This window comes from Sturnus vulgaris, chromosome 26, assembly GCF_052056855.1.
Source record: "Sturnus vulgaris isolate bStuVul1 chromosome 26, bStuVul1.hap1, whole genome shotgun sequence".
Lineage (NCBI taxonomy): Eukaryota > Metazoa > Chordata > Aves > Passeriformes > Sturnidae > Sturnus > Sturnus vulgaris.
In genome coordinates, this window is record NC_142268.1 from 4,578,227 (window position 1) to 4,693,164 (window position 114,938).

The 114,938-nt window shown below is 55.3% G+C and overlaps 2 protein-coding genes across 11 annotated transcripts; both read left to right on the forward strand.

Moving 5' to 3' along the window:
- The first annotated feature begins 20,746 nt into the window (after positions 1-20,746).
- Positions 20,747-103,975, forward strand: TCF3 (transcription factor 3). Of its 10 annotated transcripts, none has more exons than XM_088179364.1 (20): positions 20,761-21,056; positions 23,070-23,171; positions 30,243-30,315; positions 64,239-64,312; positions 65,320-65,416; positions 74,604-74,671; positions 77,542-77,671; positions 79,237-79,286; positions 84,914-85,016; positions 85,562-85,701; positions 85,842-85,968; positions 86,816-86,874; positions 87,540-87,618; positions 88,501-88,574; positions 89,206-89,409; positions 90,768-90,891; positions 91,606-91,768; positions 92,674-92,912; positions 96,613-96,757; positions 97,664-103,975. In XM_088179364.1, exons 2-19 carry the CDS (start codon positions 23,097-23,099, stop codon positions 96,753-96,755), a joined length of 2,022 nt encoding a protein of 673 aa, XP_088035490.1. In that variant the 5' UTR covers positions 20,761-21,056; positions 23,070-23,096; the 3' UTR covers positions 96,756-96,757; positions 97,664-103,975. The 10 variants fall into 10 exon arrangements, with proteins under 10 accessions (XP_088035496.1, XP_088035490.1, XP_088035491.1 ...); XM_088179365.1 differs by lacking the exon at positions 92,674-92,912 and adding an exon at positions 95,712-95,938 and having other exon boundaries at positions 20,763-21,056; XM_088179367.1 differs by lacking the exon at positions 92,674-92,912 and adding an exon at positions 95,715-95,938 and having other exon boundaries at positions 20,763-21,056.
- A 2,343-nt stretch (positions 103,976-106,318) lies between these two features.
- Positions 106,319-109,931, forward strand: UQCR11 (ubiquinol-cytochrome c reductase, complex III subunit XI). The gene is made up of 3 exons (XM_014884432.2): positions 106,319-106,465; positions 107,650-107,784; positions 109,694-109,931. Exons 1-2 carry the CDS (start codon positions 106,416-106,418, stop codon positions 107,768-107,770), a joined length of 171 nt encoding a protein of 56 aa, XP_014739918.1. The 5' UTR covers positions 106,319-106,415; the 3' UTR covers positions 107,771-107,784; positions 109,694-109,931.
- The last annotated feature ends 5,007 nt before the right edge of the window (positions 109,932-114,938 follow it).

Below are 114,938 nucleotides of genomic sequence, written 5' to 3' on the forward strand. Positions count from 1 at the left end.
ACTGGATGCCCAAGGAAGCTGGAAGGATGTTCCATCATGTTCCCCTTCCAGAGAGGTTCAGGGCTGGGGGAGATGCTCTGCTCTGCCAGGCCTGTCCACAGCAGCAATAACCGCTTCTGGAGCCAGGAAAAGCTAAAATTGAGGAATTTTGGCCCCTTCTCAGAGCACCTCTGGCCCAGTTTGTCCTGGGAATCTGTTGCCACTGCACAGGCAGCGCCGGGGTGATTAATAAATCCTGCCAGAAGAGCTGCTGCTGTGCTGAGTTTGCCCATCAAGGAAGGAAATCTTTATTTATATATATTCTATAAACTAATTTTTGCATCATTGCAATAAATCCATCTTCCAGCCGTCAGCTGCAATCTGCCGTCAGGGCCGGCCACGTGCGGCTCCCGGCGGGATCGGGGGGTGGGGGGAGCAGGAACGGGAGCATCCGAATCCTGGGGGGGTCCCCGGGGTGCCCACTGGGGCTGGAGCCGAAATGGGAACTTGGGGCAGTGTCCGGGAAGCCAAGGAGCAGCTGGTGCCCCGCTCTGTGTGGGTTTGTCATGCGGGGGCACAGAGGGACCCCAGGGGCTCGAGGGTTGTCACCGCACCGAGGAAACGGGACCCCAGCGGGCTCGGAGCCGCTGCCTCCCCAGGGAGGGACTGGGGGAACTGGGAAGGCCCCGAGACGGTGCTGCCGGCCCAGTACCGGTAAATGCCGGCAGGGCCGTGCGTGGCGGGGGGAGCCTCTTCCCAGCAGCCCCCTCCCCTCCCCAGGCAGTGTGGTTGTGCTGGAGACACCGTGTCTGTCCTCCGCAGGCTCCAGCCCCTGAGCAGGGCTGGGGGGAGCGCGGGGCTCGGGGAGCAGCGGCAGAGTGATGGGGACAGCCACTGCCTCCTCCCCAAAGCCACCCCCCAGCTCTGGGTGTCTCTCGGGGTGTCGGTTTGGGGGACAGGAGGTGGCAATGCAGGTCCCGAGCAGCCTCTGGTGGCTTTTTGGGCTGGGATCTCGTCTGGTGGCTGCACCCCAAGACGGCTGCACCGCTGAGCCACGGAGCATCCTGAGATGGGAATTGCACGAGAAGTCGGGGTTCCCACCCCGCTGGCCTCCCGGATAGCCCGAGGGGTGTCCCCCTGTGCCCTGCCAGTCCGGGCTGTTCCCCAGGAGCAGCACCCCGGCTGGGGGAAGATTTCGGTGCCCCATCCCATCCCATCCCATCCCATCCCATCCCATCCCATCCATCCCCCTGGCTGCCCGGCCTCACCCAGCTCAGCCCGGGACCGGCGGCCTCGGATCGAACCCGGCCGAGTGCCCGGCGGGGCGGGCAGAGCTGCGGGCGCGGATCCACCGGCAGGGAGATGAGTCTGCTGGGCCTCAGCCAGGCCAGGAGGGCTCCCAGCCACGGCTCCAGCCCGGACACACCGGGAGTGGCAGGGGTGAGGAGGGCTCAGAGCAATGGGGGGATGGAGGAAGGTGAGGAAGGCTCAGAGCAGGGAGGATGGAGGAAGGTGAGGAAGGCTCAGAGCAGGGAGGATGGAGGAAGGTTGCTATAAGCTCCCCTGTTCAGCAATCAGAGCCCGCTGAGCCCTCCCCAAGGGGCTTCCCCATTTTTGGGGACCGAAGGGCTGTCCACTCCCCTCCCCTCCATGGCAAGGGGAGCTGCTGGGGTGCAGCACAGCCTCCTCTCCCTCCACCCCTTCTTGACATTGTCTGGCAGGATGGGGAGGTTGGTGGGAGTGGTGGTCACTCACGTGGGCAGCGGGATTTGGGAATTTGGAGTCCCCCCGCCCAGCTCTGGGCACCCAGACCCCCACCTTGCCCAAAGACCCCAGCCCATCCCTCTGTTCTGGGGTCCCTGCAGAGCTCTGGAGGGACCCATCTTGGGGGACATTGGCACAGGCTTTAGGAAAATAAAACCTCTGAGTTGCTTTTCTATCATTTTGCCCCTGTTTTGTCCCTTTCCTCCCCCTTTCCTGGGCCTGCCAGCCCTGGCACTCGTTCTGGAGGTAACGAAGGACCCTGTGCATAGCAATGAGATTGATTGACCCCACTGACCCCAGCCAGGCCCAGGGCTCCCTCCAGGGCACCCAGGTCACCGGCTGCTGACCAGCACTGGTTGCCACGGTGACACCAGTGGTCCCCAGGGATGGATGGGGGCTCTGGGATGCAGGGGGCTGCAGGGGCAGGTCAGAGTGTCAAGACTGCTGCGTTAGTGGGATGCTGCTGGTTTGGGGAGGGTGAGGGTTAAATTCCCAGCCCAGGTGGGACCCAAGGGGCAGGTCCCTTCCAAGGAATGCCAGGGGGTACCAGATCACCTGTGAGAGTGGGTGTGGTGTTCTCTGGGGAAACTGAGGCACAGAGGAACGCCTGGGTAGCACATCAAGAACCCAGGAGTGATGGGAGCCAGTGGGGAGTGGGAAGAAAGGCTGGGGAGAGGGAAGGGCAGGCAGGGGGTGTGGAGAGGGGGAGAAGCAGGGAGAGGTCGAGGAGATTTGGGTGGGGAGTGCAGGATGAAAGGTGGAGGCGTGCAAGGCAGGCTGGAGGGGTGCAGGAGTGCAGGAGTGCAGGGGTGCAGGGTGAGGGGTTGTGAGGTGCAGGATGAAGGGTGCAGGGGGAAAGACAGGATGGAGGGGTGAAGTGTGAGGGGTGTGGGGGGCAGGCCTGGGGGCAGTGTGAGGGCCGCAGGGGTGCAGAGTGAGGGGTGCACGGTGACTGGTACAAGGTGAGGGGTACAAGGTGAGTGGCTCAGGTTGCGGGTCCCTCCCGGGGACCTCAATTCCTGGGCTCCGCTGCCCTCTAGCGGGCAGGTCCTGCCCCTCCCGGCTGCGCTGTCCCCGCGCTGTCCCCGCGCCGTCCCCGCACCGTCCCCGCTCTCTCCCCTCTCCCGGGGGTCCCGGAGCCGCCTCCGCCCTGTCCCACGATCTCTCCTGGACCACTGCTTTTCCCCGGGGGGACACGGTGGGGACAGATCCCTGCGGAGAGAAGGGGATGGGGGGAGCTGAGAAAGGGTCTGGGATTAACCCAGACCCAACCCGGCCTCGGGGGATCCCCCGTGCGGGGCCTGTGGGTCACATCCAGGGTTCCCCATGTCCCCCCCTCTCCGTTCGCGCCCCCTGGATCCCCCCGGACCCGCGGCCTTGCAGTGCCCCCAGCGACCGCCAGGTGACGCCACGAGCCCTCCCTGGCCGTGTCCTGTCCCTGCGTCTGTCCCCATGTCCTGTCCCTGTGTCTGTCTCTGTGTCTGTCCCTGTCCTGTACCTGTGTCTGTCCCTGTCCTGTCCGTGCCTGTCTCTGTGTCTGTCTCCGTCCTGTCCATGTGTCCTGTCCCTGTGTCTGTCCCTGTATCCCGGTTCTGGTGTCTGTGTGTCTGTCCCTGTGTCCTGTCCCCGGCCCCGTTCTGCAACTGTTCCTGTCACTGTCACCAGTCTTGCTGTGCCCTGTCCCTGCCTCCGTCCCCAGACCCAATTCTGTCCCTGTCCCCAGGCCTGTCCCTGTCTTCAGCCCTGACTGTTCCGGTCCCCAGCCCCGTCCCCTTCCCCAGTCCCATTCCCGATCCCAGCCCCATCTCCAAGCCTGTTCCCAGCCCTATCCTGTCCCTGTCCCTGAGCCCAGCTCCGTCCCTTTCCCCTGCCCAGTCCCGTCTCCAGCCCTGTTCCTGACCCTAGCCCTGACCCAGCCCTGTCCCTATGTCCAGCCCCTCCCTGGTTTTGTCCCCATTCCTTGTCCCTGTCCCCAGCCCCATCGCTGCCCATTTCTCCTCCTGACGCTGGGCCGGTGCTCAGCATTTCCAGGGGGGGTCACACCTCCAGCCCCTCCCCGCACCCGCCCTTGGTGGCACCAGCCAGGCTGGGTCCCGCTGGGCAGCCCTGGCTTGGTGGCACCTGTGTCACCCGGCGCTCGGGACACGCGGCCACGCCTCGGGCTTCGGCCGAGGACGGGAACTCCCGGTTCTGCTTCTGCCCCTCTGGCGTGGGCGGGACACGGGAAGGGAGCTGAGACCGAGCCCGGTCAGGGGCTGGGGTCAGGGCACATCTGGGGCTCAGCCGGATCCCGGCAGCCAGGATGGGCCCCTGAACACCAGCCCGGGACAGTGACAGAGGGGAAGCTGGAGCAGGGACACAGCACCTTGTGGAGAGGCAGGAGAGGGCTCAGCATCCCCTCATGCCCTGGAGCCTTCCTGTTCAGATATTTCAGATATATATCACATATTTCTGGAATTGACCTCTCTACATCCCGCCCGGTGCCGATGCTCGGGACTGGCGAGCGAGCGAGGCCGAGCCCCCCCCGCTCCTGCCCGGAGCGCTGCGGTTGGAGCCGTGGAGTGGAAGTAACAGGCGGTGACACCGCTGCCCAAAAACCGCCACCAGAACAATGGGCGGGAGCGCGGAGGACGCAGGCGGCCACGCCACCCCCAACGCTCGCCAAGGAGCCGCGACATCCCGGGGACACCCTGCACGGGCACCTGGCCTGGGCATCCCACCCGAGGAACACCCCACTGGCGGGACTGGGTGGTCCAAAGGGGTGGAGGAGGCACCGTGAGGAAAGGCTGGAACTCCCAAGGGTGGCACAGGGACAGAGCTGGGCCATCGCACCGGGCACACGCCCGGGGGCACCCTCCCAGCCCGGGGCTGAGCCCCCTCCGGCCCTAGCAGGGACAAAGTGAGGGAACAGAAAATGGCAGGAGAGACAACGAAGGAGCGGGGCTGCTTTGCCTTTAAAATAATGCAGCAAAATTAGCAGCTCTGCAGTCATTAATATGCAAAAATGCAAATGAGGAGGTAATTAAGCTGCAGTCCTCCGGAGGATATTTCCATCATAATGAATTCTATTGTCAGGGAAAGAGCAGCCAGGCAGATTTATGGTGCTTACATGAATAAAAAATATGAGTATCCAAGTGGTGTCCTTGCTGCCGGCTGCGGTCCCCTGCCCCAGTCGAGGAGGGCACGGGGCATGGAGGAGGTCTCCATCCCTTGTGCCATCCCGTCGAGGCACAGCAGCAGCCGGGGACTTGGGTACCTGCAACAGGGCAGGGGAAAAACAGCCCCTTCCCTTCCCTTCCCTTCCCTTCCCTTCCCTTCCCTTCCCTTCCCTTCCCTTCCCTTCCCTTCCCTTCCCTTCCCTTCCCTTCCCTTCCCTTCCCTTCCCTTCCCTTCCCTTCCCTTCCCTTCCCTTCCCTTCCCTTCCCTTCCCTTCCCTTCCCTTCCCTTCTCTCTGTGTCACAGACCCCGGCACACTCCCAGCGAGACCTGTGCCGGTTCCCCGGGGCGCACAGAGGGACTGGGGACACCCAAGCCGGGAGGTGACTCTTCCCTGAGGGGTCCCACTGTGGTGAGGCTCTCCCAGTGACATCCTGGGCTGCCCAGGGACGTGGCTCTGCAAGGACCCGGGGTCTGAACACATCGGGATCCTCTCGTCCTGCTCCGTGAGAGCTGGATCATCACCTGGTTCATTCCTCTGTTCCTGCCCCAGGAGTGCGCTGGGGGCCGGGACCCGGCCAGGGCTGGCACTGCGGAGCACAGGGACACAGGGACACCAGGAAGGTGGGGACTCCAAGGTGGTGAAACGACCCATGGGTACCCCCAGGGTTTGGGGAGCTGTCAGCCAGACGCAAGTGATGCTCTAGCCCAAGACCCGCCAGTCCTTGGCCATGGAGTCAGCGTCCATCGATGGGGTCAGCGCCCTCCCCTGAGCCACCCGCGGGTGCCCCTGGGCAGCCCCCAAACCTGGGGGGCGAGGGTTGGGGCTCAGCCTTCCCCTTTTCATTCCCGCCAGCGGCGTCCGCCACGGAAAACAAACCGAAACCCACCCAAAACGAAATAGTTGGCGGCGTGCCACCCTGCAGCTGCCGGCTCCGGCTCAGCCTGGCATTTTTCAAATGTCAAGGCAAAAGGCTTGTGGGGCCGCCTGGCTCGGGGGGCTCCGCACCGGCGGGGGGCTGGGGACAGGAGGGGCACGGGAAGGGGTGTGGGAGAGGGGGAAGGGACACCCGCCACCCCTGCAGCTGTCGTTGTCACCCCTGAGGTGAGGTGTGGGCTGGGGGAGGCGTAGGGAGCTGCGCTGGATGGGAGGGGAGCGGCTCCATCTTAGCGTGGATGCGGTCGAGGCGAGAGAAGATGACTAAAGAAAAAAGGGAATGAAAGCAGGAAAGGAGACAGGCAAACAGGAACAGCTGCTCCTGGGGATGCAGGGCTCTTTCTTTCTTTTTTTTTTTTTTTTTTTTTTTTTTTTTTTTTTTTTTTTTTGCTTTCAAAGCCACAGAAGTTGTTGCTCGCAGGCTCGGGACCCCCTGCCACGGTCCCCCTGCCCCATGCTGTGGCAGCGAGGGTGGCCAGGCAGCTGTGGCCGGAGGCAGGAGCCTCGCTGGTTCTCTGGGGATCCAGGGAGCCGGAACTGAGCTCATCCCCATCCCGGGCATCCCCTTGGCTCACTCACAGGGACCGGCCCTCCCTGCCCTGCACAGCGCGGGGCTCGGGGCTGGCAGGGGACACGGGGAGCTGTCGCCAGCAGGACAATCCTCACAGCCCCTGCCCGGTGGCAGAGGCAGCAGACACAACCTCCGGTCCCCGTGCCCTCACCCGCCGTGTTCCCCCTCTCCCCCAGGCAGCCCCACCGCGCACCTGCGGAGCCGCAAACCTTCGGGGCAGGGGGGCAGGACCCGCCCTACATCGGCTCCTCCTCCCCGGGCTCCCCCTCTCGATGCCGAGTACTGGGAAATCGCTGCCTTTTCCCGAGGGAGGCTCAAAGCCAGGCTGCTCCATCCCTGGGCAGGTGGGCACCTCGTGTGTGCTGTGGCTGCTCTGAGGGCGCCTGCACGGGTGGGTGACACTGGACACTGCCACCCCCGGGTGTCCCCTCCCCAGCACCCTCCATAGCCCCATTCGGGTCAGTGGGTGCTAGCAGGGCTCTGGGGGTGCTTTAGGAATTTAGGGATGATTCATGGCCCCCTCCTTGCTGTGTCCCAGCTCCATACCCCGAGGGTCGCCAGACCCTGATGTGGTCGAGGGTCCCGGGTCGAGTTTTCAGGGTTTTTGTGCCTCAAGTGAACTGGGGACAGATTAGTGGATTATGGATGAGCAAAAGGGATTTGTGGTGGTGATGGGCAATAAATTGGTATCAAACCAGCTCTTGAGGAGCCCAGAGACAGAGAGGGCTGAGGGCAGAGCTGCCCCATTTATCTCCCCCTCCCCCAGGAGCTTGAGGGGCTGCAGGGTCCCCACCCATTGTCCCAAAGCCGTCAAATCCATCTCCCGGCAGATCCGAGGGATCGAGCTCCTGTGCAAACCCGAGAGAGGGGGACACCCTCATGCCACCACTCCAGAAGGACCCCTGAAGGCATCAGAGCATTTTCTCTAGCCATGGACCCCCCCCACAGCCCTGCAAAGGGTCGTGTCCTCACCCCGCTGGCCATTCCCTGAGCCCCTTGGGATGCTCAGCACGATGGGGGCTGTGGAAAGAGCTGGCTGCGACAGGAGCACCCGTGTTTACATTGGGTGCCTCGAAACCCCCTCCAGCATCCCAGCCGCCCTCCCCCTCGGCAGCAGCTCCTCTTGAGGTTTGAGGTGACATCCTGCCTTCTGCATCTTGCTCTCACCCTGCCCCGGGGGGCCCTGGAACCGCAAAAGCAGTGGAGGCAGGGCTGGGGGTGCAGGTCCCCCTGCCCAGCCCTGGCTGCACCCAGAAAAATGGCAGTTTTCCAGAGCAATGACCCTTCACCCTCCTGGCACAGGGGTGAAGGTCTCACAGATTCCTTTCCTGAGCAGCCCATCCCTGTATCCTGCCCCTGTTCTAGGGAAAACCATGCCAATATTTGGGTTTATAAACTACCAGGCAAAGAGAACAGCCAGTCTGGATCCCAGAGATGTCCTGCTGAGGACAGGTTGGAGTAGCTGAAGCTTTTTGCATCAAGGCTTTATTCTGGAAACGTGTGTGGGGACAGGATCAGGGATAAACACCAGGATCTGCCCCACAGCCCATCCTGGCTGCCCCACAGCACAGCACCCACAGGGCCTGGACACCTGCAGAGCTCCAGCACAGCCAAGAACCAGAGAAATGGGGGAAAACCGACACAAGGATGGTGCCAGGCAGCTCAACTTCTCTTTCCTGGGATGCTGGGAGATGGAGGGGGAATATGGGGATGGGAGCTGGAGGAGGAATTTGAATGCTGGGAGCAGTCCCTGTTCCCCTGCATGGATTCTCCCCTCATGTGCCTCCAATTCCTATGATGAGCTCATGGGACTGTGCCTGAGTGAGGGGGGTGCCCCACAGGTGAAGGGTGGGTGCCCTGGCTGGGGTGGTTTGGGTGCCCTGGCTGGGGTGCTGTGTGTGTCCCGTGGGTGCTGTGGGTGCCCTGGCAGGCAGGAGCAGGGGAAGCCGAGGCACTTGGCACTCGTGTCACTGCAGCACAGCTCGATGCAGAGATAAGATAAGAGAAGGTGTCTGAGGCTGCCAAGGTAAACTGAGGTCACTGCAACCCCAGCAGGTGAACACGTCCCCACAGCCCCAGGTTACACACACAGAACCCCAGACTGGTTTGGGCTGGAAGGGACCTTAAAGCCCATCTTGACCCAGCCCCTGCCATGGGCAGGGGCACCTTCCACTATCCCAGATTGCTTCAAGACCTGTCCAATCTCTCCAATACTTCCAGGGACTGGGCAGCCACAGCTTCTCTGAGCACTCTGTGCACCTCTGGGTAACATCCAGGTGTCTATTTTCATTTTAGGCAGATTTTTGTCCCTTCACTCATCTCCTGGTGTGATAAACTGGCACCTTTTCCTGCAGTGCCAAATGTAGGAAGGGACAGGGGGTTCCAAGCCGCTTTTTGCCTGGTTTTGCTCAAAATCTGAGCAAGATGCTCTGTGGGAGAAGGGCAGCTTCTAGGGCAGGAAGGATTTTTGTATTTCACAGTTTCAGCGAGGGGTTGAGGGCTTTCCCTGGGGTTGGTGAGGAGCTGGGCTGTCAGGGCAGCTCCCAGCCTGTCCCAGTTCCTCTGTGCCCCAGCCAGTGGCAGCCCTGGCACCTCCTGGGGCTGGCAGGGCTGGCAGATCTGTCCCCAACAGCTCCTGGGCATTCTCCAGTGCTGCCAGTCATGGAAAGCTTTGGAAGCAGCTCCAAAGCCAGTCCAGGAATGGCAGTGCTGGCCACAGGCGTGGCCAGCCAAAGTCTCTTTTCTGCCCCTACATCTCCCATCTAAAATGTATTTTTTTCTTCCTTAAACTCCTGATTTTAAATAAAACTGTCATGAAACCCCCGACTCCGTGAGCTGGAGCTTTTGGGCAGCATTTGCGATCTCAAAAGAGGAGAAAACTCTGGGGTCTCAAAACTCTGGGTTGGAGGCGAGCCAGGTGCCCGGGCCAGGGGCTGCCTGTGGGAACGAGAGGCACATCCAGGGTTTAACAAAGGTAAAAGCTCCTTTGACAGCCAAGGCCCCCTCGGAGGATGCTCCCACAGCCCCCCCGGATGTGGGTTCACAGGGAGCAGGGTGGGGAGGGGCTGCAGGAGGTGGGGGAGGCATCGCAGCCGGATTCGAACGGGAGCCGCCTGACAGATGGGGCTGCCCTACATTTCACGAGTGGCTGCCGTTAATCTGCTTCCTGCACCCTCCCCCAGCCCCCTCCCTGCAGCTCGGGGCTCCCCACTGCCAGGCAGGGGGTGGCAGGGCCCTGCGGGGGCACGGGCTGAGGGTCAGGGTGCAATGGGGGCCATCAGGTGTCCCCAGGCTTTGGCAGGGCTGCTGGGAACCCACCATCCCATGGCCAGGGTCACAGCACCCTCCTGTATCCTAAACGTCCCCTGTCCCTCAGGCACAGCCCAAAGCCCAGCCCTGGGGTGCTCCTGTCCCCTCCTGACCCCCCAAGACAAACCCCTGGCCACAGCTGGGGGCAGAGGGGTTGTGCTGCTGTGTCCTTTTGCATGCCCAGGGCTGAGCACTGCTTCAGCCTCCTCCTCTTCCTCCTTCAGTGTCCCTTAACCCACCTTTGGATTTCATCCCATGTCTACTCTGTGCCCCACTCTTCCACAAAACCCTGAGTGCAGGGAAGGGGCAGCACCCTGCAAAATGCCAGGGAGGGAACCCAACAGCTTCAGCCATGGGGCAGGCACCCACAGCCAGGCTGCTGCCCACGCCCTGTGCCACTGCCCTGGCACAGTCTCACTCCCTGCCCTGGGCACAGGGCACAGCTCAGGGGGGCTGCTCTGCTGCCCTTGGCCACGGCAGCCCCCAGCTCAGCCCTGCAGGAGTTCCTGCTGCTCCTTTCTCTCTGCTGCAGTGCTGTGAGCTCCCGGGGGTGCTGGCCTCTAATTTTACCAGGATTGGTTTCCTCCACACAACATCTCAGCCTGGGGAAGTGAGAGAGAAGTGGTGCCGTGGTGGGAGGACACGGCAGAGACACATCTGCAGCTGTGGTGAGGATGGACAAGGGCTGGAACATCCACAGCACCCCAGTGCCCAGCCCTTCCCAGGAGAGAGGGCTGGATGTGAGGCTGCCCTACAGCTGCAGCCCCCAGCACCCTCTAGGATAAGGGGATGTAGGGTTGTGTCCCCAGCCCTGGGCCCTTTGCTGAGGAGATGAACTATAAGTTTAGGTCACTCAGGGTCATACAGGGGGAGTATTCAGCACCAAAGGTTCTTCCCCCCGAGGGTGCTGGGCACTGCCCAGGCTCCCCAGGGAATGGTCCCGGCCCCAAGGCTGCCAGAGCTCCAGGAGCGTTTGGACAGCGCTCCCAGGGATGCTCAGGGTGGGATTGTTGGGGTCTCCTGGACAGGGCCTGGATTTGGACACAATAATTCCAGTGTGTTCTTCTAACTCAGAATATTCTAGGATTCCATCCATGCCAGAGTCACACCCGGTAGGACAAGGACATGGTGCAGTGTAGAACACGACAGAGCCAGAGGGGATGCTCCCAGATTCAGTAGATGGGGCACCACCCCTGGGCTGAGACCACAAGAAAGGAGGATGGCAAATGGGGCTGAGATGGAAAATTGGGTTCCTCTTTCCCGGCTGAGCCCTCTCCTGCTACAGCAGAGCTGGCACTAGGACCTGGCAAGGCTCTGCCATGGATTGGGGACAGAGCCTGGAGCAGAGACTCACCTCACTGTGTGGTTTCTATTACTCCTCAAATGAAGCTGAAACCTGACATCAGATCACAAAACTCACTAAGTGAAGAAAGCTGGGGAGGGAAGGGAAATCCCCCATTGGGTGCCAAAGAGGCCCCACGGTGTCCTGTCCTTACCCCTGAGATAAAGGAACAAAGGCATGGTGGTCCCAGTGCTTGGATCAGCTCCACTTCAGGGCACGTTTGCAGGTCGAAACTCCCTGATCCTCTCCCATGGGAATGATGAATTCACTGAGCTGTTTAGCTTGAAGAACCAGGAAAAGTGTCCCAAGGATGGCACATTCACATCCCAGTGACATCCAAAACTCCAACTCAGCCAGGCAAAAACTTTCCACCTCCTCCTGTCCCTTCCTCACTGTGGGGCACCCACCCCTGCTTTGGGGCTTGTCCAGCTGGCAGGGAAACACTGGCAGTCCTGGGTGCTGTCCCCTTCCTTGTGCACGGGCAATTTACCCTCAGATTTGACAGCTGCCCTGCTGTTTTCACCTGGGAAGGTGCTGGACGCCCAATTTGGCATCTTGGACAGCCTCTGTGGGCAAGGCTCCTGTCCCTGTCCCTGTCCCTGCTCCGTGTCTAACTCCTATGACAGTTGTCTCCTTTGCTCCATCTCTCACCTTCCTTCTCCCTCTTTCCCCATCCCCTTTTCCAGAGCCCCCTGCCTCTGCTTCTGCCCAGACCAGGCTCCTTCAGCAGGTTCTCCCAACCCTTTCTAAGTTTCTCCCACCACACACTGCATCAGCCAACCTTCCCCCCAGTCCCTGGTGGGGGAACACCGTCCCACCGGGGCACCCCTGGAGATCCCCCGGCCTCGGGGATGGGGCTGTGATGGTTTCTGGGGGCGAGGGCGCTTTTTCTTTCCATTCTGAGGAGATTCCCCCGCCCCGTGAACACGCACTGAGGGTTTCCTGCCCGTGGGCGGATTCTATCTTGGGCTGTAGCCGCGCCGGGGGACCCCACCTGGGGCCGGGGATGCCGCATTTCCTCCTCCACACCATTCCCAGGGCGCTCTCATCACCCCAGCTCATTTTTTTGACGATTTTAAGGCTGTTTTCCAAGCCTTCTGGGCAGGATGGAACTCCCCAAGCAGTTCCCCAAAGATCCCCAGACTGTGCTGTGCCCGTGTGATGTCATCCCACTGCTCAGGGAAAAGAGGGACCTGGTCCTCACCTGGGTCACCCAGGGTGGGATTTCTGTGCAACCGGATCATCTGAACGAGACAATTTGGGGACAACTTTCTTTGAGCCCTGTGAGCATCCTCAGGGCTGGGGTGAGTTCCCCAAAGGTGCCATCAGCAGCCTGCAGATAAAGGGACTGGGGATGGTTATGGTGGGTATGAGGAGGGTGAACAGCACTGTGGTGGCCACAGGAGGTGGCCATGGGAGGTGGCCGTGGGAGTTTTGTCACCACCGATGGAGCACTTTTGTATTTTTCAACACTTCACACAAAACTCTGGGTTTGCACTCAGAATTGCCCCATGAACTTTCCAATGAGCTGCTCCAAGACTCTGTGACATGGGGTTGAGGAGTTCCCATTCCAGTTCAGCCTGGGCTGGGGGCTGGGCCCCTCCTGCGGGTCCCCTCAGGGCCTCCCCCAGCATTGTTGTGTTCCCTCCATGGCAGGTGCCTGGGGATGCTCAGTGCCATCCCTCTGTCCTTTCCTGTACCTTGGTTTCCCCAGCTGCAGATGGGGCTGGGGGCTGTGCAAACCCCCCAGGCAGGCTCTGGAGGAGCAGTTCACACCAGGGCTGTCCCCTGCTCAGCCCCTGGGCCCTGGGGACACAGTGGACCTGGGGACACAGTGGCCCTGGCCATGTGCAGCCATCAGTCACACTCAGCCAGGAGCAGAGCCTGCTGGGGGGGGTGTCCTGCCTGGAACACTGGTGACAGGGACCCCCGGGATGGTGGCAGTGGGGGAGCAGAGCCACTGGTGTCCCTGCTCTATGCTGTGCCCAAAGGAAGAGAGGAAGAAGAGGGTCCCTGATGCCTCCTGGCAGGGAGGACCATAGGGTGACAATGCTCTCAGCATCACTTCTGTCCCCACGGCTGGAAGAAAAGGAGTGAAATAGATTGGAGAAAGGAATCCATCCCTGTTACCAATGTCCTTCAGATGCCCAGTGGGGCAGCCTCAGCAGGTGGGGATGAACTGGGATCTGTCCTGCGTCTCTAGAGTGTCCCATAGGGGACAGTGACTGTCACAACTCAGCTGGCAGGGTCAGACCAGTGGCAGGTGACAAACGGCACCTGAAGGGAGGCTGGCAAGTGAAGCCAAGGATGCTCCTGGGGAGCTGCTGTGGCACGTGCTCACCCTTTGGTGCAGGAAGTGTCCCCTGGGTGCCAGGAGGCAGAGGGTGTCCCAAATCCGGGGGGGTGGCAGGAAGGAGGGGACACCCTCGGAGGGGAGGGACAGTGTCAAAAGTGACAAAGCAGCCGAGCCAAGGCCAAAAGTCGCCCCTGCTGAGAGCCCATCCTGGGGTCTGCTCCCCCCACTGGGGCTAGGAGAGAGCTGGGGACAAAGTCGCTGTAATGTGAGAGATGGGCGGGCTTTCAAAAGAGGAAAAAAAAAAGAAGAGTTTTGAGGTCTTTCTTCTCTCTCGCTGTTGTTGTTGTTATCCATAAATAATAATTAAACCACCATTTCCAGCCCAGGCCACTTGTTTTAAATTTCCTGGCTAAAGTGATGTAACAGCTGTGCGTGATGCAACGCCATGTGGAACGCATCATGCAGGAAACCAAAAACAAAATCTCCTTTCTGGCCAAGCACTCCACAGCTCCTGCCCCCAGCCCCTGGTGTGGGGGTCCCACAGCCCCCATGTCTGGGCTGGACACCCTGATGTCCCTGTGGGACCTGGCTCTGGGTGTAAGGGGACAGCAAGGGGGACACATGGGGGAGGCAGCTTCTGCTCTGAGCCTGCTGAGCTCCAGGTCAGTTTTAATTAAAAACTTTACAAATCAAAAACTGGCGTTTTGCTGAGGACAAACAAACCTGCACAAGCCTGACACGTACCCCGAAGCAGAGGGGAGGGTCTGCTGGGCTTGTTCTGGCAGTTTGTCCCATTTCCTCCCACTCCTCCCCCCCAGTTTTGCCCTGCCCTGGGACTTCTCTGCAATGGTCAGGGGAGCCAAAAGCTGCTGGTGGCTTCAATGCCACCCCCGTGCCCCCCACCACTGTTGGAGGGATGTGGGGGTTCCATGGCTCAATCCCCTCCACCTGGCAGGGTTTAACTCTCCCTTGGCTTCCCAGGGCTACAGGGAAGGATAAACTCTGCACGATGCCCCTGCCCATCCCTCTGCCCTGTCTACCTGTGCCCAGTGCCAACGGCCTGCCTTTGAAATGGGGCTGGCCAGAAAGGACAGAGAAAGGGAAGAAAAAGAAGAGAAAGGGAAAGGGAAAGAGAAAAGGGGAGGGGAATAAAAAACAAACAAAAAGAAAATCAAAAACCAACCCAAGGTTGCAGTGGGAAATCAGAAGTCAGAGCTGAGGCATTTCGGCAGCCGGGATTGGAATGTCTGACTCACACTGTGACTAAATGCAAATATGAACTCAAACCTGCTCCTTAAAGTCCTCAGGATCCAGCGAGGAGCCCCGAGCTCCCGGCCAGTGGCCCCTTGCAGTGGCCCAGCCCGGCCGGACGCTGGCCACTGCCGGTGGCTGCAGGATGGGCATGAGCAGCGAGCAGTGCCCTGCACGTCCCGCTGGGCTTTGTCTCCCCGAGCGGGGGTGAGAGGGAGCCCGGGGCAGGATGGGGCCAGACCTCGGCTCTGGGTGGGACACGCTCCCTGCCCGTGCCCCAGGGCGAGGGGAGCTCCTCGGGCTGTCCTGCTGTTTGGGGAGGGGGGCTCAGTGCAGCCACGCCTGGCTGGCTGCTTCTGGCCCATCCATCTCCTCTGGATCAGGCATCGGACCTGGCTGTGGGTGGCTGTCACAGTGTCCCCAGTCACCAACAGAAGGAAAAAGGGTCTGGGTCCCTGGAGGGGGCAGCATCATGCCCAGGGAACCGCAGGGTGGAAACCCAGCCCAGCTCGAAGGAAATTCCAGGGAAATGGGGAATTTTCTCCAGTATATATATGAATTTTTCCAAAGCCTATTTTGTTGCCCAGCACTGACTTGTACTTCATTAATTTCCAGTTTCGTAAAAGGAGGTGGGAGGCTCTGAGGGCAGTGCTGGTGTCGTGGGCACCACTGGGGAGAGTGCCTTCCCCACCCATTTCCACTCTACAGAGGCTGGACCAGCCCAACATTCCCAAGCTCTCCTGGCCAAGGACTGCAGCCAGCCTTCCCCAAACCCTCATGAACCACAATGTGCCCTGGGGACATCGACAGGCCAAGGTGGGGGTCAGAGGCAGAACAACCTGCCCCAGAGCTGCCTTTGAACAATCCATTTGTCCATCCATCCATCCATCCATCCATCCATCCATCCATCCATCCATCCATCCATCAGCCTTTCCTCATGCACCAGCATCTCTGAAGACACAAATGGGACCTGCAACTCCTTGGTGATCTCAGTGACCTCAACTGGGTTTTGGCTCTGGGAATGGGGCCAGGACAGCTCATTCAGCCCCCCCTGGGTCAGGCAGGTTCTGCCACGGGGCTCGTTCAGGGTTCCCCTACCCAGGGATGGGGGGCTCACACCCAACAGCACCTACAACGCTCTCCAAGGATTCCACACGAGCAGAGGATGGCCCTGATGTCACCACACAGGGGGAAATTGAGGCACGGAGACCAGGGACAGAGCTAAAAGCCCAGCCAGAGGAACTGCTCCTCTTCCAGGGGAGATCAGTCATGGGATGGTTTGGGTTGGGAGGAACCTTAAAGCCCATCCAGTTGCACATCTTGACATGGGCAGGGACACCTTCTATTACCCCAGGGTGCTCCAAGCCCCACCCAGCCTGGTCTAGAACACTTCCAGGGATCCAGGGACAGCCACAGCTCCCAGCACTTGAACACAACCTCAGCATTATTTTCTTATCAGCTGTGTGTTATCAGCACAACCAATTGTGAAGATGGTGAAAACTGCCTCCATCCCAAAGGCCATGGGGATGGAAACAATGAGAACTCGAGATGTTCTTGGGGTTCTTGGGAAAATCTTGATGGTTCTTGGGGCTGCCCTGTGCAGGGCCAGGAGCTGGACTCTGATGATCCTTGTGGATCCCTTCCCACTCAGGAGGTTCCAGGATTCTGTGGCTGTGTGTTGCCCATGCTGTGTTTTATGCTCCTACTGCACCTCACGAGGTACCCAGGGGATGTTGAGGCTGCCCCTGAGCCTGAGGCTCCAGTGCTTCTCCAGGTGGGGATTGTCACCAGAGCCCCTCTGGTGTCACCTCTGGGTGGACATGTCTGCACAGCATCCCCGTGGTGCCCCTTTGTGCATCCCCTCATCCCCTCTGCTTCCTCCTGCCCTACCAAAATAGCCTGAAATGGGAAACTGAGGGGGCCATGCTGTGAACTGGAAGGGGGAACTTCTCAACTTCAAGAAAAAACCCCACAATGTCAGAGGAGTTTTAAGCCTTCTTGGTTCCCCACGAGCAGGCCTGGGGACACACTTTTTGCCATCATGCTGCCACCCACCAGCCCAGGAAGGAGGCATTATTAATTATAGGCTAATTAATTACAGGCTGTGGAGCTGGGTGTACAGAAACCTGAGGAGGTTCAGCAAGGGAAGAGTCCTGCACCCGGGGAGGAGCAACCCCAAATGCCAGCACAGGCTGGGAGTGACCCTGGAGAGCAGCTCTGCAGAGAAGGGCCTGGGGGTCCTGGTGGATGACAAACTGTCCCTGAGCCAGCAGAGTGTCCTGGGGCCGGGGGGACAATGGGACCCCGGGGGACATCTGGGAAGAGTGTGGCCAGCAGGGCAGGGAATGATCCTGCCCCTCACTCGGCTGCAGTGAGGCACAGCTGGGGTGCTGTGTCCAGTTCTGGGACAAGAAGGACAAGGAGGACAAGGAGCTACTGGAGAGGGTCCAGCAGAGGCCCCAAAGATGATTTGGGGTTTGGAGCATCTGTGAGGAGAGACCACGGGAGCTGGGCTTGGTTAATCCAGAGAAGACTGAGAGGAGATCTCACCAATCCATACAAGTATCTCCAAGGGGTTTCAAAGGATGGTGCCAGACTCTGTTCTGGTGCCCAGCAACAGGACAAGGAGCAGTGGCCATAAACTAAACCACCAGAAGTCCCACCTCAACATGAGGAATAACTTCTTTCCATGAGGGTGGCAGAGCTCTGGAACAGGCTGCAGAAAGAGGCTGTGGAGTCTCTGTCCAAGAGAGGGAGCCTCCAAAACCCACCTGGATGTGTTCATGTGTCACCTGCTCTGGTGCCCCTGCCTTGGCAGGGAGTTGAACTGGATGATCTACAGAGGTCCCCTCCAACCCCAACCACCAAATTCTATTTTCAACATAGACCAAGTGACCAAAAGAGCCCAGAGCAGGAAAATCTCCTCACTGCTTTCACCCCACACTGTCCTGGCCATCGATGCCTGTGGAAAACCAGCAAGGCTCATACCAGCTCCTGCCCATCCCATCCCATCCCATCCCATCCCATCCCATCCCATCCCATCCCATCCCATCCCATCCCATCCCATCCCATCCCATCCCATCCCATCCCATCCCATCCCATCATCACTTGTCTTTGCTGAGCCATCAGCAGCAGGAGAACGAAGCTCAAAGGTTTAATTACAATTGTTGACAGGGAAATTATGGCCACACATGGAAAATTAGAATATAATTGTATTAGGGAAATGTTTCATCTTCTCCCTGTCATCCCCAGGAGCGGAAGGCGGAGGGGGAGCAGCAGGAGAGGGATGATGTTGGCAGGAGGCCTCACAGTGAGGGGACAGGCTGGGCTCGGGGTGCTGGGGAATGACACCAGTCCCAAGGGCCACTGGGCACAGAGAAAATGCAGCAGAAGGTGGTTGGTGAATGGCTCCTTTTTACAGAGCAGTAGTGGCGAGGCAACACTCGCCTTCCTTCACCCAGACCTGTAGAGTGACTGGGGACAAGGCATGGAGGGACAGTACACAGGGAATGGCTTCCCACTGGCAGAGGGCAGGGCTGGATGGGATATTGGGAAGGAACTCTTCCCTGGGAGGGTGGGCAGGGCTGGCACAGGATGCCCAGAGCAGCTGTGGCTGCCCCTGGATCCCTGGCAGTGTCCCAGGCCAGGTTGGATCGGGTTTGGAGCACCCCGGGATAGTGGAAAACGTCCCTTTCCAGAGCATGAGGATGGAACAAGATGAAGTTTAAGGTCCCTCCCCACCCAAACTGTTCCATGATTTTATGAATCCATGTGCCTTGGACCAGCACCTCGTTGCCAGCCCACATCCCATCCTTGCTGAATTGTGGCAGGGGACATCCTCATCCCGGGATGATCCATCCCTGATGGCAGGAGATGACTTTGGTCAATCATTAAAATGCAGGCAATTCTTTCCACTTAAAAAAAAAGAAAAGCCAAATAAAAGCTGAACGTGACAGCTGGCCCCACATCTGGCTGCAGAAGGGTCAGACACAGGGAAAGCCAAAACAGCTCTACTGACCAGGAGCTGCCTGAGCAGGGTAGGAGCAGCAGCTTTTTTGCCAGAGAGGGAAGCCCAGCTCCTCCAAGGTCCCTGTGCTGGGATCCAGGTGGATGCAGGGAGCTGAGGTGAACCCCTGCCCATATCTGCTGCAACCATGAGGCACATGTGTCTGTGCCTCTGCTCCTGCACCTCCTGAACCACGTGGAAGTGGGCAAAGCACCATCTCTCCACCCCCATGCCCCATCCCAGATCCTCTAAAAAACCCACTGGAGAAGAGGTGGGGGAAGGAGCTCCCAGGACCTCAGGGAATGATACAAACTCCCTCACCCCAGAAATCCAGGCAGACACATATTCCACAGCCCCATTGGCACCTTTGATCCCAAGCACCTGCCAGCTGCTTCCAAGTGCCAGCACCAGCTGCAACGGCCAAGTGGAAACGGGAGGGGAGGTGTGGAGTTCTATCGGTGACATGGACAGTGGGATCCAGGACACTCGGTGATACAGAGCTGGGGGGGCGGGTGGGTCATACGTTGGAGAGAAGGGAAGGAGAACCACAGGGACGTACACAGGCTGGAGAGGTGAGACTGTAAAAATCATGCAGTTCAAATGCAGGGTTCTGCACACAGGTCAGGGAAATCCCAAGCAAAATCACAGGCTGGATAAAGAATGGATCAGGACCAGCCCTGGGGAGAAGGATTTGGGATGTTGGTGGTGAGAGGCTCAACCTGCCCCGGCCATGGGCACTGACCCCAGAAACCCCCCCTGTGCTGGGCTGAGCCCCCAGCGTGGGCAGCAGGGCAGGGGGGGATTCTGCCCCTCTGCCCCGCTCAGGTGAGACCCCACCTGCAGAGCTGCCCCAGCCCTGGGGAACAGCAGCAGGAGGACGTGGAGCTGCTGGAGCCAGCCCAGAGGAACCACGGAGATGCTCCAAGGGCTGGAGCCCCTCTGCTCTGGGGACAGGCTGGGAGAGCTGGGGGTGCTCACCTGGAGAGAAGGATCCAGGGAGAGCTCAGAGCCCCTTGCAGGGCCTAAAGGGGCTCCAGGAGAGCTGGAGAGGGACTGGGGACAAGGCATGGAGGGACAGGACACAGGGAATGGCTTCCACTGCCAGAGGGCAGGGCTGGATGGGATATTGGGAAGGAATTGTTCCCTGGGAGGGTGGGCAGGCCCTGGCACAGGGTGCCCAGAGCAGCTGTGGCTGCCCCTGGATCCCTGGCAGTGTCCCAGGCCAGGCTGGACATTGGGGCTTGGAGCAGCCTGGGATAGTGTGAGGTGTCCCTGGCTATGGCAGGGGGTGGAACGAAAGGAAATTTGAGGCCTCTCCCCATCCAACCCACTCCGAGGCGACTCCAGGATGTCACACACGGACTCTCCATCCCAGTCCCGTTGCACTGTAGGGCCCGTCCGGTGCCGGGTCGCAGCCATGGAGGCCGGTCCAGGCCTCAGCCCTCTCAGGTGACCCCACAGCGGGGTTGCCCCGGCCCCCAGCGCCGCGGAAGGTGCCCCCCCAGGTCTCCCTGAGGGTCCCACGGGGCAGCGGCTGAGAGGCAGCAACTGCCGAGCGGGGGCTCCCTCAGCGGGACCCCCAGGGACCCCGGCCCTGCCCCGCTCGGGGCCCCGTCGGCGGCGCGGCGGGAGCTGCGGGAGGCGACGGCAACCAGCGGCAACCCCCGGTCCCCGCCCCCGCGCTCGGTGGGCGGGGACCACGAAAATCCGCGCCCTGGGTGGCCGGATCACCTGCCAATCACAGCAACAGAACCTTCTAATTGGTCGAGGTCCCGCTGCTTTATCATTCCATCTCGCGGAGCTCCCGTGTCGTCACCGTCGCTACTCTGCCGGCTGCCCGTGCCCCTCCGCTACGAAATATAGTCCCCGCTACGGGGCTGCCCCCGCCGCCCCAGCGCGGCCCCGTTCCCCCGCTCCGGTGCGGCCACGCGCGTTCCGGTGCCGCGAGGCGCGCGCGGGGCGCATCGCACCCCCGCTCCTCGCTGCTCGTACGGGCGGCGGAGGGATACGGCGGGGGCGGGGCGTGCGGCCGCGAGTCGTGAGGGCGTGCGGGGGGAGGCGGCAGAGGCGGGCGCCGGGGGGGCTGCGGGGGGAGACGGCGTCGCTGCCGCCGCCGCGGGGAGAACTATGGGGGGACCGCGGGGCGGGTGGGCAGGACAGCGGCGGGAGGCGGAGCGGTGGCGGCAGCAGCGGCCCCGGCGGCGGCAGCAGCAGCGTTAGGGCCCGGCCCGGCGCGGGGCGGGGCCGCGGGGCGGGCCGGGGCGCACGCGCCGCCCGGTGCGGGGCGATCGCGCCGCTTCGCTACATTGTATCCGCCGGCGGCGGAGAACAATAGGTGCCGCCGCCGCCCCCGGGCCTGGGCGCCGCGGCCGCCCCCGCCCCCGCCGCGACCCCCGACACCCTTCATGCGCTTCCCCTGCCCCGGGCGCGCCGGGCCTGGAACAGGTAAAAAATAAAATAAAATGTAGGAATAATAAAATAATAACCAAGCCAACCCGGCCGCGCCGCCCTGGGGCTGCGCGGAGCGGGGGTCCCGGTGCTGCGAGCGCGGGGCTGCCGGTGTGGCGGGGCTCGGAGCGCTCGGGGTGCGGGCGCGGAGCGGGACGGGACGGGCTCGGCGCTATTGTCCCCTCGGCAAAGTTTGCCGGGGCCGGGGGAAGGGGGGCGTGCGGGCCACCGGGAGGGAGTGCGCGGGTCCCCGCCGGGGAGGGGGGCCCGGTGCTCGGTCCTGCTGCGAACTTCAGCCGAGCACAGCCCGCCGGCCACCCCCGGCCCGCCGCAGCCCCCCCGGGGGTCCCTGAGCCCCTTCCCGTCCCGGGGGCTGCGGGACCCAGCGCGGGGGCAGCTGCTTCGGCTGCCCACCCCCGGCAGGGAGGGGGCTCGTGGGGGCCGCTTCGCCTTCCTGCGCTCCCCGGGACCCCCCTCCCTACGGCGCGGCCGGGGGGCAGCGAACAACTTTACCCCCGGCCCGCGCCCGTCCCGGGGCAGCCGTGCCTTTGTCCGGGCCGGGGAGGGACCCTGGGGGTGCGGGGACATTTGGGAGGGGGTCCCGGCCCGGCGCCCCAGCCCCGCGGACTGCTTTGGTGTCAGAAAGTGTGCGTGGAATAAATAAAAATAACTCCCCCAGCCTGGCTTTGGGGCGGCCAAGGGTTTTGTTCACGTTGTCCCCGGGTGCCTCAGGGCTGCAGGGTTTGGGAGGCTGGGGAGAGATGTACCCCCCTCCCTCCCTCCTTCCGCGGCTTCTCCGGGGTCTTGTGTCCCCCAGCCCCACTCGAGGCACCGGGACAGAAGGTTGGGAAAGTCATTTTAAAAACACTGACCAGATGCACTGATGACACTTTGAAAAAGGCTTTTCAAAGAAAATGAAAATAAAAATTAAAAAAAAAGAAAATTATCGGGCTTTTTTTTATAGTGGTGAAGGCTTTTTACATGCTGGGCTGATTTCAGCCTTTTTTTATGAAACTTCATTGAAACATAGTGGCTGAGCCTACAAACACTTTGGATCATGTGGAGTTTTTTTTTTATTTTGACTTCTTTTTTTTCCTTAACCTTACGATTAATGAGTTAAATTTATTGGCCAGCTGCCCTTTGTAACCATGAATGAGTTCCTAAAAAAAAAAGGCCAAAAAAAAAAAGGAATCTTTTATCTCATCCCAGGCCTCTCTTCCTCCCTCCCAAAGAAATATTTTTCTATCATAGCAAGCTGGCCAAAAAGATCAATCTCCCTTTTGAAAAAAAATAATCTGTAAAATTAGGAAGAATAATATTTACCTATCTTGTAAGGTTGCCTGGAGGGCTTTATTTTTGCAAAAACACTCCGAAAACAAGAATTTTTTGTTACCAGTCCCTTTTGGGAGTGGAGAGGTTCAGTTCTCACTGAGCACGGCCTGGCTGGGCATCCCCAAACACAGCCCCTGAAAAAGCAGCTGCAGGTGCTCGGCGACCCGAAGGAAAGAGCTGTAACATCAGACTTTTTTTTTTTTTTTTCTTCACTTTTTTTTTTTTTTTTTTTTTAAACAAAACTCGGCAAGGACAAGAGAGCCTCCTGCGGGGAGCAAGTGTGGGGGAAGGCGAGGGGGCGAGCCGAGCCAGACAAGCGCCTGAGTGATAACTTGCCTGAACCCTTTGATAAATGAGTTGACTCTTTTTTTTTTTCTTCTTCTTTTTTTCCCCCCTTCATTCGCCACACGCCAGGAACAGAATTGGCCTGAACTAGTGGAATTGGCAGCAAAAAACTAACATACAAGTGTGTCTGGTCAATAGAACGCTTGTTTCTGCCGCTGGGTGCTGTGTGAGGACTCCGACTGTGCTCTGGCCCGAGTTGGATGCTGCAGACGCGCTCAGGGTTTTTCTTTTCTTGCCCCTCCGCTCTGTCTTTTTAAAAATATTCATCAATGGGGTGGGTAGTTTGCTGTAGTCATTAAAATATCTCTCTCCCCTCCCCCTCGCTTTCTCCAGGACTGCCACTGTTGAGTCTGTGGGAATATGAATCAGCAGCAGCAGAGAATGGCTGCAGTTGGGACAGACAAAGAGCTCAGTGACCTGCTGGACTTCAGTATGGTGAGCGAGCGCGGCCGGGGGGCTGCACAGCCCCGGGGCTGGGAGCTGCACAGGGGAGGAAATGTGAGCCTGTAAATTGGACATGATGGGTTTCAGATGTGCCGTGTTTGTGTGCGTGCACATGTGCTGCAACTTGTTTATTTTCAAGTTAAAGCAAAGCCTCTGCCCCTCCTCTCCCCTCTTCCCCTCAAATGTGTGTTGTTCCCTCGCAGGAAAGGCTTTCTGGAGGTTTCTTTTCTGGATGGGAAATTTTGGGGGAATTAATAGAATTATGTGTTCTCTGTTGAAATGCTCACTGGGTGACTGTTTCTGCAGCCATGCAGAGATGTAACTTCAGTAGCTGATTAATCAAGCTTTTTTCCTCTCCCTAGATCCAGACTATTAAACTTTTGCTCCCACAGATTATTTTGTCACAGTTTGAAACGTGTCCAAGCTCTCCAGCACATTATTTTTGCAGGAGTTGGACACTTGTGCTCCCCATGCTCTGCTCTTCTGTATCCTGGAAACCTTGAGCTGCATTTAGGAGCTGTTTATTTTCAAAGAAATAGGACCTAAGAGTTCCCCCTGAAGGGTGTGCACAGCTCTGAGGGAGGAGAGGTCCCTTTAGTCACAGCAGAGCAGGGTTAGTCCCTGGCACATCCCTCAGTGGCACTGCCAGCGGTGCTGCCTCTCCTTGGCAGGTGACTCGTGGAGGGCAGAGCTGGTGTTCAAAGGCAAATAACTGTCTGTTGTGTTCCTCTGTTGTGTGCTGCACCCTCATGGCACTCAAAGTGTGTGTCTTGCTGTCGAGATAAGCAAACGTGCTGCAGAGATAGAAACAACAGCTCCAGGAGGGGGAATGGCCGTAAGAGTCACCCCAGCCTGGGTCACCCGGCCCACAGCCCTGCTGGGCTGATGTTCCTGCCCCTTGGAGGACAAGGGACAAAAAGTGGTGGCGGAGCTCGGGTCACCTGCTGTCCCAGTGGCTGTGACACCTGTGGATGTGCTGAGGCTCATCCACTTTTCTGCATCCCCATGCTGAGGTTCAGCCTTGGGAAATAAACCTTTTTCTACAGCTGGGGATTGTACCTGTCAGGGCTCTCTGCTGGAGGGGGGCAGGGAGGAGGGTCTCTCAGCTCTCCAAGAGCAACTCTCATGCAGGAGAGGCCCAGTTCTCCCAGTTTCATACTTCTGCTGGGAGGCTGTTTCTGTTAAATTGCTGGTAATTGACGTTTCTGATAGAGTGTTTTAAAGTGAGTACAGGGACTGCAGTGATGTCCCTGTAAAACCAGGAATCTGTTCAGGGCTTCCTGTGGTTATTTGTCCCTCTCAGAGATCCTGCAGGTTGGCAGGAGCCCTGGGCCTTTCCATCAACTGTCCTTTGGGTCAGTAACCCAGAATCTGCTCCCGGATAGGGGCTGCAGCAGTTCCCACTTCGCTTTTTCTCCTCCTTGGAACAAAAAACATCAAATCCCATTCACCATTTAGAGATTTTAAAAAACCCCAAGACCTTCTTTTCCAATTTAACCAACCATCGTGTTTTGCATGCTTAGAGCTGTACTCCCAGGAGGAGTCTTGACCCGGTCCCTCTATACACAAATGTTTCTGTCCTTGGACCTTACACCAAAAAGGTTAAATTTGGGTTTGGATTCAATGCTCTTCCACTGGTGTGGTTTTGGGAAGGATCACACCTCATCCTATGCTCCTCCAAGGCTGGTGCTGGGGGTAGCTGCTCACAGCACCAGGGCCTGCAAATGCCATTTGCCAGCAAATGACTCGAAGCTGTTCCCTGCAGGATCCATTGGCCGATGGGCTCCAGTGCAGCCTGGACTGCAGCCAGCTCTGTTTCACAAACCCTCATCTCTGCACACCCTTCTCCTCGCTTTGCATAAAGGGAATATTAACATCTCTCCTCAAGGATGAGGAGCTGAAATGAAAAAGCTTCCTAGACAGTAGATGGGTCTGTTGAAGAGGCGCTCCATGGTTTGCTCTCCCTGTGTCCTTGGGATACAGGATTTTTGACCACAAAGCTCACTCTTTCAAGTGTATTTATATTTTTCTTTGTATAAATAGGAGTGGAGCATTGGTTCAGTAATCCTCTCCAGGAGAGTAGAGGGGAGGGAAAAGTAGAGATACTCAGAGCAGCTGGAAGCATTTGCTTCAGATCAGTATTTTGATTCCTTTTTTCTAGAGAAAATGTGTTCAGCCCCAGCAGTCTGTGGTCCAGCCCTGCACTGTGTTTTGCTGTGCAGGGAGGGAATTTTAAAGCCCTAAGGGGGTGGCATGGCCTGCCATGAGTTCCCAGGGTCGGTAAATGACAGGGTTATGTGAGATATGCAAACTGGGCTTGCAGTCCTGAAAGAAGAGACTCATCGCCTCTTTAATAACTGAATCCATTAGGTAGATACTGAATTCCAAAGCACTCACCAAAAGCTTTGTGCCACTGTAATTTGACAAAAAGGGCAAAAATCAAAGGAATGTGTAAGTGAGCAGAAGTCAAAGGAAAGGCCCAGTGATGCTTTGGGGTGTGCATGGCAGCACACTTACCTCTACCCCCAGATAAATTGCCTTTTCTAATTGCCCCAAAGTGCAGGTAATTTGTAAGCCTGCCTTCACCACTGCTCCCTGGCATCAGGCCCAGATGGACTGGCAAATCCAGAGAGGAGCTTTTGAGAAAGCATCCTGCCTATAGACCTGAGTGGGCAGCTCAGCCTATTGATTAGGCTGGGCTTTGGTGGCTGCAAGGCTTTGCAGCTTAGCCTGAAGGGCTCAGGCTGTGTATGGAGGGAACTGTCCTTGGCCTGTGCTGTCGGGAGATGTTCAACCACGAGGGCTTGGATATGAGGAAAAGGTTCTTTCCGAGGGTGCTGGGCACTGCCCAGGCTCCCCAGGGAATGGTCCCGGCCCCAAGGCTGCCAGAGCTCCAGGAGCGTTTGGACAGCGCTCTCAGGGATGCTCAGGGTGGGATTGTTGGGGGGTCTGTGCAGGGACAGGGGCTGGATTGGATGATCCTTGGGGGTCCCTTTCCACTCAGGGTATTCCAGGATTCTAGAACTCCTCATGGTTACTGGTTATCCCAGGCAGTGTCTCACCTGTGCTAGCGCTGGTGTGCAGTGGGAAGGTGTCACACAGGTGTCCTGGCTGTGCTGGGCTGCTCTGAAGGACAGGGACACCCCAGGCAGGGGACAGGGGAGCAGAGCAGCCCCGGGTGTGTCGGTGGCACCGAGCAGCAGCCGATCCGGGAGCTCTGGCAGGAGCGAGGTGCTGTTAACAGCCATGATTATTAGCAGAGTATTCACCATATGCTGCGGGAGCTGCCTGGCACAGGGGGTTTCTGGCTCGGTGCAGGGTGGGCAGGGGCTTGAGCAGTCACACAGGACCTGCCGCTCACTGCTGTGCCCGCGGCTGCTCCCGCTGCACCGCGGCTCCCGCGGCTCCAGCCCCGCATCCGGGGGCGGGAGCCAAACTCTTGGCAGCAAACGGGGCTGGAGCAACGCCTGCTGCTCCACTGGAGGATGCTGAAGCCGTGCCCTGCTCCGGCCACAAGGCCCAACACCTGTATTTCCATGATAAAACTCTGAGTATTGTTCAGAGCAAAGCAGTTGTGGAATGTAAAGTTTGACTTCACGCACAGTGGGCATTTGGGGCTGTAGTAGAAGGTCTGTCTTAAGTGAACATGTATAAAATGTCCTGCTGGCAATGTATTTTGAGCCAAATTCCCTCTTCTCCCCGAATTAACGGCTAGATACTTTCCATGCTGCAAAAAAGATTTCAGGTTTGGAGTTCAGGCCTGAGGCTGAACCAGCCTGGGGTTCATCAGGTGGGAGAGGAGAGAGAGCGAGCACTGATTTAATTTGAAGAGATGCACTTCTAGATGTACACAATAAATGAAATGCTGCTTGATGCTCCTCATTTCTGGCAAATTCCCTTTCTTCCTTAGCAGTTTGTTGTATGAAGTGTGGGGTCTCTTGCCTATAACCTCCTCAGGGGAGGGTGCAGGCACTTGGATCTTCCCATGCTTTGGATTTGCCTCTTTTACCCAGGATGAAATGGAGGGAGAACAAATTCTTTAAGAGGAGTGGAAATTAAGCTAGGTGGGACGCAGAAGTTGTTGTCAGCTCCCAGGGAGGCTGGAGATAGGGCTTGAAAAAGCAAATACAGTGACTTAAGATAGGGGATTTTACATAACCGTTTAAATCTACATTATTCAAATCTAACAAAAGCCAACTAATGACCCAATTACAACTCTTGAGAGCTCATGCCTGGGTCCCTCCTCAATGCCTGGGTCCCCTGGTAGGTGCCATCTCTGGTTCATCTCCTCCCTCCCCCGAGTTTATTTTTAAAGCAGCATTTAAAAGCAGAAAGGAAATTTGCAGTGGGTGGATGAACTTTGCCTCTGAGCGACACACGCCAGCGAAGGCACTTCATGTATGACTTGTGCCGGGCTCCTCGGGGCAGCTTCAGCCCACACCACAGTGGAAAAAGAGGCTGGGAGCAAGAAAAAAGCCCAAAACACCTCCTGAGATTGGCAAGTGATAAGTGTGGAGGGGTACCCGGGGTTCCCTGCTCCCCATCACCCTTCTTTGACAGCATGAGGTTGTGTCAGGGCTTGGCATGGAGCTCAGGGAAAGGTTCTTCCCCCCGAGGGTGCTGGGCACTGCCCAGGCTCCCCAGGGAATGGTCCCGGCCCCAAGGCTGCCAGAGCTCCAGAAGCAATGGACTCAGTGATCCCTGCGAGTCCATTCCAGCTCTGGATATTCCAGGATTCTGTGCTTTAGCATCTCCACTTGCCCTCTGCAGGAAGGGGTCCATGACTCCTAAATCCCCTGGGGAGTGAGAGCAGGAAGATGTTGCATCAGCCTCAAAATCTCTCTCCAGGCACTTGGAGGAGGGGAGGGGTCTCTGGGCTGCAGGGGGTGTTTGGGGGTGCTGGACATTGCTGTCCTGGGGGAACCCTTCTCCTGTTCTGCAGAAGCAGAAGGTGCTGGGTGCACAATGGAACAAGGCTGTTCCTTTTCTCCACTCGTGTTTGCTGCTCAAACCTTGGGTTTTTCAGCCTCAGCAAGTGCTGAGCAGAAATACTCATGAAAAGAGCCGGCACTGACGTTTACTTAAATTTTTCTTTTTGTTTGTTTGGTTGGGAGGGGATTTTTTTGTTTTGTTTTGTTTTGTTTTTAGTTTGGTTTGGGTTTTTTTGTTTTGTTTTGTATATGTGAGTGTGATTTTTGCTGGTCAGCTCATGGTGCATCCCTACCCCCTGCTCACATATGCAGACCTGCCTCTTGCCACTTGGCAAAAATGGAGTTTGATCTCAATCTTCTTCCCTACCTTGAGAAGAGGGGGTGAGCACAGCTGGGGTGGGATCAGCCCCGTGAGTTCCATTTTCAACACTTTTGGAGATGTTTGCAGAGCCCCCTCCTGCCCTGCAAGGGGGAGGGGGGCACAGGGAAGCCCTGCAGCGGTGCAGAGGAAGGTGAGCTGCAATCTTTGGGGTTTGTTTTTATTTTCTAGCCCAACTTCCTGAGGAAACAAAGCTTATCCGATGGTGGGGCTGCTGGGCCACCCCAAACACCTCAGGAGCCCCTGGGGTGAGCAGCAGCCTCGGGGCACATCCGAGGGGGCCAGGGGGCCGTGGGCAGGCAGGTGAGGGCAGGTGTGTGCAGGCAGCCGGGGTGAACACTTAACACTGTTTACACCTTCATTTAAATCCGTGGATAAAACACCTACACCCTGTGCATGCATATATATGATCCCAAATTTGTGCTCTTTATGAATGGCAGTTGGTTCCTTAACTGCTCTCTTTGCATCTCTACCACATTAAGTGTTTTTTGTTGGTTTTTTTCTCCTCCCTAGCATTTGTGAAAACAAAGCTGGGCAGACGGTTCTGTACAAAGGAATGTTTCTGACCACAGCCAGACATCAGCTATGTCAGGGCATGAAACGCTGCCTTTCTGTAGGCTCTTGTGCCGTTGCATTGTTTAATCTTCAAAGCATTAAACTTTTGAGTTACTCAGACATTACGAAGCTAAAAATAATAAAAATTCAAATGACTTGGTGGTGAAAGTATCTTGAGTAGAAAAAGGATATTAAAATGTTAATTCACTAAGCGTTTTCCCACCAGTTGTTTTATTGGCTGGAGCTCCATTTGTGTGGAGGAGAATTAGTTTTCTTTTCTGCTGCACGCAGGTGCATGTAAATTATTAAATAGCAGCCTCTGAAACTCTCCCAACTTTTATTAAAAATATTTATACAGGTTAGGTGACGAGGTGTGCAGTATTTTTGAGGAAGCTCCTGGCAGGAGTGGCTCGGTTGTGATAATGAAGCAGCAGCGATAGAGCAAACAAGTCCCCAGAGCGACCAATTCTCTAAAATATATTGATTTTTTAAATCATGAGTAAGTGTATTTGCCCTTGGAGCAGCTTGGAGCAGGGCTGTGTCAGGGCCTGGTGCTGCTGGAAACCCCATAGCTGCAGGGTGGGAGCTGCTCTATGAGGCTGAGGGCTCATCCTTGAGCCCTTGTCCTGCCCAGGCACTGCACGTGGCTGGAGCTGTGGGATGGGACCAGGGCTCCTGTGGGAGCTGGGATAGTGAGGGATAAAACAGCTTTGCTGTCATTATCCCACTGGCATTTTATGAATGGAGTTGGCCTTTCCTCAGAGCTCACCTGTAGCTAGGGTGAGCAATTTTAGGATGAAACTGTTGGTTTGGATCACAGCAGAGATGCTCCTGGCTGGTTTCCAGCTGCCCCTGCAGAACCGGGGTTGTGCAAGTGGGGATGTGTGTGAGGGCAGGGCTGTGCTCACTCCTGTCCCTGCAGAATTGTGCACATGGGGATGTGTGTGAGGGCAGGGCTGTGCTCACTCCTGTCCCTGCAGAATTGTGCACATGGGGATGTGTGTGAGGGCAGGGCTGTGCTCACTCCTGTCCCTCCTGAGCCATGGAGCAGGGACACCAGGAAAGGTTTTTGCATCAATAACAGGCTGCCTTCCCTCCTCCCCTCCCCCATTGTGACCCCTTTGCAACAGCACAGTAAAACCAACATACTGAAATCTCTTTTCTCTTCCCTTCTCTCTCATCTCCTTGTTTTTCTAGATGTTTCCCTTGCCAGTGGCTAATGGAAAAAACAGACCCACGACCCTTGCGAGCACTCAGTTTGGAGGATCAGGTACTGTCATCTTACTTTTTTTTCCCCTTATACCATAATGTTTCTTGCAATAAATTTGCTTCCAGAGATGCCATAGGGGAGGGGGTTCTGTATTTTGGTGATGTATTTTTTGGTGGTGCTGCTGTTTCTCTGGATGGTTTCCTTGTTACTCCCTGTGTCTCTGGGTGGGCAATGCTGCTCTTGCTGAGCTGTCTCCCACTAAGATGTTGCTGCCTGAGCTGGAGGTTGTTGTGCCACTGCTCCAGGAGCCTGGGAGCAGACAGGGCTGGTCTCTAAGCTGCTCAGATGTGAATGCACTGCCCTGGAAGACTTTTCCTGTTCCCCTCTGAAGATAGGGTAGTGGTGGCTCATTCCTGGTTCACTTTGGGGGTCTGCTTCATGCAGCCCCTCCAGCAGCTCCCTGCTGTTGGGTGGGATCTCAGCATTCCCAAAAGGATCTTGCAAAGCCCTCCAGGCTGCAAAGAGGGGACCAGGGATGCTGACATCCAAGGGCTTAGGGAGCAGGGCAGTGAGGAGGAGTGGGCTGGAGAAGTGGCTGCAAGTGGAGGCTGAAAGTGTGCTGGTTGGTCTGAGGCTCAGGTGGAGGATTCCTGGATGGTGCTGGGCCAGGGTTTTACTGCCCAGGGAAGCTGCTCTGTGCAGGGCTCACACAGCCCCTGGCATGAGGGAAGTTCAGCTAATTGGCCCTTTTTGCTGAATACTTTGTGGATGGTTAAAGACCTTTCCCTGCCCTGGGCTGGCTCCAGCTGTGCAGGGAAACTCCTGGCTGTGCTGTCACACTCGGAGGCATCCCAGAGACTGGGCTGGGATTTCTGGAGAGCAGCTTTAATGCCCCCGTGGGGCACTAGGGAACCTGCAGCAGTGGGATGGGGGCTCTGCCCTGCCCTGCCCTGCCCTGCCCTGTCCTGCCCTGCTCGTGCCCTCCTGGATCAGGCAAATGTGATGCTCTCAGACTGAGCTGTTTAGCTGTGTGTCAAGATGGTTTTGAGCAAACACTTTTGCAGGGAGGGAAGCTGTTGAGTGGGTGCTGGAGGAAATCGGAGGGGAGAAAACTCTCGGGTTAACCCAGATGGAAGCTGATCTCTCCAGTGAGTGTTTCTTGTGCTGTTAAAATAATCCACAAAAGACGTGCTACACGGTGGGGGGAGAAAAGCAGTGCAGGAGCTCCCATTAATCCGTTTCCTGCTCAGAGCCTGCCTTGGCTGCCGGGTCCGTGGTGCTGGCCAGGAGCAGAGGCTGGAGCGGGGCCCTGCGGCACAGCCGGACCCCCCTCCAGCCCGAACGACACCAAATCTTTGTTTCTCCCCCCACCCCTTCTTTTCTTTCGGGTGAGTGAAAGGTAATGTTGACACCACCCTTCCTCTGGGCTGCTGCTCTGAGCCTGACTGGGAGCAGTTCATAAAAACAGAGCACTGATGTTATACAACTGCACTGAGGGACGTTGCACAATCCCTGCTGTCCCAGCCTCGGACACAGCAGAGGCTCCCTCATTCTGCCACAGGCATCCTGCCTTGGGAATGCAGCTCAGGGCTGCGTGTAGGGCAAGAGCTTTGCTCCAGCAGCAGTTATCCCTTGGTCAGCCATTCTTGGTCTCACCTGGAGATTAGGGGACAAATTTAATTTAAGTGTCAGCTTTGGGACTTCTCCCTGCTCCTGCATCTTTGGCTTTTTGCTGGTGGGGTGAGTAACTGCAGTAAGACATCAGCGAGTTGTGCCATGCAGGGGCTGTGCTCTGCCTGTTAGAAGGATCCAAGGTGTCTAAACAAGGGTCTGCAAAATGGCAAGAGGTTGTTCTCACGGATTGTTGGTTTAGCTTTATTCTCTGGTGCAGTCAGGCACTAATTGGAATTGCAGAATCACAGAAGGCTTTGTGTTGGAAGGCACCTTAAAGCTCATCTTTTTCCACCCCCTGCCATGGCAGGGACACCTCCCACTAGTCCAGGTTGCTCCAAATCCCTTCCAACCTGGCCTTGGTCATCCCCTGAGGTAGCTCATCTTCCAAGACACAGGCAGTCATCCAGCTCAAAATTTGGTTTGGAGTCATCATTAACCTTGATGTAGTCAGAGGGTGAAGAGCAGATGGTCCTCGAATTTGGGGATCTGGACTTGCAGGGGGAGCAGAGCACCTCACAGCCACACCATAACCTGGACCTGGAGGGGATCACCCTAAATCTTGCCATGCAGGAAGGCCTGGGCTGCTTCTTTAATGTGCCTCGTGTGTTCCCAGCACTTCTCAGTCAGGGGCCTGGACCAGCAGCAAAGGCAGTGCAGCATTTCCCCTCTGCCTGCAAAGGAGAAGCAAACACTGATTTGTCTGAGTCTTAGCTCGGTGCTGTGCACCACAGTGCCAGGATCTCTTTATTTGGGCTTATTGTGGTAACCTCAAGTTAAGAAACTAATGTTGTCTCATGTGCCAGAAATATTGGTGTTTTATCCTTCTGACCACCCAAGATGGGAGCCTGTCACTGGGTTGGTGTAATTGGGTTGGACATGGGAACTCGTTTTCCCCCTCTCTTCTCATCTCTTTGTGGAAGTGCTGGGGCAGTGTGCAGCTCTTCTTTTTCTCCCCCTCCAGAGGAGTTTTTATCTCCGGGCTCCTTTCTTCCCAGGGAATTAAGGAGAGAAGGGAGCAAAGCACTGACTGATCAGTCCTGGCCAAAATGAGATTCTTGCTTCCAAAGTCTAACTGGTAAATAAAGGAGCAGAAGCATTTGAAACAGGGAATCCCAGTGACAAAATTGTCCCAAATTCGGAATTTCTTTACCAGATGTGTTGCTAACCATTGGCAGTGCTGGAATCACTATCCCTAGAAGTGTTCAGAACAGGTGTTGATGTGGCACTTGAGGACATGCTTTAGTGGTGAACATGGTGCTGGACTGACAGTTGGACTTGAACATCCTAAGGATCTTTTCCAACCTTAACAATTCTATATTTCTAATAACTGCCCTGGCCAAGCTGCTGGTGGCCCCTTTAGCAAGGGACCCCCTTTTTCTCTCCCAGGCCAGAAAAATTCAAAGTGTTCATGCAAACCCTCCAGCTTTGAGATCCCTTTGCTTTCCTATTTGCCTCCTGCTTTTATTTTAAGCCCTGCCACTGTTTCTCTCATTTCTGTCCTCAAATGCTCCGGGGAGGAACTGGTTTCGCTCCCCCGCCGCATGGACAATTCAGCACCTCCGCTTTGCCTTTTCTTGGCAAGGACAGACCCAACAATTGCCACAAGGATGGAGCTGACGTCACCCAGCCCGTGGCTGCAGCATTTATAGCACATATAGGTCACCGCGGGAAGTTGGTCTTCCTGGGGCTGGGAGCTGCAGCCAGTGTTTTCCAGCATGGGCTGTTTGCTGCCAGGGTTTTATTTTAGCCAGGGTGCTCAGCCCGTGCCTGTTTTCTCACTCCTCAAAGGGGTTCACCGTCCCCTCTCCAAAAAGTGTTTGTTACTTGCAGTAGCAAAACATCTCAAAGCGTGTCCCCCGTCGTATCATAGTTCATAAATGACTAATCTGAGCTGCAGCAAGCTCCCTCCCAGCGCTTCATTGAGCCCTGCCTAAAGCAGGAAACCACTGGGGCTGAATTTCACATGGAAATGACCACTTAAATTGACATCGAGGCAGTGGGAGTGGCCAGAGGCAGCAGAGTTTTGCTGTGGCCTCGTGGCTGCTGAGTTCTCGGCAGGGTTGGTGCATGCTGGCTGCACCTTTGCTCCAGCAAAGGGGTTTGAGCTCTGCAGAGCAGGGAAATAAACCTAAGGCACGTGGTTGTTTGAGGTAAAACATCTCCTGGAGCAGCACACAAGCAGCACTTCCACCTGTGGGTAATGTGGAGGGTGTGCAACCATCTCCCTTCCCATCCCAAATGGTGTGGGGTGCCAGGACTGTGGGGTCCTGATGGGATGGAAGCCATGGGGTCTCCTGCTGACAAATTATTCTGCTCTCAACAAGAAAAACCTCTTGATAATTTTTTTTTCTTTTCGTCCCCTTTTAAATAAGTGAATTCAGCATTAAGTTCCTTTTCCTCCATGCTTTGTTCCAGCAAAGTGGGTTGGGCTCTTTGCTTGGGCTCTGGGGTGGTTTTGGGAGGGAGAGTCCCCTCCTGGCCCGTGCTGTGATTCCCACCCCCAAAATTCGTTGGGTGCTTCCTTGCTCCTGAGCTGAGGCTCCCTGTGAGGGAATTGCTTTGATCGGGGGAAGTTCATCAAGTCCATTTGAAGCTGGTGAAGCAGGGAGTTTTTCAAAGGGTTACAAGCTGGTGCTTGTAACAAATTTTAAGTTATAGTCTGGTGAACAAAGCAAATGGATTCTCCCTGGAGGGAGGCGAGCCCGGATCCCCTTTGAAACTGGCTTTAAACAACGCACAAACTTGGATACCTGTGGCAACAGCACCGAGAGTCATAAATTCTCTGAAAGCTGGGGTTGTCTCTTTAATTGGTGGTATGGGGGAGCTGTTTGAAGGTTTAATTATTTCGAGCGTGCAGGCAGCCCTGTGTTGGGAAGCTCCTAGCGGGATGGGCAGGGTCTGGTGTAGCAGGATGGTGCTGGGCTCCCCTCGGCTCCTGGAGCTGGGTGGTTTGCAGGGACACCATGGCAGCAGGGCTGGGAAGAGCCAAGCACAGCATTTCTGTTGCCATGCTGTCAGCAGTTGAGTCCCAGGCTGCAGAAACCCATTTGCAACTGTTTTCCATAGTGAGGAAAGCAGGAGCTTTTATTAGCAAGGCTGTATCACGTTTTCCTACTAACTGCCTCGAGTTCCCACATGTTTTGCTTATGCTGAAGTGGGAGTGCTTGCTATTTTGATGGATGATGAAAGGCAGACATGAGGTGTGCAATATGGGACTTGATATTTAGAACTGGCACTTCCCGTTCAAGTTTGGGATCCGGGCTGCGAGTTTTTGTGGCGTGCCCATGCAAACTGTCACCAAACACACCAAACACAAAGCCACCACAACTGAAAAAGGCAAAGCAGGAAAATTCACTTGCCAGGCCGTTGGTGTGACCATTTGTTTCAAAGTAAATGTTACTGTTTAGCCATTATCAAAGGAAATCAAAGAAGAGCTGGGGGTGTTCACCTGGAGAGGAGAAGGACCCAGGGAGAGCTGAGAGCTCCTTGCAGGGCCTAAAGGGGCTCCAGGAGAGCTGGAGAGGGACTGGGGACAAGGCATGGAGGGACAGGACACAGGGAATGGCTTCCACTGCCAGAGGGCAGGGCTGGATGGGATATTGGGAAGGAATTGTTCCCTGGGAGGGTGGGCAGGGCTGGCACAGGGTGCCCAGAGCAGCTGTGGCTGTCCCTGGATCCCTGGGAATGTCTCAGGCCAGGTTGGACATTGGGGCTTGGAGCAACCAAGGGGATAGTGGAAGGTGAACATGCCCACAGCAGGTGTTTGGAAGGAGATGAGCTTTAAGGTCTCTTCCAACCCAAAAACCATTCTGAGATTCCATGGAAAAGCCTTGCCATGGCCAGGTCCAGCTTGCCAAGCTGTGCAGTCTCATTGCCTCCAAGTGCAGTCCCTGCACCTCCCTGCTCTCCAGAGTGCTGGAGCCTTTGCAGAGCCTTTGGCAGAGCCCAGGGGATGCAGGAGAGTGCTCCAGGTATGGCAGGGACACACCCGTGTGCTGCAGTCCCCACCCTGCTGCTAACAAAACCTGGACACTCAGTGAGGTTCATCTCTGCCAGTCGGGCTTTCTGCTTTAGTTTCTCTTTGCTCTTGGCAAGCTCCTGTTCTCCTCCCTCTCCCCATTCTGCTCCCTGTTTTTCCCGTGGGGCACATCCCATTTACCAGGATATAGAAACAAGGTGAAGAAGAAAAGAGTTGGAGGGCCCAAAAGCTGGGGGCAGGGAGTGCAGGTTGGCGGGAAATAACATGTTTGGGGCAACAAACGGCAGGGGAAGGTCTTCACACCTGTGTGCCTTAATCCAGGGCCACACCCATCTCTGATCCTAGTGTCCTGGGGTGCATGTTCCTGCTCCCAGGGCTTCCCCACCTGCACAGATGTTTCTCCTGGGCTTTTGCAGTGAGGTTGAAACAGAATTCCATCATTCCATCTTCTACTGTGGGTAGGGGCACCTTCCACTGTCCCAGGTTGCTCCAAGCCCTGTCCAACCTGGCCTTGAAATATGAAGGGCTCTCTTTCTTGTAATTAATTTTTTTCCCCTTGAATTTTATTTCACTATTGGGAGCAAGGGTGTCCTGTCCTGCCAGAGGCACAGCTGGTTTCTAATGGACACACGAGGAGTGAGTCTGGGAAGAGCAGGGACATGGTGACAGTGCTGTGAGGATGCTTTGGCAGCAGGTCAGGGCTTCTCTAGCAGCTAGGGAGAGGCAAATGTAACCCAGTCTCTGTCTCAGTGTGTGTTTAACTTGAGGGGTGAGGGGTGCATATTTTGGGGGAATATTTTGGGGGGTTCTTTTGGGTTTCTTTGTTCATCTCCCACCTGGAGAAGAAACCTCCTGACTGGATTTAAGATCTTTAACTGGGAAAGAGTGCAGAGAATGCTGGGGGTGTGAGAGCCAAAGCTGTACTGAGATAAGTGACAGATTTGTTTAGAAACTGCTAGTTTGCCACAGACCTTGTTTAAGCACAGTTTTAACTTTGCCAGAATTGCTGAACAGTGCAGGGCTCTTTTCCCTTCTCTCTTTCCTCCCCTGGATGAGGCAGTTCCATACCAGTGAGGCTGTGCCTGCTCCAGGGGCTCTGATGGGATCAGTTGTGTCTTGGGTAAAAATTCTGAGGGGCTGAGGGGGAGCTGGGCTTGGTGTGCACCTTCTAAAAGAACAGGTACAAGCTCCAGCACTGGTTTGTCTTTAATGAGAGGAGCTGATGGCAATTAGTAAGTAGAGAGAGTAAGTTCAGCTTAGCTATTGGGAAGAAATTCTGCCCTGTGAAGGTGGGCAGGCCTGGCACAGGGTGCCCAGAGCAGCTGTGGCTGCCCCTGGATCCCTGGCAGTGTCCCAGGTCAGGTTGGACACTGGGATTGGAGCAGCCTGGGACAGTGGAAGGTGTCCCTGCCATGGCAGGGGTGGCACTGCATGGGCTGTAAAATCTCTTCTAATCCAAACCATTCTGGAATTCTGTGAATTCCCTCTGTCACTGTCCTGTTCCTCGGGGCTCTCATCTCCATTCCAAGCTCCTCGATGGTCTCTGGAGGGCAGGGCTCTGTGGTTTGGTGCAGCTCTGCCTGAGTTCACCTCCAATCCTGCAGCACATGTTGGCTCAGCCTTCCACGCTTGTTGTGCCCTTTCCAAAGGGGAGAGATGGCTTTGGAAAGGGCCCAGCAGGTCTGGCAAGTGTTGCTGCTGGACCTGGCTGCTGCTAATTTGCAATTCCTCATGCCCTGTGGGGTGCCCTGCTGCAGCACGTGTCCCACGTGTGACCAGCTCCTCGGCCTGGTGCATCTCCATTGTTAATGCTCGTGTGCAGTGACACCCAAACTGCAATTATTAGTAGTATTATTTTTAATTAGAGACAACAAATGGGTGTCTCAAGGGGGTGGATTTAATGGAATGTACTATTTTGTTACTCTGGAGGGCCTCATCTCTCACCTGGCACTACATTCCTCAATGCACACAACTGAAGGACACTATAAATATGTCAATATACTATAAATACCTGATTCCTGACTGTTATCTCTGTTGTCTTGATAGCCTGGAGAGGATCCTCCTCACTTCTGCCCAGCCTGAAGTCCCTGCTCCAGGTGCAGGATGGAGGGATTCACGCAGGGCCATTTCCATCATGGAAAGGGAGGGAGCCAAGGGGGAGCCAGTGGTGGGTGTAGCGACAATAGAGCTGTCTCAGAGATGTCAAAAAGTTTGCCCACATCAAAAACAAGTCCAGGGGAGGCCACGGAGATGCTCCAAGGGCTGGAGCCCCTCTGCTCAGGAGCCTAGCTGGGGGTGCTCACCTGGAAAAGAGAAGGCTCCAGGGAGAGCTGAGAGCCCCTTGCAGGGCCTAAAGGGGCTCCAGGAGAGCTGGAGAGGGACTGGGGACAAGGCATGGAGGGACAGGACACAGGGAATGGCTTCGACTGCCAGAGGGCAGGGCTGGATGGGATATTGGTCAGGAATTGTTCCCTGGCAGGGTGGGCAGGGCTGGCACAGGGTGCCCAGAGCAGCTGTGGCTGCCCCTGGATCCCTGGCAGTGTCCAAGGCCAGGCTGGACAGGGCTTGGAGCAGCCTGGGACAGTGGGGAGTATCCCTGCCCATGGGAGGGGTGGAACTGGATGGGCATTAAAGTCCCTTCCAACTCTAATCATTCTGTGGTTCTGTTCTGTCTGCCTGTTGGATTCCCATCTGTGTGGGCTGGGATATCCTGCCCTCTCCCAGCACCTCCATGCAGCTGAATTGCCCACCAGTCCTTGTGGGGCCAGGAAAAGGGATCTGGGCAGTATCAGGACCAGTTGCTGGGTTTTCCCTGGCACATTCCCAAGCCCAGCTGGATCTGTGCAGCAGCTTCAACCTGACCAGCTTGGGAAGCCAGGGTAGCAGTGATCCTCTCCCAGGGGGAGGCAGAGGGGCAGGGGCTGAGCTCTGCTCTGGGCCAGGGCCAGGAGCCCAGGAAGGGCTGGAGCTGTGCCAGGGCTTGGCATGGAGCTCAGGGCAAGGTTCTTCCCCCCGAGGGTGCTGGGCACTGCCCAGGCTCCCCAGGGAATGGTCCCGGCCCCAAGGCTGCCAGAGCTCCAGGAGCGTTTGGACAGCGCTCTCAGGGATGCTCAGGGTGGGATTGTTGGGGGGTCTGTGCAGGGACAGGGGCTGCACTCATCATCCCTGAGGCTCCCTTCCAGCTCAGAATATTCCAGGATTCTTTGATTTCCTGCTAGTGGGCAGCTTCCAGGCCCACAAACCCCTGGCATGATGTGTTGGCCCAACTGCAGGTTCTTGGTGCTGGTGGAGGAGGGATTGCATTTTAGGAAATCTGAGCTTTTTCAGAGGCTGGTGGCAGGCCTGTGCACACTTCAGAGCCCCCTCTGCTAGGAGGTCCCCAAATACCTGGCAAGTTTTGATTAGCACATTAGCTTAAACAAATTGAGTTATACACCCACGGAGGGAAGAGGTGCTGCACTCCTTCTGTGGTGACTTAGAGTTTAATTAATTTTGCTGCCAAATGAGGTATGAAATACAGTTTGAAATACATTGTGGTGCTGAATGTGTAATTGTACGGGGGCCTGGGAGCATGGCTGAGGATCAGGGATCACCTGAGGCAAGCCAGGCATGGAGCTCTCAGGCCCAGAATAGGGCTGTGTGACAGCAGAGAGCCCATCTGGGGGGACAGACTGGGGACAGAACCCCCACAATGCTCCCCAGGCCAACTCCTCATCACAGCAAAGCAGTGCCCAAAGATGTCATTGTACCCACAGGTTTGTCACTGTTTGGGGTTTTTGCCAGAGAATCCAACTCCTGGGCAAGATTCAAGCTGGTGGCAGGGTCCCCAGGTGTGTCCTCCCCAGGAGCAGCCACTGTGGCCATTCTGTCTTTGCCATCCAAACACGGATTTGCCTCAGGTTTGGGGGAGGATGGAGGGTGGGAGTTTTTCCAGTTGGTTGCAGAGATCCTGGTCTGTCTGTGCCTGTCTTGCAGGGTGGAAATACATCTGATCAAACATCAGAAAGGGAAAATCTGAGCCTTTAGAGGAGATTTCTTGGTTCAGCTTTTGAGAGCTTCTGCAGTGGCTGTTTGGATGCTCTTCTCCCTGCCCTGATTAATGTTTCTGTAGGGAAGTTGCCTCCAGTGCCTCACTCTCGCAGTAAAGAAGGGAAAGAGGCAGCCCAGGGCTGCCCTCATTTTTTAATCTCGAATTTTTCAATTAACTCTCCAGGTAGCCCAGCTCCAAAGCCAGCAGGGAGAAAAATCTAAAAAACACTGTCCATCTGCCTGTGAACCCTGGGAAGCACATCTCCACCTCCAGAGTGACCTCAGGCAATGTCTTCCTCTAAATTTAGCTGGGGATTGCGTCAGGAGTAAGGAGGAGGTGAAGTTAATGTGGCATAAGCTTTTTCTAGCAGGGGAGTTTGCCTGGTTAGACAGGGACTGAAAATAAATAAATGAGCTTCGTATCAGAGCCTCTGGGGCCAAGGCTGGGAGGGAGGGCAGCCTCCAGCACATAGGGATAGGAGAACATGGCTTTTTTCAGACCAAGCAGGGCAAGGGACAGTAATCTATAAACCTTGACTTGTCCTACCTGGGAATAACCTTCCTGGAAATTGGTGATGCTTCCTGTGTCCTGTCTGAGGGCACTGGATGTGGCCAGCAAGCTCTGGAGTCACCTCTGGTGGTGGCATCTGCCTCTCCTGGGGCAGGTTTGGTAGTGGCTGCTGGGCACTGCTCAAAGCAGAGCTGTTCTTCCCCTTCTCAGGGAGTTCTGAAGCATCTTCTGCCCATCCTTCCCTCATCCCTGGCATGAAACTGGTAATGTTCTCCCCCTCCAAAAGCCCTCCCAGGTGTGTGTGTGGCATCCAGGGGTGCCCCAGGGGTCAACCTGACCTGGAAGGAGCCAAAGTCCTTCAGGACAAGCCTGGGGGTCACTGGTCTTGCCAATCCCCCTCTTTCTGCCTCATCCTTCCCAAGCCGGGGGGACAAATCTCACTTTTGACAAGTGACAAAACCCATCCTGATGGCAGTGAGTGCATGACCTTCCCTGAGAGCAGGGGTGGCCTGGGCCCCTTCTGCTTTCTGGGACGTTTTATTCTGAAGTGATGTGGTCTCCCTTGCAAAGGCTCCTCCTGCCCCGTTAACATTGTTATACAAAGCAGCAGTTTGCCATCTAATTAGGAAAAATACGCACTAACCTCTACCATATGTTGCTCTTCTCCTCGGATTTGCATTTGAAAGTCCAGCTGAATTTCAATGTGAAACTGGATTTTATCCAAATGATGAATGGCCCCAAAAGCTGTGGGAAGGTGGATGTGCCTCCCCATCACATATGGTTGGTTGGGTTTTTTTTCCTTTTTGAAGAAAAAAATATAAAGCAGGGTTCCTTCATTTCTTGTCCCATGGTTCAAAGTGTTCACAACTTTCTTCCCAAACTAGATTTGTCTGGCTGTGTGGTCATTCAGTGGCGTGTGAGATGCTGGAGCTCCAGCCCCATGAGGGAGAGGGGTTAGATTTCCTCTTAACAACTTGTTTTTGGTGGCAGCTCCACTCCTGGCGGTGTCCTGGGCTGAGCCCCCAGCGTGGGCAGCAGGGCAGGGGGGGATTCTGCCCCTCTGCCCCGCTCAGGTGAGACCCCACCTGCAGAGCTGCTCCAGCCCTGGGGAACAGCAGCAGGAGGACGTGGAGCTGCTGGAGCCATTCCAGAGGAACCACGGAGATGCTCCAAGGGCTGGAGCCCCTCTGCTCTGGGGACAGGCTGGGAGAGCTGGGGGTGCTCACCTGGAGAGGAGAAGGATCCAGGGAGAGCTGAGAGCCCCTTGCAGGGCCTAAAGGGGCTCCAGGAGAGCTGGAGAGGGACTGGGGACAAGGCATGGAGGGACAGGACACAGGGAATGGCTTCCACGGCCAGAGGGCAGGGCTGGATGGGATATTGGTCAGGAATTGTTCCCTGGGAGGGTGGGCAGGGCTGGCACAGGGTGCCCAGAGCAGCTGTGGCTGCCCCTGGATCCCTGGCAGTGTCCCAGGCCAGGTTGGACATTGGGCTTGGAAGAGCCTGGGACAGTGGAAGGCCATGGCAGGAGGTGGCACTGGATGGGCTTTGAGGTCCCTTTCAGCCCAAACCAGGTGGGCTTCACTATATTTTCCCAGCCCATCAGGTGGGTTTGTGCAGGAGCCCCTCATGTTGTTCCTGGTGTTCCCTGGCTGCAGCTCCCAGGCTGGGGATTGAGGCTTTTTGGTTTTTCACTTCAGTTGGAGCAGTGGCTGCTCCAAGCCCCTTTCCACACAGGGCTATGCTTTGGGCAGCCAGTGCTCCCTGGGTACCAGAGAACAGAAACAGGGCCTTGGCTGCTGCTTGGGCTGCTGAAGTTTTGGGAGCCATAGGATGGCTGAGCTGACACTGCACATCCCCACAGTCCCTCAGAGCTGCCTGCACTTCCCACTTGGCTTGAAGCTGGATTTTTCCCCTTGATTGAGATCTGCTTAAGCTGAGTTAAGCTCTGTGACAAACGTTGCTGAGCTGGGTGTGCTCACATGGCTCTTACTGACCTTTTACCTCACCTACCTGGCAAAAAAAGCTCTTAAAAATCACTTCACATCCTGATTATTTCACATCCTCTGTGAATCTGTCGTTGGAGAGAGGCTTGGGTGCCGGGCTGGCCATGGTACTCACAGGGGGAGCTGCTTGCTCTGACTTTTGTTCTCCTTTCTCTTCACTCCTTGGAGATCAATTCAATCTGTAAGACAGTTTTTGTTGAGATTTTTGTTGTGTTAATGCAGCTGAACTAATATGATTACATTTCCAGATTTGGGTAATGGAATAACAAGTCAGGAAGCTTTTTTTTTTTTTTTTTTAAAGAAAGGAGAACTTATGTCACTTCCAAGTCTCCAGTTGGGAAGCTCTTTCCCTTTATCAGTTATTCAGAGAGGTTGGGGGCTCTCCATCCCTATCAGTGTCCAAGACCAGTTGGACAGGCTTGGAGCAGCCTGTGATAGTGGAAGGTGTCCCTGCCCATGGCAGGGGTGGGATGAGGTGGGCTTTGAGGTCCCTTTCCATCCAAACCATTCCATGATTCCATGTTCTGCTCTTGACACGAGGGCTCCTGGGGGCTGTGGCCTTGCAGGGACACCCCAGCCCTGGGTGCTGCACTTTGTGCTCCATGTCCTGGTCGGCCACAAACACAGACAAATGGCAAAGATGTTCTGGGTGCCCAAAAAGCTGCATCTTCCCTTTGCCCTAAGAGCTGCCAGGCCAGAGGGGCCATGTCCAGAGCTTTGCTTGGGGTAGAGGCCCTGGCACACCCACCCTTCCTGGGCCACTTTCACCAGCATCTTGAGGCATGTTGGCTTTGCTTATCTCTGTGCTTGCTCTCAGGTTCAGAGGAGGGATCTGGAAAACAGCTCAGCCAAAGCATCTCACAATGGCAACTTCCTTTCTAAAAAGAGAAGGATGTTGTGGAGTTGGTGGCTTCCCATTATTTTCCCCAATTTGAGCTTCCTTGCCACTGATCCCGCAGTGTCTGCAGTATCAGATGGACCCAAAGGAGGCACACGGAGCTGGGGAAGCTCTGAGGAGCAGCTGAGGGCACTTGGCTCGTTCAGCTGGAGCAGAGGAGACTGAGGGGAGACTCCTCGGGGGCTGCAGCTCCTCCCGAGGGGAGGCAGAGGGGCAGGGGCTGAGCTCTGCTCTGGGCCAGGGCCAGGAGCCCAGGAAGGGCTGGAGCTGTGCCAGGGCTTGGCATGGAGCTCAGGGAAAGGTTCTTCCCCCCGAGGGTGCTGGGCACTGCCCAGGCTCCCCAGGGAATGGTCCCGGCCCCAAGGCTGCCAGAGCTCCAGGAGCATTTGGACAGCGCTCTCAGGGATGCTCAGGGTGGGATTGTTGGGGGGTCTCTGCAGGGACAGGGGCTGCACTCATCATCCCTGAGGCTCCCTTCCAGCTCAGGATATTCCAGGATTCTGTGATTCTGTGTCAGGTTATGTGTCCTGCTCTGCTCTGGGATCAGCCTCACTGCTGCTGCAGCTCACTGTGGCTCAGGGTGTCCATGATGTCTCAGCCACTGGCACTGGCACTGTTGTGTCACTGAGCTGCTCCTGCCCCACGATGGGGTCCTGGCCAGTGGAGCAGAGCGGGAATGGGGCCGTGGTGTTTTCCCTTTTTGGGAATGCTGTAAGAAGGTAGTGACTCACTTTCCATGGAGCTGATAGTTACCCTGCTCCTGTCTTGGATTTGTGTTGTGTAGCCAACGGGATTATTTATAACTTAGCCAGCATCCCGAGTCTATTGTTTCTGCAAAGAGCAGGAATGACTAGATGACTTCCTGAGATTTTTTTTTTTTTTACCACCCCCTCATTTTTTATTTTTTTAAAAATCTGCTTTTCCTTCCAAGTATTATATTTGCCAGTTGGATGCTTTCCCCCCACATCTTCCCCTCCTGATTGTGCATTTGTGCTGCTGACAATCCCACTACCGGTGTTGCTTTAACTCTAAAATCTCTCCCAGGAAAGGCTGGGGGCTGTGCCTCAGAAGGGCTGGGGCACCTTCCCATGGCATGAGGGGCTCTCTGGCCTCGTAGGTACTGGGGACTGAGGCAGGAGGCTCTGGCTGTACCATTAATGGGAGGACTCTCAGTTCTGCATCCTGTGGATGCTTTGGGATGGGAGGTGCATCCCAGGAGAAGGGTTAGTCTGGTCTGGGATTGCACCATTGAGCTCTGGGTCAGCCTTATTGTCTCTGCCTCTCTGAAGGGTCAATCTGGGACAATCCAAAGGTATTACCTGAGCCCAGGGATGTGCAGAGCAAAAGCTGTCTCCATCCTGGCACATCCAGCTTTGGGGATGTGGCACTGGTGGGCATGGAAGGAATGGGCTCCTGTCCTGGGGTGTGTGGCTGCTCTCCTTGTGGCAGTGCTCCCAACCAGGCAATGTTTGCCCCAAACCCTGGAGCTCTCCTGGTTCTTGTCCCCCTTCTCTTAGCCCACCCACCTGCTGTTGATTCACTGTTAGTATCATGAAGCCCAGCATCCATCACCACTTTAATTAATTAATTAAGCACTTCCATGGAAATCAGGGGGGAGTGAAGGTGCAGGATAGAGAGAAAGGGCAGGGTGGGTTTGGCAGCTGAGCTGATCAGAACCATTGTGGGGTACCTGCACGTTGAGCTTCCTTGGGGAGCATATCCAGCACCCCAAGGCTGCTGTCCACAGCTTCTCCTCACCCAAACAGCTCCATTTTGCATCTTGCTTGGCCTTCACGCCTGAGACTCCTGATTTGGGTTTGTTTGAGTCCAGTTTTGGCCAAGTGTGGAGCCTCAGCAGTGCCCATCCCAGCTGTGCTTGCTGCATGATCTGCTGTAACCAGCACCTCTGAGGCTGGAGCGGCTGCAAAAGCGCCCGGGGCTGAAACAGCTGAAGGGGAAGAGCCTGGACTGCCTTGTGGGCAGCACAGACCCTGCTCAATCCTCTCGGTTTCCATTAGTTCAGAAATCAAAACCTGGGGCTTGTTGAGTGTTAGGCTGGTGTTTCTGGCCAAGGTGCCTGGAGGCCTCTGCCTGGCCTGTCCCCATCGGTCACCAAGAGCTGCCTCATGTCCCCTCCCCATGGCTCTGGCTCCTTCCCCAGCTGCAGGGAAGCCATGGAAGGGGCTGGCAGTTCTGGTGTTCCCCTTTTCCAGGGCTCATGGCACTGAGGTGTTGCTGTCCCTGCACTGACTTTCCAGGAACTGCCTGGCTCCACAGGGAAGCATGAGGCTGATCCAAGTGGAGTTCTGTCATGCTGGAAACACCACTTCAATATGAGCAGCTTGGAGTGGAAAATGAGTCCTGAATTCTGTCCTGTGGGGTTTTTACATGCTCTTCACAGAATTCCAGACTGGTTTGGGCTGAAAGGGACATCAAAGCTCATCCAGTTCCACCCCATGCTATGGCAGGGACACCTTCCACTATCTCAGGTTGCTCCAAGCCCCTCCAGCCTGGCCTGGGACACTGCCAGGGATCCAGGGGCAGCCACAGCTGCTCTGGGCACCCTGTGCCAGGGCCCCCCCCCACCCTCTCATGGAACAATTCCTGCCCAATATCCCATCCAGCCCAGCCCTCTGGCAGTGGAAGCCATTCCCTGTGTCCTGTCCCTCCATGCCTTCTTCATGGCCAGTTTTGCTCTTCCAGGTTTCCTGTGGTGCAGAGCACCAGGTGTGGGTCAGAAACTGGAGGAGTGTTTGTCACCTGAGATCCTGGGCTTGGGGAGAGATAATGCTCTGAGAAGGGTGTGGGAATTGAGGCATCTCAGGGAAGTGATGTCTGGAGTCCAGAATTCACAGCAAACTTCTGGGGTTTCTCTTTGGTTGCTTGTTTTACCACTGGAGGTTCCTTAGGCCTGGCACATCTCTTGCTTCCTGTGGGAGCTGCTCGTGACATCTTGACAGCCCAAGCCTGTGCTGGGCTGCTCCTGCTTGTCTTCATTCCTGTGAGGTTTTCCAGCTGCCTGGGCACCCTTGTGCTGGCTTCTTCCCATCCCAGACACTCAGTTATTTGGGGTTTATCCCTTAGCTGGAGCCTACAGGCACTGAGTGATGTCCTGAGTGAAGTGCTGGTACAATTCCATCCCATCTGGCTCACTGCAGCATTTCCCTGGAGCACTGGGCAAAGCCATGTTGAGTGGCACTGAATTCCCAATTCTTGCTGTCTCTCAGGTTCCTTTAAATGAAAGAGCATGGGAAATAAAGCTGAGTGAAAAGATGGGGAGCTCCTCATGGCCCTCATGGCCAGCAGGACCTGAGCAGGAGCATCTCCCCCAGCTCCCTGCCCTGCCCAGCCCTCCTGGGTCAGCTCAGAAATAGAGAAGAGCCCTTCTCCCCCAGCTTGCTTTGTATTTTTAAAATCATTGTGGTTTTTTGTTCTGTTTTCTTTAAATAATTTTCTAAAAAGTTGAAACTGTAGAACTGGGGTTTTTTTTACCCAAAGAAGAAAACTGAAAGATGGGTGAGACATTGTGGTTTGGAGCACCAGTTGTAAATAAATTTTTGGGTGCTCCAGCATGTCAGGCTTTCCCACCTGGAGAGTGAGTGCTTCTCCCAGGAGCTGTGTTTGTCCACACAGGTCTTCCAGGGATAATCTGTGTCACTGTACTTTGTGCCAATAAAAAGCTGAGCTGGCTCAGTTCTGGGCTCTGCTGCCTCCCTGGCTCTGCCCTCATTTTTTGGCAAGTCTCTCCATTTGTACAATAGCAGAAAGAGTTTTGTTCCCTGGAGAGGCTTAGAGGTTTAACATTTACAAAATGCTTTGAGATCTGCAGATAAAGGAAAGCCAAACAATAACCAATGCCCAGGGCTGCCAGAGTAGTCCCCAGGATCACCATGGCAGAGCTGTGCAGGATTGGGTGGAGGTGGCTTTTGTGAGAGGGAAAAAGTGCTCCAGCTGCAGCACTGGTGCTGACCTGGCCTTTATTGGGCTACTGGCAAAGAGGTAACAAGAAGATAACATCATGGAATCGCAGAGTGCTTTGGGCTGAAGAGACCATAGGGATCATCCAGTCCCACCCTCTGCCGTGCCCAGGGACCCCTTCCACTGTCCCAGGCTGCTTCAAGCCCCAATGTCCAACCTGGCTTTGGACATTCCCAGGGATCCAGGGGCAGCCACAGCTGCTCTGGGCACCCTGTGCCAGCCCTGCCCACCCTCATCTGTAGATCAGAGCATGACTGAAGCACTTGGGTGATTTTTTCCAGGGCTCCCTAGGAACAATCCTGATCTGGAATAGATGCTGTCCATTTGCTCTTTGCTCTCCAGGCAGCGCTTCATAAACTCCCTGGTAAACCTGATCCACCCCATAAACTTCATTAACTTTCCTTTCACTGCCTGTCCCTGCAGTGAACTCTCCGCAGTCCCCAGACAAAGGCAGGCAGGGTGGGCAGGACAGGACCGAGGCTCCGGGAGCTGCTCCTCCCTCGCCGGGGCTGGGCTGGAGCGCTCGGACCGGGGCTCCTCAGTGCCGGCGGCTCCGGGGACATGGCAGCCCAGAAACAGCTGTCCGGGGGTACGTGCTGCTGCCACACATCTGGCAGCGTGTCTGGGGGAAGGGTGGGAGGATGGAGTGTGCAGGGGGGGTTGTAGGGGGATCGAGGTGGGCTGTGGAGGATCAGGCTGGAATTGTGCACGCCTCTTCTTCCTCACTTTCTGAGGGCTTTTCGGTGCTGTTGGGCAGGAACTGAGAGCCTTAAAGCTGCTTGAGGACACCCAGCCCTTTTGGGGAGCAGGAACAGCTCAACTTTGCTGCCTCTCCACTGTGTGTGCCCAAATCCCCTAAACCTGATAGAGCTGTGAGCAGGGCAGGGCTGCAGGAGCAGAGGGGACACAGCACAAAGATCAGGTGCCAGCTGATGGTGTCCTGTGTAGGGTCACCCGTGGTCCCTGTACTGTGAGCTTGTCATTGGCACAGTTAATTGCTGTATTGTTAATTGCTGTGGTGACATGGCCTGGGTGTGGGGTTTCCTTGTCCTACAAGGGGCTCATGGGATGGTTTTTATTTCAGGTGGTTTTACATATGAATCAAACAAGGCACAGCTCCCAGGAGGGGGTCTGGCTTTGATTGGAGTGACTTATACATGTGGAGTTGTAACTTAAGAGGAACCATTTCATCTGAATCGCTGCACATGGTGCCTGCTTTGAACTGAGCTGGGGTACAGGGACACCTTGGGAAACCTGCACCTCTGAGTTTTAAACAAGCATGTGTGTTTAGGTGAGGCAGCATCCTGGCTGCAGACAGGGCTCTCTCTGGGATGCTGAGGCTTTGGGATGCTGCAAGATCAGTGGAATTGCAGGGTGGACAGAGTCATGCAAGCCCTGGAGCGGGTTCACATGAGCACCCTGGGATAGTGGAAGGTGTCCCTCCCTATGGCAGGGGGTGGAACAAGATGAGCTTTAAGGTCCCTTCCAACCCAAACAATTGTGGGACTCTGTGACAGAGTTAAAGCCCAAGGTGAACAGAGGTTGGTGTGTGCTCCTCACCCTGACCACAGCAGCATGAGCTACAGCTGGATGAACAACCCCAGAGTGTGGTGGATCCTGGGCACCAGAGAGATCGGTAACAGCTTATTTCCCCTTGATTCTGTCGGGAAATGAGGGTTCTGATGGGAGCAGCCAGGGCAGTTTGTCCTCTCCAGCCTGTCCCTGCTCCCTGTGCCATGGTGGCACTGGCACTGGGGCTCTGAGAGGCGAAGGTGTGGGGCTGTGGTTTTGCAAACCAGCTGCCAGCTAAGATCTTCCTCTTCCCGTCCATCCTGGCCTGCCCCATCTTGGGGGCTTCTGGGGCACGTTGTGCTCCAAATGGGGAACTGATTTTTTTGGGTTTCCTGCTGCCTTACGTGTTCAGCAGCCCCTGGAAAGTCCAGCAAGCCCAGAACTCATTGAAGAGATATGCAGGGTCCTTTCCTCCCACAGCAGCCAGTGCTGCCGTGCCCTGAGCCTCTCATGATCCTGGTGCAGTGAGGATCTGCAGGAAGCTTTGTCAGGGGCCAGCACGGCCCTGAGTGTCCCCAGAGCAGAGGGGGGAGCTGCCAGCAGAACTCACGAGGCAGACCAGGGATTTGGGGATGACTTTGGTTCTTGTTTTCCTTGCAGCACTAGGCTGGGAATGGAGTTTTTGTGTTGGTTTGGTTTTTTTCCCTTTCTCATTTTTATACATATAATTTTTTTTTTTATTTCAAGCTTGCATTTGAAAATGCAGCCACTTTCCTTTGAGACAGCAGCTTCTCATCCACAGTGATGAGCTCAGCTCTTACCATCCCAGCAAACTGCAGCTCCAGGTTTTTGACTACTGCAGCTCTTTTTGTTCATATAGGAAAACATTTCTTTGAGCTTCTTAAAAGAAAGCAATCTTTGAGTAAAATATCAGAGGAGCTTGTAAACGGTCAATTTTCCTAGACAGTTGTATTAGGATTCCTGATAAGGAGTATTAGTGCTTGGCTTGACAAAAGTACCAGAAATCGAAGCCTCATGTAGAGGAGACACAGACAAGATAATCTAATGGGTCTCTTTTTGTCTCTCTGAGCAGCACAGAGCCCTGCAAGGGCTGGTGTGGGCTGGTGTGGGAGGCCAAGCTGATGCTGCTGTGGGTTTGCCACGCTGGCCATGGAGCAGGGAGAGGAAACTGCCTGAGTTCTCTGGGGCTTCCAAGGGGCTGGGCAGTGGGGCTTTTTCAGGGCATTTTTTGTTGCCCAGCACAAGGGATGAGACCAAGGAGCACCAGCTCCTGCCAGCTGCTGTTGAGTGATGCCAAAGTTGCACCCAGGAAATGATTTAAAATGTGCAGGCAGGAGAAGGATGCAGGTTAGTCCTGGGAAAGAGGAGCATCCGTGCTACTCATTGAGTGCCATCTGCTGGCACCTCACCCGTGCCACTGTTTGCCCAGGGACAGCACGGGTGAGGTGTGGGGACACAGTGGGGGCCCAGCCTGAAGGGATGGTGAGGATGGGCTCCCTCTGCTCCTTCAGCCCTGTACTCCCTGCCCCTCACAGAGCAGGAGGAGCCCAGCAGCACCTGCAGGGTGGCACATCCCAGCCAGAGCTGGTGCCACCATGACCCTTCACACACAGATTGGATCCAGGTTGCCCTTGGCTCCATCCTGTCCTCTTCCTGGGGCTGCCCTGGGCACTTCTCTACATCCCAAACCAGGTGACACATTCAGATTTATAAAACCTTCCTCCCCAGCAGCTCAGTGCCATAATCCCTCCACCAATGTTCAGGCATTGCTTGGAGATGTGTGTTGGGAGCTGGATTTAGGGACAAGGGGACAAGGGCACGAGGAGCTGGAGCAACGTTTTGGTGTCTCCTGAGCAGTATGTGGTGAACAAAGTCTCAAGGGCTGATGAACAGCCTAAACCCACAGTGCCATGCATCAGTGACTCCTGCTAAGGTCATGAGGGCTGATAGCCCTGCCCCATACACACCAAAAGCCTTGGGAGCCTTAAAGCTGATGGCTTGGGATTTGTCTTCAGGTAAACTCTTCCTGTGACTTGTCCTTTTGGCTTTAGGACTACCAGGGGAATTTAGGGCATGGGGTATGGTTATACAAAGATGTGGATCCTTTCAGGGCAAGGGACATCTTGAAATGTTTATGTTTAAAGAGGGGGGGAAAAAGAGTTGTGGTTCATGGAAATGGTGCTCTGTAGGAGCAAGTGGATTGAATTTAGCCCTTTTTAATGCAATTTAAATAATCGATGGTCTATTCAATTACAGAAATACTTGGCAGAGCTCTAAATAGGTCACATCTGCCTTTAAATTGTTCTTCAGGTAAATACCTCACTGTGTGGTGTCACATGGACCAAAATCAGTAAGAGCTGCTGTCTGGGAGGAAGAACTCCTTGGCTGTACATGCAGTTATCCCCAAAACTCTGCATCTGGTGTGCTCTGACCCACAGATTTGCTTTAGGGATTCCTTAGGAAGCCTGGCTTTATATTTTGGGTATATCCAGCTCCTGAAGTTTGCAGCTCTGAGGTTGCTGGCTGTAACTGGACATGGCCGGGGGCTTTCTTGGCAGCTTCTGTGTTGCTCTCGGGGGGCAGGATGGAATCCTGAGCCCGCTATGCCCCAGGAATGCTCAGCTTGGGAAAGGGGAAAACAAAAACACGGACTTTTGTTGTGGTGACCAGAGCCTGGAGGTTACTCTCGAGCAGGAGCCGGGGCTGAGGGAGAGAGGCAGGTGGTGCTGAGAACACTTTGTTTGGGAAAGTTTTCCTCATTGTGTCCAGCAATTCTTCTGAGATGATCCTTCCTGTGGGCTGAATCATCGTCTGGGCCAGTGCTGGCTCTCGGCATCCTGCGCCCTTGGGGCATCCACAGGGCCCAAGCATCCCGTAGGATCACAGCCCCTGGGCTTGGAATGACCATCCCTGGCTGTCTTCTCACCCCTTTTGGGGTCTATTTTTCCCAAGGAAGATCGCAGGAACTCGTGCATTAGTGCACAAGTCATTCCCCACCATCCCTCTCCCTGCTGAGAGAAGGCTCACAAACAAACTGCCAAGGCCACCCTGGTGGGGTGTACGTGTGTTTGGCCACTTCCCCGTGTAATTTCCACATTATTTGGAAGCCATCCTTAATTTGTCTAATTTTTAACAGCCCCTGGCCTCCCTACCTGTAGGGCTGCAGCAGTGCAGGGCTGGGAGGGCTCACGTACACACAGCTGGCACTGCCTGCCTGTTTGATCTCAAATGCCTCTCTGGCAAACTTCTGGGGGTTTTTTTGGTCACTTGTAAGTAAACAAGCTTCTGTCCCCATTAGTCTTCTTGGTGAGTAATGGAAACCAAGTGGGAGAAGATTTCTGTTCCCCAGTGTTCCGGTTGCATCTCTGTGGCTGTAATTTGATTTTACATTGCAAATTAAACAATACTTGGAAAGATGCAAATCAGAGCGGAAATAGAGGTGGGTGCTGCTAAGTGGAGTAAGTGGGGTTATTGCAGCTCCTCTGAGCATCTGTGGGGGTGTGAAAAACACCCCATGGCCCGATGAACATGAGAGGTCACAGAGAGTGTCCCAAGGGACCCAGTGTGTTTCAGTCCTCGCTGCCTTCAGGCTGCTGAGTTCCCTTGCTCACTCAGCAAAATGAGTTTCTTCCCTTTGGACAGCAATCCACGTGTGAGTGTGGAGTGTCTGTGCCTGTCGTGAGTGTGCAACTCTGTGGTACAATAAATGACCTGGAAAAACCGGGATGTGGATTTAACTCAGGCTTCTCCCTGAAGCTTTCTGTTTAATGGAATATAACCCCTGGTTTTGGGAATAACCCTGCATCTACTGAATTTCAATTGTTTTCTGGCAGCAGATGTGTTGACTGCATGTGAGACAGAAACAGGGAAGGTTCTCCACGGGGCTGTCTGTGCATTTATGGGAGAATGGCTCAAGAGCAGCCCTGGGGAGAAGGATTTGGGGCGTTGGTGGTGAGAGGCTCAACCTGCCCCGGCCATGGACACTGACCCCAGAAACCCCCCCTGTGCTGGGCTGAGCCCCCAGCGTGGGCAGCAGGGCAGGGGGGGATTCTGCCCCTCTGCCCCGCTCAGGTGAGACCCCACCTGCAGAGCTGCCCCAGCCCTGGGGAGCAGCAGCAGGAGGACGTGGAGCTGCTGGAGCCAGCCCAAAGGAACCACGGAGATGCTCCAAGGGCTGGAGCCCCTCTGCTCTGGGGACAGGCTGGGAGAGCTGGGGGTGCTCACCTGGCGAGAAGAAGGATCCAGGGAGAGCTGAGAGCCCCTTGCAGGGCCTAAAGGGGCTCCAGGAGAGCTGGAGAGGGACTGGGGACAAGGCATGGAGGGACAGGACACAGGGAATGGCTTCGACTGCCAGAGGGCCGGGCTGGATGGGATATTGGGCAGGAATTGTTCCCTGGCAGGGTGGGCAGGCCCTGGCACAGGGTGCCCAGAGCAGCTGTGGCTGCCCCTGGATCCCTGGCAGTGTCCAAGGCCAGATTGGACATTGGGATTGGAGCAGCCTGGGACAGTGGAAGGTGTCCCTGCCATGGCAGGGGTGGCACTGGATGGGCTTTAAGGTCCCTTCCAACCCAAACCTCTCCATGATTCAATAATGACAGACGTGCTGTGTGACACCCAACTGCAAAGGGGCTACCACAAGGTCGGGTCTGGGCCAGCTCCTTGTTTTTCTGCAGGGTTGGGTGTATCCCAGGCTGCTTCCAGAGCTTTAGGGCATCCCCTTGTGCTCTTCAGCCACCATGGTCCCTGTCACCCACCCTGTCACAGTGCAGTGGCACTGCAGGGCTGGCCAGCCTGCCTGTGGGGTCCCCACTGTCACCTCACACCGGGTCTGTTTCCATCTGCACGGAGGGAGCAGAGCTGCCCCTCCAAAACACGACAGATCTGAGGGACAGCAAAGAAAAGCAACTCCTCTGACACCTGTTGTGGGTCTGACTCAGCCCAGTGTTATTCTTGGTCCATTTCCCTGCACTTTTGTCCCTTGGACCCTCCTTGACATCCTGCTTCTTGCAGGGCTGTCAGGCTGGGATGGAGGCTGGTGATGAGGGACATGGGGAGGTTTGTCCTGGAGAGGCTGGGGACAAGGGACACGGTGGGTTCATCCCTCAGGCAGATGACCTTTAGGAAGCCCTGACTGTGTTATCCTCTATTCCCTTCTCCTGCCGCTCCTTTGTGCTCGTGTTTGGTCACTGCTGGCCTTTGTTTTTACAGCTGGGGGAAGTGTTTTGAGCTTTAAAGTTTATTTTCTTCCCTCTGGTTGTCGTCACAGGTTTGTTTTCTTTCTCCGTGTGGCATCTTGCTGGCTCTCCCAGGGGCTGGGAGAGGGACTGGCTGCTGCTCTCGGGGCTTTGTGCTGGAGGGAGCAGGATCTTCCCTGCATTTGGGAAGCCCAAAAGCTTCTCTGCCTTCAATTCTGTCACTGGATTTTTATCACAGAATCCCAGAATGGCTTGGGCTGAAAGGGACATTAAAGGCCATCCCATTCCACCCCCTTCCATGGCCAGGGACACCTTCCACTGTCCCAGGCTGCTCCAAGCCCCAATGTCCAACCTGGCCTTTGGACACTGCCAGGGATCCAGGGGCAGCCACAGCTGCTCTGAGCACCCTGTGCCAGCCCTGCCCACCCTCCCAGGGAACAATTCCTGCCCAGTATCCCATCCAGCCCTGCCCTCTGGCCGTGGAAGCCATTCCCTGTGTCCTGTCCCTCCATCCCTTGTCCCCAGTCCCTCTCCAGCTCTCCTGGAGCCCCTTTAGGCCCTGCAAGGGGCTCTCAGCTCTCCCTGGATCCTTCTCCTCTCCAGGTGAGCACCCCCAGCTCTCCCAGCCTGTCCCCAGAGCAGAGGGGCTCCAGCCCTTGGAGCATCTCCGTGGTTCCTCTGGGCTGGCTCCAGCAGCTCCACGTCCTCCTGCTGCTGTTCCCCAGGGCTGGGGCAGCTCTGCAGGTGGGGTCTCACCTGAGCGGGGCAGAGGGGCAGAATCCCCCCCTGCCCTGCTGCCCACGCTGGGGGCTCAGCCCAGCACAGGGGGGGTTTCTGGGGTCAGTGCCCATGGCCAGGGCAGGTTGAGCCTCTCACCACCAACACCCCAAATCCTTCTCCCCAGGGCTGATCCCATCCATCCATCCATCCATCCATCCATCCATCCATCCATCCATCCATCCATCCATCCATCCATCCATCCCCATTTTTTAGTTTAATAAATCCTGTCCAGTCTGACCCATCCTTCAGGAGGAGCACAGCCCAACTGTTTTCACTACTGGTGTGAACCTTGGCACCTTGGCTCAGATCCTTGGCCGTGTTCTAGACACAGGGGATGGTGGCTGTGCCCCAGTGCCACCATCAGCACCCTGTGCAGTTGTTTTGCAAGGCCTTGATGATACTTGGGCTGGCCCAAGTCATTAATTTCCTTAATGATCACTTAAAGGCAAGCTTTTATTTTGATTACTGTAAAATCACTCCCTGAAATGCAGTGGGGACCTTCCTTTACATCTGCAAATATGACTTGTGTCTAAAATGAGGGATGGCTGAATTTGCTGGTTGGGTTTTGTTGTTTTTTTCCAAAACTTCCTCACCCCTCTGCTGGGAACTGGTTTATACATTTATTATTGCATGTAATTATTACTGTTTATGCACATGGTGGGATTGTTAGGGTGTCCTGAGCAGGGACAGGAGTTGGACTCAGTGATCCTTGTGGATCCCTTCCAGCTCAGGACAAGGTTCTGTTTCTGGGATGCCACACCAGCACCCCCAAAACCAGCCCAGGGGCTGCCTTGCAGCCTGCCTTGTCCCTTGAGAGCAGTTGCAGTGGTACCAGAGCATCTTTCAAAAGACCAGGAGGTGCTAAAGTTCTTCTTTGACTCTTTCCCCCCCTCTTTCTGGCTTTGTTTGGTTTTGGTGTAGGTTCAATTTCTCCCCATAGTTATCTCTCATTGTAAGCCAGTGGGGAATGGATCATTTTTCCCCACTTCTCCCCTGGTTCTCTCCTATTTTTCTCCAACCTCAAACGTTTCCTAAACCCCATCTGTGTGTGTGCAGAAACTGCTGAACTGGAATACAGTGCAGGAGATGCCAAGCAGATGCTGAGCAGAGGAATTAACAATCACCAAAGTGGTCGCATCAGCTTTTTGAAGTCAAAAATTATCCCTGAGTGCACATTTGGGAATGGGGCAGCAGCAGCAGGTGCTTCTCTGAGTCAGGGGGGTGTGTGGGGTGGATGTTGTGGCTTTGGGTTCTGGGTTCGTTCATCATCACAAAGATAAAGGGGCAGAATCTGCCTCAGAAATGGCTCAGGGATCTGTGAGTTCAATGTGGGTGCACCCTTGGGGTGCCTGGGCTGGGGGATGGTGTCACTGTCCAGAACATCTGTTCATGGAGCCCTGGAATGTCCTGAGCTGGGAAGGACCCACAGAGATCATCCCTGAGAGCGCTGTCCAAACGCTCCTGGAGCTCTGGCAGCCTTGGGGCCGGGACCATTCCCTGGGGAGCCTGGGCAGTGCCCAGCACCCTCGGGGGGAAGAACCTTTCCCTGAGCTCCATGCCAAGCCCTGGCACAGCTCCAGCCCTTCCTGGGCTCCTGGCCCTGGGGGAAATGCCACCTGGCCCATTTGATGCCCCTGGACAGGTCAGGAAGTGGCAGCAGATTCCAGCCCCCTGCCATGGACAGGGACACCTTCCCCTTTGCCAGGCTGCTCCAAGCCCTGTGCAGCCTGGCCTTGGGCACTGCCAGGGCAGAAGAACAGCTGAGCCTCTCTGTCCCAGCCAGTCCGTTTTGGTCCAACCTCAAATTTCAAAGCAGTGAAAGAGATAAAACATCCCCTGACCTGCCCCATGAGCAGAGCCCTCCAGGGTGGCATTGCCAGGGACCTCGTGCTGCCCTCCAGGTGTTCAGGGTGGACTTTTTATTCCCCCCTCCCCACCCCTTATTTTTATTTTCATTGTTTTGTCGTGCACCGGGAAAAGGAAGTGAACAAATTGTATGGTCCCCTCCACAATCGACGTCCTGTAAACAGCTCCCGGCCTTCCACTCACAGCTGTTTTTTCCTATTTGGGGGTGGATGGGGCTGGTAAATAAACAGGAATTCTGGGAGCTGCTTCCAGCACCCCCTTTTTCCTTGCAGGGGCTGTGCCAGCACCTCAGAGCCTTTGCTGGGGGTGCCCGGCTGGGTTCTTCCTCACCTAGTGGAGCCAACTCTCATCAGGAAAAACAACTTTGCTGGTTTTCCTGGGACTAAAGCTAATTACTAGTCGACTAATTTTATTGATTTCCAATCCCTTTTAGCAGAGATTTTGCTGTGGGGCTGATTGCCAGAGCGATTAGCACACAAAGCCGCTTAATTTGGAAGTGTTTATCAAGCAGCCTTCTGTCACCTCTGCTTCAAATCAAATTACAGTGGCACCGGTGGCCCTGCCTGTGGTGGCCCTGCCTGTGGTGGCCCTGCCTGTGGTGGCTTGTGCTGTCCCACCCCCGAGGGAGGCAGGTGGGGAGCAGGACTTCTGTGGGTTAAATAATCATGGCAGGGGGTTTGGAACTAGATGATCTTTAAGGCTTCTTCCCAGCCAAACCATTCCATGGATCTGTATCCCATGAGCTTGAAAAGCTGCTGGCTGGGGGGTTTTACTCCCAGCTGCCACCACATCCTTGTCGTGCTCCAAGCCTTGGGCACTGCTGTGGCTGCAGAGCTGGAATTTCCCTTCTGGCCCTCAAATCCCCACCACGGGCAATGTGTGGTCTCTCCTGAGGATGGAAGATGCACCTTCGTGGCAGCTACAGTTGCTTCCAAAACTCCTCCAGCCACAGAGAGATTTGGCCTAAATATTTTTAATAGAAGTTAAAAAAAAAAAAAAAAGCTTGGCCCAGTCGTTTTGCAGGAATCAGATTAGGGAGGGCAGATTGTGGAGGCCAGGGGGAGGGAGAGGCTCAGCCTGGCTCAGTCACAGCTCCAGCAGCACAGGAACCCCAGCAGTGTCCCCCAGTGTCACCCCTGAGGCTGCTGAGGGGGTCCCTCACTGTCTCCTCCTCCTCCTGACAAGTGAAAACCAGGTGTGTTTGTGACATTTTGAGTCATGGGAAGAAATCCCAGAAATTCCTCCCTGGCAGGGTGGGCAGGGCTGGCACAGGGTGCCCAGAGCAGCTGTGGCTGCCCCTGGATCCCTGGCAGTGTCCCAGGCCAGGTTGGACATTGGGATTGGAGCAGCCTGGGACAGTGGAAGGTGTCCCTGCCATGGCAGGGGTGGCACTGGATGGGCTTTGAGGTCCCTTCCAACCCAAACCATTCCATGATTTGACCCTGCAGTGCTGCAGCTTTCCAGCAGTGCACATTCTCCTCAGGGTATCTCTAGGTACAGGATTTAAGAGCAAAAACTCTGTATTTGCTTTACAAATGGTATCTGAGAAGGTTCAGGAGCAAAATATCCCATTCTCCATCCCTGCATGTCCTCTGGATCTGGGAGATGGCTGCACACCCCTTGAGCTTTGCTTTGAGCAAAGCAATTGTTAGGGACTGAGCTTGTTTTAAAAGACCTTTCACAGAATCCTGGAATATCCTGTGTTGGAAGGGACACACAAGGACCATTGAGTCCAGCTCCTGGCCCTGTCCCATTCACACAGAGGTCATAGGTTGTGGAATCCTTGGCTGTATCCAGGTGGTCAGAGCTGACTGCAGAGCCACATTCCCTCCCACACCACATCCAAGTGCTGTGCTCAGACTGGAGCCTTCAGAGCTCAAGGACCAGCCCCTGTGCCCAGGTAGGTTTGGGGGCTGTGGTTTTTGAAACCAGGGCAGCCTCTCTTGGTGCAGCATTTTTGGCTTCTGTGGATGGCAGCTGGAAGGCACAGGCTGGGAACTGAGCAGGAGGGATGTGGGATGTGGGATGGATCACAAAACCCTGCTCCCTTTTCATGACTTTACATAGAATCCTGGAATAGTTTGGAGTGGAGGGATATTAAAGCCCATCCAGTGCCACCCCTGCCATGGCAGGGACACCTTCCACTGTCCCAGGCTGCTCCAATCCCAATGTCCAACCTGGCCTGGGACACTCCCAGGGATCCAGGGGCAGCCACAGCTGCTCTGGGCACCCTGTGCCAGGGCCTGCCCACCCTCACAGGGGAGAATTTCCTCCCAATATCTGAAGTAAATCTTTCCTCCTTTAGGTAAAACAGTTCCCCTTTCCTATCACTCTCCTGTCTTTTCTTGTGGGAGTTGTGTTTCCAAAGTGGTTCAATTTCTCCTGGATGGGAACAGCTCTCATTGCTCTGTGTCACTGGACACTTGTCCATAGCCCTTACTAGGGTTCATTGCTGCACTTAGGATGGTTTTTCTGAGCCTAAATGTGCTTACATTATTTTTATCCCTGCTGAAGCTTAGGACCGCTCTTGTCTATCAGCTCTTCTTGGCTGTGGCAGGAAAACTGTGAGGAAAAAAAATTACTGTCTGACAGCTACATCTTATTCTATTAGTATGTTTTAATTAGAACATGAGCAAGAAATGTGTTATGAATATTCATGCTCAGGGTTATTAAAATGCACAATTAATCTGTACTCAGTTTAATAACTGTATTAATGGCGAGAGGAGGCAGCTCCTATTTTTGTCACTTCTCAATTGGAAAGTGTTCCTTAACTTGGGTAGTTGGGAAATGGGGTTATTTTAAAATCAGGTTGGCTCCTGCCAACAGCGTGGGCACGTGGGCATCTCCAAAACTCGCACATCTCACAGTGGGAGAGCACTGGAAGGGTGGCAAAGCCAAGCCCTGCCATGATGGAACTCCCTCGTGCAGACAGAATTCAGCTCAGTGCCATGGGAGTTCTCAGTCACAGAATCAAAATCTCAGAATGGTTTGGGCTTGGGAGGGACCTTAAAGCTCATCCAGTGCCACCCCCTGCCATGGCAGGGACACCTTCCACTGTCCCAGGCTGCTCCAATCCCAATGTCCAATCTGGCCTGGGACACTGCCAGGGATCCAGGGGCAGCCACAGCTGCTCTGGGCACCCTGTGCCAGCCCTGCCCACCCTCCCAGGGAACAATTCCTTCCCAATATCCCATCCAGCCGTGTCCTCTGGCAGTGGGAGCCATTCCCTGTGTCCTGTCCCTCCATCCCTTGTCCCCAGTCCCTCTCCAGCTCTCCTGGAGCCCCTTTAGGCCCTGCAAGGGGCTCTCAGCTCTCCCTGGATCCTTCTCCTCTCCAGGTGAGCACCCCCAGCTCTCCCAGCCTGTCCCCAGAGCAGAGGGGCTCCAGCCCTTGGAGCATCTCCGTGGCCCTTTGGGCATGATCTCTCTTTGGTGACTTGGATTTATGATTTTTGTTTTGCCAGCACTGTGGGTGTTCTAAGTCAGCAGATCTGTCTGCAAGTATGAATGGGGCAGTTGGTGTCCAGAATATTCTCACAGAATCTCCATCTCACCTGTGGCAGCTCCTGGCCAATGCCCAGAGGCAGGAAACACATTCCCAGGTGCCCCAAAATGCTTCTGACCCTTCCCTGGGCTCCTGGGTCACCTCTACAGCTGCTGGGGTGCCCTTGGATGAGCCCTGGGGCTTCTGAGCCGTGTCCTTCCCACCTCAGCTTCCCTCTCTTCTTCCCCTTCCCCTTCCTGTCCCTCCACTCATGTCCAGCCTGGCTGCTCGTGCTCCCAGGGCCAGGATGTGTGACCATGGTTGGGTGACACCATGTCCTGAGGCTTTGTGCTCTGGGTGGAGCAAACCCTGCTGATGGCTGATGGCAGCTTTTCCAGACACACCTGCCCATGGCCTAACACAGGGATATTGCAGCGCTGGCTGAGGGCATTTGCTGCCAAATTGTAGATCCTTAGGAATACGAAGGGAGGGAAGAGTAGGCTGGCAGGGAATGTAGGACAGATGCCAGACATTGAAAGAGGGCAGTCTGCTTTTTCCTGGCTTCATCCCAGAAATCCCTGAATTCCTAAAACACCTGCAGGTGTTGAAAATAGGGAGATGTCTGCTGGCACCTTTCAAGCCATTGGCTGCAGCCTAGGGAAGGTGCAAGACTATTTTCCAGGAGACATCAGACAGAGCTGGCATGGGCCCCTTTAGAGGTGCTTCCAGAACCCTGGGATGCTTTTTGCTGCTTTGGTGGGAGAGTGGAACCTCAGTTCACCTTGGCAACCCCAGGAACTGCCTGGAGGGTACAAGAGACCTTCTGGGTTTCCCCAGAGGTTATAGAATCCCAGAATCCCAGACTGGTTTGGGTGGGAGGGATCTCAAAGCCCACCCAGTGCCACCCCTGCCATGGCAGGGACACCTCCCACTGTCCCAGGCTGCTCCAATCCCAATGTCCAACCTGGCCTGGGGCACTGCCAGGGATCCAGGGGCAGCCACAGCTGCTCTGGGCACCCTGTGCCAGGGTCTGCCCACCCTCCCAGGGAGGAATTTCTTCCTGAAAAACAAGGGTTGGTTTGCTGTGATCCCATTTGGGGTCTCAAAGGGGCCAAGGAGGGGTTGGGGACCTGGCCATGCTCTGGATGAGTGGCTCATCCTCTGCAGTCACTGAGAGCACTCAGGGGTTTGGCTCCTCTCCAGGGTCTCTGCCGTGGTGGTGGCACCATAGGGTGCAGCAGCTTGTGCCAGGGGTTTGTCCTTGTCTAGGGGATGTGTGACCCTCACCCTCAGCCTATGCCCCCTGTGCCACTCACTGTCTCCTCTCCCTCCTTCCTTGGGAAGATTGGGCAAGGATTCACTTTTATTTTTCAGGTATTTTGGCACAGAATGCCAGAATGGGTGAGGTTGGAAGGACCATGGTGGCTCATCTGGTCCCATCTCCCTGCTCAAGCACAGGGCACAGAACTGTGTCCAGACTGTTTTGGCATAACTTAAGAGAATTTCTGGATGTTCTTGAATATCTGGAGGGACATTCGAGGGAGGAAGACTCAACAGCCTGGGGAAAATTTCCCTGGACTTCCAGGCACCCTATCTTGCTCCAGATCTCACTGAGCATCCTCTCCAGGTGTATTCTGGCCTGGGAATGCTGCTCAGTGGGGTGGTGGCAGCACCAAGGGCTCTGTGAGAGGTCAGGGTGATCCAGGGTGACCCAGGACCCCCAAAGCCCATCCTGAGTGGGGCAGGGTGGGTGTGAGGGTCTGGATCCCCATGCCTTGGCTTCCCCTCTGCCTCTCGGGTTCCTCATGGGGATTGTGGTGCTGCAGTCCTTGTCCTTCCAGCCCAAAGGAACCACTTTTCCAAGGATGTCCAAGGCTGCTGATCCTGCTCATGTCTTCTCCCCAACCCTTGGGGAGCTTTAAAACCACCCGTGACAGCAAAATTACTCAAAGGAGCGTTTCTGCCTCCTGCCTCGCCGGGGTTTGCAGGGATTGCAGATGAATTGCTTTGGAAAAACACATTAGCAAAGCAAAAGTTTATTCTAGGAAGTAGGAGGTGGGAGAATTGGCAGTAATTCTCCCTAGTATCCAAGGTATTATTAGAGGCTTATCCCTGCTCTGCACAGTAATCACATTGGAAATTTTTGATTAGAAAACAAAATCTAAATGAGAATTATGAATATTCATTAGGTGTGGAGATTAATATGCATAATTATGCAAATTAGACAGCAATTAAACACCAATTCTCTGGGGAAATGATTAACACAAAGGCACAGAAATAGAAGGATGTAATTTGAAAGAAGTTTCTGGTTAAATGAACAGTGAGGGGAGCGGAGGAGACAAATCTGAGGCATGTTTGCCATAATAATCAGCTTTGCCAAGCGAAATGGGAGTGAGCCCTGCCCCCCTGCCCCCATGTCTTTGCTGCCACTCAGCTCCCTGCTCCCAAAAGGGCGTCCTGGGGCACCTGAAGGTGCCATCCCTTTGGCAGAGCCAGCACAGGACAGGTCCCCAGAGAGCCACAGGGCAATGCTGCTGGGGGAGCCTGGTGTCATCCATGGCCAGTGTGGCTGTGACTCCCGGTGGGGGGCAGGAGGTGTCCATGGCTTGGGAAGTGCCCATGGCTGGTGCCACCCTCACTCTCAGCCTTCTGCAGATCTGGGATTTCTCCCTGTCCAACCCAGCAGAGTTCACAGTGTTTGTGCAGCACCTCCAAAGATGATGGATGTCCCCACCCTGCCCAGCCCCTCTCAAATCCCTGGATTTGCCCCCTTTAAACACCAACTGCTGTTCACCAGCCCCTGCTCACCCACTGGAGCAGGAGATGGAGCAGCACAGTTGGAGATCCTGCAGCTGAGTCAGGCCGAGGCTGTTTTCCAGGGAAGGTTCCTTCCCTGTGGTTGTGGTATCAGCTGGAACTGTGGGAGCTGTGCTGATGCAACATCCCGAAGTTTTTGTGTCATGATGGACATTCCCAGCTCACTGAAGGGGCTCCAGGAGAGCTGGAGAGGGACTGGGGACAAGGGATGGAGGGACAGGACACAAGGAATGGCTTCCACTGCCAGAGGACAGGGCTGGATGGGATATTGGGAAGGAATTGTTCCCTGGCAGGGTGGGCAGGGCTGGCACAGGGTGCCCAGAGCAGCTGTGGCTGCCCCTGGATCCCTGGCAGTGTCCCAGGCCAGGTTGGACATCAGGGCTTGGAGTGACTTGGGATGGAGGGAGGTGTCCCTGCCATGGCAGGGCTGGGATGAGCTGAGTAAGGGCCCTTCCAGTCCAAACCATTCTGGGATTCTCTGCCTCCCCTGGTGCCTCATGCAGCCCAGGAGGTGCTGCCTGCAGGGACTTGGCAGGGGATGAAAGGAGCTGATTTCCCACTGCAGCCTGTGCAGAAACATTGCAAAACCTTCTGCCTGCTCCTCTGCTGCTTTGGGTTAGAACCCTTTTTGCCGAGGATGTTCTTGGGAGGACTAAAGCTGAGAAGGCTGGGGGTGTGCTCTGATGGCCCCACTTCCTCAGGGGAACCTTGGGGGGCTGAAAAACACCCCTGGACATGTGACTCTGTAATGCTGCAATTCCCACGTGAGGATTTCGCCTCTGAGAACTCTTTCACTCTGCTCAGGTTGGACAGAGTCTGGCCCATGATCTTGGAGCGCCATGGGCAAAATTCAAGTCCTGCTGGAGCATCCAAATGGATACAATGTGGTTTTGATTTAGAGTTCAGTCCCTCTCACCATCATTCTCTGGGGGAAGGAGGTTCGTGGGTGCTCTCTGGAATAAAGGAGTTAAAATACTTGTTTCTCCTCTTCCCACTGTCCCATGTTTTGAACCATTTCCAAGCTGTGGTGGGATTTGCTTTGAAGTTTGTGGAGTAACTCCCAGCGGGAGTGGGAAGGTGAGGAGGCAGAGGGGAGGCTCAGTCACGCCAAGTGGAAGTGGTTTATTAATGAAAATATTGTTTTGTTTGTAGAAGGAAGAGTTAATTTTACGAGAACACCTTTGAGGCTTTGCTGATAAAGCAAAGAGTAACCTTTGTTCTTCCTGTTTTTCGGTAGGCTTGGATGAAAGACCAGGATCAGGTTCCTGGGGAACGGCAGATCAAAACAGCTCCACGTTTGACCAGGGAAGGGTAAGGACAAAGCACAAACACCAAACTGCAACCAAAACAAACGGGGTCCTTTCAGAGCCTTGGGTCCAACCCTGCAACACCTTTTCTTGCCCCACTTTGGACATGGGTTCTGTGAACTCTCTAGGGTTTCCCCATCCCCATCTCCCCAGGCTTTGCTGCCTTGAGGTCTCCTTGAGGTTTCTCCTCCAAAAACCTCTCCCAGACCTGCAGTAGGATGGGCTCCTGTGGCTGCTCAGGCATCTCCCTCCTTGCACCCAGTGTTTGTGTGGGAAGGGACAGGTCCTCAAAGGAGACACACATGGGTGGGTCGAGGGATCTGAGTGGGTTGAGGGATCTCATCTGATGGCAAAGCTTCCTGAGCACCCACCCCACAAGACTTTGGGAACCTGAGGAGGGAATCCCTGCAGTCCACCACATTGTCTGGCCATGGCACCCTTGGTGGGGATGGGGATCTTGGGTAGGGTTTTGCAGGGAAGGAGTTGAGACTGCAACACCTCATGACTGGGACCTGAGTATGGGAAGAGAGAAATGCCCCAAACTTCGTGGAAATGGTGTCACTTTTGTTTTAATGGGTTTATGTGATTTGTTTTTGCAACGGCACCTTTCCCTCCCCTCCACTCAGCAGCAGAGCTGGGGCTGTGGTGTCAACTCTCATTTATATATTTAGAATTTATATAAATATATCTAAAAATATGCATTTACATTTATCCAGCCTTTTCCTTGCCCCTTCACTCCCTTGGTTCAGGGAGGGGCTGCCTGGCTCTTACCTGGTGGGTGCCAAACTGTCCAAGAGCTGTCAGCATGGAGCAAAGCATGGTTCCATGTCCCCAGCTGCCATGTCTCCTCCCAACACCACGGCCTCTGCACTGCCTTGGCATGAGGATAAAATCTTTTCCATGCCCTTTTCACAAGGAGCCTTCGGCTTTGTCCCTTCCTGGGGGAGGTTGGGCCCTGGCAGCCTTGTGTTTGGAGATGGGGCTCAGGTGTGACTGTCCCTGTTGTCCCAGCAGAGCTATGGTGAAGGGCCCCACTACGGTGAGCACCGGGACCTGCCATCCCACAACAGCATCTCCTCGTCACCATTCCTGGGAGCTGGACTCGTGGGTGAGTGCCTGCAGCTGCCTGCCAGGTCCCCAGGGCAGGGGACACGTGCCACTGTGGTGGGGGAAAGCATTGGGACAGCGTTGCTGTTCCCTGTGCTGGACCTGCTCCAGGTGTTCTCCAAGCTGTGGTCCAGGGGGGTGGTACCCAGAGGGTTCCACCAGTGCCAGCTGTGCCAGCTGTTTTATGTGTGTGGTTATTTTTCCCTGCTTTATGGTAGCACCCTGAGGCAGTAGCATCCCACCAGGATGGTCTGAGTGTGCTCCTGGGAGCTGGGAATTAGGGGTGGGAGAGATATTAATTGTTAAGGATTTATTAAGGACTTGGGAAGACCCTGCTTGAGTGGGGAGGTGGCACCAGATGATCCCACCATGGTCACTTCCAACCAGACCCACTGGGTGACTGTGACTTGCAAGGGCCTGCTGGCTGTGTCACTTCCCAGAGAGCTGGGGGTGCTCCCTTTGCTGCAGTGAGGTTTGGAGGGGCCTCCTCCCCCTGTCCTGCCAGGCTCCAGCAGCCTTGTCTGGCCCCTGCGTCCCCAGCTCCAGGCTGGCAGTGTGAGGAGCTCACAGGGGTGGTGATCCTGTGACCATTCACACAGCCACCTCTCCCAGCTCGGGGGTGGGAGGAGAGATTAAGAGCAGAAAATATCCCTCCTGGAGGGCTTAGAGACCTCTAATGGCATTAGGTCAGGAATTGGGGTTATCCTCCCCATCTTTGCCCACGCAGTGGTTGTTAAAATGCTCCAGCACATGTGGAAGGAGTGGGGCTGGGGCAGGGCTTGCTCATGGTTGGAAGGGAGGGGTAAGAAAAGGGAATCATGTTTGAAATACAAAATCCCCCAACACAAAATCCCCCCTGTGGGTGTGGTGGCAAAGGGGAGGAGCAGAGCAGGGTGATTCCGGGACAGGAGCAGCCACACGTTGGCCCTTCCTGGCCTGGCTCAGGGTTGGGGCTCGCTGTGAGCTCTGCTCCCCCTCTTCACCCCTTGTGCTGTTGGGGATGAGGTTTGGGTGTCCCTTGGAGATCCTGTGCAGGGGGGGAGCCTTTCTGAGCAGCTTCCCCTGTCCTTCTGCAAGGAGGATCTTCCTCCTCCCTGTGTGGCCCAGGACAATGTGAGTGGAGCACAGAGAAGTTTTTGAGCAGGACAGGGGGGCCTTGCTGCAGCTCCGGGGCTTGGGGGGGACGTGCGTGGGGGGACCCGTCCCAGCCCATCCCACACCTGGGGCCAAGGCAGCCTGCAGAGTTTCCAGCTGAGAAGGAGCTGCCTGGGGAGGAACACAGAGGTTTTCCCTTTGATGTGTGTGGGGAAGACGCCTTTGGCTCCCTCTCAAAGCCGGGGCTCCGGGTCCTTGGCAGCCACCACGGCTCTCCCTGCAAGCCCAGCCAGTCCCTGGCACGTGAGGTGATTTCCAGGGGCTCTGGGGCTGAGGTGAGCACTGGCCCTGTGGCCAGCAGGACTGTGGCCACACTCTGGCCCCCAGCTCGAGGGGCTTTGTCTGCCCAGGTGGATCAGGGGCAGCACCACTGAAATAGGAAACAAGCAGGGGGGAAAGGGTTCCTCATATAACCGAGTCCCTTTTGTTCCTATAAATTGAATGTGGTTAAAGTAGAAAGATTCTGGGAGCAGGTTCCAAAATGCATAAATCAGTTTTCATTGTAGAACCAAAGAATCATGGAGGGCTTTGGGTGGGAAAGGACCTCAAGGCCCATCCAGTGCCACCCCTGCCATGGCCAGGGACACCTCACACTGTCCCAGGCTGCTCCAAGCCCTGTCCAACCTGGCCTTGGACACTTCCAGGGATCCAAGGGCAGCCACAGCTGCTCTGGGCACCCTGTGCCAGGGCCTGCCCACCCTTACAGCCAACAATTTATTCCCAATATCCCGTCTAAACCTACGTCTTCATGCATGTGCTGGGAAGGACGGATATGGGGAAGAGCAGGGATGGGATTTTCTTTTCCTCTTTTCCAAGCTGCTTCTGAAAACTTTTAGAGTGGCAAAATGCAAAGGAATAAGGGAGAGGAAAGGCAGGAAAATAAAATAATGCTTCTGTAAAAGCAGAGGAAAAATGGGAGGGAAAGGGGAGTTTCGGAAATGTGTCCCCTTGTGTGCCAGGCCCTGCTTTCCAGCAAGGTGCCCCTCAGAGTGGGAAGTTCATGTTAATGGGGTGGTTGAGTGGAACCAGGAAATTTAAAATCTGAGGAGGTGGAGGGAGCAGATGGGGATGAACATGTTGTGGTAGTTGATGGATGAAAGCTGTGTGAAACATCTAAGCCCTTCTCCAAGATCAGAATTTTTATCTCTTTCCCACTCGACCTCTATTTCTTCAAGGAGGATCGGGAACTGTGGGAAGAACCATTTTGGGAGCAGCATGGATGCTCTGTGTTGGCAGTGGTGGGTTGGGTCAGTAGAGAGGGAGGCTGAGCTGAAAAGGGCCCTCCAAAGTCAGCACTGAGGCTCTGAGCAGTCAGGGTGGTGATGGCTCCTCCTGGGACCCCCATCCTTTGGATTTTGTGTTTCTGGAGTCCATGCATGTCCCAGGGCCAGGCTGCAGCCTCCTATGCTCTGAGGATGGGCTTTAGGGACAGGGAGCACCTTCCCACAGCAAAAGGACACTACAGCAGAGAAATGGACCAAATGGTGATTTTTTTGCCTCAATTTTCCACGTGGAAAAGGAGGCTGTGCTCTGAGCAGTCTTTGGTGGGCTGAGGAGCTCCTGGCAGCCTGAGCTTTGAGGCAGTGATCTCATCCCTTTCAGGCTGAAGACCTCCCCTGTCCCTGTAGGCTGGTGGCATTTTGGGCCCCTGGTGCAGCTGGTACTCCCCCTCCTGCATGAGCCCTGTCAGCACTCAGAGTGATCTGACAGAGCAGGGAGCAAGGAGAGGGATTGGGAAGCTGCAGCGTGGAGGGGCCCTTTGGGTAAGGGAGCAGTGCAATGTGTCCATGCAGATTTCTGCCCAGTGTGTCTCTGTGCTGGGAACTCCACAGCAGCAAACTCTGTGGGAAAGGCAGGGCTGGAGGGATCTGCTGGCCCAGGAGAGAAGGAAAGCAGTTCTGAGTGTGAGGGGAGCAGGACACTGCCAGCACATCCCTGAAATCCCCACAGGCTGCATCCCTGCCCCTTGTTCCTGTTGGGCCCTTTGGTGTCACCCCAGCCCAAGCCCTCCTCTCCTGCCCAGGGTCCCCCTCCCTAGCCTGAGTCCCCTCCCAGGGGCGGTGAGGAAGGGGCTGCTCAGCCCCTGGGGTGGAGCTGGGGGAGTACAAAGCTCTGATTTAATCCCAGTTGTTCCCTGCAGTGGCTGCAGAGCAGGAACAGCAGCAGGTGGCAGCTGGAGGGATGGTCACTGCTCCTCACCCCAGTCCAGCCCAGTCTGGCTGTTGACCTTGTGGATCACAGGGTGCACACCTGATCCAAAGGCAGTTTGAAAGGAACAGCACTCTTATCTGTTCAGCTTTTGAGTTTGAGCTCATGGATGTTCTTTGGATGAACATGAGGCATGATGAGAGCTTGACTCTGGGAAGCACCTTCAGCACAGAGCCAAGAGGGGCTGCATCCCCCATCCAGGGCTCCCACAGGGCTGTGGGTGATGCCCCTCCTGCTCTCATTAAAGGCACATTGTGAGGGGAATCTTCAGTCACTTCCGTGTGCCACAGCTTCAGCTCCACAGCTGATGGTGAGAGTCAGAGCTCTCTGCAGGACAGATGGGCAGGGAGCTCTGGACTGTGTTGCACTGCACTGAATAGCCTAAATTTGTCAAAAAAGTAAGAAAATAAATTAGAAAAAGTTCAAATTAGCGACGTGGAGCTGGGGAAGCTCTGAGGAGCAGCTGAGGGCACTTGGCTCGTTCAGCTGGAGCAGAGGAGACTGAGGGGAGACTCCTCGGGGGCTGCAGCTCCTCCCGAGGGGAGGCAGAGGGGCAGGGGCTGAGCTCTGCTCTGGGCCAGGGCCAGGAGCCCAGGAAGGGCTGGAGCTGTGCCAGGGCTTGGCATGGAGCTCAGGGAAAGGTTCTTCCCCCCGAGGGTGCTGGGCACTGCCCAGGCTCCCTAGGGAATGGTCCCGGCCCCAAGGCTGCCAGAGCTCCAGGAGCGTTTGGACAGCGCTCTCAGGGATGCTCAGGGTGGGATTGTTGGGGGGTCTGTGCAGGGACAGGGGCTGCACTGATCATCCCTGAGGGATCCAGCTCAAGATATTTCAGGATTCCGTGATTCTAAATCCCAGAATATAAACAACATCAGTGCTCTGAGTGAGAAGCATGCCAGGCTGCCAGGTGGGGGCTTTGAACCAGGTGAGCAGGTGCAGCACCAATGTCTGAGCCCTCCATTGTTCCCTCCTCCAAGATTTCCAGCTTTGAGCCTTTGGTTTCTTGGAGGACAGGGAACCTCCTGGGGAGTTTTGAGCTTCCCAGCCTGGGGTTGGGAGAGGTGACAGGAGCATCTCTGGCTGTCCCGGGATGGTGCCAGGACACAGCACAGTGAAAAACCGGCTCCTTTCAGAGGATGAGGAGGGTGAGAGAGGCTTTTTGTCTATTTGAAGTCACCAATTTCACAATTTACCATTCATCTTCAGCAGGGACAGGCGGGGAATGGGGTGGTTAAACAGAGAAGAAACTGATAAGCTATAACAGATTTCTTTCTAGTAATTATTTCTAGTAATTAGCTGCCTTTCAGAGCAGTGTTCCTAATCGGGTGGGTATTGTCAGTGCCTGTAGATTGGGGTCTTCCTGGACAATAGGTTTAATCAGGGTGTTGTTGCTGCTCCTGGATTTTTAACTTCTTTTTTTCCTGCCTGTTTTTAATCCCTGGCTGTGTTTTGCCTCCCCTTTTCCCCCAGGCCGGAATTCTAATGGAATTAGCAGTGTGGGGCTGGGGGAGGTGCATGGTGGGTGGTGGCTGTGCTGGGCTGGGGTGATGTGGGGGCACTGGTTCTGCCAGTGCTGGAAAAACTTGTAGGCAGCATTTAAATTTTTTTTCTTGGGCTGTCAAGTGTAGGGCCAGGAGTTGGACTTCAGTGATCCCTGTGGATCCCTTCCAACTCGGGCTATTCTGTGATTTTGTGGTCTATGTGAAAAATGGCAAATTTATGTAAAAGCAGTTTGCTCCGGTGGAGGTGAGATGCTGCCATGATCCAGGGTGCCAGAGCCAATCCCTGACACTGCCAGAGCGGGTGGGAACCTCCGAGAAGAGCAGTTGTTCTTTTTCCACCGTCTCCAAGCTCAGGAGCAGATGTGCCTTTGGGAGGAGTCGCACAAACGGCGTGGGGGGTTCCTCTGGAAAAGCCCTGCGTGAAGGCAGGGCTGGGGGAGGCTTCCCAGAGCCCCACACAGCCAGATCCTGCAAGAGGGAACATGCTGGGAGAGGAGAGAGGCTGGGAAATGGCTCCTTAGGCAGGGCTGCAGGCAGCGCAGGGAGGTGAGGAGCAGCAGAATGAGCTGGCAGGGGAAAGGCAGGAGGGGGATGGCAGAAAGATCTAGAAATGCTGAGTGCTCTCAGCCAGTGTCTGGGTGCACCGACTCAAGGTGCCTCCACTGTGCTTCACCTCCTTTCCAAAGGAAACCCTTTCCTCTACAAGGGATTTATTCCCACTACCTCCTCCTCCTCCCACAAGATCCCTCCACGCCCATCTGCAGGATTTCAGGAATTCTGCTGGGAGCAAGATGGAGTTTGGGGAGCTTCCTGATGGGTTTTTCCCAAGTTACTGGGACTTGTCTCCATCCTGGTCCTTGCCTCCTTCCTGGGGCTTTGCCACCTTTCCTGGTTGGTGCCCTGGGCTGTGGCTGCCAAGGAGTGACAGGGTGGGTCTGGGTTTGCCACCTGTGCCATCTTCCTGCCCACAGAAACAGCTCCTTCTGCTGGCAAGTTCAGCCTTTCCTTGCCCAGCTTGTGCACCTTTTGAATTTCAGCAGGCTTAGGTACATTCCAGTCCAGAAAAGTTTCCCACTCTTTCTTCTGCCTTGTTTTCATAGACACTTAAATGTAAAATTTCTTCTGCTGAGTTTTTTGCTGCTTTTTTCCCTTGTTATGTGATGATGGAGGGTGCAGGAGCTGGGGCTGGCCAGGGCTGCCCTATCTTTCCCAGTGAGCCCCATCCCAAGGGGCACCTGCAGGCCCAAGGCTGCAGCAGATGCTGAGTGAGGAATGAGAGAAATCCAGAGAAGGCTGTGGGTTTGGAGCAGTGCAGAGCTGGCACTGGGTTCATAGAATCCTGGAATATCCTGAGCTAGAAGGGACCCACAAGTCCATGAGTCCCTATCCTGTCCCTGCACAGACCCCCCAACAATCCCACCCTGAGCATCCCTGAGAGCGCTGTCCAAACGCTCCTGGAGCTCTGGCAGCCTTGGGGCCGGGACCATTCCCTGGGGAGCCTGGGCAGTGCCCAGCACCCTCGGGGGGAAGAACCTTTCCCTGAGCTCCATGCCAAGCCCTGGCACAGCTCCAGCCCTTCCTGGGCTCCTGGCCCTGGCCCAGAGCAGAGCTCAGCCCCTGCCCCTCTGCCTCCCCTCGGGAGGAGCTGCAGCCCCCGAGGAGTCTCCCCTCAGTCTCCTCTGCTCCAGCTGAACGAGCCGAGTGCCCTCAGCTGCTCCTCAGAGCTTCCCCAGCTCCGTGTCCCTCCTTTGGACACTCTCCAACACCTCTGGGTCCTTCTGATCTTGTGGTGCCCAAGGTGCCCCCAGCCCTGGAGGTGAGGCTGCCCCAGTGCAGAGCAGAGTGGGACAATCCCTCCCTGGGCCTGGTGGCCCTTTGGGCTGCCAGCAGTGACTCAGATCCAACTTGCCACCCACCAGGACCCCCAGGTCCCTTCCCACGGTGCTGCTCTCCAGCCTCTCATTCCCAGCCTGTCCCTGCATCCAGGGCTGCCCCATCCCAGGGCTGGATCCCACACTTGCCCTGTTAAACATCACATGGTTGGGGATTGCCCAGTGTCCCTTCACCTTCTCACACACATCCAGGAGCCCCCTGCTTCCGCCCAGTTTCTCTGGGGTGATGGAAGAGGCTGCTGGTTGGGGCTTGGAGCACCCTGGGACAGTGGAAGGTGTCCCTGCCCATGGCAGGGGGTGGAACTGGATGGGTTTTAGGGTCCCTTCCAACCCAAACCATTCTGTGATTCTGTGGTTCCCACTGCAGTCACACATGGAAGCAGCAGTGTGTTATCAAATGGGAGACTTGGCTGCTGCTGCTGTCCAGCTAAATCCCCCTGGCATTACCCTGCTTTTCCTCTGCTTTAGGAGTAATCAGGACCTGCCTGATGCCACAACCTGCTGAGTCCTTTGTGCCCGTGGCTGGTGCTGTGGCAGATCGAGCTCTTAAGCTCTTTTAGAAATTAGGTCATTTAGGAGATCCATCCTCTGACACTTTGACCTTTGTTTACTTAGCGTTTAAGCCTCTGAAAGGAAATGGCAGCAGCACCCAGAGCCTCCGGCTGTCACTGGACAGAGGGAGGGGGAGGCTGCACCCTGCCAGGACCTTCCCAGCAGGAATGGGGGTCTGGGGCTTGGGGGGTTGGAGTGGAGGAATCCACTCTAAAATTTTTGGGTTGAGTTAAAGTCCTCCATGGTAAGGTTGCAAAATGAGCAGCCTCCTCTCTTCCCATCTGGCACAGGGTGCCCAGAGCAGCTGTGGCTGCCCCTGGATCCCTGGCAGTGTCCCAGGCCAGGCTGGACAGGGCTTGGAGCAGCCTGGGACAGTGGAAGGTGTCCCTACCCATGGCAGGGGCTACAATGAGATGATCTTCAAGATCCCTTCCAACACAAACCAGTTTGGCACTCTGGGCCCTGAGCTTCAGGGGGCTGGTTTGAGGCTTCCCTTCCCCTCTTCATCTGCTCCCCAAAAACCTCTTAGTGGGCTGGGGAGAATCCTGCCAGCCTCAGCGTCGCCCCAGTGCATTAACCTGCATCTTAGTGGGTCCGGGGCTGGCTTTAGACTAAGCAGATTGGCAAAATCCTGCCCCTCCCAATTTTGCTCCCTAAGCCAGACCGGCAGCAGGATGTGATCTGTGATCCCCTTTTCGGGAAGGGTTTGAGGGTGGGGCCTGGTGGAGTGCCTGTTCCCCACTAGAAGAGTGTCTGGTTTTGCTTTAGGGGGATGGAGAGAATCCCAAAGGACACTGTTGTGCCTCCAGCTGCTCCAGGGACAGCATAGAACTGTTCCCTTCCTCCCTTTCTTGTGTCCTTTGCTGTCCTGGCCCCCCTGGCTGCTGCTGGCTGGGGCCATGCTGTGCCCAGGGCAGTGCCCATGAGGCAGGAGAGTGCCAGGATGTTTCAGGGAGGGAACATCCCACAGCTGCATTTGTACAGGGTGAGGTGGTTGTGAGAGAAGCCCTCATTGATCCTGAGTACCAGGACAAGAGGCAATGGCTTCCCACTGCCAGAGGACACGGCTGGATGGGATATTGGGAAGGAATTGTTCCCTGGCAGGGTGGGCAGGCCCTGGCACAGGGTGCCCAGAGCAGCTGTGGCTGCCCCTGGATCCCTGGCAGTGTCCCAGGCCAGGCTGGACATTGGGGCTTGGAGCAGCCTGGAAGGTGGAAGGTTTCCCTGCTCATGGAGGAGGTGGCACTGGATGAGCTTTGAGGTCCTTTCCAACCCAAATCCTTCTGGGATTCTATCAAGTTCACAGGGGCACACAGGCACTGCTGGCACGGGGCTGTTGGCACCCAGATCCCCACTGGCAGCGATGCTCTGGCTGTGAGGAACCACAGGTTTTGGGAAGCTGAACCTCACCCAGGAGAGGGGAGGAAGGTGCCCACAGCCCTGTGTGGAGCAGGAGCTCAGCTCTCATGTGCTGGGATTGCATTTCCTGCTGTCTGGAAAGCACACCCGGGCTCTGGTAACTGCTCCTGGCCCTTGGTCTGCTCCAGCCTGGCCCTGCCAAGTCCAGCTGGCAGCTCTGCGGTGTCTGCAGCAAGCTTTTGGCTCGGGGCTGACACTGCCAGTTTCCATGGCCACAAGCACTTCCCTGTGCCACTGCAGCTCCAGGCTTTTGGTGTTTATGGACCTGCTCTCCATGAACTGAAAGCAGCTCCTGATTTAGCACGAGCTTTTCAGGCTGTCCCTTCGTGGGAGGTCAGGGCAAGCTGCCGCACAGGAACAGGATTTGTCCCTTAGCAGGATCCAGGTGCCTGGGGGCAAAAAAACCCCCTCCCCTCTCCTCTCTCTTACCCCAAACCTTGTATTTTCTCTTCTTCTTCTGCAGGGAAGAGCAGTGAAAGAGCCTCATACTCCACATTTGGAAGAGACACAGGGATGCCAGGACTAAGCCAGGTAATGATAAAATGCAGTGAGATTTTCTGCTTCATTTACTGACTCCCGAGAGTGAAAGTCTGGTAATGAAAACCAGCCTGGATTTACATCTCATCTCTGTGCGTGGGGTCCTGGGAAGCCTCTGCCCTGCTCCAAAACCTCTGTAGGGTGTTGGTGGTTCACACTGGTGTGTGCTTCTGGCTTAGAAGAGTTGTCAGAGGTTAGAAAATGTTGGTTGTAGCAGCCTCTCGATTCTTTCCCAATCTTCTTCAGCCTCACTTGTTTTGTTATTGTTACTCCTGGTTTGGATTTGATCAGCTGTGACCCAGCCATGCTGCCTTGCTGGGGAGTTCCAGGGAGTCAGATCCAAGCAACACTTTTCCCTGTGCCAGGCTGGCCGTGGGCAGGGGAGCATTCCAGGAAGCTCCATCCCCTCCATTGCCTGCCTGGGCTTTCCCTTTTCAGCAGCAACTCACAGTTCCCTGGCCAGTGTCCTGTGTCCCAGTTCTGGGGAGGGAGGGTCTCTGACTGGTTTCTGTGCTGCTGCAGCATCATTTGAGTGACTGTCAGGTGGAGCTGTGGCTTTATGGTGGGGCTGTTGATGCAGGACCTGCAGCAGGAGCTCTCTGTCCAGCCCTGGAGCTCCATCAGGATGTGGAGCTGCTGGAGCCAGGCCAGAGGAACCACGGAGATGCTCCAAGGGCTGGAGCCCCTCTGCTCTGGGGACAGGCTGGGAGAGCTGGGGGTGCTCAGCTGGAGAGGAGAAGGCTCCAGGGAGAGCTGAGAGCCCCTTGCAGGGCCTAAAGGGGCTCCAGGAGAGCTGGAGAGGGACTGGGGACAAGGGATGGAGGGACAGGACACAGGGAATGGCTTCCACTGCCAGAGGGCAGGGCGGATGGGATACTGGGCAGGAATTGTTCCCTGGGAGGGTCCCAACCCAAATCCTTCTGGGACAACATGATCTCCACAATCCTGGAAGGGACCCAGCACACCAGAGCCACCTCCAGCAGACACAGCCTGGCCCCGTTGGGTCACCCCATGTGAACCCCGGGACTCTGCTGGGGGAACAGCTTTAGTTCCTGTGGGGAATACCACAGGTGTCAATCCAAGCCCTGAGATAACCTCTCGTGCTGCCACCAGCATCCAGAAATAGTTTGTCAGGAAGGAGCGAGCACCTCCCTTTGATGTGTGGCTCCAAGTGCCCCTCAGTGCCCGGCGTGGCCCTGGGGAAACAGTCCCAGCACTGCAGCCAAGGGAGGAGCTCTTGGCCGGACAGCTTTTATTTTATCCATGTACACACACACATATTACATGTTTTAATTTTACACAAATTTGTCATAATTTCCTCCTCTCTGAAGTGAGGATGTTTCCTTTGCTGGAGCAGCTGTGCTGGCTGTGCCAGAGTGGATTTCATTTACCACTGAAGCTGCTCAAAGAAAACCGGGCCCAGTGCCAAGTGTTGCTTTTGGATGTGATGGTTTTGCTGGGCTTTCGTTGGAGGAGGGGGAATATAAGGTAACAGAAATGGGGGGGCAAATGGCCAGGAGAGGCCCCAGGAGAGGCAGGCACAGGGCTTGGGATCGGGTGGCAAATCCCACTTGATGTGGAGAGGAGACAAAACCCCCTTGTAGGGGGTGGGGGGGAGGCCAATGGAGCCTCTGTCGCCCCCAGAGCAGTTGTTGCTTCTGGCTCCAGTTTGAGGGAGTGAGGGGGGTTGACCTTTTTTTTCAATTATTTTTGCAAAGATGAAAAATTGTCTGTTGGAGTTGCCCTGGATGGGGATCGGGTTTTTCCCCAAAAGTGCCCTGCTCTGGGGCACAGCTGGCAGAACATTTCCCCCTTGTTTAACCCCGAACCATCTCCTGGGGCATCCCCAAGGAGAGAAAACCCCTTTCTCTGGGAAATTGCCTCAAAATCCCAGTGGGCTCCTGCAGGAGGAGCAGGGCAGCAGCTCCCGGGATCCCTCCGGGTGCTTTCCTTGGCCGAGCACAGAGCGGGTCCGGAGCAGAGGAAACCTGAGCAGTGGAACAGATTGCAGGAATGTCACCAGCTGTGAACACACGAGCTCCTCTTTCCCTCCCTGACCCCTTTCTGGAGGAGATGGAGTTTGAAAGCAAAGGTTTTTCTTTCCAGTTTCTCAAAAGCCTGAAATCCTCCTTTATTTCCATGTGTTGCCCTCGGAAGATGGGTCAAAGCTGAGCTTTTGGGACTTGAGGGCCCTTTGCCAGCCCTGTTCAGTTCCATGTAAATACACTGAACTTCCTCCCGAGGTGAGAGGGGCAGTGCTGGAGGAGAGGCTCTGGCCCAGGAGGGAGCACCCTGGGCTCCAGCTCCCCCAGCTCTGCCCTGCTTCCCAGCGTGCCCAAGGTCAGCCGGGATAAACACGAGGGAGGAGTTTCCTGGCTTTAGAAAGAGGGATTTGGCTTTTCCCTGATAAAACTCAGGAGAAAACCACCCTGAGCAGTGGCAGCGCCATTCCAGGGCACTGGCCACGACACAGGCTGGTGACATGGGGCTCATCTTGTCCTCCTGGACATCAAGGTGAGCGTGGGACCATGATGGTCCTACCATGGCACCTGCAAGGTGACTGTGGGACCACGATGTCCCCCACCATGGCACCTGCTGGTTTGCATCCCTGCTTTGCAGAGGTTCCTTGCTGGGGTCCCGCAGGAAAGCACAAGCTGAAAGCCCCTTTTGTTCCTCCACACCTAATCCCCCACCTCCACCCCCATATTTACGCATTTGCTTTCCCTCCTGGCCCCTTGGCTCATGTTTATTTTTCCCCTCAGCTGAATTGGTGTGAAGGTGGCTCAAAGCAGCTCTGTTCTCTGCCAGCGAGTCGTTTTGCAGTGTAATTCCATGGAAGGGCTTTTCTCTCTCCTTGTTTGCAGCCTGGTTTCCTGCCCGGCGAGATGGGAATCGCCAGCCCGAGCACGCTGTCCCCCACCGGGGGCAAAGGGGGGTCTCAGTATTTTTCTTATCCCAACAATCCTCGAAGGAGAGGTGCTGAGAGCAGCATAGGTGAGTGCCTGCATGTCCCCCGGGTGCCACCATGCCCCCTGGGCAGGTGCCCTAGTCACATCTGCCTTTGGGAATGAGGACATTGATGTTGGGAATGAGCGACTGATGTTGTCATGTGCCCCTGGCATGAATTTGGCATTTAGTCTTTTTTGGGGAGGGAATGCATATAAATATCTCTTATATATACAGAGAGAGAGAGAGATCTAACGTCAAAAAAGGGGTGCTCAGAATCAGGTACAATTTCCCTCTGTCTGGAAAATACCAGATTAGCTGAAAGCAGCAAATGGCTTGAGGCTCTTGTAAAAGCCCCTCCAGCCACACTGCACATCACTCTTCCCTGCTGGCAGACCCCGGGCTGCCCTGGAGGCTCTCTCTATGGCTGGTGGCTCTCCAGGAGCTGCAGCAGGCAGGACTGGCAGGAGCAGGGCAGGAGGCAGCGGGAGGTGAGGGCGCTGTGCACAGGGAATGTTTGCTCCAGGAGCACTCCCTGCCCGCTCTGCTGTTCCCAAGCAGGGCTTGCCCATGTCTGGATCGACCTGGGAATCAGCTTTTACCAAAGCCCGGGGTCAGATGTGAATTTAACTTCAGAGGGAAGACAAGCTCCAGTTCCCCAGAACTTGTGTTTCTCATCACAGTTCCCCCTGCACCCTCCAGAGCCACTTTACTGCTGCTATTTCGGGCTTTCCCCAACAAATGAAACCAGAAGTGACCCAGTGATGGGTGCATATTTCAGTGCTTTTCAGAAAAAGGCACCTACTCTGGTTTCAGCCTGGAAAATGATTCTCTAGCATTCTGTGGGATGAATTTCTGCTCTGGAGGTGCATCCCAGCAGAGTCCCTGGCTTGGCAGGTTGCTGTGTTAGCACCCTGCACCCCCCAGCCAGGGCTTTCCATAATTATGAAAAATAATAAATAATAATGAAAAACAATAAAACGTAATTATGGGAAAATAGTTATTAAAATAATAATTATGGAAAATACATTTTTTTTTTTAATTTAGCCTGTGTTTCCCCTTGAGCCACTTCTAGATGTTTTCCTGCCAGCTCCCTGAACTGTCCCCTTCCTCCAGGACACTCTGTCCCCCCTCCAGAGCTGAAACTGGATGGGCTGGGGTGTGTCCCTGCCTCCTGCAGCAGTGAAGCTTTCCCAAGACTATCCCTGTGTAGGAAGCAAATGAAAATACAGCCCAGCCCTGCATGTGTTCCCTTTCTGCATCCTCTCTTCACAAACCCACTTCAAATTTTAAAGTGTTTCCAAAAAAAACCCCAGTGTGGGGTTATAACATTACATGTTATTATATTTATGTGCTCAGTGTCTTCCAACAAGCCCTTACTGTCCTGGGATCTCTGTGTGGGTGTGAAACCTGCCCTCAAAGGGTGCAGACAAGATTTGGAGAGGCTCATCCTTGGACATTTTCACTGCTGATGCTTCCTTGGCCACATTTGGGATCATTTGGGATCTCAGTCCTGTCTGTACCTGCAGTTTCCAACCTGGAGTCTTTTGCTGCAGCTCATTCCCCCTCCCTCTAACCCCTTGAAAACTCAGATCCTCTTTTCTGTACCCCAGATGGACAGCCCAAAAAGGTTCGGAAGGTGCCTCCTGGACTCCCCTCCTCGGTAAGTGGCAGCAGCGTGTTCCCATTTCCCGTGCCCTGGGAACCATCCCTGCGGCCCCGGGCAATCCCGGCCATGGCGGGCTGGGATGGCAGCGGGCTGGGGACGGGATTTCCCGTGTGTGAGAATGGGGAGAGCTCCGAGGGGAAGCAGCCGGAGCCGTGGGCCCCTGGCCCGCAGCCTGGGCCGGGTTTGCCGCTATGTCGCGAGTGAAAGGCGACACCGGGGCTCGGCTTTCAGGGCCGGGGGAAGCGGCGCAGTTGCGCTGGGGGAGGCAGCTGAGCCCGCTCCAGGTGTGCGCTGCTTTACAGGAAAGCTGAGCAGCCTGCAGGAATAGCGATCCCTGCTCCCGCGGCTGTTCAGGGGAATAAACTCAACAATGGCTTTGTGGCTGCGAGTAATGGGATCTCCAGGAAAGCTAATTGGAGCGGGCTGCAGGGCTCCTGCAGGAACACGGGAGCTGTCTGGCGGCCGGGGCTGCATTCCTGGCTGGAATGTTTGTGTGCTTGGAGGGGGACGGCTCTGGCCCATTGGGCTCTGTCCCCAGCCCGGGGCAGTGCTGGAGATGTGCCCTCACTCTCTGCCAGAGCTGGGGTGACACTCCCCCATTCCCCAGGGAACACCCCCATCCATGGGGAAAATCCTCCTCCATTCCCCAGGGAACACCCCCATCCATGGGGAAAATCCTCCTCCATTCCCCAGGGAACACCCCCATCCATGGGGAAAATCCTCCTCCATTCCCCAGGGAACTCCCCCATCCATGGGGAAAATCCTCCTCCATTCCCCAGGGAACTCCCCCATCCATGGGGAAAATCCTCCTCCATTCCCCAGGGAACTCCCCCATCCATGGGGAAAATCCCTGCTGTGGCATTCCCTGACTGCTAATGCAGAGTGGGAACCTCCAGCACAGGCTCTGCCTTTGGGATAGGACTCGAGGTGGTTTGGGAGGACAGAGGGAGAGGAGGGCACCAAGGCCTTGCCAGGTTGGGCTCACAGACCTGGGGGTGTTGGAGGAGCTATGTGGATCCATGTGAGGCAGAGACCAACTCCGAGTCTGTGTTTTTACAGAGAAAACCTGCTCGAGTCACAGTCCCTGTTGCTGCCTCGAGTTTCTGTGTGAAATTTGGAGCTTTACCCCAGTCGACATGTGGGGAAAATATCACGCTAACAAATGGCCTTTATTGGCCTCAAATTTCAAAGTGCTGGGGCTTGGCCCATCCTGCTGGCAGGGCTCTGGAGGGCCCCGATTCCCACAGGAAGAGCTGCTTGGCATTTGCCACAGCTCAGCCCCTTCCCCGTGTCTGAGTGACACCTGCATTCCAGCCTTTCATAGGATCATGGAATGGTTTGGGTTGGAAGGAACATTAAAGTTCATCCAGTGCCTCCACTGCCATGGGCAGGGACACTCCCCACTGTCCCAGGCTGCTCCAAACCCCCTCCAGCCTGGCCTGGGACACTGCCAGGGATCCAGGGGCAGCCACAGCTGCTCTGGGCACCCTGTGCTAGGGCCTCACCACCCTCACATCCAACCTCCCCAGCATCCAACCTAAATCTCCCTCTCTGCCCTGGCTCTTGCCTCAGCTGCCCCTTGATGCCAAAGCTCCAGTTTTCAGAGCACAGGCTGGTTCTGCCTCTTTCCCTCACCCTCCCTGTGCTGAGAGCTCTGGCTTCCTGGTTTGTTTTTGAACTTCCACACCTGGAGAGACAGATCTGTGCCTAGGCAGCAGGAGAAGTGTGAGGCAGGAGTGGCCTCAAAGGCAGTGGATCAAAGGCTCTTTCTTGTCTGACTCGCCCATGCAGGAGCCCGCCCCATGTTATCGCTGGACCCCGTGCAAAATAAATAGGTTAATCAGCATCTCATTAAAATGAAGTGCTTTAATCTGTAATTCCCGAGCTGCTTTGAAAACTCGCTGAGGTCAGTGGCTGCAGGAGTTGAGGGTGGGTGGGTGAACAGGGAGTGATGCCAAAGACTCCAAGAGGCACTGGCAGCATGAGGGGCTTCAGGGCGTGTGAGCAGCAATGCCAGGCAGGGAGGGCACAGAGGTACCGAGGTACCTGTGCTGGGCACCAGGGCCTTTGGGCTCAGTGCTTTTATCCTGAGGAGGCCACGGAGCTGCTCCCAGGGCTGAGGCCCCTCTGTTCTGGAGCCAGGCCCGGGAGAGTGGGGCTGTTCACCTGGAGAAGAGAAGGCTCCAGGGAGACTCAGAGACCCTTGCAAGGACTAAAGGGGCTCCAGGAGCCAGAGGGCAGGGTTAGATGGGATATTGGGAAGGAATTGTTCCCCATGAGGGTGGGCAGCCCTGGCACAGGGTGCCCAGAGCAGCTGTGGCTGCCCCTGGATTCCCTGGAAGTATCCAAAGCCAGGGTGGACAGGGCTTGGAGCAGCCTGGGATTGTGGAAGGTGTCCTTGCCCATGGCAGAGGGTAGTATGAGATGAGTTTTGAGGTCTCTCTGAGCCCAAACCATCTGATGGTTCTATGCAGTAGGTGCTGGGTTGGAGCTGCCCTCAGGGCATAGAGCCCCTTGGAGGCTCCCTGCAGCTCTGGAGCTCCTGGCCAGAGGCTGCTGTGTCTGGGCACAGGATCCAGGGCTGGATGTGGCCCCACATCGGCTGTACTGCCAGAGGGATTTTGTGCAAGTGGGTTCCTGCAGGATTTTGTTGCCGCAGTGAGTTCAGTGCCTGGGAGCTGTTTCAGGCTGTGCATTCCCAGTCTGGTCACTGCTCTGTTTAGCCTCAGTCTGCCCAAAGTCCCACCCCAGCTCCTGCATTTAAGTAAGAAAAACAGGGAGGGAAAAACAGCCCAAGACCACAAAGCGCTGCAAATCCCAGCACTGGGGCTTTTCGAGCTGCTCTCGCCGTGCTGGCAAATTTTAACCAGAGGAAATGACCTCACCTGGAGGTCCCCGAGGCCGCTGGGGCCACGGGCTGGGGAACGGGGCTGGCCCTGATTTACAGGAGCACACAGCTCCGAGCTCCTGGCTCCGTGCACAGAAGGATGGAATTGGCTTTTCACAGCCTCCCCTGTGCTGGACAGCAAAAGGAAAAATCAGCAGGGGTCAGGGCCAGGATTGTGGTGAAACTTGGCCCCCCAGGATCCAGCAGGAGATGTTGTGGGGGTGGTGGAGCGGGGTGAATACACAGCAAGGTGAACTTGCCCCTGCTCTGCCTCCCTGCTCCATCGCTGCCATTTTCTCGCCGTTGTTTTCTCGGTGGGTTCCTGGCTTGGCTGTTGGTGCAGCTGCCGGGCGCCTGGCCCCGAGCCAGCCCCTGCCAGATGGCGCGGGGCTCTCAGACGTGCTGCGCTCCATTCCTGTCCCGGCTCCCGCTATTTAATCAAATTATAGGAAAAGTCAATTTGCTGGATTCCCGTTCTCCAGTGCCTCCCCCATCCCCCCAGCCCACGCGCAGCTCCCTCTGCCCACAGCACCCGGCAGCATCCTGGGGACCAGGGCCTGGAATTCTCTTTTTTGAGCAAGGGACAAAGGGCAGCTGCCAGTGTCTGTCAGGATTTGCCCTTCCCCCTCTCTCTTTTTTTTGTCTTTATTTTACGAGTTCCCTGTAGAATCAGAGAGTCATTAAGGTTGGAAAAGCCCGCTGAAGGTCACGAGTCCAACTGTTCCCCAGCACTGCCAAGGCCACTGCTGACCCATGTCCCCAAGTGCCACATTCACACGTTGTTTGAACACTTCCAGCGATGGTGACTCCACCACTGCCCTGGGCAGTTCCAATGCCTGATCACACTTTCAGTGAAGAAATGTTCCCAATATCCCATCTAAGCCTCCCCTGGCCCAGCCTGAGGCCGTTCCCTCTCCTCCTGTCCCTGTTCCCTGGAGCACAGCCCGACCCCCCTGGCTGTCCCCTCCTGTCAGGGAGTTGTGCAGAGCCACAAGGGCCCCCCTGAGCCTCCTTTTCTCCAGCCTGAGCCTCCCCAGCTCCCTCAGCCTCTCCTGGGGCTCCAGACCCTTCCCAGCTCCATTGACCCTTGTTGATTTCTGGGGGGCTTTGGGGTTGTTTTTTTAAACAAAAAGGGGCCTGGCAGAGGCTGTCCAGGGCCATGGTGGAGTCACCATCTTGGAATTGTTCAGAAAACATGTGGCTGTGGCACTTGAGGACATTGCTTAGTGGTGAACATGGTGGTGCTGCTGCTTTTATGGCTGGACTTAAAGATCTCTTCCAACCTTAAGGATTCTCTGATTGTGTCTTTTATTACCCACCATCAATTTTGTCCCTTTTTGCTTGATGACGAGGGCTGGAAGGGAGCAGCTGGCTGTGGGGAAAAAGAAACTCAGGCAAGTTTCCTTCCCAAAGAGAACTGTGTGTGCCAGGCAGAGCCCGGCCCCTGCCCCACCTCTGCTTTTCGGCTGGATTTTAAAAAAAAAGATTATCGGTTTCAGAATGAATCAAAGGGGATGAAAATAAGCTGTGACAGAAGTTCTCACATCATCTGAGTGCTATTTCAGTTTCTTTGAATGCCATTTCGGTTCCTTTGCATGTTGAATTTCTACTTTAAAAAAAGAAAAGTCTGTTTTTGTCCTGGCAGAAGCTGATTTTCGGTCAGGGCTTTCTAGGATGGGTTTGGTTAATTTAGAAGGGAAGGAAAAGCTTTTTCTTGTGCTTGATGTGCTGTTAAATCACAGCACTGCTGCAGAAATCTGACCCAAGAGCTGTGTGAGGGCTGTCTGAGGGTTGTCCCCTCCCCTGTGACAATGACTGTGAGGGGCTGCTCAGCCCCCCCACCCCGCCTCAGCTCCCCTCAGCCCGATTTCCCTGTGGGTTTTGAGCAGGGGCTGTGCTCAGGAGCCTGGCACAGGGCAGGGCTGGCACAGGGGGGTGCCCACTGCCACCACCCAGCCCGTCCCCCCAGTCACTGCAGCAGTGGTGGCTTTTGTGGTTACCCAGAAAAAAGTTATAACCATGGAAAACAGAACTGGAGCAGAGTCAAAACTTCTGCTGGAGCTGGGCAGGTTCTGGGGATCAAGGAGGGTGACAGGAACAAACAGAGAGGAGCCCTGTGCCCTCTGCCCTGTCCTCTGTGCCCTGTCCTGTGATGTTCTCTGTGCCCTCTGCCCTGTCCCCTGCCCTGCTCCACACAGGGCTGTGCCATTTGAGGATTTCGGCTGAGCTGCTCCAGTTCCCCCCCCAGATCTGCTGTGGGATGAATCAAAGCAAAGCTCCTGGACTCATCAGATGGTTTGGGTTGGAAGGGATTTTAAAGCCCATCCAGCTCCACCCCTGCCATGGCAGGGACTCCTTCCTCAATCCCGGGCTGCTCCAAGCCCAGTCCAGCCTGGCCTTTGGACACTGCCAGGGATCCAGGGGCAGCCACAGCTGCTCTGGGCACCCTGTGCCAGGACCTGCCCACCCTGCCAGGGAACAATTCCTGCCCAATATCCCATCCATTGCTGTCCTCTGTTAATGGGAAGGCATTCCCTGTGTCCTGTCCCTCCACACCCTGAAAGGTCAGTTGAGTGAAGCCCTTGCTGCTCTGTTGCCATGAGAGAGGAGGTCAAAGGTTGCTGAAGTTTGAGGTTTGAAGTTTAAGCTGTGCAGGGTTGGGAGCAGCCACGGTGAGGATGTGAGGCCAAGGATTGACCAAGCCCTTCCCTTCAACCTCTTTCCTGCCCCACAGGTGTATCCATCCAACTCAGGTGATGACTACAGCAGGGATCCAGCTGGATATACGCCCTCGAAACCTCCCAGCACTGTGTATCCTGGAGCCTTTTATATGACAGGTGAGTTATTCCCAGACTGTGATCCCACAAGGCAGGCAGAACACAGACAGCCTTGCCTCTTATGGACCATGGGAGGGATTGCACATCTGGAGGGAGCTCAGGGCAGGAGTGCATGAAACACGATGCAGCCCCAAAATCATTGAATATCCTAAGCTGGAAGGGATCCACAGGGATCATCAGTCCAATGCTTATCCCTGCACAGACCCCCCAACAATCCCACCCTGAGCATCCCTGAGAGTGCTGTCCAAATGCTCCTGGAGCTCTGGCAGCCTTGGGGCCGGGACCATTCCCTGGGGAGCCTGGGCAGTGCCCAGCACCCTCGGGGGGAAGAACCTTTCCCTGAGCTCCATGCCAAGCCCTGGCACAGCTCCAGCCCTTCCTGGGCTCCTGGCCCTAGCCCAGAGACTCTGTCCTGGTTTGCTCAGCAGGTGATGCTCAGCACAGGCAGGACGTGGTGGGGACAGTCCCAGCCCCTCAGCTAGGGCTGACCTGTCCCCTCCTGGGGGCTGCTGTCCCTGCCCCACTCAGCTCTGGGTTCCTTGCAGACGGACTCCATAACTCAGCAGACCTGTGGAGTTCCCCAGGTGCCATGAGCCAGTCGAGTTACGGTGCCATGCTGGGCAGCTCCTCGTCCCCGCTCCCGCAGTCCAGTGGCTTCAACAGTTTACATCAGCATGAACGCATGGTAACGTGTCCCCATGGCTGTGTCACCTCCCTGCTACCTTCTCCCCTGGCTGTGGGTTCGGCCCACCTGGGTCCTGCCCCAGCTGCTGAACCCCACAGCTTTTGCAAGGCCCCTCTGACCCCTGTCGCCCTCCCTGCCAGAACTACCAGCTGCACACAGGAGAGGTGAACGGCGGGCTCCCCTCTGTGTCCGGCTTCTCCTCAGCCTCCACAGCGTACGGAGTGTCCAGTCACACCCCCCCGATCAGCGGCACCGACAGCATCATGGGTATGGCCAAGAGTGACCCCCTGGCTCCTGGGCTGGCCACAGGCTCACCTGGAAAACCAGGGCTTGTGCAAACCTGGTGCCTGAGGCATCCAGCACACCCAGACACCTTTGGTCCCTTGTGTGTCACCTGTGCCTGGGGAAGAGGCACAGTGAGGTTCTTGCTGGAGCACCTGGGTGTTTGCACCTCGTAGGGTGGGTCTGGGAGGAGCCCAGGAGCTCTGGCATTATCTCCTGGAGGTGATGTGGCTTAGATGAGTTGTGGGATGGATTTGCACCTGTGTGAAGCTGCTCCCCTAGATCCAGAACGGGAATGTTCATGCTGGGTTTGGATACCACATTAACCCCCAAGTGTTTTCATCTCTGACCCTGCTGAACCTGTTACAAAACCTGTTACTGAAATGAGCTCGTGCTCCCCAGGAAATGAGGATCCTGACACAGATTTGTAGAAAAAACCTTAGTTTTTTATGGAGAAGCAAGTTTGGAATTCATAGAATGGAAGCATCATTAAGGTTGGAAGAGACTTCCAGGATCATCCACTGGTTGCTGGGGTTTGAGATGCCCCATGGCAATGGCTGTGCTGCAGCAGAGATGTCTGATTGCTGTTGTGGCACTACACCTCCAGCCCAGAGCTTGGAGAGATGTCCCTGCAGCCCCTTGACAGTTTCCAGGGGAAGGTGCCCCATGTCCAAGCTGCTCCGAGCTGGACAAACATTTCATTTTCAAGCAAAGCACTAAAAGCAGAAATTTTCCAGCCCAGAGCAGGTGACCCCAAAGAAGGTCTTGTAGGTTACTGTGTCCTGCTGGGGTCTGGGGCCTTGGCAGTGGCATCTGTGTCCTCTCTTGGCAGGTAACAGAGGAACCACAGCTGGGAGCTCTGGAGATGCACTTGGGAAGGCTCTGGCCTCGGTAAGAGTTCGGGACAGTCCTGACCCGTTCCTGGTCCTGCTGCTTCAGGGACCCTCTACCCAGCAGGGAACATGGACACCTTTGGTGAATGCACCCCAAATCCACAGCAGCCTCTGAGGGGGGATTTTTGCCTCTCCATGTGCTGTCATCTCAGTCCTGGCACCTTTTGGTGGATGGGGAAACTGAGGCACTGCAGGTTGTGGTGGCCCTGCAGCCCCATTTCCTGCTCTGTGCCCTCCCAGTCTGATGCTGCTCTGCCAAGACCACCCTACACAGACCTTATGGCAGGTCTTGCAGGTCCCACTAGTCCTTGCTCTGTATGTGCTGGTTCAAACTGGAGGGCACTGGTCTCACTGGGTTGCCGGAGAGTTGCCTCTTTCCCATTCGGTGATCTTTGCATGATGGCAGAGATGGGTGCTGACAGCACCCTGCAACAATTCCTGAGACCTCTTGCTTCCTCCTGAGAGGACACCTGAAGAGCAGAGGCTGCACTCAGGGGTGGTGACAGTAGGGACAGAGACCCCAAGGTTAATGGGGGAGCTGGGCTTGGTCTTTGTGCTGGCTGTGGGTTTGGGAAGGGAGGTCCCAGCAGGTGGTGGGTGCCACTGGGAGGGGACAGCTAGCTCAGGGTGGCACTGCTGACCATCTCCCTTCTGTCCCTGCAGATTTACTCCCCCGACCACTCTAGCAATAACTTCTCCTCCAACCCCTCCACCCCGGTCGGGTCCCCACAGGGCCTTGCAGGTGAGTGACAATGGGAAGGGTAAGGGGGGTTGGATTTGTTTTGGGGAGTTCCCAGGCAGTGAATTTCCCAGGTCAGCGCCAAATCCTCAGCCCAGGGCTGGCAGCAACCCCAGGACCTTCTCCTGCCATTCCTGACCCTGTCCCATCTTGGAGAGGCTGTGGTTGAATCTGCCTCCCATGGGAGAAGTGCCGTGGGAGCTGGGAAGCAACCAGGTGGTTAAAATCCATGTTCAGCACCTGCTGAGAGCCCATTGCTGCTCCCCTCGGACAGGACAGGTCCCGTTGTGGCCAGCAGAGCTGGTGCCCAGGCTCCCTGTGCCTGGGGTCACAGCAAGTCAGAGACCAGGGAGGGACATTTGGGCACCTCTCGGGGTCTGAGCCAGAGCAGAGCTCGTGATGCCACACAGTGTCCACGTGGTGCCACAGTGTCCATGTGGTGCCACAGGGCTCTGTGATGGTCCAGGAGGTGTCAAGCAGTGCCATGGTGGCCTATGCACTGCCATGGGAGTTTGTGTGGGGCTGTAGTGGCCCATGCCACAATGGCAGGTGGTGCCGCAGTGGCTCGTGCAGTGCTGTGCCACAGGAGCCTGTGCAGTGCCATGGTGGCCCCTTCACTTCCATGGTGGCCCATGCAGTCCCATGGTGGCCCATGCAGTGCTGTGGTGGCCCATGCAGTGCCATATGATGCCACAGTGGCCTGTGCAGTGCCATGGTGCCCCGTGCAGTGCCGTGTGGTGCCACAGTGGCCTGTGCAGTGCTGGGGGGTGCAGTGTGGCCCGAGCAGTGCTGTGCATGGCACGGTGGCTGCTGTGCCCCAGCTTCCAGCCCCATCTAGTGGCAGCCGTGGCCATGGCCGGTCCCCAACTGTGCGTTTGTCCCCAGGCTCGTCGCAGTGGCCGCGGGCGGGTGGAGCGGGTGCCTTATCTCCCAGCTATGAAGGGAGCCTCCACACTTTGGTGAGTGGCACAAAACAATCCAGCTTCTCCTTTTCTCTCTCATCCCTCAGGGCTTGGTGGTTAAGGGTTTTTGGGTGATGCCCTCTCCCCTGAATGCCTGGAATCAGCTGGTTGGTCAGGAATGGATATTTGGGTGGCAGCAGCTAAGCAGAGCCAAGTGCAGCATCCCTGACCTGGCATTCCCTGGCAGCCTGGCACCTTCCCCCTGCCCCCAGCCCAGGCTCATCCCGGGGCTATGGCCCAGCCCAAAGGATTCCTGGCAGGTTTCTGCCTCCTTGCCGTGAGCAGTTCCACTCATGTGACCCATCGTGCCTTTGGGGAATGGCACTGCCTGGGTGGGGTTATTTCTCCCCATCCCCGCCCTGTGGCACCTGAGTCCAGGATTGCCATCAGCCATTCCATAGTGCAGAGAAGCAGGGGCCTGTTGGCTTTATGGGATTGCAGTCATGGAATTGGATTGGAATCATGGAAAGGTTTGGGTTGGAAGGGATCTTAAAGCTCATACAGTTCCACCCCCTGCCATGGGCAGAGACACCTTCTGCTAGACCAGGGTGCTCCAAGCCTGTCCAACCTTGGACACTTGCAGGGATGGGGCACTTAACACAGACCTGTCTCTGTCCTGCTCTTCCAGCAAAACAAAATGGAAGACAGGTTGGATGAAGCCATCCACGTGCTGAGGAACCATGCCGTGGGCCAGACCTCTGCCATGCCCAGCAGCCACGGGGACATGCACGGGCTGCTGGGCTCTGCACCACCACACAGTGCTGCCGTGAGCAGCCTGGGCCAGGCCTTCCCTGCCTCAGTCATGGCCCTGGGCAACAGGCACCCGAGTCTGGTGAGTGTGGGAGCTGGCAGGGACACGCTGGGGACATGTGTCACGTGTGGCATGCCCTGGCCTTCAGGGGGACGTTGCCTTTGGGACAGGAATAGCTCAGTGTGGTGCAGCTTGGGTCAGGTGTTGGCAGCGTTGCATGGGTGACATGCATAGAAGTCACTTCCCATGTTCCTGCAAGGGAGAGTTGAGTCATAGAATCCCAGAATGGCTTGGGCTGAAAGGGACACTAAAGGCCATCCCATTCCACCCCCTTCCATGGGCAGGGACACCTTCCACTGTCCCAGAGTGCTCCAAGCCCCAATGTCCAACCTGGCCTTGGACACTTCCAGGGATCCAGGAGCAGCCACAGCTGCTCAGGGGACATTGAGTCCACCCTTGAAGGTGTGCCCTTCCCTTCTGCCCCTTCTCAGGGCAGGCAGAAGTGGTGAGAGAGCTGCTCTTCTTACCCTGCAACATGGTTGGAAATCCGTCAAAATAACTTCAAGGCATCCCTGGGATATGCAGGGAGGAGAAGAGGTATCCAGTGGTACAGGAGTGCCAGGTGTCACCAGGAACTCCCTGCTCTGAATGGTCTGGGCAGGCACCACGTCCCTCTGTGAGGAGTGCTGGTGTGTGAGGGCTCATTCCAGTTGCAGGGAATGTGATGGATCCAGGGTGCCCTGGGCATATGGATGCTGGGGTGCCTTGAAGGGTCACCTGGATCCCCCCTTGTCTAGAGGTTGGTGACCACAGCAGCACATTTTTGGCAGAGCTGCTTGCCTGCTGCAGCAAACAGTGACACATCTCCAGTCTCCAGAGAACCAGTTGTGATCCCCTTCCAGGCTCCCTGGGTTCTTCTCCTGAGCAGGGAATGAGATGTGTCCTCTGCAGGCTGCTGCCAGCTGGGGAGCCCGCGGGGCTGGCTCTGTCCTGTCAGTCCCCCCAGCCTGTGTGGCACAGCCTCACTCTTTGCCTCCAGCCCCTTTGGAGCCAAGTTCGCGTTGCTGGGATGTCCCTTGCTCTGGTGGCACTGGGGAGGTGGCAGAAACAGTGGTGCTCAAGGGACAGAGGACACATGTCCACTCTGGTGTGCTGGCCTTGCACCAGGCACAGAGGGGCTTTTCCTCGGGGACGGGGACAGCAGTGATGGGCTCTGGGCTGGGTGCAGCTCCTGTTCAGAGCAGGGAGCTGCAGTGACCCCACCACGTCTCAGAGAGCTGGTGCTGGAGCAGGCTGGCCCTTCCCTCCTGCATTCCAGAGCTTCAGGGGTGGGAGGGTGAGGGGAGCACATGGCTGTGCTCAGGTGACTGCTCAGGTGAATGTCCCCATTGGCCATGACACATCCCCCTCTAAGGCTCACTCTGTGCGTTGTGCTGCAGGTGGGAGGAGGCCACCCTGAAGATGGGTTGTCCAGCAATCCCAGCTTGCTCCACAACCATGTCACACTTCCATCACAGCCCAGCTCGCTCCCAGACCTCAGCAGGCAGCAGGACACGTACAGTGGTAAGGCAGCTCTGCACGGGAGCAGCGTGGGGCTCACCTGTGCCAAGGCTCACCTGTGCTAAGGGTCACCTGCTGGGCGGTGTGGGGAGTCACCTGTGGGGCTTGGGTCCAGGCCTGTGCAGCAGCAGCCTGGGAGGAGATGGATGTCTCTGCAAGGCTGGTGCTTCCTTGCAGCATTCACAGGGCAGTTTCCAGGGGTTTCACAGAATCCCAGAATGGTCTGGCTTGCAAGAGACCTTAAAGCTCATCCTCTTCCACCCCCTCCCATGGGCAGGGGCACTTTCCACTATCCCGGAGTGCTCCAAGCCCCATCCATCCTGGCCTGGAACACTTCCAGGGATCCAGGGGCAGCCACAGCTGCTCTGGGCACCCTGTGCCAGAGTCTCACCACCCTCACAGGGTGGGAATTGGGAATTCCTTCCCAATATCCCATCTAACTCTACATGTCTGACCTGTATTTTCGCATCCCCCCAATAGGTGTGGGTGCACAGTTCACAGTGCTCTGCTGTGTAGGTTGAGTTCCCAAACTGGAGGGTCTGGGAATTAAGAGGGAGAATAGGGTAAAGCCAGCACCCCCTTCATCTTCCCTGAGTGTGGAGCAGCAGTGCAGGATGAGTTTGGGATGCCACTGCAGAAGCAGGGCCTGGGGACCCCCCAGCCTCGTGTGTGGGTCAGGCCCCTCAAGCTGTGCATGTGGCTCTGCTCTCTCTGCAGGCTTGTCCGGGGGGCTGGGGCGGAGCAGCGTCTCCTCAGGAACGAGTGAAATAAAGAGGGAAGAGAAGGAGGATGAAGAGAACACGTCAGTGGCAGATAACTCAGAAGAGGAGAAGAAGGAGCTGAAACCTTCCCGGACCAGAACAAGGTGCTCTTTGAACAGGTCTCTCCCTTCACTTTCTCTGTTCCCAGGCCAGGGGTGTTTGGGCTGGGATCTGGCTGCCAGGACCCACCAGGCACTGGGCTTGGTCTGGTTTGGCCTGGGGTCATCCTGCAGCACAGACCTCCCAGCCCCTGCCCACCCTGGAGCCTGGTGTGGTCTCACACAGTCTGGGCTCCTGCTACTGCCCCAGGGGGAAGTGTCCCTGCCCCTCTCCTGCTGGCCCCTGTCCCTGTGGCCTCAGGGCGTCCTCATACTCCTAAAGCAGAGGGATGCACCTGATCCCCCACCTGCTTGTGTGGGCACTTGGGGCCGTGCAAGGAAGGAGCAAGTGCTCAGCCCCAGTCAGACAGGGTTTGACCCCTTCCCTGCCATGGGGCACCTCTGCTCTCTGCTTTGGGCTCTTGTATCCTCTGTCACATCCAGCCAGAGGAATGGCAGTGGCTCAAGTAGAGTCCTTCAGCATTTTGGCTGCTCTGTGGCCTTGCCACCAGCTCAGAGACCTCACCAGGGTGATGGTGCCCAGAGAGGCAGGACCAGCTCCACTCCTGCCCTGGAGGCAGAGGGCTGCATCTTCCCAAATCCCAGCTGGGGATTCCAGCGTTGGCCTTCACCTTGTCTGGACCACCCTGCACTTTCCCGGCAACAAGCTCAGGCCTTAATCACATTGTGGTTTCTTTCTTTGCTGTTTCAAAACAAAACAAAAAAGAGGCAGAAGAAGAGCCTTAACTGCTTCTCTCCGAAGCCCCTGCACGTCCCTGCATGTGGCACAGGCAGCAGGTCCTGGCAGGGCACGTGGGGGGCTCGGCATCTCAGTGCATCACCGTGTGTTTCTTGTCTGTGAGTTGACCAGTGCTGAGAGTGCACACGAGGAATGTCCCTGTCTCGTTCTTATTTTAAACCATTAGTCAAGATGAGGATGAGGAGGACGATCTTCTTCCCCCAGAGCAAAAAGCCGAGAGAGAGAGAGAAAGGAGGGTCGCCAATAATGCCCGTGAGCGCCTGCGGGTTCGTGACATCAACGAGGCCTTTAAAGAGCTCGGACGCATGTGCCAACTGCACCTAAACAGCGAAAAACCGCAGACCAAACTGCTAATCCTACACCAGGCCGTATCAGTCATACTGAACCTGGAGCAACAAGTTAGAGGTCAGTGAGGGTCCCGGAGTGGTGATATTTTACGTATCTGATCGGCACGGGGCTGTCTGTCTGTCTGTCTCCTGTGACGTGCTGTGGTGCCTCGCACTGTCTCTCTCCCCTGTGGCCTTAGGGACCAACCCAAGGCTGTCGATGTCCTTTTTATTTTTTTTTTTTGCCTTTTTTGCATCCATCCCTGCTGTTCCCTCCTTTGTCCCCTGCTGCCACCATGTGTGCTGCATGCCAGTCCCTGTGGGGACACCTGTGCCATCCTGCTTCCCCCAGCCAGGACTGCTCAGTGCTTGGCCAGCAAAGTGACAGAAACTCCGCTAGAAAATCTCCCAGAGGGGTCCAGCTCTGCCATCTCCAAGGGCTGCTCTGAGCACAGAGCCCATTCCTGTCCCCTCTGTGTGCCTGATGGGGCTCTGTGCTCCTGTCCCCTCAGCGTGGCACCTGGCAAAGCCCTGGCACCACGGGAACTGTATGAGGGCAGCGGGATGCCCTGAGCTCAGCAGGCCTCGCTGGTGTCCAACACAGGCTGGGAGCGCTGTGCATTCTGAGCCTGGAGCTGCCAGCGGGCACCTGCAGGCTCTGCCCCTCGCCAGGACACCCCCGGGCACCTTCTGTCCCTTCCACACTCGTGTGCACCCATGGGATGTTGTGTGCACCATGGTGTGTGTGCACCCATGCCAGGGAGGGAAGCGAGGGCTGGCTGTCCCACTCCTACGAGGACATGGCTGCTTTGTCCCACACCCTGCAGTGCATGCTCTGCTCCTGCTCCTGCTCCTGCTCCCGCTCCTGCTCCCCCTGCAGCGTGGGTGCTGGGGCAGGATAACCCTTTCTCTCTGCAGAGCTGTCGTGTAACACGCGTCGGGGGCTGTGCCTGCCTGTGCTCCTCTCTGCTGGCCTTGCTGTGCCTTGATGTTGGAGTCCTTTGTGCCTCTCCTCAGTTTGTAATTTTTTGCCTTTCATAACATGTATATTTTTTCCTGTCTTCTTTTTTAATTTTCCCTTCCTTTTGATTTTTTTTTTTAATTTCGAGTTTTTATTTTTTGGTTCTGTTCTTTCCAATCTCCTACAGACATGCCCCAGCCGTGACCTCTCGGTGGTCCCACTCTACCTTGTACTTGCTGCTCGCGGATCCCAGGCAGGACCGAGGGTGGGGCAGGCCTTAGGCAGAGTTGGCACCATGTTCACTTTGGTCTCCCAAGCTTGTCCCTTTTTAAACCTTTCCTGGAGGCAGGCAGGGAGGTGGCAGAGCCCTGCAGGCTCCCTCAGCAGTTAGTGCAGTGTCCCTTCTGTGGGATTGTGCTGCTTTCCAGGACAGAATGCCACCCTCACACCCCCTCTGGCAGCACTGCTATGGGCACGGGGCCATTGTGTCCCTGTGTGCCCAGGGGGGCTGCCAGGATCCTCCCACTGCCACAGCAGCTACAGGAAGGGAAAGGAGGAGACTGAGGAGTTTTAGGCTGGTTGGTGACCCCCAGGGGCACAAGGCAGCCTAAGCATCCCATCCTCACACAGTGCAAGCTGCCAGTGGTGGGGACACAGCTCTGTCCTGCCCTGGTGTGACATCCAAGCTTTGTCCCTCCTGGGTGAGCCACCAGCCAGGATTGGAGCAGGGAACTGCAGCCACCAACCTGTGCTGGAGGAAGGATCTGGGATCCTGTGTGGGGGGCACAGGTGCCAGGATAGCCCCGTCCCCCAGCCTGTCCTGGTCCTGTGGAGAGAAGGTGGCAGTGCCAGCTGGGGCAGTGAGGAGGAGACACAGACAGGGACAAGGCAGCAAGGAGAGGGTGCAGCAGGGACAGTGGGCAGCCCTCTGTCCCACACAGGCAGTGCTTGCCCGGGGAGCCCCTGCTCCCCTTCACATGGCTGTGCACTGTCCGGAGGCTCTCCAGGAAGGCTCTGACTCTGCGGGCCCTCTTTGCTAAAGGCTTATCCCCAGGCTGTCCCAGTGTCAGGTCTCACTCAAGGACCCTCCTCAGACAGGTGTCTTCCTGCAAGAAGTTTTGCTCTGGGGGAGAAGGTCGTCTGGGCTTAAATTGGGGTTTTTGAGGGGTTGGGTAAGGCCACGGTTCAAGATGCTGCCAGCACAACTTTGCTTCACCCCATGCCTGCTTGGTCAGGCATCCCTGGGGTGCTGTGAGCAGTGGGGGCTCTCCCAGAGCTTCTCGCTGTGCCTGGAAAAGAAAATCACCCCTTCTGGTGGGCTTTTGGCTGTGTGGAAAGATTGGGATTCAGTGTCTGCATCCGAGTCTGGTCTGATCCTCAGAGCAGCCTTGGCTCCTGCTCCCAATGCTGCCATGGCCTCTAAGAGGGTGCCAGGCCAGGCTGCTCCTGCTGCTGCAGCACCACTGCTCCAAGCACCAGCACTGGGAGCTGCAGATGGAATTTGGGAAGGAAATCTTACAAAGAAGGATTTGCTTCCTGCCAAAATCTTTCCTTGGGGGACAAACCTGATGTTTTTGGCAGAGACACTACCCCAGTCTTTGAGTTCTCAGTCAAAAACAAACAAAATTTCGCAGAGGGTAGAAGGTGTTGGTGAGTGATGCTGCATCAATGCCCACCCTTGTCCCCAGTGGCCTCTCCAGCCCCCTGGGCACCTGGCCCTGTGCTGGCAGCACCTTCCCTGGGCTCACAGAAGTGACACAGCCTGGGCTGCTCTGGGAAGCACCCAGAGGAATATGCTTTGCAAAGTGAGGCTGTTTGGGCCATTTCCAGTGGACACCCGGAGCACTTCCAGCACGGCAACATAGAGCCCCCCTCGGTGGCACCCCCTGACTAACCCCTGTGGTGCTATGAACCCAGCAGTACAGACGAGGCCTTGTCACTGGAGGACAAAGATCTGAGGGACCGGGAGAGGAGAATGGCCAATAACGCCAGGGAGAGGGTGCGTGTGCGGGACATTAACGAGGCCTTTAAGGAACTGGGACGCATGTGCCAGATGCACTTAAAAACGGACAAAGCACAGACCAAACTGATCATCCTACAGCAAGCGGTGCAGGTCATTCTGGGCCTGGAGCAGCAAGTACGAGGTATGGTACCACTGGCAGGTGCATTTCGGGGCTTGTCTCCTCCCCTGTCTCTGCATGCTCGTGCTTCTCTGTCCTGATTCCTGCTTTTGCTGTGAGGTGTGTGTTTGCAGCACCAGCAGCACCTCTGGGTGCTGAGCTCTCCCCAGCCCCAGCCTGGGGTGGATTTGAGGCTCCTCTCTCTATCCACTCATGCTTAATATAATTTGGCACCTGGATCCCATTAAGCAGCTTTGGAAAATTCAGTCCTCAACTCTGAGTGCTGGCTGAGGCACTTGGGGGTTCTTGTAACAAGCACATGGAGATGCCCTGGCACAGGGTGCCCAGAGCAGCTGTGGCTGCCCCTGGATCCCTGGCAGTGCCCAAGGCCAGGTTGGACACTGGGGCTTGGAGCACTCTGGGATAGTGGAAGGTGTCCTTGCCCATGGCAGGGACTTGGAACAAGATGGACTTTAACATTCCTTCCAACCCAAGATTCCATGTGTAAGTGAGGGTGCAGCTGAGCCTGGGGTTCTGCTGGAGCAGGGCCTGGCAGATTCCTGCAGGGCCTGCACAGAGCTCATCTCCTCCCACGGGCCTGCCTGGCACTGTCCCTCCTGTCCCTCTCGGATGCTGCTGCCAGGGGTGATGCTGTTGCCCAGACTGAGGTTGCTCCCCTCCCTTGCTGTTTTGGGCAGAGCGCAATCTGAACCCAAAAGCTGCCTGCTTGAAGCGTCGGGAAGAGGAGAAAGTGTCCGGAGTGGTAGGAGACCCCCAGATGACACTGTCAGCTTCACATCCTGGTCTAGGAGATGGTCACAACCCTGTTGGACACATGTAAAGGTACTGCTCCCCACCTTTGATCCCACATCCAGTGTGGGTCCAGCCCTGTGCCCATGTCCTGCTCTGCGCTGTCTGGTCAGCCCTGCTCCCTCAGCACCAGCCAGGGCCCTGCTTCATTTCCCTGGAATCAATGACCTGCATGTGTGCAAGGCCTGGCACAGGGTGCTCAGAGCAGCTGTGGCTGCCCCATCCCTGAAGTGTCCAAGGCCAGGTTTGAGGGGCTTGGAGCAATTTGAGATAGTGGAAGGTGTCCCTGCCCATGGCAGGGGGTGGAATAAGATGAACTTTAAGGTCTCTTCCAACCCACACCATTCCATGATTCTCTTTGTGTATGATGTGACCCATGGACACCCAAAGCTTCTGGCCCACACTAGAGTGCAGCCCCATAGCTGGCATTGGGGGGGTTTGGATCTCTCTAAGTGGATTCAGCTCTGCTCTGCACCTCCCAGTCCTGCCCTAGTTAGCTACTGGAAACGAGCAATTCCTTTTCCTTGTGGCTCTATGAGAGGGAATGGGCAGGTCCCAGAAATTCCAAGAGAGTCAGAGAAGGTGAAAATCCCCTGGTAAAGTGCTGGCAGGCACAGGCTCTGATGGGCTGTTCCCATTGTTAAGGGAACCCAGGAGCATCTGAGCAGTGCAGAGATGGTGGGGGGGTTTTGAGCAGATTGAGTGGTAGGTCAGGAGCTGATCCCATAGAGAGGACACAGTCCCTTGGTGTCCCCTGCCCCGGTGGGTGCCTGAGGATGCCCTGACTGAAACAAAGGCAAAGCTCAGCTGCCCTGCCCAGCCCTGCCGGGACAAGCTGCAGCAGGAGCCTTGGGGCCCCCTGTGCAAGGAGCACAGTTTTATTCTCATTTGGGTTCCTATCACTTCAGACTTTTTTTTTTTTTTTAATTTTATTTGTAGATCTTTTTGTTCCTCTGGATATGGAGATCTGTAGGAAGAAAACCCTCGGTGTGACCTGCAACCCTGTTGAACCACAAACTGTAGTACTGCTCATACTGACACATACAGACGGATCCTGACGTGACGTAAGGGGTGGAAAAAACACTTTGTCAGAAACAAAACGGAAACAAAAAATTGCCTTAAGTATAAAGTGCAGAACAGTCAATACATATCACTCAGTTAGGAGGGGGTGGCGTGTTCTCTTGGCTTGTTCACAAGCAGCCAGCAGCAAAATTGTGCCTAAGCTTGATATTTCTTTTTTAAAAAAAAAGAACATTAGTTATGAGATTTTTTATGTAGAACAAATAGCAATGCCTTTTGGTTTTTTTTAGCTTCTTTTGCATATGTTTTGTAAGCAACGAAAAAAATTTTTTTTGTATAAAAACATGTCTTGTACCCTCCGCTTTTCTGCTGCTGTTTCTATAGTTAACGTTGCATCTTTAGGATCAACCAGAATATTAAAATTGTATTAAGAGAGACTGGATATAAAGAGAGGAATTCTCAGATTCGGCTCAGAAAGCCACTAAAAGCGAATGTAGCCACAGTGAGGGAATGTTCTTCCTTGCCTGGCTTGTACCTTCCATGACAAAAAACAAACAAACTCATGTGCTGAATTCACCGTCTCTTTGCTTCGGCCACTTCTGATTTGGGAAAAGGAAGTTGAACAGCAAAGCGAGTGGCAGCAGCGCTCCCGCTCCCCCCGGCGGTGGCCGGGGTGACTCACCAGGTTTGCTTTGTTCCCGGAGATCCCGAGGGGAGGACGAGCTGCTGAAAGGGAGCAGCCCCGGTTGGAGGAGAACCAAGGGACTGAGGCGCTTCCAGGTGAGCAGAGCAGCGAGGGATGCACGAGGGGAGCGCCTCTTGCCACCTGCCAGAGCTGCTGGAGGCACTTCCAGGAGCAGCACTGAACAAAGACCAACTGAACAAAGCTGGAGCAGTGGGAAGAGGTGGAGGCAGCTGGAGCAGAGCAGCAGCAGTGGGACACAGGGCCAGCAGCAGACCTGAGGATGCTGGAGCACGAAAGGAGCAGTGGCCTGGCTCACTCCAGCCTTGGCAAAGCCATGACCACCAGCAGGATCCCTTCTTGCAGTGGAGCCCCCACCATTGGAAATGCAGAATGCTGGCTCGGGCAGAGGGGTGGCTTCACACCCTGCTGTCACCTGCTGTCACATCTCCTGGGCATCCTTGGAGGCAGACTGAACTCAGCACTGTGCCAAGGGCTTTGAGTGGGCACTGTCACCTGCACGTGGGCTCCTCTCTTGGCACTGGGAAGGAGGGCAGCAGGAGCACCTGTCCTGCACCATGAGCTCCAGCAGCCAACCTGGGCCATCCATGCCTTCAGTCCAAGAGATTCCCAGTCACTCCAGACCACTCTGGTGTGTGGAGCAAACAAAGAGGTGCTGGGCAGTGCTGAGCTGCAGCAGCTGGTCTGGAGATGGCCATGGAAAAACATCCACCAGGAATTTACTCTTTGTTTCTTCCCTCTCCTTCCCCTTCTGAAACATTTTGTGCCTGGTTCTTCCCAGCTCTGCCGAGCCCAGTCAGGCAGGATGGTGCATGGGACGTGGGTGCTGGTCTGGGGGATGTGGCAACTCCTCTCTCCCCTGCTGTCCATCTCTCCCCTGTGCTGCTCCAGCCTGGGCTCCTGGGGAAGCTCTGTTGCTCTGGCACGGGGAAAGGGAGGGACTGGCAAACAGGATTAGGTCCTGTGGCACTTCCCAGCACCCCTGGTGCTCCTCCATGCTCGTGGCTGTGCTCTGTGCTTTGGCAAACTCTGCTGGAAGTGCTCAGGGCAGTGCTTATCTCCCACCCACACCTGGGCACTGTGGCCCCAGTCCCTGTGGCAGCTCCAAGCTGAGCCACTCCAAGTTCCAGGGCAGATTGGGACTGTCCCTGCTGTCCCTGGCCCTGCCCTGGGGCTCCCCAGCATCCAGCCATCACTGAAGCTTTTGGATGCTCCTGGCTTTCCCCAGCTTGCTGTTCCCACCATTCCTTCTGCATGGTGAGACCTCAGCAGCCCCAGCTCTGTCCCTGGGAAGGCCAGGAAAGCTCAGTGGTTCCAGTAACCCAGGTTCTTCTTGCCTGTGTCAACAGACACATTTTAGCCTAATCAGATTGTTAGGTTACAACACTTCCCTCCCTTGGGTTCTTCTGGCTGCTGAAGCAGTGGGCAGGGAAATGGATGAGGTTTTCCTCCATGTGTGACAGCCTTGACTCCCATTCATGCTCTGGAGTGCAAACTGGAATGCTCAGCAGCTGCTTTTTGTTTCATCCATGAGAGTTCCTGCTCCATTGGTGGGACAGTGCTGGGGCTGCAAAGTACCCACTGCTCAGGGATTTTGGCTGGCTCAGTGCCCCTGTCCCAGGGCCAGGAGGGATGGAGCAGTGTCCCAGCCCTGGAAAGCTTGAAACGCTACAAAAAATATTTAAAAGTGGTTCACAAACCATTGGTTTTGCCCCAGGAATCAGAGGTGGCAGTCATGGACAACTGGACTTAAAGGGACTAGTCAAGAAAAATCCATAAATTCAACAAAATTGGAAATCTGAGAAGATTTATGACTTGTTCACAAATTTGCTGAACTTCTTCATCCCCTCCGAGTTCTGCAGCCAGAGAGGAATCCCGATGAGCCAGAGCCTTTCTCACCATCCCTGAAACCCCAGGCATTGCAACAAAAATGGGGCTTTTTAGCTGCATTTAGGTGGTTTAAAATGTTACTTTGACAGCAAATCCAGCCAACTTCCTTTCATGGCAAGGCTTGGGTGAATATCCTTGAGCATAAGCCCTCAGAGCCAGAGTTTGGAGAGATCATTTCAAAAGCACAATGTAGGGGGTGGCAGTGCTCTCCCTGGAGCTGCCTCGATGGCACAGGGTGACAGCTTTGTGTGCCAGCCCAATGTGGCCTCAGTGGCATCTCTGCTTTCCAGGTGCACAGGGAACTATTGGGAAGAGCAGCAAGAAAAAATTCCTTTGTCTTGCTTAGTGTGAACATGGTGCCTGTAACATGCCAGGAGAAGTGGCTTTTCTAAAAACAACCACTGCCAGGTGCTGTCCCCAAAACACCACCAGCCCAGCCCTGAAATGTCACCCTGTAGCAATGAAACTCTTGTCTTTAGGTGTTGTGGTCAGCGAGGGCCAGCTCTGCACCCTCCCCAGTCCACAGCTCTGCTCCATTCCACTTGGGATCTTACAAATCCCAGACCTGCTCCTCTGCCTGTGTGTGTCCCCATAGCAGTGATGCTGCCAGGAGAAGTGTCACAGTGTCATGTGACATGCTGTACAGTGCCATTTATTCCATTTCCTTCTTCCTTTCTCAGCCTTTGCTTGCATGGCTGCTCCTGGGGCCACTGAGCCCCCCCAAAGCTTCCTTTATCAGACAGGGGGGCTGCCTTCCCTTCTGTGCAGTTTCTAGTTCCTCTTTCCCCAGGCTGCATCCCAGTGAAGCAGCATAACTGGGACACTGCCATGGGACATTTCTTGTGTCCCCAGCCCAGGGGCCTCTGTTGCCCCACTCAGCCAGCCCCTGCCTCCCTGCACACAAGCTGTGCATGCCACAGTACTGGGGAGTGTCTGGGATCCTGTCTATGAACAGTAAAATTGCAGATTTTTGTTTTCTTCCTTTTCACCTGCTTTTCCCCAGAGCAAAGCAGCTGCAGCCTCCCATGGGTAGGTGCTCAGGCAGTGGTGGCAGTTCCTGCTCACAGCCCCAGGGAGCAGAATTCCAGCTGTTTGGCATGCCCATGACCCCCTGTCAGATCTCACAGCCCCAGCCAGCATCTCTGCTCCCCTGCTGTCACAGCTATCCCACAGAGGTGTGTTGGCAGGAAGGATGGAATCAAGCTGTGGTTTCCTCAGGAGGCTGTAGTTCCAGAGTCAGTACAGAAACTGCTCTCCAAGGTCCTTTGTGTCTCACCAGTGCCCCCACTGAAGCCAGCAGAGCCTTTGGGCCCTTGCTGGGTGGTTCCAGTTGTGGGGGCTCAAGAAACAGAAGGCTTTGGAAGCCCCCAATCCCCTGCACCCTTGAGCTTTGCTGCCAACTTTGGGGCCTGTGGAACACAAGTTCCTCTTGCAGGCCCTGCTGTGCTGTAGTGGGGAGCCTGGGCCAGCTCCACATCCCTGGGCTTTGGGAGGTGGAGCAAAGCTGGGGATGGAGCTGGGCCAGAACAAGCCCTCAGCCCCCACCTGCAGTGCTGGCTAACCCAGAGCAAGCCCTGGCCACTGGACTCTCCCATTCCTGCCCAACACCAGCAATAGCAAGGCCTGTTTTCTGTACCCCGAGCTTGCACAAGGTCTTTGCCCTGTTAAAAATCCTATGCAAATCTTATCCCTCTCCCCTCTCCCAGGGCTCTGCAGATCCCAGCCCAGCCCCTTCTCTCTGCTCTTGTCTGTGATTGCTCCCGAGTTCCTGCTCCCTGCTGCCCTCAGGGTACAGCTTCACTCCTGGCAGCTCCAAAAGCATTTTGAGACTTGTGCCCTGGAGCTGGGAGGGGGCAGATGAGTCTGTAGGAACATCCAGCTCACACTGAGCACTGAACTGGAGGCAAGGCCTAGTCCTGGGGCTCCTCCACGCACCCTTCACCCTCCTGTGCCTTCTGCTCGATGCTGGTGGGGCACTGCCAGCATCCTTCATCCCCCCTGAAAGGAGAAGTTCTCTTCCACCTCATTGCTGCCCAGACTGTCCTGTTGTAACACCTGAGCCTCAGGCTCAGCTGGGGCTGCTCTTCCTTCAGCCACTGCAGGCCTGAAGGGCTGTTTCCCTTCCTCCCATGCTCCCCAGTCTCTCCAGCCAGCATCTCGGGGCTGTTTCCCTTTGCAGAGGGGCAGCCCATGGCAGCAGTGCCCATCGGCTGGGCTGCAGGCAGGAGGATTTGGGGGGTAGGTGCTGCCGGTGTCCCACAGCACAGCTGCCTCTCCCTGCCCTTGGAGCAGGTGTCAGGGGACCTGGTGCTCTGTACTTTGATTTCCAGGAGAATTCAGCCCTCTGGGGAGCCAGCAGTGCTGTGCCTTGGCCTGCTTGGCCACGGGGAGGTGGGCTCTGGTTAGGAGGGTGGTGCAGGCTCCACATGACCTTCTGCAAACCTTGCGTGTCCACCTTCAGCCCAGCTCAGGGCCAAGGGCAGTCCTGTCGTGGGTCTCCACACGGGTATCTCTGATTCCCTGGTTTTGTACCCCTCCTGCTCCTCAGGGCTCTCCATTCCCACCCTGGCCCAGCCCAGCCCTGCCGTGGTGGAGGGCGAGGCTGTGACACTCACCCCGGGACATCTCAGCTCCGCGTGGCTGCAGCACCAGCTCGGGACAGCAGAGGGGTTTCTGCTTCCAAACGGGGTGTGCTGGTACCAAGGCCTTTGGCCACAGAGCATCCCCGTGCCCTGCATCCCTGGGCTGTGCCCGGGGGGCCATGGAGCTCCAGGGGGCAGCGAGCTGGGGACTCTGCAGGTCTCCCTTCGAGCTGGGGACCCTGCAGGTCTCCCTTCGGGCTGGAGACACCGCAGGTCTCCCTTCCCAGGGCCACGTCTTCCCCAGTCACTCAAACCCAGCAGCTTTTGAGCAAACCTTGTAACGTGGAGCCACTCGGGAGGGAAGGGGCTGTGGGAAGCAGCAGGCACTGCTCATGTGCCAGGAGAGGGGAAAGAGGCACCTGGTGAGGCAGGACAGGAGGATCCCAACCCCACACTGGGAATGACCCGCTGGGTGCCCAGGGCTCCTGCTCTCTGGGGAAACAAAGCATTCCTGGGATGTCCTTTCTCTATATTTTTATAGGAATGGGGGTGGGAGAGCAGATGGAAGATGCCTGCAAAAGTTGTTTATTTTAAACCCTGTAGAAACTTTTGGGTTGTTTTTGGTTTTTGGCCTTTAAAATAAAAAATGGTCCTTGCTTTTGATGTTTATGCTGCCTACCTGTAAATCCAGATGTACTTAAGTGGCTGAAATCCTTGTTCTTAAATCAGATACACATTATAGTTTTGAACTATATATATAGTAAATATATATATATATATGCCTAACCCAGCAAAAAAAAAAAAAAAATAAAGTATTTGGGGGTGGGAAATGCGTTGCTCTTTGAAATGAATCACAATTGGGGGATGAAATTGTGTTTCTGAGTGCCTCAAGATATGAATTGTTTTCATTTTTTTAAATAATTTTATACAAGTGTCAAAACAGCTGGCTGGATTATTTGGAATTTTTAAATAATCCTAACTTTTTTAAAGTAGATTTTGAGAACTGTCCTGTATATAACAGTAATGTAGCAATAAATGTGACATTTTATAACAATATTACTTTTTTTATCCCCATGTGTGTCCTTCAGATGTTGTATCCCTAGGAATGAAAAGTTGGAATAAAGGCTTTGCCTTGTACTAAAAAGAAAAAACGAAAAAAAACCACCAGACAGGTTTTCAGACACTTGCTCTGGGTGTGGGCCCTGCCCCCTGCATCACTGTTGTTTCCTTGCCTCTGTCCCTGGGGAGCAGCCACAAATGGGAAATCTCACAGTTAAATGCCCCCAGCCCATCCCAGGAGCCCAGCACAGACTGGTGATGGAAGAAATTAATCAAAAAAAGAACTTTTAGATCATCAAGTCCAACTGTTAGCTCACCACTAACCCATGCCCCCAGCACCACATCCATTGTTTGAACACTTCCAGGGATGGTGACTTTACCCTTCTGCCCTGGGCAGCCTGTTCTAGTACCTGACAACCCTTTTTGTGAAGAAATTTGTCCTAATATCCAACCTATACCTTTCCTGGCACAACTTGGGGCCGTTTCCTCTCGTCCTGTCCCTTGTTCCATGGGAACAGAGCCCGACCCCTACCTGGCTGTATCCTCCTGCCCTTTGGGCTCCAGAGTCCCCCAGGACTTTCACAGAATTACAGACTAATTTGGGTTGGAAAGGACCATAAAGCCCATCTCATTCCACAAGCAGGGACACCTTCCACTGGACCATAAGCCCCATCCAACCTGGCCTTGGACACTTCCAGAGACAAGGATCTGCCTGGAAGCAGCTTTCCTTCCCCAGGTGTGCTGTCTGTGTTTTCACTGTGCTGCTCCAGCTCGAGGCTCGTACAGAGCAGGACAGTCCTGACTAACTGAGAAGTGTTTCTGGCATGGTTACATCTCCCTTAGCTTTGGGTGCCTTCTCTCAGCAGTGAGGCAGCTCTGCCCTTCCCAAGCTGCTATAGGTGCATGGAATGACAGTCCCTTAAACTCCATCATAAAATCACAGAATCATTAAGATGGGGATTTTGAAGATCACACAGTCCAACCGTTAACCTGGCGCATTGCCGTGTTCACCACTAAAAATGTCCTCAAGAGCCACATCCACACAATTTTTTGTGGATGCTTCTAGGGATGGTGACTCCACCATTGCCCTGGGCAGCCTGTGCCAGCGGTTCACAACTCAGATTCAGACGAGGGAGAAGTGTATGCTTGGGAGCAGCCTGGATGATGGATGCTCAACAATGCACAGGGCAGAGCAGAAAGCAGGTGAGTGCTTGTGTCCAGAGCAGGCTTGGGCTGGGAGAGCCGGTGAGGACAGGAGCAAGGAGCAGCACAGAGGAGTTGCTGAGAGCATACAGCTTCCCAAGATCTGAGAGTGGCCACCCACTGAGCTTCCTGCCAGCACTCCCTCCCTGGAGGTGAGTCTCTATCAGCTGGAGATGAGCTGGGATGAGACTACCAGATCCTGTGGGCAAATGGCATGTTATGCCTACACTGCCAGACAAGCACAGAATCATGGAATGGTTTGGGTTCTAAGGGATCATAAAGCTCATCCCATGGGCAGGGACCCCACCATTGTCCAGCCTGGCCTTGGACACTTCCAGGGATCCAGAGGCAGCCACAGCTGCTCTGGGGTATCTGTTCGTGTTCTTCTTGCATGTTCGTTCCTAAGAGGCTGACCAGGCTCCGAGCAGAGCCTGAGGAACATTATGGAATTGGTGGTGATTTTATGACCCTCTCCTGAAATACCTGGCTGAAAACTCCCTCTCCTGTTGGGGGAGACAGTGGCCATGATAGGAGGGTTTGTGGGGGCACTGATGGGCTCTGGGGAAACCGCTTTGGGAAGGGGGGAACTTCCCTGCAGTACAAGAGGCTGAGAAGCAGCGTCAGCTCAGTGCGGGAGCACTGCCATCCCTCAGGGGTCGTGTCCCCTCTCCAGCTTGGGGACATCCTGTCCCCTCAGGCCTCATGTCCCCTCCCAGTGCAGGGACAGCCTCTTCTCCCACGGCAGCTGCTGTGCTCTCTCCAGTGTGGGGACAGCCTGTCCCCTCGGCCCGCGTCCCCTCTGGGCTCGCGTTCCCCCTCCGGCACAAAGACAAGCCCGTCCTCTCAGGGCTCGTGTCCTAGCAAGGTCCGTGTCTCATCAGGGCTGGTGTCCTCTCTCCAGTGTGGCGACAGCCCATCTCCTCAGGTCGTGTCCCCTTAGTGCCCGTGTCCCCTCAGGACCCGTGTGCCCGGTTCCCACAGGCACGGCCGCAGCCCCTCAGCCCCACGCGGGCTTGTCCCGGTACAGGGCCCGTCCCGGTACCCATCCCGCCCTGTCCCGGTGCCCATCCCGGTGCCCATCCCGGTGCTGGGCCCGCCCCGCTGCCCGTCCCGCCCTGTCCCGGGCCCGGCCCGGTTCCGGCCCCGCCCCGCCGCTGCCCCGCGCGTGCTCGGAGCGGCTCCGCCGCCACGGCCGCGCCGGCGCTCGGGGTCACTTTGAGGCGGCGCCATCGCCATGTTGAGCCAACTGCTGGGGCCGCGCTACGCGCAACTGCTGCAGACCTGGTGAGGAGGGACCGGGCTGCCCGCCCGGCCCGGGGGGCTGGCTGGGCCTGCCCGCTCCGACCCGGGGCTCGCTGTGCGCTCCGACCCGGGGCTCGCTGTGCGCTCCGACCCGGGCTCTGTCCGCCCTGCCCGGGGCTCCGCGCTCCCCTCACCGCGTCCTCCGAGCACGGCCGCGCACTGTGCGAGCCTCAAGGGCGTCCCGACCCCTTCCCCAGGAGCTGCCGAGGTCTCCCCGTCCCCTCCGCGCCCCGTGAGGGGGGCTGGGGCTGGGGCCGGTTCCGCGGTGCGGAGCAGAGCTCGGGCCGGGGCTGAGGGGCCGGGAAGCCGCGGAAAGGGCTTGCGGCCCAGCCGGCGCTGGCTGTATTTCACATATATAAATATAGCAGTGCCTGTGGGGTGGGTGCCCTTTGCAAGGTCGTGGGAGGCAAAACGAAGTTTTTTGCGGGGAGCAGACCCGACGGGATGTGGCTGCAGCTGTGTATGGCAGTGCGACTTCTCCTTGCTGAGTCTTTTTAAGTAAAAGACTATGACCTATTCCACTCAAATATCTTGGCTGCCCTGAGGACTAATGCTGTTCCGTGTCTGTGAGGTTGTTTCAGTATTTCTGTGTCCAGTTTAGTCACCACAAGATCAGAAGGACCCAGAGGTGTTGGAGAGTGTCCAAAGGAGGGACACGGAGCTGGGGAAGCTCTGAGGAGCAGCTGAGGGCACTTGGCTCGTTCAGCTGGAGCAGAGGAGACTGAGGGGAGACTCCTCGGGGGCTGCAGCTCCTCCCGAGGGGAGGCAGAGGGGCAGGGGCTGAGCTCTGCTCTGGGCCAGGGCCAGGAGCCCAGGAAGGGCTGGAGCTGTGCCAGGGCTTGGCATGGAGCTCAGGGAAAGGTTCTTCCCCCCGAGGGTGCTGGGCACTGCCCAGGCTCCCCAGGGAATGGTCCCGGCCCCAAGGCTGCCAGAGCTCCAGGAGCGTTTGGACAGCGCTCTCAGGGATGCTCAGGGTGGGATTGTTGGGGGGTCTGTGCAGGGACAGGGGTTGGACTGATAGTCCTCATGGGTCCCTTCTAGCTCAGGATATTCCAGGATTCTGAGCTTTTTTTCCTGATTGAAGTGACTTTCTCCGGCCATGAGCATCTGCCAGGCCTTTCACAGTGGTAATTTGATGTTTACCTGAGTGTGTGTCTCTTCTTTAGGACCCCCACCCTTGTGACGTGGGGTGGTGTGGCTGGTGTTGGTGTGATCTGGGCCACAGACTGGAAGCTGGTTTTGCAGTATGTTCCCTACATCGGCGGCAAGTACAAAACTGAAGACTGAGCTTCCCTCTAATGGTGAGTTTTATTTGTGCATCTCTTGGCTTAATCAATAGATTTGTAAAATCACAGAATCCCAGAAAGGTTTGGGTTGGAAGGACCTTAAAGCTCATCCTGCTCACCCCCTGCCATGGGCAGGGACACCTTCCACTATCCCAGATTGCTCCAAGCCCTGTCCAGGACAACCTGGCCTGGAATACTTGAACACAGTACCCCTGTGTTGGTGTGACAGTGGATGTTTGCCTCTTTGCCTGGGGTACAATCATATTTTTTTTTTCTTTTTTTTAAGTGGAGCTTCACAGAACACCAGAAGGATGAAATAGTCATTAGAATATGTTTTTCAAGTGATTATTTTACAAGCAGCAGGTTTTCCACAACATAATGTGGTTCTTAAGAGGTCAAATCAAGCTAATTTGGAACTTTTGACATATCTGTTTACTTCTGTTCCTGAGCAGAAGGGCTACGAGCTCAGGACTACTTTTCTGACTGAAAATTCAGACTACTTTCTGCTCCTTGTAACTGGTATTAAAAGTAAAATGAATTTTCAGAGCTGATTATTGTATTCCACAAATTCCTTTGAAGATTTGTTTTCTCAAGGTTTTGGTTATTTTTCTTCTTTAAATGCATATCAAAACTGCTGTTCTGAATGTTCTTAAAGTCTGACCATTCCTAAAGCTGGAGCAGCAGCTAGACAATCCTTCTGTTGGGGCTCTACTGACTGCATGTTCTTTCTAGTGGGCAGGCTTCTGATTTATTTATTCCTTGCTGCAGATAGAAGGGAGTCAGGAAGATTTTTCCATTCATTGAAAGATGGTAATGGAGAAACTCCAGAGTCCAGAAGAAACTGTCTACCTCAGTGTTTGTTTCTTCTGCTCAGAATAACAGTTACATCTAAATGTTGATTAATGAAAGTGATCTACTTGTGTTCCAGCTACACAGTATTTTGTAGGGAAGTCAGTTTGGAAAGCACAGACAGTACTTTTTAAGTCTCTTTTCAGCAAGAGTTGTTGCAGTTTAAACAATTTACTGTTTGCAAACTTGATATTGCACAGATCTTTCTGTAACCAAGAGAAGAATTAAACTTTGTAAATGTGGTAACTGCACCACTTAATTAGTGGCTTGTGGGACAACTTCCATCTTGTCCCATATCTATTACTATATTCCAAAAACTTCAAATTTAAAACCCTTCACCATATGAAATCACACACTTCTCTTCAACTACACACCCATAACTCTAACTCCATCACTCAAATTTGGAAGCCTTCTCCAAGGCTTGAAGTCAAAATCAGTGTTCTCCTAGGGATCAGTGTCAAAAAACCACAAAAACCTCAAAACTCCCAAGTTTCTAGATTCCAACAAACTTGTCTTGGAAGTCAGCTGAACTGGAGGCATTTTGGGTCATTGTGATGTTTACAGACAAGTCATAGAACCATAAGATCACATAATGGTTTGGGTGGGAAGGGTCCTTAAAGCCCATCCAGTGCCACCCCCTGCCATAGGCAGGGACACCTTCCACTGTCCCAAGCTGCTCCAAGTCCCATCCAACCTGGATGGAGAAAAGTTTTCAAGTGGAAAAGCTCTCAAGTTATGTAGGGGCAATTGAATTACCTTCTAAGGGCTTTCCTTCCTTAAAAATTGTCAGTAGTAGGAACACAGCTCTATTCCTGAGCCAACAGTCTGTGTTTCCCATTTTGAAGTAAGAACTTTGTGTGTCAGTCCTCTGGGAAGAGGAGCAGAGAAAGGGGATGTGTCTGTGGTGGCCTGTGCTCCCTTCCAAAGGGACTCCAGGCCTGCACACCCCCACCCAGATCAGCTCCTGTTCCAGAAACTTGCTGCCTGGATACTGGAGGCTTTTGGGATCTGTGCTGTTGGCTGCTGTGGACTGTGCAGGAAGCTGTGCCTAACCACTGCTCTGTGTTTGTTGTAGGATTGTTATTGCTGGAGAGTGTTTGGAGCATCCGTCCGCTGAGACCCTGCTTGGGGTGACCCTGAAATGCCCAGTACAGCTTCTGCAACAATTCTCATCTGTCTGTCTGTCTGTCTCATGAGCAGCTGTGAGCAAATTCACCTTCACTGACCACTTCCTCTGAGCACTTTCTCAGCACATCTTGCCTTGATGGGAGTAATTTATAAACCTGGTGAACAAAATAAACCAAATGAATGATTTTGCGGGGGTTGGGTTTTTGGGTTTTTTTGTGTGTGTTACCTTCTTAGTCCACGTTCTTAAGACCAGACTCCTGGTTTGGTTTTGGGTTATAGAATCATGGAATCATGATTCCATGATTTGGGCTGGGACACCTGGCACTATTCCAGATTGCTCCAAGCTTTGTCCAGCCTGGCTTGGACACTTCCAGGGATCCCGGGGTGGCCACAGCTGCTCTGGGCACTGTGTTATGTCTTCAGCTTCTTGGACTGTGTGTCCTAAGGCAGGTCTGCCACATGTCTGCCTCTTTCCCTGTGCAGGTCCCTTGAGAGTCAACCACTGACTGCTAGGATACTGAGTTCGATGATTTCTTTATATCAGTTACAGCTCTTGAGCTACTCTTACGGATGTGTTCATTTTAGGCTCATCATTTCTGGATCACTGTGGCCCCGTGGATACAGTTAACTTTTCCCAGCCAATATTGCAGAGTTTCATGGTAACAAATTCCTGAAATTTAGTTTAAAGAAAGACCATTTAAGGGGCCCATGAATTTATGTTAGAAACCCCAAATCCTATTTTTTAAGCTTTTCTGACTTAATCTAGGGTCTTGAGGAAGGCTGGCCCCAAATCCTGGGTGTCTTTCTTTGTACCAGGATGAAAACCAGGAGTTCAGAGAGCTGCTCAGTTCTTAATTTGGGGTTTGAGTAGAAAAAGAATCTATATCCTCAATTCATAGATTTATTTATTTGTGAACTTAAATCGGTGATGAAACAACCCCAAACACAAGCTTTAAGGTGAGAGTTCGTAGCTGTTGGAAAACCCCTACCAGAACCCTTTAGATGAGAGTTTGTAGCTGTTAGGAAGAACGAGGATTATTTTGCTCTGGTCTCTGCCACTCAGCCACAGATGACTCAGACTCAGGGGGGGGAAGGTTCATCTGTTTTCACAAAGACCAGAATTTACAAACAAACTTCCTCTGTGTCACAACAGGGTCACTGTTCTCTCTGTTTAGTGCCCGGTTTCATCTTAGTAGAATGTTTGGCTGTGATGCAAGGCTTGACTCTCTTTAGGGGAAAATCCCTGTGCTGCCTGACAGAGCTGTCACCGTCAGGGAAGTTTCTATGGAAAAACTATTGGAAAACCTGCCCAAACAGTGGCAATATGCAGGACACTTGGATTACTTAATTAACAGTAAAATTTCTTAGTGTTGCTTCAGCAGCATCATTGTTAATTAATTGGGGGCAAAGAATATAATTTTCACATGCAAAAACTGCCTTTGCTGCTCTGCTGTGTCCAGTAAGATGCAATCACATAATCCTGGAATATCCTGAGTGAGAAGGGACTCACAGGGATCCTCAAGTCCAGCCCCTGCACAGACCCCCCAACAGTCCCTCCCTGAGCATCCCTGAGAGCACTGTCCAAACGCTCCTGGAGCTCTGGCAGCCTTGGGGCAGCTTCCCTGGGATCTGATGGAGAAGATCCTTATGGAGTAATGGGATAACGGTGCTGATTCCTCAGGCAGTGCTCCTGACTGATCTGCGGGAGGCCAAAGCCTCACCTGAACCTCAGCATACTGAGAGTGTAGCTTTGACAAGAGCAGCCCTCTGCCACACGTGGGGGTGTTCATACTGATCCATTTCCAGCCAAATTATGCCTGAAAAGTGGATGTTCTTGGAAAGTGGATATTCTGTCAGCCTGTCCTTGCACAGCAGCAGGATTGTACCCTCAGGTCTGCCCAGCTCAATCCTTGCTCTTACTTTACCTGTGTAACACACCTGGACAGGATGGGTGTAACCTGCTGCTTCAGAAATTCCCTGGGTTTGCATTGTTCCCATGGGTGAGTGACCTGTGTTCCCATGGCTTGGAGTTCTTTGGGAAACCTGAAGCTGAGGGTCTGTGGTGTCCATCTGTCTGAGGACCTGGGGTCCCCGAGCTGCCAGTCAGTGTGACAGTCACCGTGACACAGCCCTAGTGGTAGAGGTGTGCCCAGCAGGTGAGATGAGATATTGAAAGGAGAAAAACATTTAAAACCCCATCTGTGTGCACAGGCAGCACTGCAAGGCTGCAAATCTTCCTTGGATTTGTTTGGGAATTGTTGAGCTCCTTGTTCTTCGTACAGCATTTCCAGAGATGGATTTATTGCTAATTAACCCTAGGATTAGTGTATAACTGTTTAAATTGCTATATTTCTCTTGCTACAAGAGCAAGAAACACACTCTTGAAAATACCGTCTGCAATACCTTCTTGGGCAAATCTCTGTTAAATTTCAAATAATTACTGTTCAAGTGGCATGGGTGATCTTTCTAATTTTTAATATCCTAGCATTGCCTCTCTTCTAACAGTTAATTATTTTCATAATGAGGTATGAATACCACATATGTTAGAGGAACAAAATAAAAACAATGACCTGACAGAGGGGCAATAAGCTTCCCCTTCCAAACGTGGAGAGGGGACAGAGGTAGCTTTGGATTTACAGGCATCAGACAAGCTCAGGATTGAACTTTAAAACAGCCCCTAAGAAAAGGGAGGCTTTGCATTCCTGCCTGCCTCTTCCAAGTGTTTGTCTTTGTAGTACCCCCACTTCACTTCCCTTCCCTTGTGGAATGTGCAAGTCGAGATGGGACTGGGGTTTTTACTGCAGCCACCTCAGCACTGTGAGCCTGCAACAGCCTTTGTTGGTCTCCTCATGGAAAAGCTTCTGCTGGGGCTCCTGGGTTGGGAATTCCGTGGCCAATTCTGCTCTGTAATAAACTCCTCAATGGGCTCTGGGAGTGCAGAGTAGGAAGCTTCAAACCAGGGATACCTGCAGAGTGAAATCAAGAGTTTTTGTCAGGATATCCCGCTGCTTCCTTCCATGCCTGACAACAATTTTGGATGTTGATTTTGGTTATTTTTTGGATTATCTGCTCATCCTGGGGCAACACAGAGTCTCTGGCAGCTGAGTCCACTTTCAGGTGCTGTTTATACCTGCAAATACCTCACCTTGGCAGTGATCCCAGAGGAACACTAGAATATTTTCCCTTCAGCTCAAGAGTTCATTTCTACCCAAACATTTCACACAGTCCTAGGAGAGAGTAAATGTTTCCCTTCCACAAACACTGGTGCCAGTTACCAGTGAAAACTGATTTCTACCTCCTGATACCTTCAGCTCCAGGTCCAGAGGACATTTCTGGGATCCTCTTCCATATCCAAACCCACAGCTCCACTTGCTCCCAGCTCTGCCAGTTCATTCCTAAAAAATACAACTGAAGATTTCACCATGTTTCAGTTTCCCTTTTGCACTCCAAAACTCAATGTCAGTACAAATTTTTGGTTACAACAGTATCAGTTCAGCTGGATTGTGAGGTTTGGGGTGTTTTTATTAATTAAAAACAAACAAACAAACAAACAAAAAAACAACAAAGAAAATTGGAAGTTTTCCATCTCTTTTGTGCAAGATTGCAAGAAATAATCGCAATGGCAGACCTAGGTATTTCCTACCTGTGAGCCCAGAGGAGAAAACATAAACTAACACACCACAGTCCCTGGGGAGCTGGAATGCCTTCAGGGCAAAGCCCAGCATTGATCAAATTAAAGACACCACCTCCATACTCATGGATCTCAAACCTTTTTAAACAAAGCAAATATAACACCTACAGTCATACCTGGCTCTTGGAAATTGTTTCCAGTTTGGGCCCCACTCTGGACAATTAGCAGCCCATTGTGGGGGTGTAGGCTTCCCTCTCATCCATGACACGTCTCACATCCTCCCTCAAACTCCTGCTGCTTTCCAAACGAGGGAGTTTGAAACGAGTGAGTGAGCCCTGACTTGAAAAAAAAAGGTAATAAGTAATACCTAACAATGTGATATTTAACGATGGCCAGTGCTGGTTCTTGCCCTGGATGCAGGGACAGGCTGGGAATGAGAGGCTGGAGAGCAGCGCCGTGGGAAGGGACCTGGGGGTCCTGGTGGGTGGCAAGTTGGATCTGAGTCACTGCTGGCAGCCCAAAGGGCCACCAGGCCCAGGGAGGGATTGTCCCACTCTGCTCTGCACTGGGGCAGCCTCACCTCCAGTGCTGGGGGCACCTTGGGCACCACAAGATCAGAAGGACCCAGAGGTGTTGGAGAGTGTCCAAAGGAGGGACACGGAGCTGGGGAAGCTCTGAGGAGCAGCTGAGGGCACTTGGCTCGTTCAGCTGGAGCAGAGGAGACTGAGGGGAGACTCCTCGGGGGCTGCAGCTCCTCCCGAGGGGAGGCAGAGGGGCAGGGGCTGAGCTCTGCTCTGGGCCAGGGCCAGGAGCCCAGGAAGGGCTGGAGCTGTGCCAGGGCTTGGCATGGAGCTCAGGGAAAGGTTCTTCCCCCCGAGGGTGCTGGGCACTGCCCAGGCTCCCCAGGGAATGGTCCCGGCCCCAAGGCTGCCAGAGCTCCAGGAGCGTTTGGACAGCGCTCTCAGGGATGCTCAGGGTGGGATTGTTGGGGGGTCTGTGCGGGGGTCTGTGCAGGGACAGGGGCTGCACTGATCATCCCTGAGGGTCCCTCCCAACTCAGGATACTCCAGGATTCTAATTTACTGCCAGCTGAGGACTGGAGGAAGCACTGGCTATCGACACAGAATTTGATGTTAGACCAGCGTGGTGGCTGGAAGGAGTGGACATGCTATGGACACCCCTGCTGCAGTGTCTGACACCGATCCCTTGTGACTGCTGCCCCAAACAGGATTCTTTACAAAAATCTAATACATCATTCATGAAAGGAAAACTGATTCCTCTGACTTGCTTTGGGAAGGAGGCTGGCTTGTGGTGTTTCCCAGCATGTGGATACTGGAATGGCGAGGAACATGAGCTGCCAGAATTCGGGTGCCGGGTGGTACCTCATTCCCAAAGCTGGGTTCCTAGGTGGATGTTCCTTGGTAGCAGGAGGCAGACACCTCTCCTGGCGGTACCACACAAGGGAATTTGCTACTGCAGCTGCAGTAAGTGTTGGTTTACACGCTTTCCTGAGAAACTTTTCACTGCTTTGTCTTCACTCCAGTTCCTCATGTGCAGATTT

Bases quoted from the DNA above. Each gene is read 5' to 3' on its own strand.
- UQCR11 (XM_014884432.2), top strand. From the start codon at position 106,416: ATGTTGAGCCAACTGCTGGGGCCGCGCTACGCGCAACTGCTGCAGACC. The intron at 106,466-107,649 runs GTGAGGAGGGAC...TCTCTTCTTTAG, and splicing joins GCGCAACTGCTGCAGACCTG to GACCCCCACCCTTGTGACGT.
- TCF3 (XM_088179364.1), top strand. From the start codon at position 23,097: ATGAATCAGCAGCAGCAGAGAATGGCTGCAGTTGGGACAGACAAAGAG. The intron at 30,316-64,238 runs GTACTGTCATCT...GTTTTTCGGTAG, and splicing joins CACTCAGTTTGGAGGATCAG to GCTTGGATGAAAGACCAGGA. The intron at 91,769-92,673 runs GTCTCTCCCTTC...TTAAACCATTAG, and splicing joins ACAAGGTGCTCTTTGAACAG to TCAAGATGAGGATGAGGAGG.